Below are 106,601 nucleotides of genomic sequence, written 5' to 3'. Positions count from 1 at the left end.
CAAATAATTGTCTTTATATCCATATTTATATGATTATATTTCGAACGAATTATTCGAATATATAAACACAAATTGTTTTTGTTTTTTTAAAGTTATTATGGCTTTTCGTTCCTATTAAATGACTGATATAGCATCATTCGGCGCATTTTTTTCTCTTTTTTTTCAATTTTCAGTGATATATCATTTTCAGTGTAAAACTGAAACGGAATATTTCATATTTCCCAAGTGATTGATAGTGTCATTGCAATATCATTACTAAGAATTGAAATAATCGTGCAGTTTTGTACGCTTAATTTAAATTTCTAATAATTTTGAAATGAGATGTATAAAAATTTCAAGTTTCTTTGGTACCAATAACTGTTCAATAAATACAGTATATTACGTGTTCAAAAGAACACTTGACTATTTGTGAATGGTGTTAAAGAAATCCAAAGAAAATCTCAACACTGGACTTTTAGGAAGGTTTAGGATTTATTGGCTTCTCATATATCACTGAATAAGGTGAATAAGTGCTTACTTATGTTTATATTCTAGCTTGCAAACTGATTATCAAACAGTTTGGATACTATTATTGACTAAGGCTTCTGTACGTTATAAGCTAACATGTCTGTTCTAAGACACCGTTAGGATGGTCACGTGCTTTTTTTATCAGACCAACAGAGAGAGAGAGAGAGAGAGAGAGAGAGAGAGAGAGAGAGAGAGAGAGAGGTCCAGAAGGAAATATTTCTTTTAGGCACATTTCTATTGCGTTAGAAGTTAAAGAATGAATTATTAAATGCATTTTATACGAAACTGAACACATAATTAAATAAAAGCGCAAAATAGCCTTATGTACAAATATTGAACATAATGTACAAAATAGTAGAAGTTATTATTTATTTTATTTTATTATTATTTTTATTTTAGTACCGGGAATGTAAAAAATTTGGCTTAACCGGTAAAGCTGGGGCTTGGCTTGACTTTTAATTGGGCGTATACGCATTTAAAATAATGTTATGTTCATTTATTCGAATGATTTAATAGATAGAATACGTGCAGAAGAATGTGTGTTTTAGACAACCCACGATCCCACAAGCCCTAATCGTACAATATTAATGGAGTGTGGAGAGGAATATTTGTTGTGCTATTGGACAGCAGTTGTGGTGATAAGCACCCTTTTAAAGAGCTCGTGCAGTTCGATATCTATGACGTTGGCTGAAAACGTCTAATACGTTGAGGACTGTCAGGCGATACGAACACGAAGCCGGAAGCTACTGACCGAACCCCAGTTGACTCGATTTGCTGTCCTACGCACTTTTACAACAAAGAGTTCAAAGTCCCTTAAACACTTGTAATAATTGTCCACAGACTAAGAATCCTCAGGAAGATTTTTCATCAATCCAGTTTCTTGGTCTGTCCTCCCCTCTGCGACATGATATATGCGTGATAGAAGAATCTGGCGAAGAGAACAAAATACGATAGATACATGAGGATTGCGAAGTTGGCGATGTCATCCGGAAGTTGACAGAATTCTCCTCCGTGTCTGGTCATGTAGGCCCAGTAGCTTACAAAGCAACCGTTCACCATCTGCGCTATTTGGGATGTAGTGATCACCATGGCAACCCAGCGAGGCATTTTAATGCGCATGGCTCGCAGCGCGTAGTAGGTGTACATAAGAGAGTGGGCGAAGTAATTCATAACGACGAACCAGCGGGCGGGGGCGATGTGCTCAGTGTAGCTGTACCACGTGAACAGGAGTACGGTGATATGGTGATACCAGTGTAAGAAGATGAGTTGCTGCTTCCGTAGAACGATGAAGATGGTGTCGCCCAGTTCGGGAACTTTGGAAAGCGTAAACATCCAAGTCCAAAATCCGCTCACTTTGGTCTCCTCGATGAAGCTGGGATTACACACCGAATGAGTGAAGCCAAAAACTCGGAGAACGTGAACCAGTTCCGGAAGAGTACGCAGCATCCCGAAAATGCTGAATACTGCCAAGAAGATGTTCCAAGCTGCTAGTACCCGTTGTAATTGGAAACGAGGCCTTGACTGCATGTAGGCTTGACCTCCGAAGATCACCAACATGTAAATACCGACGTAGTAAAATGCTTGATGCCAGTGCTGTACCATCCATTCCCTCTTGAGGCTCTTGTCGAAGTTCCTCTCGAAGTCAAATATGATGGAGTAATTGGGAGAAGACGGAGACTCCCTCATATCGCTCACCATTGCCATTATTGATGTAGCCTAAGAAAAGAAAGCACATGATATAGAGCAAATGTCAGTTTTTTTTAGCATTATAAGATTACATTAGTATGTACATATAATTAAAAAAAAGAAAGACAGTGGTATTTTTTGCATAATCATTTACAGCGACGTTAATGAAAGTGTGTACTTTGCATTAATAACAGTAATGGCCATTTTAAGCAAAGTCCCTGTAGTTTCTCAATACCTGGCTACATCGAAAGCATTATTATATTAAATACATAGAATTTTTGCATTCAAATAAACGATGAAGTCCTATAGAAGCTCTAGAGTGATTGAAAGAAACATTAGGTTTCTTTCAATCACTCTAGAGCCTGTCTCATCTTTCTTTCATCTTGCACAAATGGAGCGTTTCATCTTGCTTTCAAGATGATGGATCGAAATAAAGTTATCCTTTCAGGATATCCTTATACTTCCTATATAAACTGCTATTTGTTTGGACTGGACTGTAAACACGTATTCCAGATTAAAGAAAAAAAAAGTTGTTTATATTCCGACATGATTCGCATGGTCAAGAGACGGTTACACCTAATTATTTTGAAATACTATCATAAACCATATTTAGCTGTCATATTGGCTCGAACCAGGATCAACTCAAACGCTTGTACTGCTGCACTGACGCGTTGACTACTCGGCTACATCAAGTGCAAAATAAAAACATCTCTAGGACGTTCCCCACTTGCCCAGTAAATTTTGATGGGGACTGTGGACACAAGTGTTTGGAAGGGATATATACAGATATAAATCTAGTGATATCATTAATTCGATTTTCTTGAAAATAAGCTAACAATGCATCACATTTATTGTCAAACAAATATAATGAACGATGTTAAATAAATAGAATAGAATATCTGAATTGGATGGAAGAAAAAATAGTTCCTGCCATTCTGTATTTAACTAAATTTCATTTGTTAGAATAGCAAAACACAAATTGTTAGAATGCGTATATCCCGAAAATTCCGCACGTAATTGTAGAACTGTTCACGGTGGTTCTATAATTTATAAGCCAAAATTTATTTTTAATATTGTAGAAATGATTGCTACTCATACAACCTCTTAGCAGAAAGAGATGCGTCAGAGTGTAATATGATTTTTTTTTTTTCGGTAGTTGTTGGCGCATAGGCTTCTGTGGCCATAATTCACCTCCCAAGGTTTTTGCAGTACTTTGATCCAAGCCCGAAGCGGGAATCGAACCCGCGACCTTTGGGTTGCCAGGCAGGCACTTTACCCACCCGGCTAGCCCGGTCGGCTGTAATATGAGTGGAATTTTGCATGTTCTTGGATTTGGAGTTACAAACAAATATAATGCATGTTGTTAACTAAATATAATAGTCTGTTCTGTTTAGTTAACAAAATATACATTTGAGATGGACCATCAACTTTTTTTTTATGATTCATTCAGTCTTTGGGCACGTTTCGTGAGGTCAGGCTGATGGACCGTTGCCGTCAGCAACAATAAATTTGGTGGTTGACGGAATTCCTTCAACCAGACTTGTTCTGATATTAATGTTATTCAGTCAAGCAGGTTCACTTGCTGAAAGGCTTTATAGACTCTGGTCACTCGAAATCTCGAAGTATTCCAGAAATGCGCAAACAGTACAGTATTTTTAGCCGAGTCAGGTTACTGGCTGGTTAGACAAAGCCTATTTCGCAGGTACACTCGCTCGGCAATTTGAAATTAATATCGGAAGACCTTCATAACGCATCATAACACCTGAAATCTTCCTACTGTGATGCATTGCTAATGAATGGTAACACCGTTGTCTTGCCTTATGATTTCTTAATTCAGTTTCTGCACTCATTCACGGAAAATTTCGAAGGTTATCTACCATGAAAGGCTCATCTAAAATGAAGATTTTGAAGTATTTATGGAGACATTAACACCCAGGCTCACTGTTTAAATGTCTGCTAATATTGACCTTTGCATATTTTCTCCATTGATGTTAATATATATATATACTGTATATACTTAAACTATACCAACTCCAGTCAAGAGCATTGTCAAACACTGTCAATCGTCCTTTTAATGTATATGTTCTAACTATGTTTTTATAAATCTAAATATGTTTTTTATAATTCTATGTACACCCTTCTAGCCAACCAACTGTACAGGGGGTGAAAGCAAACTTAATAAACTGAATAATAATAATAATATTCTTTATACTTTGTGATACCTTCTGTTACTTTGCCCCAGACCGAACGGGACACGTATTGCGTCTTTCTAGAAATCGATCCAACGGTTACTTGCACGCAAATCATCCATCTTATGTCAGAACATAAATTTTCGTATCTTTATATACCAAGTAAATTGCAAAGTCATACTAAATCCAACATATATTTTTAAAGTCAAACTTCTAACGCTCGTCTAAGGGTAGTTGTGATTGGAATAATTCGTCACCTACGTGCTCCTCCCTTGCGTGTTGAGTAGAGCGCGTAACAAGAGTATAATGGAAGTAGCGAATAACCTGAGATCTGATGTTAAACATTTTTGTACTTGATGGGTAAAAAATACTAATAATTTTCACACTATGTATCTTAACCAACCATACGAATTTTTGCAACTTTGCTACCACTCCTTTTACGAAAAGTTACACTAGCGAAGTATAAGGGCAATGTTTAGCCATTTTCAGCAGAGACACAGGCATGATCCATTTGTCGATATGAAATGTCCTTGCTAATCGCATCCTCTCCTTCACTAAAGCGACAGACATGACCAACAGTGATCCTCTTTGAAAAATGTTACTGAACAAGACGTAACAGGCTGTAGCTTATTCTATCTGGAAAAATTAGTATGCTGTGCTCAGCGCATATCTTTCATGAAAAACCTACAAAACATCCACTATGCAGTAAAAGAAAAATCTCTACTATCTGTCAGCTCTTGTACAAAACAATTAATCTGTCTAGAAACTACAGTCAAAATTTAGTGCACCCATTTCATGTCGGAATTTGACTCAGTTCAGCTTCAGTCATTTTTATTTCTATTCAGAGACTAATACGTCATATCAGAAGATTATTTTAAATTTTTGGAGCATAAATTAAAAACAAATCTCCAGACTTAACTTGCGAATGATACCTCTCCAAAAAAAAAAAAAATCAGCTCAGTCGGAATCTTACAAGGAGGAGTGCTGTTCTCTTATTCTTTACCGCTCTTCTGCTTTTCTTCAAGTTCTCATTCATCTTTGCTCATATCTCTGTGAATTGTAAACTGCTTTGTTTATAGAGTCACAGAAGTTTACAATTTAGATAGTACACGAACATTACGCTATTTTCGTATCACGTGAGTTTGGACACGCCGCGCTGACCACTTGGCCACAACCAGCTGTAAATGATGTTTCGTGCTTCTTCGAAAAAATCTTCCAACCAGTAAGACGAGGTTCAATGATGCCCAAACGGAACTGTGTTCTTATGCAGAATTCTGAAGCCTTTTCATAAACAACAAAATCTAAATATGTTATCTTCTCGAAAAGTTCTAAATTCTCCCCCTTCTCTCAATCCGTACACATTAGAAAAACAATCAGACGTCAGTGAAATTTCTAAGCTGAGCTTTCGTAAGCACATCAGCCTCCTCCAGCTAAAAAACTTTTAGACTTTTGGAACATCAAAATTGACCCGTATCACAATTACAAAAAGAACCACCATTATAATATACTTCCATATTTACTTCGGCGTCATATTCTATTATTCCACAGAGTCATAGCGGCTTCTACCCTGAAGAAAACTTGGGACCTAGAATTTCTGATCATGAAATGGGCATTCGTTGGCCTATTTCATGGTGTTATCTTCAGTGTTCAATATCCGTGGCAATTTTGGTAAAGAAATTTGGACTGTGCTTCCCTCGCTGACAGACTCTTCTCGACAAAGATTTTCCTGAATATCGGCCACCCAAACATATCTGAGAACTAACTGGATGTAGAAAACCGAAAATAATTCGGAGCAAGCGCCCTTTAAGCTCAAGTTTTGACAGGCTAAACCTTAAGACGCCATCCGAATGCAGTCATCAACCTTTTTTGAACGCACACGGATCGATATTGACTTTCGGAAAGTGGAGTTCCGGAACGTCGAATTTTGTTTTGCTGTGCTTATAGTTGTGTAGCTAAAGTCTACAAAACCAGCGTCAATTATTTTAAATGCTATCATGGACTCCAACAACTGACTTTTTTTACTGTTATTACTGTTTATTATATTTACTGTACATAGAAATATTTGCTTAGTACAATGTAATTAAAATCTGCACGCAAGCCTTTTTGAGTCTACCGTTTATACCCTATAGCAGGGGTGGTCAACGAGTTGATCGCGATCTACCAATCGATCACGACGAATTTTAAATATACAGTCATCCGTCAATTTGTGCAATGTAATTTTTGAGATGGTAGATCGCGGCACATTTTGAAGGAAAAAAGTAGATCACATCACAAATTAAGTAGGCCACTCCTGCCCTATAGAATGACCCCGGTCAAATCTCTCTAGTTTTTTTTTTTTTTTCACGAGCTCGCTGTATATGCATTACATTTACAAGTTAATATAAAGAATATTATTATTTACTTTTTTTACTTTTTCTGTTGATATGTTTCCTGTTCAGGAAGCCGGCATCAGTAGAGAAACGAAGTGATATTTTTTATTTATAAATGATATCGTCTTCATTTTCCCGAATTAAATCTCTTCTGAGATATAAAATCAAAGATTTCGGTTACATTAGTATAGTAAATTAAATTTTAATTCTGTCTGTTCTCGGTAATTCATAAACTTTAGTCAGCCCATCAGCCACTCTAACCGAATTAATACTTTTTATATATTAAAATGGACATGGAACAAATTAAACCTAGTTTTATACTTTATTGTTTTTATACGTATAACCTTATCCTCTATATGCGTAATCTTATTCGGAATTAGACTATAAAGATATGTTGGATTTCCTTTTATAATAAATCTAATTCCTTTCACTCTCTAATTACATAATAGAGACCGTTAGGAGGATCGATTGAGGAAACCGCTTTAATGGTAATCCATTCACTGTTGTGGATCTTTAAGAATTGAGGTTAGGCGATTGCACGAAGGGTCAAAGCATAGCCTACGTTGGGGAGGGTTCGAAAAGTTGGCAAATCGCGTTGCGTAATGTGTGAATGACTCAGAAATTCAGCAACACATTTTTACTATTAAATGTGTCGAGAACTGAATAACAAAAGTGATAAAATGTGAATTAGAAAACAGATATATTTTTAAAATTCTATTTGCAGTACTTTCTTCATCATTTTATGTTAGATTATGCTCTAGTTTTAATATACAGTAATATCGATTCCTCCATAATCAGTATTTGCTAATCGTTGTATTTGTTAAGAAATTGTGATTTGTGTAGTGGCCATGGCTACTATATAACAAAGGCACATTTAAGAAAATAAGAAAAAGTTTCAGATGTTCAAAAGTATTGCGTGTGTGAACAGTAGTTATCACTAGCTTATGGGCCAGGAAAGTATTTTTAAAAAAGTAGGCACTGCACTCAAAAATCTTCATTGAAATTTTAAGACGTTTTACTTTTTTGTGTGCTGTGAGCGATGACTTGCGAAGTTTCCAATCCAAATGTCCCGGTATTCTGACCTAGATTTCAGATGCAGCCTGCAGGTACCGACGAACGTAACTGCTCAGAGCAGTAGTATTTTATACAATTGTATATCTTTAATATTGTACATTAATGGTTTGAGCATTGCACCAGTTTTCGAATTGTGGGCACATTCTTGAGGAAGTTGCAGGAAGAACGCGTACATAAAATATAACTAATAAAAATAAAATATTTCGTATTAAAAGAAATATTTAATATGAGCCGTAGAGGTCGTATTTATAATATGAGCCCTGCTGGCTTTAATGACATCAGTAATTCTCTGGAGGAAACTTTCTACTAGTTTTTGGTATATGCAGACTGAAATGTAGTTAGGGAACTAGGATATCTTCTCGCTCTCAGCTGCTGTTCTCGCATCTCAAAAGTGTGCAGTTGGATCGGGATTGTGAGCTCAGGGCTTGGAATCACAGGTTCATCGCATTATTCTCTTAAAACCACTGTTTGAAGAAAATGTGGCACGAAGCGCTGTCACGCTGATCCAATAAGACGACTCCTAAAGCCAGTTGACCACCATAATTGTTCAGAATGTCACAATAGATATCTACATTGCTAACAAGTAGTGAACCAAATCCAAGTCACGCAAAAAAGGACTGTACCATCACACTACTACTGTCATTAACTTTTATAAAACATCACTTATACTGTTAACCCAACATAATGAAAGATCATTAGTTGAGATTCGTGTTAAAAGATAAAAAACTCAAACCATAATAAGCTGTCAAAGAAAAATTTTCAACAAAATTTTAGAATTTTTCTTAAAAAGAAGGTAGCATTCGGTATTGGAAGAATTATCGGGGTCGTTTTATAAATTTTCTATACGCTTAATAGAATGCTATATTCAAAAATCATTAGAAATACACTTTACTGAAACCCATCTATAAGGATATGATAAATGATGAGCAAAATGCATTTTATTAAAAACGATCCTGTGTACACAGCTGTAATCTCACAAAACTGAACGGTAAACACATGGAATTTAATGTAAAAACAGATATGACCTTAATGAATTATAAAATGATTATAAGTTGATGAAAATGATTTATTAAAAAAACCTTGCAGGTGATAATCCAAACTGAATAATAACATCTGTTTGTAATAGTTATGATTATTTACTTAGGAATATAGCAAATCAAATAATAACCTGTTTTAGCGAAATTTTACCCAACTGTGATTCAAATATAAATTCGATCTGGTACACTTTACCAGTACATAGTTTGAGTAGAATGATAATAATGAAAACAGCCTCTCTAAAATTACACAATGGTGCAACATACTTTATACGCCAGGTACCAATTATATACGTATGGCAAGTTGTAATAAAATAATTTTAAAACACCTCATGAAAATATGCCTGCATTTTAGCCGCAATGCCAGTTTAAATATGCGCGTTTTACCATCTCTAGACGTAAGTTTAGTGAAAGTTTTTTTCTTTACAACTTACTACGCCTATGTAGACATCCCATCCCAGGCTACAACGCATCGAATTCCTCTATTACACTCGTTCTCACTTTGCTGTCGCATATCCCAACATCACATACATTTAACTGAAAATAACAATAGTGAACCAGTGTTGATTTTAAACCTCTGACGCCTGGTAATGGTGCAGCGATGATTATCACTGACTGACTATCAAACATCACATACTACAATAACACGGAACCAAAGCCGGATATGTGTTGTTCCGAACCGGTATGTTGCCAGTAAGCGCCAGTTGGAAACCACTTGTCACAGCTTAATCCGAACTCAGTGTATATAGATGGAATTCAGTATTATTTACGGTTGTAACGACTGGTTTTATTTATAGCATGAAGTGAGGTTACCCACTAGAGACTCTGTTGTAGTAATGGCAAATGATGCAAGAAAGCAAGTTTATATAGCATCAGCCAAAAAAAAAAAAAAAAAAAAACCACTTCACCCGTTCATACCCTCTAAGAATGAAGAATTTGTCTAGTTCTCTCTTGAATTTATTCAATGCATCCACTTCCACAGTCGATGGAAGCTTGTTCCAACAATCAACCACACCTGCTGGCTGAAGGCAAATTTCCGCAGATCTATCCTTCCTCAACTTGAATTTATGCCCTCTCATGTGTGCAGTCTCAGCAAGTGGAAGAATACCATTAACATTCAGCTTACTCAATCCAGTAAAGGCTTTAAACACATCAGTCAGATCTCCCCGCAGGTCCCTAGTCTCGAGACGATCCAATTCGCAGAACTGAAGCCTTTCTAGGTAAGAGCAAGCTCTTGTTCCCTTCACCAGTCTGGTTGCCCCTCTCTGCACCCTGTAATGCAACTAAACAGATCTTTTAACACGTGTACCTTCGATTTTAATCTATTATAGAGCAGAAGTTGTCAACCAGGGATTAGCTTGCCACTTCGGGTGCTTAAAAGGTTGTAGGTTAGCAGAGCAAATGAAAAAAAAAAAAAAAAAATTTTTTTTTTTGTAAAAAAATTTCTATTTATCGAGCCATCCATAAGTCAAGGGGACCGTTCACGTTATTACGACAAATTCACGGCGCTTAGGGCATATATTTTTCACGACGTTGTGTGGATTCTGACGCACAAATCGTGTGCCCGCGAACAAGCACCCAGCCACACGAACAGCCATTAAATTATTAAGCTGTATTGTATTATAGAGCAGCAGTTGTACCACCACGTTACACCTTGAATACGGTTAATAGCTTCGGCAAGGATTTGGAACTCAGCTAAGGCAACAGCATGCACATACGTGGACTCATATTAAGGTAATTTTTTGTAGATAACGGAAGAAATAGAGTGATTAAACAAAAGCATGGTTACAGGTAATTAGGGATCTGTTTTTAGAAATCTTGAGTAAATCAAAACGAAATTATTATTGAAATAATTGATGTATAAGTGGATGCATTCCTGTTAGATAATGTGCCCATCATTTGCCTATTGTATGTTAATTTTCGCCATCTGCCGGTACTGAGTCTTTTGTCAACATTCCGACCAATCGTCATCAGTGTGGTTCAAGGCAAGTTAACTGCTCGACCAATGCCCACTGCATCTTCGTCCTAATCGAATCATTTAACAATTCTAATCCCACCGCTAAAAGATAGCTTTCTCTAACCTTTTCACCAGTGTAGCTGTAAACATGCTTTCTGACCATTTCCCAGACATACTTGAGAAACTGTTATTGTATAATAGACTGATGGAGAATTAGCGCACGATTATTGCACATGTGGCGCTTCCTGGTGGCCCAATAAACGACGCTACATCTCTGCTCAGATAAAAAATAAATTATCTTTGCATTTCCATGTTTTCGTGAAATTTTGCGACCCGTATTGAAGGTTATTGAAATATCGATGTCATTGTAGCGAAGTAATGTAAATAAGAACTGATACAAGTACATGTGGATTTCGTTTTACTTACCAGATTTAAGTCCAACCATGATTTTTCTGCTTTGCTGTGTTTTTAATTTTTTTTGCTAATAAAATATAGTTGAAGTTATTTTTAAATTTAACCACATCTTTATATTTTAAAATTTTTGGATCTTAAAAAAATTCAAACATTTAGTTATAGCAAACTGAATGCCTCTTTTCTGTTAGTTGCATACAATCCCACTAGCATACAAGACGATTTGAATGGAACTTGGACTACGTTCGTTGACTCAGGCAGATTAATCATTATAACACCATTGCTGTTATAGCTTTAAACACATGCTTCAGTTTCATTAAACCAGAGCAGCCATTTTCAGGGATAATAAACGTGGTGGCCATTTGGGCGAGCGCCAGAAATACACGGATCCTTTATATAAGAGACGTTAGTAAATATAAAATATATAAAATTAATTATTTCTCCTTCAAAAATATACTGTAATGTGTATAATACTTTCTAAGAGGGGGAAGCGGAAAATTTTTATGTATGAATGAAAGCTTCAGTGTCTGTGTTGTTTTCAAAGTAAACAGAAGAGTGTTTAGTGAATCGATAACTCTGTCTAATGTGCCGGATTCGCTTTCCTAAATATGGGGCCAGAAAATGGGTGGTTTCGGATAATGCATTGTCCGGATCTGGATTTGGGAGATTCGGCTGTATGGATTTTTTCTTGTATTCGTATTTCAAGCTTGCTCTGTTGAAATGGAAGTTATTTTTATTGTGCTTCTCCTTTTAAACGTTTTTACGATTTCCTCAATCATAGGACGATTTTTTAAGGTATTTAATTTTCAGTGTTTCTAGTAAATACGACTTAGAGAGTACATCTCTGCTGTTTATTGTGGCATTTCTACATATATACCAAATGTTAGTTTTTCAACTACTGTACAAAGTAGTTGTAAAACTTCTGGAGCGTATGAGCAGGGTAGTCTTCGTATATGTGTAGTGAGCCGTCTCAATGTAAAAAAAAAAAAAAACGATTTATCTACATGAGGCATGGTCATAGATAGTGTACCCGAGTGTCAGTAAAATACTGGAATGTAACCTTGGAGATGTGTACAACAAGAATCCGCAGGATCAGTGGAATCTATATAATAAATAAAATTATTCAAAAAAAGAAAATTTATTCAGATATCATCTTCCTGTTTTTTTGTATTGCAATGTACTTTTAAATTTGTTACTGAGAGTTCTGTACGTCTAACTTCATGTATATGGTAAAAAAAGGCTCTGTATTGAGATTCGTTACTTTCCTTTTACGACTTGCTTTCTGACATTCATACGTTATGACTGACTGTTGGATGTGTACTTTTCCATTCAGAGGTAAGGTCGTATTATTAGGTGGAGATTCTAGGTAGTGCTTGCCGTTACTTCTTACGTCATAAAAACAACCCTTATTGAATTATTCATTAGGATATTAATTCAAGCTATTAGTAATAACTTATCGGACTATTGTCTAAAGCAGTTATTCAGCTTTTTTTTTTTTCTGTTGATGTATTTCTTACAATTTCTTCGAAGAATATTGAGTCCAGCCACATCACATATATTTTTTTTATGAAATTTATGCCCTTCAAATACACTTTTGAGATAACACCTATTTATAATACTTATGACGACTGACGAATTAACCTGAACATATAGTTAACATAAATATAGCACAACACACACACACACACACACACACAAAGTATATGTATCTATACACGCGCAGGGACGTATTGAGGGGAAGCAGATGGGGCATATGCCCCTTAACCATGCGTATACGTCTTCTTGGTCTATCTAAAAAAACACTCAAACCTGATCGTCACGTCCCCCTTATAATGATACCTGGATATGAAGTGTAGACACGTCACAATATGGTTAAAGTCGCTGATATTCCTAAAAGTGTACAGCAACACTTTTACCATATATAGAGTATCTCAAAAAGATGTGCACACGTTTTAGAAACTAAAATCAATTATAAATCTTAGCAAGTATTATAAGTACTGAATTAGTATTAGCCATATAGTATAACGAAGACAGCAGCTTCCAAGGCTGGTTGATGGTCGATTCAGCCAATTGGAAATAATCGGATAGGCACCAAATTCTCCTACTTGTTCTACGTGTGTCATTGAATGTGGTGACTTTGGAATTTGACAAAATAATAAAGGAATTTGTAGAGAGAAAAGCAAGAAGGATCAGGCTTGAAGTATAAATATAAAGTTATAAATACAGTAGAACCCGGATAAGAAGTTTTCCAAGGGACTGGAGGTTTAGAACTTATTACGCTAGAAAACTTCTTAGAAGGGAAAAATGACTTAAGGGTATGAAATATTAACTACACAAATAAAAATGAATATACATACACATACATAAGTTAAAGATCATTTTTAAGTACTATTTCAGAATTTATAAATATTTTACTCTACCTATGGGAAACATTTTTAAACTGAGGATTTCTAATTGCTTAACATTCTGCTCATTAAACTCATTACCAAGTTGGAAGGATGGGCTCCTTTGGAGTTTCAACATACCTTAAGGCTTAAAAGGTGACAATTACAATAAGCCAGAACAACAATCCACTAAGTGAGCTTTTCCCAAACTGGGGTTTGTAGACCACTTCCAGGGTGTCCGCGAAACAAACCCTCTGGAACTGGTCAAATTATTCGTTCTATGTATAGCAAATTGATGATAAATAAAGTTATTATATATTTATGTAAAAAAAAATAATAAAGTTGAGTTGTTTTAAACATAAAACTTTGAATTTTCTTTTTATATTTTTTTCTGACTATTTATGTTATATAAAATAGATAGTCAGTTAGACAACCATTAATGACCCCCAGAACATGTCGACAGTCGAATCGGATACCAAGAGGAAATCAAAGAGACGCTCAATAATAAGCCGACTCAAAAGACAGTGGACAACGGGGATAAGTGTAGGACCACCAGCCATCCGAAAAACATTTTAAAAATTGAATTATCCTGCTCGGGAAGCTGCACGTAAGGCTTTGTCTCTGCAGCATCTTACGGCACCGTCTATCCTGAGATAGACGGTCCATTTCTCCGGTTCAGAGAACTGGAGAAATGGACATTAAAGCAGTGGCAAAACGTGATTTGGAGTGATCAATGACATTACATAACCCAGGCATCAGATGGACATGTTTGAGCGTAGAATATGCCCAAAGTATATAGGGAGTCCGCAAGCTGTTTTTGATTTTTGAAGGGGCCCGTAACCTTTTTTTGAAATGGTCCGTGGATCTGAGTAGTTTGGGAACCACTGCACTAAGTAATTAATTCACAACCATCACAACTTAACGGCAAATGCTTCACTGTGCTTCACGTGGTCGACGCTATCCAGTTATGGATATCGATGAAAACAATTGCAATATGTCACTTTCATTATATCAAAATGTTTATACTAAAAAGGTTTTAGCGCTGAAAGCCTCAGACTACGCAAAATTCACCAATCGAACAAGTTAGTGCGTGGCATCATTTTAGTTGGTAGAAACCACCGAAGTAGGTGAAATGGCATCGTTTTTGTGATATCTCATATTGCGAATGCCTTCACAACGAGTTGCCCCCATATTGAACCACCTTGAATAAGCAACGCTTCGACACTGGATTTTCGAATAGGAAACACTTCGCCAATGGATTCTCGGCGGATACTACCACCCAGAGGTGGTGGTATCCACCGAGAATAAGTAACATTAGTCCTCTCCATCGGCGAAGCGTGCTTATTGGAGTTAGTCCAATATTAGAACAACTCGTTATGAAGGCATTCACAATATAAGATACTGTACATCAAAAACGATGCCATTTCACCTACTTCGGTGATTTACTACGAACTAAAATGATACTTGCCACGAACTTGTTCGATTACCAAAACGTTTATATTTTTTAATTTTTTTAAATATTAAAAATAAAGAATTTCTATATTTAAAAAAAAAAAAACGTATTAAGTGGGGAAACGTCATTATAATAGTACACTGTATATCCTTTATCACGAACTTTGTATGCGAAAAAACTTCTTACGAGGGGAAATAATACATTACAATATATAAAGATGAAATTTGGGACTTAAGAAACCAAACCTAGTACAGAGAAAAACTTCTTCTGCATGAATTTCCTATTCCTGCTCAATTATGCAAAGCACGAGCCACGGCTATGTACGTACATACGTACTTAGCTCGTACCTATGTGTGTTTAACAGTGACTATCTATTGCAAATCGGCCATTATCATGCACATGTTATTAAAAATATGGCACCAAATTGCACACAGTTTCAATAATAATAAAATGAAATATGACCATTATAGGAAACCCTGCAAAACCATCCTAAATAGATTTCTGCACTTCCGATTCTGATTTCTTCAGCCTTCCTTGTACCATAAAATAAACTACATATTTTACTTCCTCCTTAGGTACGTGTGGAGGATGTGAAATACATAAAATTTCAGCCCACACTTTTGAATTTGCCCAAGCTGTCAACTTCACTCGCCGACCGAGCTAGCCTGGTGGGTAAAGTGCTTGCCTGGCAACCCAATGGTCGCGGGATCGAATCCCGCTTCGGACTTGGATCAGAGTAGTGCAAAAACCTTGGGAGGTGAATTATGGCTACAGAAGCCGATGCACTAACGAAAAAAAAAAAAAAAAAAATATCGACTTCACTCAACTTGGGAAAAACTTATTCCAATAATCACCAACTCGCTGGCGAAAAGAAAACTTTCTGTAATCCAGTCTAAACGTATTCCCCCCCCCCCGGTAGTTTGAATTGATGATCCCTAGTTCTGGAATCATTTATAACTGTGGAAATTTCATTCATTTCAATTTCTCCTCTCAGTCAGGCCTCCTAAGGTTCCTAGTTACCAAGCTCTCTAGCCCACATATTTGAAGTGTTTCCTCATGTAGACAACCTTTGTCGATTTCACCAGGCGCTTTGGACCTTTTCGAGAAGCTCGATGTCTGGTGCAGTTGCATACTGGAACATTGTATTCCAAGTGCAGCCTTACAATTGTCTTTTTATGGGATTATGAATTCACTATTTCTACAAATGTTCATTAAATCGTCGATAGGACACCAAGGGCTTTTCTTGCTGCCTGTCTACACTGACGGGAGAAATTCTTAATAATTCTGAAATCCATTTCTTCCTCTACTGTTTTTAATTCTGTTGCAACAAGTTATGAGCTATTTTGGGGTTGCTATTCCCCAGCTGTAAGGCCATGCATTTTGCCGCATTAAAACTTAGCTGCTATTATTCTGACTATCACCGAAGTCTATCTGAGTCGTCCTGAAGAATCTACGTGCCATTGATTATTAACTACTCTACCGACCTTGACATCATCTGCCAATTTGGGCATCACGCCCTGTATTCATTTATCAGTGTCATTTAAGAAAATTAAAAATAACAATTGTCCCAATACTGATCCTTGGGGAACCTCACTTCTTATGTTAGTCCAATCTGAAAAATAACCATTAATCATAACATTCTGTCTCCAGCCCTGCAACCATCCTGCATTTTTACATCCAACTGATGAATGACTCTGTCCAAACAGCTAATCAGTTTGGGTAAACATGATTTTTCCCTTTACAAAACTACGCTGTGTTTCCTTCAGAATTCTATTTCTATCTAAATGAACCTTTACTGCATCCTTCATTACATCCGTGATTTTCCCTACCACTGAAATCAAGTTACTCACTTCACTCCTAGAATCGCCCTTATGTACTGGCGATATATTGGCATTTTTCCTTATTAATCTTCAAATTGTTTACCGTTTGCTTTTAGGCGCTGTTCATGGTGACGAAGAACTGAATGGCATTTGAAGTATTAAAACAATCATCTAAAATTTTTAAGGTCGACTTATACGCTGGATATAAAATCCAAAGTTTGAATTAAAGGCAGTCTCTTAGGAGTAAGCATGTGCCATTAATTTCTTTACTTTCAAGATTGTCGTTTCTTATAAGAAATATGCTTTCATATTGAGACTTTTTTTTTACGGAGAAACCAATTTGCAGTGAAGTGCTAAACAGGCATCAAGGAATGGCAAAGTTACATAACACTGACTGAAAAACAGGAAAATTTTTTTTCAATGGAAATATGATGGACTTCGTATTTTTCAAACTCCGATTTCGAATGTGCAGCCTTTTATCCTAGCACCGTCAGTTCGCAAAGTGTTTAGTGTTCGCATAAAAGTAAAGTGCAGCTATTATCAACCCACTGCAGGGTGGAAGCCTCCTCAACAATTCATGCTGAGGGAAATGGACCATAATCTGCCACGCTGGCCCAGTGCGGGTTGGCAGATCGACCGTATTCAGCAGTCAGGGGCTTGAACCCCGGTCTACTCAAAGAGCGTGTGCTACTGCACTCCCGCTCCTGCCCACTCGGCTACGGAGGCCTACTTAGCATACTTAGTTCGCATACTTAGACCAAATCTGTCAATTCATGTTAGATGGACTGCTGATCGAGATCTACAGTCATGAGTTTTCTAGATCTTCCTGCAGTTGTCTGCAGACCTTTTAACCAGATTGTAGATCTCAAATATCTACAATATACAAAGTATGCTTTTTGTGCGAGTGGGAAAACTGAGTCAAAATAATTCATTAGGAAACTAAAATTTGGCTCCCTCTCATGAATCTTGTACGTGGATAGAAAAGTGTCATCTGTAAGCTACTAGTTGATCAAACAGACATATTTTGATTACCATTTCATACAAAAATGTTATGTCTAATGAAGAATTTTTGTCAATAACTGTGGACAGGAATGGAGATGGCTTTCAATATTTAAAACCAAAGTTTCCAGAGCAAAATTAAAGAAGGTATATTCGTTGGTCCCCAGAGCGAGTTACTGAGAGATTAACATTCTTAATAAGTTTGTACGGAACAGGAATTGAACTTTACAGTTGTCTGCTGTAAACGTTTATTACAAGCCTACCAAACTCTCGGTTGTTTCAATTCGTCTCAAAAAATGCCCTTCCTCCATTGCCATTTGGATTTTTTCCCAGATAGCCATTGAAACTTTAATGATGAACACAGCAAATGTTGTTACCATGGGGGAAACTTTACCAAGGAGAAGTGGAAGTCCAGTATGATGGCAGACCGTTGTGGACATTGCTCAGAGGAGCCTCTGATCATTACAAACAAAAAAGAAAGACTATATTACTTGTTAAAATTTCATTAAAAAATGGAATAAGGGTAATCTGCATTCCTCTCTAAGTCTGTGGGTGCTAGACAATATCCTCCGTGAAATTTGAATTCAGCTTATCTCCACGAGATGTTTCATGTTTTGGTTGAAAAAAAAAATAAATAAAAGCTTAACATTTGTTACTCAATGTAATCAAAACCTCCCATATACATATGGCATCAGTAACAGCGAAGGGTTTTGGTTTCGTGATTTTCTACATAAGGAAGTGATATTAATTTTTCTAATATACAGTACCTCTTCCACCCCTCTATTTCTGTGAGTTGGTAAGTTCCTCCTTAGCATTTTCATCTTGAAATATTTACTCTTGCAAAGTATCAGTAGGTAACATAAGGGGTAACAGAGGTAGTAAGGACTCCAGTGTTCCCTTACGGCGACCTACTGCCCTTTTATCCAGGCGTAATGGAACTCATTTCTAGGATCCTGAAATCGTATAATGTACACTGTAAACAGCTTCTCGGCAGAAGCTCTTCTTGATGGTCTCACAGGTTAAGACTGCTTCGGTAGAGTCAACGTGTAGAAGACCCAATGTCCGGAGTGTGGGACATGGTATGTGGGTATGGCGCGTCACCGTATTAATGTTGGGGGAACACAGAGATGCTATTAGGGAAATTGATTTTGACCATTCAGTCGTTGAGGTGCATGTGTGGAAAGAGGGCCGGTCTTCTTCGAGGAAATATGATAATTGTTGACAGTGCACATAGGTTTTATGACAGGAGTCTTCATTAGTAACGACACGAAGGCCGAAGGAACCGCGATCAAAGATAGTGCATGCATCGCGCCATTGAATCTGTAGTTTTTAGGCGGGAGGTTCTCTGCAGCCATCCAGACAAAGAGGCACTTCTGGTGCCACGGTGGGACTATGACGGGAATCACGTGTTGCCCCAGTGGCAGCCGTGCCATGTAGTTATAGTAACGCAGTGGCGTTATAGCGAGGTGGCCCGCTTTGGATTTTTTTTTTTTTTTTTTTTTAGCTCAAAAGCATATTCCGCATAACTATTGATATTATGAAAAAAAAAAAAAAATTAAATTCTGTACCAGGTACATAATGTGTCCTGCTGCTAGTATATTTAATGTGTTTTACCTTTAAGAGTCATCGACAAACGTTAAAAACGTTTTAATTTTCAGATACTGTATTAATAAAATTCATGGATAATATATAACAATGTTTTTATTTTATTAATAATAACTAGGGGGCTTCGCCGCCTGCTCGCTTTGCTGGCCCATCCCCGCTCACGCTTTTCTACGTAAAATGTAGTGGCATACGGAGTAAGTCAAATCTTTTCTAAGTAAAAGACACACCTGTCGAAACGCATTGGTCGATATCTAATCAGGAAATGACCTATGTAATTATTTACTTATGCATTTGTAGTGCGCGGCATTCTCAAGGTCGAATAAATATCAGGGTAAAATCCAGAACGGTGTACACCCTCCAACATGGTGGCAAGCAAAACAGTGGAAATGCAGTGATTGACAAGTTGTGACTCCCATATTTCGACCAACGGACAGGAACAAAGCAGTGATTGGCAGAGGCCACTGCTTTCCCCTTCCACTGGCCTCCTAGGTTGATATGCCTAGGGTAATTTTCCCCACATTTGCCGCTGTTTTTAATCGGGAACTCGTTTTCCCATTTTAAAACAGCGGGATGGAGGGATAAACGTCCTACCTACCCTCCTCCTTAATGACACAAAACAATCAGAAAAGCGAGGTGCCTTCACCTGTCAATTATCGCCAACTTCCTCGCTTTCATAACTTGTTTAACAAAATTTATTTAATTTTAAACTAGGGGACAAATCTTTCCTTCGTAAATGGCACCTGTGTAAACGTTTTGATCGATATCTAATCAGGAAATGACATGTAATTATTTACCTGTGCATTTGTAGTGTGCGGCATTCTCAAGGTCGAATAAATATCACTATGTAATTATTTACCTGCGTTTACATAGATCCCTTAGGAAAAGGCCTTTTGCTTCGGGTTCCATAATACACGAGGATTATTGTTGCATCCGAAACAGCAAGACTAAAATATTTAACTGAAATGTTTTTACGTCACTACAAATATTTAAAAAATACTAAACTACAGTATTTACAAATATAGAATTTTCGTTAACATACAAAAAACGTTACAAAGGAACATCAAACGTTAGACAGTGAATCACATGCACGAGGTTGGTGAACGTTATGGAGACAGTTGTCAATAATTAATTGTATTTGTAGTGACGTAATTGCCTCTCCCTCTTCTCCCATTGGCTCGAATAAATATCACTAGGAGGAAAACCCTTTTAATGTATTAAAAAGGCTTGTGGTGACTAAAGTAGGATATATAATTTTTACATTGAAGAAATTTTAGTTGACTACTAAATACGCCATCTATAGTTGTTTCATTACGTGTAGTGTTTATCGAAAGATCTGATGACATGTCCAAGTTGAAGAATGTTTTCATAAATGTGCAGAACTGTTTTCCAGCCTCAGAGTTTAATTGTAAAGAAAAAATTACATTCAATCTGAAAACACCAGGTGACTTGAAACCAGATGCGTTTTCCAATTAACACATTTCCCAGTTTGCGAAAGTTTTTTTTTTTTTTTTTTTATCTTAAAACCTTAATGTTTCTGTTTTTAAATTTCTTAGCTTTCCTCTATACGCCCACATTATCCCGTTTATTACACGAGAAAATTTCCTTGATCACACGTTCATATTTTCCAGTACCCTGGAAAAACTACTGCAATTTTCTGGGGTTTGAAAGTTTTTCCTTTAGTATATAGCTAAGATGAAGCTTCGTGCAAAATTTCATTAAATTTGGCCCAGTAGAATATAAATGAAACTGGAAAGAATTTTCGTAACGCTTTTCGCATGACGGTTTTTCGTTACAAAATTTTTGGAAAAACGCCAGTAAAAACGTTTTTAACGTCAATAGTGTTGCTTAATCTCGATTTATATCTGGCTGTAATATCCTGTTAGTTTTAAAAATGTAAATGCATTTACTCTTTTAGGAGATAAAAATAAAGGTCAGCCTTATACACGATTTCCTTTTGCAGTTCGCAGGTACGTTTTCAATTCATACGTCAGTTGGGGTCCATTAAAAAGACACCAGGATAAATTTTTGACAAGTTGGACTACTTTCCTTAATGGCTACTATTATTATTTTTGTTATTGTTAACTGCGGGTGGTTACATGTTACGATTTCACAAGCCTGAAAATTTTCCTTTCGATATAATTATCATGCTTCGCATTACACAAAAACATATATCAAGACATTCAAAACTCATTTACAATTATTCTGATTGTCGTCAAACTTCGTTGAAAAAATTTATGTAAAGTAAAGACGGAAAGATGTGGATCTTAGGGGGAAGTCATTACTTAAAACTTTTTGTATTGTAATTTGCTGTAGTTTCTAAACTGAAATTAGTTCACTAGGTGAAGTAGCTTTCCTCCTTCCAGACACCCTTTGTGTGTGCTAAGCGTATTCATGACCAGTAATTTAAGTAGGAAAAAAAATCGAAGAATCGTCTGGATGTATGTGCAACCATTAGCGGCAAGCTAACTATTCTAACATTTACGAGTATTATCGTAACAGAGCTAATTCAGTTATTAATTAATCTAATAAAATGGTAAAAAATACGTACAATTGTAAATTACAGTGACAACATTAACAATGGGACAACTTACAGATTTTTTCACAATTTATCATACAAAGTAGAATCCACTTTGTATGATATTGGTATGATAATAGCGATGATAACGATTTTAATTTTGTGTTCTTTGGCTGCGTTGGAAAACTTATCTTCCCGACTCTTATTTGCGATTACGCTAAAATTCTCGCACTGTAATATGATTTTACCCAGTGGCGTATCATCCTATGGTGCAGATGACGCAGTTGCACTAGTGCCTTGAGTTCATAGAGGCCCAAAACGAAAAGAAAAGACTGTCAGGGCCAAGCTAGTGATGATATGTCACTGGTTGGACCGTCAGTTGATTGTTTTGTTTTTATTCTTATGTATTAAATTAATTATAAATAATAAATTAATGTTGTTTTATTGACCGACTGCATATTTTCTGATACCTAGATTGAGTAGGCCTTTAAGAATTCCTCCACTCTCTGACTTTTAAGCAATATGTCGCAAGCAAGAAAATGCCTTTTCTCCATACTATAGGAGAAGCTTCCAGTAATACTGTATTCGTTTATTCACCGGCCACTGATTAATATTCATTTTATGATCCCTAAGAATTAGCCGCTTTCGAACTTCTGTCTTAACACTGTTTTGGCTACGGGATTTGAACCCAGTCCTCTCCAGCGAACAAAAAGTAGCTAACCCACTCTTCGTAGAGACTTTTTCTAAAACACCTATGGTGTTTTAGAAAACACTTCGGGAAAAAAAAAAAAAAAAAAAAAACCTTTCCCTTTTTTCTGTCAAAACGCATTATTTTAAAAATGTTCATCAGAATTTTTATAGCTGGAGTTCTGGTTGCATCTTTCAAGCATCAACAAAAACGTGATAATCCGACATTAAAATAACATGACCGACTATTAAAGAGTAATAGTACCATGATGTTTTTAGCATCCACGAAACTTGCAACAGGGAACCAACAAGATAAGAAACGGTGTTCTGAAGTGGCAGGAAGTGGGAGGAGCACTTGGAAATGCTAAAAAAGAGAACCACGAATAATGTTAATAGTGCGAGCGTACAGTTTAAAAGCAATGGAATGTCGGTGTCATTTGGAAGGCGGCATTCGTGATGACTGGAACTAGTTACAATTAACTAACTTATTTCTTGGCCTTACTTCAGTGCTATATGGCGACTTCCCATTCTTCGCAAAAGAACGAGGAAGTGATATAAAAAATCAGTGATTATTTGTTTAAGGCTGTTCTTGTCTTATATATGAACACCACCCTTTACTGAAATCACTGGATTGTACGAAAAGAACTGACAACCGAAGAATCCTCTCCATACTGAAAAAAAATATATGAGTGTGTGCGTATATATATATTATTCTTATACTTTATAAAAATGAGCTTACTGTGAACAGACCAGGTAAGTTCGAAACTAGAACAGCAATGCTAACTGATGCTTGGTACTGATTTTTCCTCATTCGGTTAATCTCACACATACACCTAACTTCTGCTTTTAGGAATCCCTCTGTATGAAGTAGTTATTAATGTTACCAGTTCGATAAAAATTCATATACACCTAAAAGAGAATCCTTTTAGGGAAGTCAAAGATCTCCCTTAGCTTCATCCCCCCTCATTCCCTGGTCTTATAAAAAGAGCCACTTGGTATGTATATTAAATATTTTAATTATATGTTAAGTATTAAATATACAAATTACAATTAAATTATGAACATTCGTACAATTAAAATTATGAACATTTCTGACCACTGTACGTTTACCCGACATATTTATTTTTTGAAGACTAAATGCACAAGGCATAATAAGTTATGGGTTGAAATTAACTATATAATATCGGTGTAAATACACAATAGTTATGATACAGACATGCCATAACTTTGATGGCATGTCTGCATTATCAGGGTACTACAGAAACGTTATTTATTTGAAGCAGTGCAATACCTGCTATTTCGTTGTGAAGGTAGCCACAATATGAGATAAAATGAAACCATAAATTTAACTATTTATGGGTAAACTATGGTGTATTTACACCGATATTATATAGTTATATTATTTATATACTGTATTGGTACCACATTTGCTATACTTTATGAAAAATTCAGGGGTTGATAGGATGGTGATTTTACAGAAAAGGAGATCGTAAACTTAATGGATTTTCAGGTATTCCTGGTAATATTTATCAGTAGTTTCAGAAAAGTGGACCGATTTAGTGAACTAGAATTTTTGATATTTACAGGAAGCTTGTTTCATAATCCCCACCTTACCACCCCGTATTTAATGTTTTCTGTCCGATGGCTTTTCTGAAACACGGAATCCTCAGGTATCTGTCCTTTTTTCCGTTGTAAGATACTTTTAAAATATTTTAAACTCGACATTTTCAATTCACCAGTGAGTCGACTCGAAGGGAGAGGTCACGACGTTTTCTATAGTAAATTAAAATCACAAAGAACTAAGTTTGTTATGAGCAGTAAGGGGAGGTCAAAGAACGGTCGCACATTTGCTTTTACCAGGAAAGTGAGCGCCAAAACTAGGCTGTTGGGTAACAACTGCAACACAATCTGTCTCTCCCGTATACTGTTCGAGACTGTCTCCCAAAGTGCTGCGACGTCAGTGCCTGTGCTTGCAGATTACTATCACACTTCAAGATTTTATCAGAATTTCGACGTCCTACAAAAATTCCCTATTCTTTGCGTGATAGCGCTTACTTACCTTACCATATTCAATTTTGAATCATCTTCGCTTAACATACTTTAGTCATTCCTCTTGAGCAACGTGCAGTCTGCCCTCTTTTTTACCAAGGACAGTAATCGCACAGCACAAAGTCAAGGTCAGATGGCTTTTCGTTTCACAGCGATTGACCTCCATTTGAAAGCGGTTCAAGGCCAGACGGAATATCAATTAGGTAATGACGTCACAATGTGATACTCTGCTGAAGACCTGTTCGCTTTGCAAGGGTTTTAAAAGCCAGACAGAAAGAAGCCAGTTGTGCGGAGTTCGTATTGCTCGTCATCATTATCAGGCTGCTCAGAGGTTAGGGATTACAACGAATGTGAAAGAAATTAATATAGAGCAAATATAAGTTGTAGCATTGCTAATTAGCTTGGACAGCTGTTTGGTACAATGTTCTCTCACCCACTGGTATTCAATGCGTGCTGAATTCCTTTCTGCGTTGGTTGTTAGGTAAGCAGGAAGCTAAGGTTATCTCTCCCTCATCCAGTAGCTCATCAAGCTAAGGGGAAGTGGATTACAGAGTGCAAACGACTATATTTGCTCCTCTGGTCAATTGTGCCTTGTGTGTGTGGGTACTGGTCCCATTATCCTTGCTAAAGATCAAAAGCCGTCCACAGACGCTCAGCCAGCAAAAGTTTGTTAATTAATTCATTAGTGACAGGCTTCCGTACACTTAGAAACATATTAGTGACAACTGCTCAAAGACGTGTGGGAGCACTTTCATTGAAAATTTCATAGCATTGGGTGACTTGATTTGAATGTCAGCCAGGGCTGAATTCGCGACTCGACTGTAGTCATTTTATTACTAGTTCTCAAAGAACGAGTAATAAAATCTGACGAAAAGTATTGTCACTGATGTTTCCCAATTTGGGTAACCATTTACAGCCCACATCTCATATATATATATATATATATATTAGTTAATTTTATTATATGGTATCTATCTGTAGGGACTTAGGGGTATAAGGACCAAACTAACAAGTTAGTAAAAGAAAACTATCTTTAGTCTGGATGGCTTATATTCTAAAAGTGAAAGATAATAATAGAATTTAAAGGAAATTAGAATTTAGAATAGTGAATATAACATTCTTCCATTTGGTCATCGGTCTGCTAGCAGACCGATGACCAAGTGGACCATTCTATACACCTAATTTTATTTTTATAGTCTTCAGTAAGATATATTAGATAAAGTATGCATAGATGGATGTGAAAATTACACAAATTGCCAGTGACTAGAAGGGTAAGGATAGTGGAAAAAGAAGTATAGTAGATATGTAATAGGTGAAAGAATGTTAATATCCTAAAGTTATGATGAATTCAGAAAATTATGGGCTGAATTACAAAGCCAATAGGAGGTGAGTGAACTGTAAAGTAAAATTATTAATAATAAGGTAAAATATAATACAAATAAAATAAAATAAAAAATAGTAGCGTGTCATCAGATATGGGAGGGGGACATATACAGGCAAGGCAAATATGCATAATCTGATGTCAGCTAAAGTAAATAATGATACATGGTCAGGTATTTATACCTGAAACTACCTTTGGATTTAAGACATTCTATCAATTACAGTAATGATTACTGATATCACTTCAATATTGGTTCACTCCATTTTGGACTACAGATTATAATTGTCTAACTAACTTTTCTCTATCTCAAAACATTGTGATTCTTCACATATATCCTTCTTTCTATGCTTAGATATGTAAGCAACTACTCCCCTAATTGGTAATTTTTCTATGTATATGAGATTATACAACTTCAGTTGTCAGCTTAATATATATTGTAGCCATATCACTTGGTCTACCGTCTTTCAATTTTGATAAGCATTCTTTTTATCACCGCTTTGTCCAATACTTTTTATTTATCTATGAACTGTTTTTGTTTATTTTAGTATATCTTACGACTTTATTACGGTAAAATCCTATTATTCCAACCAAATTTCTTTTTTTCCAACGCTAATCGTATGTATCTCCATGCATTTATTGCTTCAAAATGCGACTGTAGAGGTTACTATTTTCCGATCTTTTTCCATTTCTTCACAGCTCTCTATCAAGTCCTTTATGCTGCTATAAATTGCTTCATTATGTAGCTATGTTACTAATGTGGTAAAGTGTTTAGGGTCAAACGGCACCAGGGGTTTCCCCCATCTCCGCGTTGCTTTCATTGTGGGTGAACCAGTTCGCTGGGAAATGCCAGAGATTTAAAAGTGTATGGATATTGTATATGTGTAGTGTCATGTACCGTTGTTCATCTGGTCGTTTAGCCGCTGGACCCCTACTGAGGCCCGACGTTGCCCCACTTTCGCCCCGTGGAGGCAGACCAGGGAACACCAGTAGACTAAGATTTACTCTGGCAGGTCCTGCCGCTTAATTTCCTGAAATTTCGGCGGCTAGGACCTAAAAAAAAAAAAAAAAAGAGAAAAAAAAAAATAATAAAAGATAATAATATATATGTATATTTGGTAAATTCGATGAGGAATGTGGTTATGGTTAACATGCATTCATCTATTCTATTAAATATGTGCGCTGTATTTCCTCGCCTTTTTCCTTCAGCTACTTATTATTTTTCCGCCAGCTTACTTCTGCTATACATTTCTTGAAAACTCCAGGTATCGTTCACTTTCTTATTATACTTTTGGTTTCGTTTTCGGTTCGTTTCTTGGCATATTTCGACTTACATATTTTTGCGCCTTGTTTTTTCCTTGCATTACAAGCATTTGGTATTAGCCCTTTTATACAAAATTTATTTCCTGAAATTTCGGCGGCTAGGACCTAAAAAGAGCCCTTACTATAAGGTTGGGCTTCACATCCCCAGCTAGCTCAGAGTGATTTAACAACTTCTTCTTTGTTTTTTTTTATCTTTCTACTATCTATTTCTACCTTTCTTCCCGTTCGTAAAACTATTAGTGTATACGAAGGTGATGCGTTCCTACTATCCTCCTATCGCTATTTTCGTCTTTATTTACTTAATTACTCCTTTTTCCTTCCTATATTCTCAATTTAATACCTCACCTTATACCACATGCTTGTTCCAAATTATTTAATTCTAATTTTTACACAAAACTCTACATTTTTTATTAAGAACACCTTTCCCTTTCTGAAAACTCAACTATGTTTTATTCTAACTTTATCTTTATTTTTACCTTAATAATTGACACTGCGTTGGGGACTACTTTGTCCATACCGTATAAGAATGTTTTTGGCCTATTACATTTCTTCTACTACTATGGACAAGAATAGAAACGCAGTCCCTGATACATGGTCAGGTATAGTCCCCTGATGAAATACCTGACCATGTATCAATATTTATTTCAGCTGACATCAGATTCTGCATATCTGCCTTGCCTGTATTCGACTTTTATCTAAATATGTCCCCCATATCTGATGACAGCTCTACCATTTTTTATTTTATTTTATTTGTATTATATTTTACCTTATTATTAATAATTTTACTTTACAGTTCACTCACCTTCTATTGACTTTGTAATTCAGCCCATAATTTTCTGAATTCATCATAACTTTAGGATATTAACATTCTTTCACCTATTACATATCTACTATACTTCTTTTTCCACTATCCTTACCCTTCTAGTCACTGGCACTTTTTGTAATTTTCACATCCATCTATGCATACTTTATCTAATATATCTATTCATACATACTTATATATACTTTTGCATCCTCTAATGCTGCTTTGCACTTTTAGGTGCATCTGTCATACCTGACATTAATTTTTCATCCACTGAAACTTTTATTTTAAAATTAAATTATCAAAATTACATACATATAATATTAAAATTACATATATATACTTCTGAGGTGATCACAGTTTCACAATTTCGGTTTCGGGGCTCAAAAAATGCATCTAGTTGTATGATAGGATGTGCGACCCTTCCTTGATATGGCTGAGCGTTCTTGACTGACCAACAGGTCACTTAACTGCTTCAGTATGTTAATTGCAATCTTGAAACTTGATTTGAGCATGTATGGGGAGACTAAGTTCGTGGGTCATCTCTTTTCTCTGGAAATTGAAGTGTAAAGGTTACCAGAGTCACTGCTACCTGTGTTGAATACTTAGCCTAGAAATTTCTGAATTGAAAAATACGCAGAAAAAGAGTTTACTTTTTAAGAAAAGGGGTGGAGATTGTTGAATATTTTTAAACGTGCTTCTTATTATCACTCGTCTGAACAAAAGATTTATTTTGACAGTTTACTGAAATGAAGATGCTTCTGTAATAATGTAATTATGTAATTCCTCGTAATGTACTATATTCCTCTTAATGAAATTTCGACATATTATATATACATGGCATTTTTTTTGTTACTTTCGACATTTTATATTTTAAAAGCCTAAAATCATAATTTTAAAAATGATGATAGACTGTTATGCGCAGGCTACCGAAACTTTATTGGTAACACTAGTGGTTCCATTTAAATTTTTCCCAAGAGGATGGGAGGAATAAAAAAAAAAAAAAATGGAAATGAAAAAAAATATATATAATAATAAATAATAAAAGAAAAATTAGTTCATTTTTTCTTGATTTGAAAATATAGAAATACGCTAAAAGTAGTTTCGCTAGTGGTCTGAGTTCAAGTCCCGTCTACTATCGGAGGAATTTTTCAAAAGTATTTGTGCATCGGTGCTTTTGTTAGCCAATAGACAGAGGTGTATGAAATTTTTTCCATGAAGTGTGGTGTCTCCGTAGCCAGGTGGGAAGGAGCAGCAGTGCGTAGCACACGCTTCTTGATTAGACCGGAGTTCGAGCCCGTCACCACCAAATACGGAGGATGCGGAAAGGTCAAGGGAATGACCACCGCATATTCCCCCGGAGCAATATGGCCTTATTTGCTAATGCTCCTAAAAACCAAACAAACAAACAAACAAACCATGAAGTGTTTCGGATTTTTCCATCCCAGAAACATCAGCACATCTTTTTCAGACATAATACACACACGCACACTTAAAGTTATCCCTGTACTGGAGAAAATATCGTTCTTCGTCGAGAAGAAATAAAATTAAAATACTTCATAACCTTCTTTTGTACACTGGGACCAGGTCTCAAAATGGAAAAGTTTACGAAACGGAATCCTTGTCATGATACTAGAAGAAAGGCAATTACGTATACGTGACATTACCGAAGCGTATAGCTCACTTGAAGCGTTCCAGTTATTTACCTGTCCATTCCGAGCTCTGCACTCGAAAATTCTTATTTTCATTCAAAAACTGATGTATCTGAATAGATACATCAGTATCTGTTCAGGAGTTCGGTTAAAATAACATTGTTATAAAAATAAAATGCTGTTTAGGAATGACTCACAATGGCTTTCATAAACTCTTGCTTATTCAAAATCACTGATCCTTTTTTTTTTGTGTTATCCTCCCTTGTCATAACGTCTTTTCCATGATGTGCTGGAAGTCAGTATTAGACATTTCCCTTAAAATGGTTTTGGTGATTTGACGGCCGTCTCTCCGGTGCTAGATGTGAGCAACACTTTGGTAACATGAAGTCGAGATGGTTCCCATTATAGAAAGATATGAATGTTCTTTAATGCTGGAATAGTTTAGCCAGTGAGGTGCAATATTTTTCATCCCTAAACTGACATATCGTCCTCAGAACACAAACAGCTTTGAAACGAGACTTTCGAGCGTGTTTTCGTACAAATAATTAAAAAGAAGTAGTTTACCAAGTGGCGACAGCTTTTAAGTTTCTTAAAACTAGCAATTAATACGTTACATTCTTATTATTATTCATTCCGTATTAAGTGGCAGAAAATTAACTTGTGATATTAATAAGACAAAAAACAAAAATACGTCGAGTAATAATCTCAGTGTAACATCTTAATTGGTAGTAATTTCTGAATGGAAATAACGCATGAAGGAAATGCCTCTTTTAAAGTCATGATTGGTGATTGCAAATTCTTTCGGGAAAATTCCTGATTGCTCACAATTTCTGACTGACTACAAATTTAAGCAGTAAGCTATTTTTCTGCGACAACTAGTAAAATTTGTTTATTGCTTTTCTGAATTGGCTATTTGTGCATTTTCAAGATGTAGCTGAAGTCCTTGAAGATCGCACGATGTTAAGAACTAGTGAGTTATTCAGAATAACAAAAATGAAAATAAATGAAAGACGAATGACGTCACAACTAGGATTTTCTAAGGGCGAAAAAATAAATAGCTTCCGCTTATTCTTTTGACTGTAGTTATGATATTTAGTCATTGTTCACGGTACTAATTATGTCTATGCTTCCTGGGAAATATAAGCAGTGCGTAGGATTCTTCTTCCTGCAGAGGAGACATCTCCATGATGAAGTAATGGCTTTCAGTCACTTGATCTTTACTACGCCATTTTCAGCAGCCTTAGAAAAGAGAGTGATCTTTGTTAACTTTGAAAATACCGGATGCCATTGGAGAATTTTATTATACAAGAAATTACAATGGTATACATGACTTTTGCTGACTGAAAACTATGCGCACAGTTTAATGTTATCTGCCTAATGGGATTACCAAAGCCGGTGTCATTTGTTATCCTACATGCCTGTCCATTGCCACTAATTCGAGTTTTCAAATTAGTGGCAATGCTACAATATTTGCCTTAGTGCTCCAGATTGGCTTACTGAGTACATCAGGAACTGTATTTTCTAGTAAAGAAAGAAGTGTTGTAAGATGTTTTAATTGTTAATTTATTATTATTCATGTAATTTCTTTAGAGAATGTCGTCGATGTGTCAACAATCCTGATTTCTTCTTCTACACTTGTGGAAATTTTACACCACGAAATTAGAGACAAAGAATCATTGAATTTTACAAGAGCGTATCGTGCTTATTTTGGTGTTAGAAGAATTGGTGACTAAGACAAATTATAGGCCTCACATGCGGGGGCTATCCTTTCTATTAGGCACTGGAGTGTCTACGAAAAAACAGGAACCAGAAAAAATGTAATTCAAATAGAATTCAACGATTTTATTTACAAACCAATTTTTAAACGCAGATTTTGAAGATTCTTCGACCTTTTCTGTTTGAAAAATTATTTAACAGCGTCATCGAAGTTCGTACTGCGAGTAGTTTTATTCCTGGAATAAGTGTTGTGGAAATAATTTCGAAATTAGATTTATAGGAACGCTCTAGAATTTCTATAAAACAAAAAATTAGATTTAACTTAAGAGCATTTTAATATGTTTGGTGTGGCGTGAACACAGAGAACATACTGCGTTGCAATTTTTGTATTTGCAGTATTACTTCCCAAAGAACTACCGGGGACCCGAGGGAAGAAGCTCACGTAAGTAGTAGACGCTAGGTACAAAGCGAGCTTACCATCCCTTGTCTATGTTAAAAAGCAAGAAGTAATTCAAACAAAAACAGATCAGGGAAAGAGGTAGTGGGATAATTATTTCCTAAGGTTATTCAAAGAGTGTTCAGCCTTTAGGAGAGTTTACCTCCCAATGTTAGAATCTACTTTATTTTCCCCCACCCACTTAAAAAAAAAAAAAAAATTATATATATATATATATACATACATACATACAGTATATGAAGGCTTGATTCGCGCCCTTGGTCCGAAAATATTGCGGGAAGGGGCTGATTTTAGTTCATTTTTATTAGTTAATTTCCAGTTATTCTGAGTTTCTAGCCGAAAAATAACTGAATTCATGTTGCAACGCTCAGCACTTTAACTATTGTTAGTTGCTCCTCTTATTTTCTTACCCAGATATTCGAGTATTCAAGATGATCGTTGGTTCTGAAATTTAGCTCGTTACTTAAGACTTATCATCCAAAAAACTTTAAGCTGGGAGGCGGAAGGGGGGGGGGTTCCACCGATCGCATGTTCGCACGTTTATAAAATTACATGCTCTCGAAATCCGATGGATTTTAATAGGGAACCATTTTAATAGCTCTCTACTTTAAAAGATTGAAGATCCCCGATTTCAGCAACGCACAGATTGCAAATTGGGGTATATGATTACAACAAGACATTATTTACTGTCTTATTTACTGATCATGTACTGCCATTTAGTGTTAGCATTAGTAGTGGCAAATGATGCAAGAAAGTAAGCATATATAGCACCAGGAAAAAAAAAAAGAAAAAAAGACTTTTCACCTATCTATCCATTCTTTCCCATAGTTTGTCTAGTTCATCTTTGAATTTATTAAAGCTAACAACTTCCACCAACAGATGGAACTGTGTTGTAGCAATCAACCCTCGCTGGCTAAAGGCAAACTTCCGTACATTCGTTCTGCTACCGCCCTTCCTCAATTTGAATTTATGCTCCTACGTGTGCGTAGTATGAGCAAGAGGAAAAATCCCATCAGCATTGAGATTGCTCAATCCATTCGAAACCTTAAACACCTCAGTCAGATCACCTCACAGGTGTCAAGTGTCCAGACTCTGCAATTTACAGAACTGAAGAAGTAAGAAGTTCTAGCACTCCATTGTTCCCCTCATCAATCATGTTGTGCTTCTCTATACTCATTACAACAGCCCCACATCCTTCCTAAAATGAGGCCTCCAGACCTGTTTGCAGTACTGAATGTGCGACCTGACCATTGCCTTATAGAATGGGATAATCGCCTCCTTATCCCTGCTAGCAAAATTACTGTATGTCATTGACAAAACACCATGAGCTGACCTGGAAGCATGTCCACTGCTCAGAGAACTTCATTTCTGACTGCACAGTTACCCTAAATCATTTTCTTTTTCCATTACTCTGAGAGTAGTACCACACAATTGATACGTTACCTTGGGTTACTGTTACCCATGTTGAGTAGTTTGCATATGGGCACCAGTCAATGATAAACTTCAATTGCCATTTCTCAACCCATCTGCATAACTTTTCTAGATCCTGTTGCAGTAGCATACTGTCATTAGTGGGATCAACCACCCTGCGAACCTTTGTATCATCTACAAACTTGACATTACACTTGATGCCTTCATTAACTGGTAGCGGAGTGGTCAGGAGTGAGAGTACAGTAGTATGAGCTTTTTGAGTGGACTGGGGTTCAAGCCCGTGGTAAATTAATTAATTATCAATACAAATTAATATGATTAATTTGTATTGATAATTTATTTTAAACTCCATTGATCTGGTGGTCATGCCGGAGTATAAACAAGAACATCATTGAATAAATATAGAAATAAATAAATATACTGTAAGAACTATTCTTACATATATATTAGGATTTTAAAATTTACCATTTTTTGAAAAATATCTAATGTTTAAAACAGATAAGCAATCAGCAGATTTGCTTGCGCTGTGTTCATTCAAAAGGGACCGGATTAGCGTAGCAGCAGGAGGGCACTGACCGAACTGTAATACAATGGGTAGGCCAGTTTGATGCGGCTTTTGTTTACAGAATGTAGGGCTGTACCGAACTTACGGGAGCAGGGGACAAAAGAACGCCCACATCCTAGAACGGTTTCAGACTCCGTCAGAAAAGGAAGACCCGAGATCAGAGAGAACATCGTGTTCGAGTGATAAACCAAATACAAACGGGCCGACTCAGAAGGCACTCAACAATTTCAGGGGCGGTATCTCGAAAGGAAGCGTGACGGAAGAGGTAAGTGGTTGTTGTTGTTATTTGGTTTTTAGGAGCATTAGCAACTAAGGCCATATTGCTCCGGGATATGCGGTGGTCATTCCCTGAATGACCTTTCCGCATCCTCCGTATTTGGTGGTGACGGGCTCGAACCCCGGTCTAATCAAGAAGCGTGTGCTACGCACTGCTGCTCCTTCCCACCTGGCTACGGAGGCGCCGAGGTAAGTGGTAGCGGGCATCCCAGATAAAATTGTAGTGATGATGTAGTGCCCGGATGTTCTCGACACAAAGAAGGGAGCTCGACCCACCAGACGTGGGTCGGGATGACGTAGTAAAAAGAAATGAGCGAATGAAATTAAGGAGAGATGGAGGACTACCAAATGATTGGACGAAAAATACGGAGGAGAGTTTGAAACAAAAAGGTGATGCAGACAAGATCCCAAGAGTCAGAGTCCTGAAACCTGAAAGGAAAGGATCCGGAGGATAATCCCGGGGAGAGGCGCGCGCGAGAGTGGCATAAGGATATTTGTGGAGTGCGGAAAACGCGTACGGAAAGTCCGATCATGATAGTTTAGTGGGTAAAGGTAATAGCGAAAGGCAGAATGACCTGGAGAAAGTCCTGAGTGTGGGAAGATCGACGTGGAGGCAGAAAAGAGCCATAAGCCTAGCAGATCAGGGAAGAAATCGGAGGAAGACCTGAAGGATCGGAAACTCACCCAGGTGGTAGAAAAAAGATACCAAGTAAGTCAGTTTAGTGAATTTTACAAACGAGAACGGTGTTGTAAAGAAATCCATGGGAAAAAATTGGACAGGACAGTTTGAGAAATATTGTAACATGATGACTACTATATTGTAAGGATAGGGATAAGATATAATAGAAATAGAGAGAGTGAGAGTGAGTGAATGTTACTCATCTGTGATTATATATAAGAAACTTAAAGAAACGTGTTAAAAGTAAGAATTGATTTCATGAATTGTCTAATTGCTATTAACGGAGTGAATTGTATTCAATAGAAATTTCCTCCATAGAGTATGTAAGAGAGAGTGAAAAATTATTGCAGTTATTCAGTTTATGTTGGAAAGGATATATATATATATATATATATATATATATATATGACCATATAAAGATGTATAAGATAAAATATTTAAGATTTTGTAGCGAAAACATAGTGGAAGTTTATGAATTGTTTAAGAAGGGTGATTAAGGAAGGACACCATTTCATGTATAATAATAATTACTGTGTTGTAAGATTATGATAATCATGAATAATTTAGAATGTGTAAATAATTGTTGTACAAATGGTAAATAAATCCTTGTTATGTTAATACCCCTTGTTTCGTCTTAATAGACTGACACCTCAGAACTATAATTAGTAGTACGAACTACCCAAGCTAGGGAAGTTAGAATAAAGAGAAAAATAATAAAATAAAGTCCTCAGTACTTGGATCTTCTGATGAACAAACAGGATAAAATTAATGGAAATAATATATTATGCAGCAGGTAGCATGTGGGCCTTGGAAGGGAAGTGAGGATCCCCCCTGTTTAAAGGAATAAAGAAATAAAATCAACAGCCTTTGTGGTTCCGAGGTAAAGGGGGAAAGAAATAAGTGAGGGATATATTTTCTATCTTGTTTCCCCCCCACAATATAAAATAACAATGGGCCCAAAACCTAACCCTGCGAGACTCCACTAATAACATTAGTCCACAAAGAGCAGTTTCCATTGATTACCGCTATCTGTATTCCCCTTCTCGTCCATCGAGGCGATTTCATAGCCTGGTGGGAAGGAGCAGCAGTGCGTAGCACACGCTTCTTGATTAGACCGGGGTTCGAGCCCGTCACCACCAAATACGGAGGATGCGGAAAGGTCACGTGATGACCACCGCATATTCCCGGAGCAATATGGCCTTAGTTGCTAATGCTCCTAAAAACCAAATAACAAACCATCACGGGAGCGCCTCCGTAGCCAGGTGAGCAGGAGCAGCAGTGCGTAGCACACGCTTCTTGATTAGACCAGGGTTCGAGCCCGTGACCACCAAATACGGAGGATGCGGAAAGGTCAGGGAATGACCACCGCATATCCCGGAGCAATATAGCCTCAGTTGGTAATGCTCCTAAAAACCAAATAACAAATAACAAAAACAACAACAAATCTTCCATCACTTTATTGAGGGCAAGCAGCAGCTTGCCTTATTGTCACACTGCTTTAATTTGTACAGCAGTCTTTTGTGTGAACAGTATCAAAAGCTTTCCTGAAATCCAAGTATACACTTGCCCTACCATTAATATCCGGACACCCCCTCCATGGATGCGGGAACAGGTCCTATGCATGCAGCACGTCACAGAACCTGCTATAAATATGCACACTGGGCTTCGGACAGACAATTGCAGAAGTGGGCATGTAAGATGACAACACGTTCAACAAATGCTAGACGCCGATTAACATGGTGTAAGGAGCGCGACTCCTAGACTTTAGAACAGTGTAAAACAGTCCTATGGACAGACGAGTCGAGGTTCGCACTCTACAAGTTTTATGGCCGTTCCTGGGGGTGGCGAATGCTAGGGGAACAGGTCCTTCCTCCCAACAGTGAAGTTTGGTGGAGGCAGTGTCATGGTATGGAGACTCCTTTCATGGTTTGGCTTGGGCCCATTAGTCGTTATCGACAAAACCATGAATGCTGTGCAATACCAGCATTCATGATATTGCACAGCAGTCAATACCTGACAATTATGCACTTCAAACATTATGTCAATAGTTCGAGGAAGGTATCATCAAGACAACGCGCCATGCCATATTGCTCGGGTCGTATCAGAGTGGTTTGAGGACATGGGTGTGGAAAAGTTGGATTGGCCAGCCCAGAGTTCTGATCTGAACCCTATCGAGCATCTTTGGGATCTGTTGGATCATCGGGTATGTGAGATCACCTAAAGACAAGGCCGAACTGGTGGCTGCGTTAAAGGCCGAGTGGAGGAATATATCACCTGACATTTATAAAGAGCTGGTTGAGAGTACGCCGCGAAGATTGAAGGCCGTCATAAAAGCAAAAGGTTTCACACAAAATATTAAATGACACAATAAAAAAGCTCTCTCTTTTTTTTTTTTTTTTTTTTTGCTAAAAGCAGGTGTCCGGATATTAATGGTAAGGCAGTGTATGTTATCAAAATTATTTTTTCATTCAGTTAATTATGACTACATCGTAGTATATAATCAAATTGGTCAGACAAGATTTCCTCTTAACATTGCATTTCACGTACTCAATGTGTACGTGACATATAATTGCGGCCTTGTCTAGATGACCCTGCATTAGTTCTTTTATTAGTGACTCCATTACTTTCCCTGGAACATAAGATAAATTTCAGAAGTTAGATCTGTAATTGCTCATATCACCCTTTGAGCCACTTTTGTGAATTGGGGATACATTCGCACATTTCCCGTACAACGGGACCTCTCCAATCCAAGGATGCTCTCATAATCATGGCTAAGCGTTTGTTTACTTTCTTCGCTGCCTTCCATCCACCCCAGTTGCCTTTCTTATGTTAAACTCAAAAATTTCTCTTCCACTCTCCTTTCAGTCATTGCAGAATTGTTTAGCTCACTGTCACAGTTTTTCATAGACTTCTTGCATTCTCTCCCTAAAGAATTCCTCATGTGTGAATATAGATACAAAATACGCATTCAGTTTGTCAGCAGGATTATCAACAGTTGAACCATCGATATTAAGTGGACCAGTTTGAATCATCTGCTTCCTTCTAGTGTTTCACTTCTCTGTCGACAGAGAAGTAAAGAAGTCTTTGCTGTATTTCTTTGCATCTTTTTACCAAAGGTTTCTTATAATCTGTCGTTGCTTGCCTATCCTCCTTTGTCATTTGATTACAGACTAGTTTATATCTATCATAGGCTTCTGTGTCGTCCGATAATTTATGTGCATTTTCCTTCTCTGTCGTGAGTCCCATTAGTTCCTCTGACATCTATTTAGGTCTATACCTTGAACAGTATTTTTTAGTTGGTATGAAGAACCTAGTAGCTTCTATGATTAATTCCTTGACTAATTCCCATTTAATATTTGCTGATGGTAACATCATCAGTTGATCCCACTGTGCAGTATAGAATTTAAAAACTATCTGAGACCACTGTAGACTCCTTTACGAAAGCAAAATCCTCTCCCTTTACCCTTGGTGGTAGTTACATCTTTAAGTAAATCCCAAATCAATACACTGTGATCACTACCACCTAGTGGTTCTTTTATCTGCAGATTCTTAAGGCATGAATAATCACTGCCGATAATCACATGAAGAGTATTTATTACTTTCTCTTGTTGCCTCTCAAACATGCTATCGTAGAAAATAGTGATCCAGTTTATAAGTACTTTGCATCATTGTAATTTTTATCGGTTGTTTTTCTTCTACCTTTAATTTCACACTGTGCTACTGGGATCTGTTATTTTATTTTATCTAGATGGTTAAAATAAATGATTACTGTACATGTCATCACTGATATTTGCTAGAGGTTTAGCTATTGCTAAAGTCAGCTACTTTCCCTTAAATCAAAGAGGGCCGACAATATTTGAGAAGAGCGGTGGATTGCAAAAATAAATAATAAGGGGAAAAAAATTGTCATATTACAGTTAAGTACTAGGTAGCAGATGGTTCTAATCAATAGTGTAATATCACCACTTTGCAAGCTTGAAGTAGGGATCCCACGTTTAGTTTCCAGAGGAAAGATACAGTAATTTCCCTGTCTCTTCCATCATACAGTACGATTGATGTGTTTTGCGGTTATGATAGAAATCATGGCAAGATCTAGTCTTTCTTCCATATTGAGGGTAAAACTCTAAAATGGTGTTCGCAGACCGGCTACTGGATAGTCCTCTGGACTGAACCTTGAACCTATTGGTAACACTCTAGGAGGCTTCCGGATTAACTAATGTATAATATCGCTGCCTATACTCTGCCTGATAATTGGAGGGAGTTCGAGTAGTGTGTGTGTGCGAGGGGAGGGAGGCATTGACGAGGCCCCGTTATGTCAAGGAGCTTAGTATATGCTTGCCGTGTGTACGTTATATCAAAAAAAAAAAAAAAAAAAAAAAATCATTACTTCATGCACTGGCACTCAACGCCCAACATAACAAAACACACACGTACATTACATAACACGCACAGTTGCCGGCCTTGGCTTAGTGCCTTTAGAAGCTATAGCAGCGTATAGGGGAAACCCTGGAGGCCACAATAAAGTACAAAAAAAATATATATAGTAACAAATAATTAAATTACTTCATACAGTCTGCGCGGCTAGTACAGTGGTATCGTCACTGTCTTCCCCACACCGTGTGGAATTGGCCCGAGTTCGAATCCCGTCGATGACAGAAGGAACTTTAATGGGCTTATTTCTAGATAGCAAGGTTTTTTTCCCCCAGAAACTGGGGTTTTTCGTCCAGCGAAACAGGCAAATCGACCAGAGAACACACACAATTTACAGACATAAAAAAACACATGGGTAGATGAAATCAATTACAGGTCACCCTAATAAATAAATAATTTAATTACTTCATACAGCATGCCCTCCCCACCTTTTCTTGCTACTGAATACACCATGAAGAGTCAATGTAATAGAACAAACTTATCTGCGAAAAGATCTAAACCTCCCAAACAGTTCCCCGTTCATTTCACAAATATACGTGATCTCAGTTACAGTCTCAAGGATAATCATTTCCACTCAGTCTTCCAAACCTCACGTACCTTTTTTGACAGAATCCCAATTATCGGTTGATTTTACCACTGCTCATATCAGTTGTCCTAATTATTTGCTGTATGGCTCCTTTCTCTTCGAAGGTGGTACTTATGCATATGTCCACTCTGATATTCCTTGTCAGAAACGGTTAGGCGCCTCCGTAGCCAGGTGGGAAAGAACAGCAGTGCGTAGCACACGCTTCTTGATTAGACCGGGGTTCGAGCCCGTCACCACCAAATACGGAGGATGCGGAAAGGTCAAGGGAATGACCACCGCATATTCCCGGAGCAATATGGCCTTAGTTGCTAATGTTCCTAAAAACCAAATAACAAACAAACATCAGAAACGGTATTTTGGAATCTCCTCTTTTTGATTTTCTCTGGCTTAAAATCTCTCTACCACATTCTGTCAAATTCCTCTGATGCTTCTGTTGTTCTCCCAACACCACTAATTACTTGGAACTCTGATTTCCTCTCTTTGAAACTTGTCTTTTTCTATTCTATCTTTCCAGTGAGGCAATTTTAATATTCAACTCCAGCTGGCTTCTGTTTTCTAATCACCGGACCCAGCTGGTCGAGATGGTGCTGAGGCTTTTGCAATTACTGATGACCTCGTTCATATTATTCATTTATCTGCCAGAATATCCTAACCACACAGCCAACACACTTTATCTTTTTCTCACAAGCAAACCTAAGTACACGGTATTGGTGAGTGGTCCTCTAGGTACCTCAGATCATAACTTTGTGATGGTATCTTCTCCAATGGAGCCTTTCTCCCTTGGCCATTCTCAATCTTGTGTTGTTTGGCATTACAAGAATTCAGAATAGGATGATCTGCGAGATTTTTTTTCTTCTTCTTTCTTGATCGGATTACTGTTCAAATCTTCTGATGTAAACATTTGTTCAGATTGTCAGTGAAATTATTCTTGTAGGGATGAAATAGTTTATTCCATCCTCCACCTAAAATCTCTTCCTTTATCTAAACACTTATTTTTCAATAAATGTGCTAAGGCTTTTCAAGATAAGAATGTTGCATACCGCATTTGGCTCGTGTACAAATCTCCAGGTTCATTTTCTGCATAGACCAAATCTTGCAAAACTATAAAGCAGTTATTAACCAGTCCAAATTATATTTCGAACAGGCTAAGAGTAAAAAACTTTCTTCTTGTCTAAATCGTAGTCGAGCGTTATGGTCTCTTGCCAAACCTATTGGCTGCAACTTTTGTTCTTCTGTATTCCCACCGCTGTCAAAAACGGGTGGTTCTATTTTCCTACTTTTGTCCTAACTTGTGTGTTGATGACCTTGGTAAACCACCTCCTACTTCTCAGTACACTCCTTTAACTCCCCCCCCCCTCTCAGTCCTCTGTCAAAAGGATGTCAAGAGAATTTTAAACAGTCTTGATGCCAAGAAAGCGTCAGGTCCTGATGGTATATCTCCACTTGTTCTCAAAATTTGTGGCGCCTCCGTAGCCAGGTGGGCAAGAGCAGCAGTGCGTAGCACACGCTTCTTGATTAGACCGGGGTTCGAGCCCGTGACCACCAAATACGGAGGATGCGGAAAGGTCAGGGAATGACTACCGCATATCCCCGGAGCAATATGGCTTTAGTGCTGATGCTCCTAAAAACCAAACAACATCAAAATCTGTGCTCCGGAGCTTACTCCTGTTCTGTCGCCTTTTTTAACTTTCTTATTCCACAGGTATTTTCCATTCTGTTTGGAAATTTGCTCATATCCAGCCAGTTCCTAAAAGGGTAACAAATCCTTTATTTCCATGGACACTGTTCTTCTGAATCGGTTTCTATAATTCCCGCTCTCTACCAAACCAGTTCGAACACGTGTTGCAACCAGTCAGCGTCCTTTTACCGTCAAAATAATGAACAGAAATTGGAAAATTGCAAAAATAATTATAAGGAAATAATGACTACACTAGCCGCTGTTTTGAGTGAAGACGACGAAGAATTTCAGACAATTTTTTTTAAATTTATTTATTTACAAAAACAACAAGCGTCCCCTAGCCAGAAACTGGCAAATCCGCTATGTACATGCATACATACATATTATATACAATGATATACATAGAATCATGTTAATTACAATGTCATAAGTGTAATGAACATGTAACATGTTTACACTGAAAATCATATCACGCAGCTAATCAGAAGTATCACAGGAACCACAACACAGCAGTCTTTTTCTGTCATAAATGTCAGACAATTGGCTGCAGTGTCGAAAATATTGGTAGGAAAGAAGATGGTAAGAAAGAAAATGTTGGTAGTTCGTCCACCGCAGAGAACTGACCGCCAACATTTCGAAACACATGCAAGTTTAATGTCATCAGGTGCATGTGTTTTAAGTGCCAAAACAGCTAAGGCTCCATTGCATATGCACTTGGAGGTGCTCCAGGTTCCACTTTCTAGCTGAGACTCTTATTGGGGCTATCAGGCAAGCCTGGGAGCCCCAAGGTATTCAAAGAAAGGAAAAGGGATATAGAAGGAGTAGTATGGGAAAGAAAAGTGGACAGAAAACAAGGGGACAAGAGAAATAGGCATCCCCGGAAAAGAAACAAAGTAGGAAGAAAAGAGTAAAGTTATTAGTGGAAAAGACAATAAATTTTAAAATAAGAAAATTAATCTTTTAGATTAATCTTGTAGAACAATTTAGATTAATCTTGTAGAACGATAACTGTCTACCTGGCAGCAGTACCAAGAAAATCAACATGTCACAGCTGCAACAATCAGATACCAAGACATAATTTTCATTTTTTTTTTTTTTTTTTTGTCCTCTCCTTTTCCCATTATATGTATGAGGTCAGCGTTTTTACTGTTTTGGCATGAAATTTTTACGGGCGGATGCCCTTCCTTATGCCAACCCTTAGTCCTTTATCCGGGCTAGGGATATGCGGTGGTCATTCCCTGACCTTCCACATTCTCCGTATTTGGTGGTCACGGGCTCGAACCCCGGTCTAATCAAGAAGCGTGTGCTACGCACTGCTGCTCCTGCGAACACCTGGACACCTCCGCACCGCTGCGGAGGTGCCCAAGACAATTTTCAATTGACTTGGTTAAAACTGTTAACATTAAAACTCTTGATATTATGATTAAAACTCTTAATATTAACACAAGACCATGCAGTGAAGAAAAGACGAGAAGGTTAAGGTACTAGCTAATGGGGATTTCCACAGCCAGTAAGAAAGCAATTTACACAATTGAAAACATCCAATTATTATACTGAACAACCAGCAAAAACTGCGTTAAACCAAAAATCACTGTCTTATGATAATCGAATAACCTCTATATCCCCATCACTACAAGTCAACTCTATTGAAATTTGATCTCAACCTAAGATATAAATTCGTCAACACACAGCTCAATATCTAAAATTTCACAGTGATTTAAATTTCAATTTAGCAAATCAGAAATTCTGATCTCACAACAAGAAAACAGTAAGTCAGATAATAGACTATACCCAAAATACTACAAACAGTCTGAGATTTCAGCATTATCAAGCTGCAAGGCAAAATTTTCTTTCCAAGATCTGTCATTATCCCGTGTGAGATGTCAGTTCAGCAATTATGTCCAGAGCCACCCAAACAACCATTTACAAAAGGCCAACTGCCTCTGAGCACACAAGATACTCATTTTAAAATTTTCACAAGTTCAATATATTTTTTATTACCAATCTTTAATTGACTTAATCCAGTCTTTTCTATAATTAAGCCAAATTCAAAATTGCTGCAAATCTCAGCAATGATAGCTTTATCATTAATTTCTAATTAAGACAGTTTAATTTTTTTTTATACACAATTTTCTACAAGTCTTTTGAGGAATCAAAATACCAAGCACAAGCTCTGTGCTCAGTACAAACATAATGGAGAACATCATGTTGTTTTCAAGAGACACAAGTGTTTTTGCCAAGGATCAGTTCCATTCAGTCTTTTCCTTCGCCTAAAGATCTTATCTGCGAATTCCGCCAAAGCAAGGTAAGTTTCTTTACTGTCAAGAAATCTAGATAAGTCATTCTCCTCGTATATATATTTGTCAATATTTGTAAGTCCCTTCTGTAATCTAAGTAACAGTTACATTCAAAAATTAAATGCTGCACTGTTTCAGGGTCTCAGTGGAGAAGCAGCAAGGCCAAAAGTATACATTTAAATTTCAGACTTCCATGGCCTGAAATCAAGAACGTTAAATTTAAGCCTGGATTAAACCAAGGCATATTTGATTTACTTAATTCTATCACCCTAGGCATGAATTTATTAGTTATTCTACCCTTAGTATCATTAGACCATTCCTCCTGCCAATCTACAAGGAATTGATTCCGAATTCTCTGCACATCTTTCTTAACTGGTAACTCTAGATTAAGTGTATAGTGTTCAGTAAGAGCAGGTAGACCCTTCAGCCTATAATACTGTAAGTAGTTAAATATTATTTCAAACTGAATGGGCAGTTTGCCTGTACCTGGAAAGCTGATGTCGAAATTGTACATACCCTTGATGTCGCTAATAAAAATAACCGTTGAGCTTGCACAAAATATTTTTTTACAAGGCATTTACAAATACTAGTGTCCCATGCACCTGCTGCATAGCAAACTGTAGGTAAAAATATGCTTCCATAATACATTTTTAATGTAGAAGGCTTAATGCCCCAGGCACATCTTGTAATTCTAATTAATTTTCCAGTCAGTGTTTTTATTTTTGGAGTATATATGTTGTATGGGCTACGAAATGAAACCGATCATCTACCATTATACCAAGGTATTTATATTTACGGACAATTTTAATAGGTTGGTCTTTTAATCTTATGTTTGGTGGTCTCTGTAAATTTAATTTACCTTTAAAGAGCATTTGTTTGGTTTTCTTTACGGAAATCTCCAGTTTGTGGGTTACACACCAAGTATTTAAGTCAAGCAACACATTATTTCCACGTTCTTCCAATTCAAGTCTGGAATTACCATATATGAGAACAACAAGGTCGCATATGCAAGTTTAGAAATATTGTACGCTCATGTTCTTTAACCAGCCACCCTTCAAGCACCACGTTCCAGCAAACAGGGCCGAGAACGGATCCCTGAGGTCAGCCGCGAGTAACTAGTCTCGATACAGAGCAATGTTCAGATGGGACTACAAGGCATCTGTCCTGAAAGTAGTCAGTGATAATTCTGTAAATGGGGACAGAGACCCCTGCCTCCCGGAACCTCGCCAGGACACTCTGCCACCATAAGGTGTCAAAGGCCCCTTTGGCATCCACGAAGAGGCTGAGGACGTATTTAGTACTTGAAGTAGAGACCAAATCCATAGTTTGTTTAATTGCATCTACTGTAGATTTTCCTTTAGTAAAACCGAATTGATTAGATACGTGTAAATTTTTTCTATTGTAATAATTTAGAAATCTTGCAACAATAAGTCTTTCCAGTACCTTCCTAGGAACGGGAAAAAGGGCAATAGGACGGTATGATGATGCCTGGTTTACGGATTTGTTAGGATTTTTTAATAATACTGTATTTTCAAATTCGCTTGCTTCCACGATTTGGGTAAAGAACCTTCTTTAAGACAGGTGTTAAGTAGATTTTCAATCAGTTTTGGACAACCTTTCCAAATTATTTTCAAGATAGAAACTTCCATCAAATCTAAACCCGGGCATTTTCCCTTCTTCGTGGAGCAAATGGCCTCATCAATCTCCTCACGCTTGAAATTTTCTTCAAATGAAGGACCTTCGTAGTTTAAATGGTCTGTTCTTATTCTAGTCTGTTCGGTATTTTCTGGAGATTGAACATCCTGATGTATTATTTCGTCCAGAATAGCATTCATGGTCTCCGACCATGTAAGCTTTTCAGTATTATTTGACTTTAATATGGATGAGAATATCTCTGCCGGATGTATCTTTTCAACAACCAGTTTGTAAGGGAGACCCTTACAAACTAATGGGTCTTCATCAAGAGTCGTTTTTACCAATCGTTCCCATGCTAAATGCTTTTCTTTATAAATAAGATTAAAACATGTTCTTCTGGTCTCCTTATGCAAGCGCTCGATCTCCTCATTTGGTCTTGTAGTGACGCAATTGCCTCGCCCTCTTCTCCAATTGACTCGAATAAATATCGCTAGGAAGAAAACTTTTTTTAATGTATAGAGAGATAATAGCTGATATTATCTTATAAAAGCTTTGTTTCCTCAATTTGTTTCCTGTATAAGGAGAAAGTTTGAGTTCACTTGTTATTCAGATGCGCGAATTTTTCTTGCTTCAGATTAATAAATACGCTTACTTAGCGTGTTTAGCAATCTGAAGTAGTTCTATTAAAAACAACAATCCGTATTACAATCACGTTTAATTTTTAGAAAATATTCAAAGGTGAACGTGCATTTGTAATAAATTACGGCTTATGAGGATTAGGTAGCTGTCTAAGATAATAACAAAGATTTCCTTTCTTTATACACAAGGAAAAAAGTACATAATTTTGTTAAATATATCCACTTACAGCTATTTTATGATTGAAAGAGGTCATAATAGTAATAGTAGTAACGCAAGCGTATGAGCTTATGTAGCATCAGCCAACCCCCCCCCCACTTTCACACATCTCCAAAACTTTGTCCAGCTCCTCCTTGAATTTATTTAAACTTCCGCAACGACAGATGGAAGTTTGTTTCAGCAATTAACCACTCGCTGGCCAAAGGCAAATTTCCGCACATCTATTTTACAATTGTTTTCCCTCAATTTGAATCTATGCCCCCTCAGGTTCGTAATCTGTCAAAAGTGGAAGAATCCCATCAGCATTGAGCCTGCCCAACCCATTCAAGGCCTGTACACATCAACCAGATCACCTCACATGTGCCTAATCTCCAGCCGCTGCAATTTGCAGAACTTAAGCCTTTCTTGGTAAGAGGACTGCGTTCCTCTCACCAATCTTGTTGCCCTTCTCTGTACACGCTCAAGCAACTCAATATCCTTCCTAAAATGAAGCCTCCAGACCTGTACGCAGTACTCAAGGCGTGGCCTGACCTGACCATTGCCTTATACAAAGGAATAATCACTTCCTTTTCTCTACTAGCAAAATTCCTGTACAGTATATCATTGTCAATACCCCATGACCTGCTCTGGCAGCCTGTCTGCATTGCTAAGAAATCTTCATATCTGACTGTACAATTACTCCAATCTCTTTTTCATTTTCTACCACCCTAAGTGTAGTACCACACAGTTGGTACTTTTCTCTGGGGTTACTTCTACCTACGCAGTACTTTGCATTTGTCAATGTTAAACTTCAGTTGCCTCTTCTCAGCACATCCGCCCAAATTTTCTTGATCCTGTTGCAGCAGTACACTACCATTACTGTCATTAACAACCCTGCCAGCCTTTGTATCATCTGCAAACTTCGACATTAAGCCTGATTTACTTTCATCAATATCATTGATAAATATACAAAACAACAGTGGGCCCAACACTGAACCCCGAGGGACTCCACTAATAACATTAGTCCATGAAGAGCAGCGTCCATTGATTACCATTCTCTGTCTTCTCCCACCCTACCATCCTTTTATCCATTGTAGCAACTTACCCTTAATACCATACTGCTCCAATTTGTACAGTAATCTTCCATGTGCAACAGTATCAAAAGCTTTCCTGAAATCCAAGTATATAATATTAAAATAATTTTTTGCATCCAGTTCCTTTGTAACCACATCATAGTATACAATCAAATTTGTCAGACAAGACTTTCCCTTAACAAAGCCATGCTGTGTCTGAATTATTGCTGCAGTCTTGTCTAGATGATCCTGCAGTGCATCTATAACCAGTAACTACATTATTTTCTTTGGAACAGAAGTTAAACTAACTGTTCTGTAATTACTCGTGTCACTCTTAGATCCCCCTTTGTGAATTGAGGATACATTTGCACATCTCCAGTCCGTTGGGACTTCCCCTGAATCCAATGATGCTCTCATAATTATGGCTAAAGGTTTGCTTACTTTCTTTGCGGACTCCTTTAATATAACTGGATAGATTCCACTTTCTTATGTTTAACTTCAACAATTTCTCCTCCACTTTCCTCTCAGTTATTACAAAATCATTAAGCGCCCTGTTACAGTTTGATAAACGTCTGGCATTTTCTTCCCTTAATTACTTCTCGTTTGTGAATGTAGATGCAAAATACTCATTCAGATTATGAGCTATCTGAACAAGATCATCAACCGTAGAACCATCGATATCAAGTCGACCAATCTGATTCAATCCCTTCTTTCTAGAGTTTATATAAGTAAAGAAGTCCTTGCTGTTTTAGTTAGCATCCTTTGCCAAAGATTTCTCATAATCTGCCTTTGCTTGCCTGACCTCCTTTGTGACTTGATTACAGACTAGCTCAGTGGTTTTCAATCTTTTTTTAATAGCGGCACCCCTAAGTAATTTATTTTGTTTTGTGGCACCCCTAAGTAATTTTCTGCCTGTTAGATCCGATTCTCTCTCTGTATATACAGGGTGTCTAAAAATATTGGTACAAACGTTTAGGGGAGGTAGGTAACATCTAAAGGAATGTGAATCGCATAGGAACCCATAACCGGAAACGTCACGGGAAAGTAGTAGCAGAGGCACAAGAAGCAGAAATGACACAAGACAGTAATTAGTGGCAAACATTTATTTGACATAATATTAACAATGGACTACAAGATGAATGCATTTCATTATATTACAACAGATGCTCGAAGATTCCACCATGAGACGCGATGCATGCGTGACACCGACGCAGCATGGATTGGCGGACATGGTCGAACACACCTGGAGTTTCTTTGACAGTAACAGCAGCGCAGACGAGTCTCGCCACGAGATCCATTTCTGTCCCCACAGGCGATTCATACACGATAGATTTGAGCCCCCCCCCCCCCACTGAAAGAAATCAAGGCTCGATAAATCAGGTGAGCGCGGGGGCCAGGCAACGGGTCCACCACGGCCAATCCATCGACGCCCAAAAACGCCTGTTCAAATGGTCACGAACACACCTTCCATAATGGGCAGGCGCTCCGTCATGTTGAAACCAAATGTTGCGTCTCACATTTGCTGGAACATCGTCAAGTAACCCTGGTAGAACTTGTTCAAGAAAGATCCGATATTTTGCGGAGTTCATGCGGGATGGTAACAGGTATGGGTCGACTAAGCAGTCACCGACCATACCTGCCCACACATTTATTGCGAAGCGATGTTGTGCGGAATGGGGGCGCACACCGTGTGGGTCCTCTGCTAATCCATACACTAGGTGCATGTCTGCCAGCTCACAGTTCGTATATCGATGCATGCTCTTTGTGCGGCGACTACTGCTTGAATAAACCAGAAACTTTCCCTCTCGCGAACTGATGAAGAGCTCCGTGTACCGACTTACGGTGACGATTGCGGTTATGGGTTCCTATGCGATTCACATTCCTTTAGATGTTACCTGCTTCCCCTAAACGTTTGTACCGATATTTTTGAGACACCCTGTATATATATATATATATATATATATATATATATATATATATATATATATATATATATATATATATATGTGTGTGTGTGTGTTATATGATAGTTATTACAATAATATAATTATAAAAATTACATTTCATAATACAAATTATATATATAGAGTATGTAATAATTTTATTCTTTATATAGAGGTACTAAGTAAACATCAATTATAGATCACCACAAAATTAAAAAGATACTGTACACTTTTTTATAATGAAATAAACATATAAATTTTAAAAATAAGTTTAAGTAACTTAAACCCAAATTACATGGCACCCCTGGAATGTTGTTTCTGGCACCCCGGTTGAAAACAACTGGACTAGCTTATATCAGCCATACGCTTCTGTGTCTCCTGATAATTTATATGCATCCCATGCATTTTTCTTCTCTGCCACGAGTCTTATTAGTTCATCTGACATCCATTTGGGCCTGAACCTAGAACAGTATTTCTTAGTTGGAACAAAAATAACAAGATTGCTTCCTTGAATGCGTCCCATTTAGAATTTGCTGTTGGTAACATCATCAGTTGGTCCCACTGTATAGGTGCCCCCGTAGCCAGGTAGGCAGGAGCAGCAGTGCGTAGCACACGCTTCTTGATTAGACGGGGGTTTGAGCCCGTGACCACCAAATACGGAGGATGCGGAAAGGTCAGGAATGACCACCGCATATCCCCGGAGCAATAGGGCCTTAGTTGCTAATGCTCCTAAAAACCAAATAACAACAACAATCCCACTGTATAGAACTTAAAAAATCTCTGAGACCAATGTAGTCACCTTTACGAAAGCAAAAACCCTTCCCTTTATCCCTGATGGTAGTTACATCTTTTAAGTAAATACCACATCAGTACATCAGGTAGTAGTGATCTGTGATCACTGCTACCTAGTGGCTCCTTTATCTGCAAATTCTTTATACATGAATAATCACTGGTCATAACCAGATCAAGAGTATCATCCTCTCTGGTTGCCATTTAACATGTTCCTGCAGAAAACAATAATTCAATAAATCCAGAAAATCTTGGTAGTGTGCGAGTGAACAATCCACAAGTTCCAGTCTATATCTGTAAAGTTAAAATCCCCCATTATAATACAATCCGATTTACTGCCCCATTCTATTTCTTTGTACAATTGTTCGGTGTGCTCAGTAGAGTCATTAGGCCTATAACACGCTCCTACTCTCATTTTTGCTTTTCCAGTGCTTACTTCACATCAAACTGACTCAACATTGCACTGTCCATCTATGTCAACTGGATGCACTTCCTTAGATTTTGTTTTTCTTAATTATCAGTATTACCCTCGTCCCTTCCTCCTATCCTGTCTATCCTTTCTGTACACATTGTACTGAGGCGTAGACGGTTCAACTAGAGTAAACGCTCTTTAGATTGATGGACATTGAGAAATTTATTAAATGATGCGATTAGCAAAAAGTTGAATGAAAAAAAAAACAAATTTATCTTAGGGAAGTTTCTTGAAAATTGATTTATAGTAATAATTAATACACATATATTTCACATTGCATATGACATGTGTTTGTGCACTCTGGGTTTCAATACTACTCACATCTGAGCAACAGCAAGTTCGCATGAAGGTTTGTCAGGAGCTGCAACGGGTGGTTACTGAAGATGGCGAGGTTCTGCACAAGGTAATAACGGCGGATGAGACATGGGTTCTCACCATTTCGACCCAGTGAGTAAGCAACAAAGCTCTGTTTGGAAGTCTACGTCATGACCAAAAAAAAAGCAAAAGTTGTGGCGTCTGCAAGAAAGGTTATGGTCATCTCTTTTTTGACATGCAGGGAATGGTTTACCAGCATGTTGTGCCACATCATATGAACCTTACTACAGAACTGGGCTTCTTACTTTGCTTGATCATATTCGTCGCTAACCACCACAACTGCACGTAGGTGGGTGGATGCTGCATCACGACAGTGCGAGACCTCACATTGCTCGATCGGAGGCGATTTTCAAATGCATGTCAAAAAACGGCTTCCACCATGTTTATGATGAATGCAGAAAAGTTGGAGGAAGTGCGTTTCATCAATTGAAGACTACTTTGAAAAGGTCCGTCAAAATACGGATGATTAATAAAGGTATGTTGTGAAAAAAAAAAATTATAATCATTTTTTATTGAACAGTTCTCGTAATTCAAAAAGATATCAGCAACTTAGGCAAGAACCGTGGATAGCGTTATTTGTTTTTAAGTCGAACATAAGCCCAGGCCATAGCGAGAGCAGAAAGAGGCTTTTTTACTAGTGTTTTTTTTTTCTTGTTTATAATGAATTATTACTAATTGCTAACGCTCCTGAAATATAATACACTGCGTACATTAATTAATTTATTATTATTAGTAGTAAGGCAGTCATTCAACTGCTCTTTGGATTTAGCCAAATTCTCTGCCTCTGCTACATTTGGGAGGCGGCTTATTCTAGTATTCGACAACCGGCTGCCCATTGGTGACACCATAAGATCTATTTATGTGTTATTCCCTAAGGTTTTATATCATTACAGTATTCCAAATGTGGTGCAGTAACCATCGTATTGCAATTTTTGAAATGCTCTTCAATTATAATTACGCCATCTTTTAAAAATAGTAAAATCCTTTACTATTTTTAAAAGGATTTTGTTGTATTCATGTCAACACATAACTTACCATCTGTTCATTTTAATGATTTTTTTTTTTTTAAATGATTACAAAGCTTTTCTCAAAATTACTGCATCACTATTTCCTGTAACTTTGAGTAACCTACTTAGCTAATCTCGTCCTCCCTCTTAGACAAGGAAAATATAAAACTGCTATAAATTAAGTGAAATTTTCACTTACCGTTACGTCATGGCAGTTAGATATATTGCGATGGAGCGATAAACCTTTCCTAACAGTGGCCTCTTCAACTAATGTGATTGTGACTGAGTTTAAAAGGTCATTTAGAGTAACATTCCCTTTCTCCCGCAAGTTTTGCAAGATATCTTGATCCATGATTAGCAGGTTTGCTTTTCCCTCAGTTGTTTCTCACCTTGTAGAGCGTTTCAGTTTGTGTTCGTTTCCATGGCAACCGTCTATTTGAGCGAAATAACACGCTGCATAAACTGTTTTGCCCGAAGCTATCTTTTCCGGAAAGAAACAAAAAGGCACAGAAGTGTTGATTGGATACGCGTGACTACCGAGATGTGCCACGTATTTCCTATATGATGTAAAGGACTTTCCATTTCCTGGGAGTTTTGCATTGCTATCTGGTCATTAGGCATGCCAACATTCCATGTACTAGTAGAGTACCTAATTAATATCGTCTCTTTCCACTGTTGAAAATGGATGATACCTCACGATGATTCTTTTCCCCTTTCGTCTTAAACTGCCACCTTCGTTGCTGTAGAGAGTGTGCATAAATATGGGTTACGTTTATGTAGTTTTTAGTTCCTGGTCTTTTCCCTGAACCAGGAACTGTAGTCTGTGTTGCGAAGATTAGGGTCAAGTATTTCTGTCGGCAGGTGCTCTCGCCACCACTAGTTTTCCTCGCCTGTTTCTCTGTGGCACACGAAGAAGAATGCCAGAGTGCGAATCAAATGGTTTCTTGACGTTGATATTCAGCGAAATTATTTCCCCAACCACGATTGATTTGGGGACGAAGGGTGTAATAAATGTAGGTTAAAAGCAGTCATGATTTCAGTACAAATATTAGGAAAGAAATCGTACTAAATTAATTGATTGTTTCTTAAATGAAAGTTATCTTTCTGCTAACGAATACAAAGTGTAAATACAGACGTCTGTCACTATGACAGCAGTATATAGTTATTATTAGAAAGACAGAACTGCTTTGACGTCAAATTTAATCACGTGGCAATGAGAAGTTAATCTGACAATTTGTTTTCGTAGTGCAGTTTATCTGTGAAACAGAGTTTTATAGTGCAACAGTGAAAAACAGTATAATGCGGATAGTTGTAGATTTGGAAATTCTGTTATCTGAACCCTTAAATTATTTGCTGTAGTGGACAAGTATAGAGTCGGTTGGCTCAATGGATAGCGGGCAAGGGAAAATTCGAGCTCAATTCTGGTTTCATACTCTCACGAAAATACACGATCTGTATATGAGTAACCAGTTTTAACCAGAGATGTGAAACTCCACTGGCCGAATACATGCTGTTCAGGAGGAAAAATTATTTCCCATACGCTTCACATGCCAAACATTACAGTGCTAAATACAAAATTTTATTTATTTTGCTTTACATTTCTTCATTACAAGTTACACTATACAACCGAAAGTATTCGGATACCCCCTCCACTAATATTGTATACTGCTCCAGAAATTCCCGCGCATTCGTAGCTGTGCAGACATCAATATAAATCTCTTGGAAGAAGCAGTTTGGACTGTGGATCAACACTTACTCTTTCAAGGTTGGATGCTGTATCTCTCTGCGTGTAACTGCAATTCATCCGAACTTCTCAAAATTCACTGTGGAAGATGTTATTTAAAGATGTAAGACCGTATGTGACACCTCAACGAAAAAAATCAAAAAAATCGGAAGTCCTCACAAACTCACGGAATGTGTTCGATGAACTGTAAAGTGTTCGTATCTCACGTATGTACTCTGTGGAAAACAGCACGGAGCAAGTCCAAGAGGTAACAGGAATGTCTATAGGGAACTGCATAGCGTTATGGGCAATGCAGAGGTGGAACTACAAATTCTGACATCCCCTGCGGAATGCTTCCTGTTGGAGTTTATCGTCTTGACCACGAAGTTTGGTGGAGGCGGTCTGAACGTATGGGATAAGATGTTTCAGTTCATTCGGACTTGGTCCGTTGGTTGTAGTGCCTGAAACCATGAAATCTGGGGCCTGTTTGACAATGAAACTTGTCTTGTAATTATTATTAATCTTTGATTATTTTAATTGGATGATTTGGACAATTACGTGCTACCCATGCTGTGTCAGTATTATATAGAAACGGGCTCTGTCAGTATCAGAGCCATTTTCCATATAATACTACCACATGCCCATGTCATACAGAACTGATTTGTGGGCAAGGACTTAGAAAAGTTGGATTGGGGGTTCAGAGCCAGACCTCAACTCTAATGAACGCCTGTCGTACAAATTGGAGCGCCAGATTAAGTTTCGGGTTGTAGAACTTTGAAATAAGTTGCCTATAAGGGTGGTCGAAGTAGAGAATTAGATAGGCACATGCAGGTAGTTTGAGAAACTGAGCCGATTTTGATATTTTCAGCGGATGTTTTCCAAATCTCATTGTGAAGTCGTATTTACAGAATAACTGCATAAGTAGAGTACACAAGTTGCTGTTTTTGTTTATATGCAGAGAGAAAAATCCTGGCCGGCTTTGTTTCTTGAAAAAATTTAAAGCGAAAACTTAATGAAGGAACTGGTGCAGGGAGACTATGTTGTTTCAGGTTGCTAATTTCTTGAAGTTAAGATAAAAGAAGTACTGTACTTCTTCCTGTGCCAGGGTAAATCTGTATTTATTTCCTAAGAAATGGATACCAATTCAAAACATGTTTTGTGGTACGGTCCTCTACCAATTTTTGAGACATTCTGTGCTTTCTCTCTGCTCTCCTTGGCAAGAGTTGTTGTGACTTGACATAGGACGAAGATGCTGTTGGAGGACTGTTACCGCTGGAGTCCCACTTGGTGGCATCCTCTCCGGATTGCTATTCATGCCAATTATAGCCTCACTGGTACGGAATAACGAACAGATCATCTCTTACACCGATGACACTAGGATTCTTACCCCAAATGGGCCCCGTCTCAACCTCATCCTGAGCACTGACCACATTAATAATTGGTCTAATGAAAATTGCATCCTTTCTTCAGCACTTTGGCCTGACGATCAACCCCGAGAAGACCAAAATGATGATATTCTCTCTGAAGATCACCCAGTAATCGCTCCCACTTTTGGTAACACTCATATCCCTGTTGTAACTGCGCATTCTGAATTAGGTGTAATGTTCGAATTAAAACTCCGTTTTAATTCTCAGCTGGATAAACTGGCCTCACGAGATCCTCGAGTCTGCGTTGGTCACCCTAACGACCAAAAAGCCTCTCATTGCGTCTGAATATTGGCTACCGAAGTGGGTCGAATTGGAAGTCCAATCTGTCGCTGAAAAATAGAACGACAGCATTAGCAAATGTAATAGGGCTTTCCGTCTCTCCAAGCTTATTGATTCTGGGGGACTGGTAATCACGGTGAGAATGGTTGTGGGACTTATTTTTGAACCTTCCATATGGAATTCATATTCCTCTCTCAGCCTTGCGGACTGCTCCAAGACCCAGAATACGAGACATTTCCTGACGGATCGTTTCCTCCCTTTTCAGATGCTGTGTGAAGTCTATAAACGTGATGTTGACTTTCACAAATTTGCATCTGACAAAAGCTATTGAAAGGAAGTCTTATCCATGCAACGACAATAGTTGGACTAAGCATACTGTTAAAAATTAAAAACTATAAAAACAACGTATAGATTCATTATAGTTATCGTTGTCTTTACAAAAAACACTGAAGAAGTGGTGGAGGTCCATACCACAAAACGTTTTATTTTTGTATCTTAGCGTAGAAAGAAGTGCTTATTTCTCTTGACATTATGAACGAGGTTTATACTTTTGCAACATGCCACTCAAATAAAATATCATTTTATTTATTTATTTTTCGAAGGTAGTGAGTGATATTGCGCCACAATATTCTTGACCTACAATGTATTTGCATTTTTTTTTCTTTGTAAAGAAGTCACACCTTGACCACTGCTGCTGAACACATACAACAAACAAGTTATTGAAAACGAGGTGAGTGGAACTTATAAAAAAAAAAAAAAAAAAACAGCAAATGAAAGCGTATGAAAGGAATAGATTGTACACATGGAAGAAAAGACTGCATTGATTTTAGAAATAAGAAAAAAATTAAAAGAAATGAAGAATAAACTCGAATGAAATGTGAATTAAAATGAACTAATAAATTTAAAATTAAAGTGAATATCAAGATTTGTCTTGAAATTCACTTCATAATCATTCTACCGTTCCGGTTTTTGAAGAGCTAATATTCTTTCTATGTGGAAGGATGTCTAAACAAACTTTCAGAATAGAGAGGATATAAGGAACCGAACGCCTTCTGCCTACGCCCCTGAGGTTATGCACTTATAGTGTTGTGTAGCTGTCTTGAAGATAAGTGATTTGTATGTGTATTTATTTTATATTAAACTTCCTGTGTACGCGTGCACAGGAAGTGGAAGAGGTGAAATGTAAAAAGTACAGGCGTATTTTGAATATACATTGTTATCTCTCTTTCAATTTATAGCCTAGAAGAGCCGCAAGGTCAAGAGTTTATGTTAGTGAGTTTTCGTTCACGGCATGGGATTGTAAATATTAAAATTTAATAGAGTTGTGTTCTTAGGTTGTTTGCCTGTCCAACAACGGGGAATCATACAACTTTTGAGACTGGTTAATAACCTACTTCCGTTGAAAAAACATCCAGAAAAATAAGAAAAGTGGATGCATTTAGTTAGCTAAGATATTCAAATACACTTGTATGCGTTTTGTATCAAAGAAAAAAAAAAAGCATGGCATTTCAAGTTAATGATTCACTTGATATTCAGATACGTATTTATTTGCATATTGCCAGTGTGATTCTTGTTAACTACTTGAAAAAGCAGAATAAGGAGCTAGTTGCGGAACAATGCGGACAGGCCACATGAAATAGAAATAGGGATTAGCATTAACACCAGTGATATGAAAGAAATTTGAACCGGAAATGGAGGGGTTAAGTTGGAAGAATTAATGATATTGTAAACTAAAACGATATGATATATTTGTGGTCTTAGAATATGAAGGAGAAATCTAACACGGCAATAAAGCAGTTCGCAGTCATGAAAATCATAGATGAGATTATTATGAAAACAAAAATCAATCTAAGCTTAGTATGAGGGGAAGGAGGGTTGTCAAAGTGGAGGACAACTTCCAAGTCCTTGATAACATTTGTACATATTCTTTATTGATAAACTACTCATAGGGTAAAGATTTTGGAAAATGGCCTGACCGTGATAAGAAAAAGTGTCATAATTTTCATTGTTACCCCAATTTTCTAGGGAGCATTTGCAAACAGGTATATCGTGGAAGGGACAAATACGCTAATGTTTATTTAAGAATTATAAAATAAGAAAAACACATCCACGTAAAATGAATAAATTTCAGTTTATTGTTAATATTTTGTATGACATAACACAGTGTTAACAACATTAAAATACAAATATGTATGTTGGATACCCTTTCTGTATCCTTGCTGAATCCATCATAAGGCGAAATTAGCTGTTTGGGATTTCTCATATTTTGATCTGATGATAGGGTTCAGCAAATATCCAGAAACGTTTCCAGAATACAACTTTGTTATTGAAAGGTATGATTGTACCGTATACAGAGAGTAACAATACACCGAGGTCCGAAGATGCTGAATGTTTAAAAACTGCTGTGAGACAGTTCAGAATGTTATTATATTTGCACTCCTGCCTGGTCACAAAAGGTGGAACTATTGATGAGAGCCTTGTCGGTTAATCAGGACTTAAGGGAGTTTTCGCAGCGTGGCCTGTCCCTTAGATGATAGAATTTGTTTAATAAAGTTGTAATTCACTTGAACACTAGAGATGCAAGGATCTTTGCTTCTCTTATAGCCTTAAGGAGGCCTTAAGCGATCAGAAACCTGGCCATTGGGAGGAAGCCGAGTGGGTAAAGTGCCTGGCTGGCACCCCAAAGGTCGCGGGTTCGAATCCCGCCTCGGGCTTGGATCAGAGTAGTGCAAAACCTTGGGAGGTGCATTATGACCACAGAAGCCGATGCTCTAACAAAAAAAAAAAAAAAAAACAAAACCGATGGAATTGACTTTTTTTTTTTTTCATTAATTAAAGCGGTCCCAGCCAACCAATGGCAACCCCGCTTTCAGTTACACATAATTTAGCAGTACTCTTATATACTCCCTCTCCTGTTTGCTCAAGTACAGGGAGGGAAAAACTGCCATGACCAAAAAATATTGATATGAACAAACTGAGAATAATCAAATTACATAAAAATAAATATACATATAATTAAATTTCAGACAAAGTCCAAACTTCATTGGAAAGGGTTGCATCTGTTCTCAGTCTGTTGGAAATCCAGCAGTGCAAGTAGCTGCCGAGAATAGAAATGCTACCACAAGCAGCTGCCGAGAACAGAAATGCCAGTACAAGAAGTTGCAGTGGATATAGCAGACTCATGCCTCCACCAAAGCAAAGCCTTTAAGAACGATTTCACAGAACTTTAGGTAATTCGGCACTACGCCATATCGCATTGTAAGAATATGAAACTACATGAGGAATTACTGAAGAGGTGTTCAGAAAATGCTACAATTAATCGAATATCCGACTAATAGAACACGTTATGAAAAAAGGCCATAAAAATTTGCTTCATTCACGGGATTCGAACTCAGGCCTTTTGTATCCGGTATGGGAGGACAGTGATTATAACTGGAGTATTTGGTTACACGGTTGTTGTAAGGTTTTAGGCGCATCAGCAACTTACGCAATATTGCTCCGTATATAATATGTTCTGTGGTCAATTTGTTTTCTGGACGAAAAATCGGAATTTCCAGGAGCTAAAAACCGTGCTAACTCGCCCGACTAACTCAGCTTCGTTGTGAAAAATTCCTTGTGTCATTAACGGGATTCGAACTCAGGTCTTTTCCACGGTGTGGGAAGGACAGTGATTATACCTATTGTGTTATCCACGAGGGGATGCTAAGGATACAAAAGATCTCAATACATGTAATGAGATCTTTTGTATCCTTCAATGTTATCAATACATGTAATGAGAATCAATAATTGGCAGTGATCATAATCTGTTGATGTGGGATGGATTTACTAAAAGATGTAACTATGGTCAAGGGTAAGGTGTTTGCTTTCGCAAAGGTGTTAGAGTAGTCTTCTCTTTTAAATTCTTTTCAGTTTGGACTAATTGATATTGTCAATTAGTCCAATTGCAAATGATAAATTAAATTAAATCTTTAAAAACCTGTTTAATTACGATTCCTCTTGAGAAAGGCAAAATGATTTCAGTATCAGTACCTAAAATAGTAGTAAAAATTTACCCGGAGAAGAGTGTGTAAGTGACTTTTGCGTTTAGAGAAAATCTGCTGACGTGTGGCTTGCTACGCGTACATCTTCCTTTATTTAACATCTGGAATATATCTTTAACCGTTCGGTAGAAAGAAAGCTTTTCTAATTGATCTAAAATGCACATTAACTTTATGAAATAAATTAGAGACTCTTTCTGCCGAATGTTTTAAAATGTGCTGATACATTAAACTGAAAATTGTAACGTGGAATTAATTTCCGAACCTTTTCTGTTTTTACCCAAAATGTCGGCGCCACCAATGCAACTGTCTGTTTTTATTTTTATTATTATTTTTTGCTTTCCCTCAGTATTTTCTTTATGTTTTGTTTCTAAAACACAAAAATTTAACTGAAAAAATTATCACATAAGTTTAGGATGTTGCGTCATATATGTCACAATATCTGGCTTCCGCATTTGGCTTACGGCAATCATGCTTTCATGCATCGAAACATCCGTAACGGTAGACGAACAAGTAAATTTTAATGGCTCTTTAGACTACAATCTCTTTAGATTATATCGTTACAAATATATTATTATCAGAGGATGCATAAAGTATCTATTTTATAATTTTTGTAAAGATTAATTATTTTAATTAAAAATTATGAAACTCCCAAACACAAAGTATTAGAACCAACAGTACTTAGTACCATGCTTGGGTTAAGTATCTATATTGATCAGTGATACACTTTTCATGGGCAGAATACTTTTAGTTCAGCTAATAAAGTTGAGTCTAAATTGAATGTTAAACAACCTTGTGATAAGTAAAAAAGGCGCTGGAGGAAGTAATTATCGGGTATAGAAGTGCAGAAATAACTTTGATATAGTTTACTTAGCTTTTAGGGAGGGTTTTGACATAGTCCCATATGAACGGCTTATGCATCTTTGCTTCGACTTCCTGGCACAATAAGATGCATACATGATGTCCTCGGTATCTTTGTCACAGTGCCTATTGGGTTATTGTAAGTTATGTCCAGGGAAACTTAATTTGAGGTTCATTATATCCAGTTTTTCAATGCGACAGTTATTCCAAGCAAAAAAAATCTCTGGACCCAATCTCTGGCTGACGACAGAATTCAATAAGAAATTCAGAATATTTTTAATCTACGTATTGAGACTGAAATGGGGTAAAATATTTGTAAAAATCTTTTTATCTCGACGTACCAATAAATCTAATTTCAAAGTCATTGTAAGATTGGATTTCCTTTAAACTAACTTTATTAATTTCTAGTGCAGTGAAGTTCCACTTCTTTTACATATTCCTAAATTTTCTATATCAACCAAGCAGAAGGAAAATATTTCTTTAAAACATTAAAGAAATAAATGTTGATTTTTCATAATACTCGTATACGGTGCTGCTAAAAGTGTACTCCCTCTAGTGAGTTTTTTAATGTTCTCATTTGTGATGTGACTTTAAATCACCGGATATAAAAAGACGTGGACATGCAGGCTTATTACTATGTTAAAAAATCAGAAACCGACAACGGCTGCATGAAAGGACGAAATTATTGATTACTGACGAATGAGAAAGTCAAGGAGCGAGAGAGACGTCCAGAATATTAGGCATTCATTGGACAAATTTTGAGAATTATAACTGCAATCTCCAAGCAAGTTAGCTGTTTGACCAGATGATTTTTCCCTCTTCATTATTTAAATGAAATGAGTTCAGCCTTTATTATAGGCCAGTTGTTTCATATCTTCAATAAAATTCTCAGTACATGCAAACTGTAGAAACTTGTACCAAAGTAGAAAGTCTCCAAAATTCCCAAAGCCATTGAATTACAGTCATTTCTTAAAATCATCGAAGAAACACTTTATCCAGCAATATCCCACCACTGCTTCAGCCCTACATTCTGATCTATACGCTGTCATCAGGAAGTGGTCCACATTTACGAACCTCCTTGAAATGCTGCCTAGAATCCAGCAGATATTTAATAACTCCAAACTGGACGTTCTTTTTTTTGTCGATGTTCAGTTGAAATCTTAATAATCCTTTTTGCTGATAGTCAGGCCGTATTTTTGCCTGATTATAGGATTCAGCAAGAATCCCGAACTTGAAGAGTATGAAAAACCAAAATTTATTTATTTTATGCGGAATAACGTTTTCCTTATTTGATGTATTCTTGAATGAATTCTTCTACTGTTTGTCACACTTAAATTGATTTAAGCGTGACAGATAGTAGAATATTTGAATGTTTGAAATTTATCCATTGTGAATATCTTGCTATCTAATAATTAAAACTGTTGATGTGATGTTGATGTAAAGATTGGCTTTTATTCGCAATTATTCAAAATACACTGTTGATATAAAGAATGGTTATTATTCTTATTATGTTAGAGGTAGAAATTTTTCACTATGATTCCACGGATGAAATCTGTATTTTCAGCATATTTGATCCTTGAGAAGTTTCTCTTATATTAAATCGGGCAACTCGTTTTGGCCTGTTTCTTGATAAATTCGTGACACCGCATTTATAATATCGCATGAATATGTCACATAGTGGCTGCTATATATTGCTTATTATGTAATAAAATAGTACATATACATTCGCTTATGGAATTTTATATAAAGAAGTACAAGCTAAAAAAAAAGTTAAGTACTTAAATTTGAGGTGTCATAATCTCTTTTTGAATTCTGATGTGCATATGAACAGACAGATAATTGTCAGAATTATAGCGACTGATTTTGTTGAATTAGTTATTTCCGTGAATGTTTTTGTTAATAAATTTTACAATATTTTTGGAAAAATTTAAAGTTGAAATTGTGTTATTATAATTGTAATATGCATTTAAGTTATTCAAAAATTCTATTCTGGTTTAAATTTTTCATTTCATTTTCAGTTTTGATTCAGATTTAATTTTAAAACTTCTGGAGAGTTTCAAGTCTCATTGAAAAATAACTGCATTATCTACAGTTTTAATTAAATGTTTCGGAGATCGATTAATATTTAGATAATTAGCTAAAAATTACTGAAGCATGTATTTTGCAAAGATGTAAAGTTCAATCCAGAAAATGACGCATTTTATTTTTAGCATATTTCCCATTTTGTACTTTTATCTGAATGAATAATTTAAAGCGCATACTGTGGCGATAGTGAAAATTAGAGCGGGATAAAGAAAATAATTATATGTAGTAACATTTCTAAATAAAGTTTAGGAAAAGTAAATCGTAACCAGTGTGTTTAATCTACATCTATCTCAACTTGGAGAGGGGAGGAGGATTTTAAAGCAGATATAGTTTCAATCTGTGGGTGGGAGGAGGATTTCTCTACAACTAATAAATTTTTAATATATGCTTGTCACCATATAATTAGTGCAGGAAATAAAATTGAGAATACTGGCACATAAATACAAGGTTAAACCATGTTCAGTTTTATCCAGTTCATTTTTCCTTGTTGGACCTGACGCCGGAATTCAACGTGGAATTCAGAAACGTCGCCACTTTTGGGACCAACTCTCTGTACACAATAAAATGCACTTGATGACGAGTTTTGTGATTGAATTAGTGTTATTGGTACTTCTTATAAATTCTTTATGAACAACATTTCTCTCGCGTAACATTTCTCCCACACATTAAAGTGTATCTAGATATAAAACTTTCATTTACAACCCGACGAAGGACTTATTCATAATTCAGAATTACTAAATGATCATTACTCATTCGGACTGCACACAGCCAGAAAAACACATTATGTAACGTACTATGAACACTGTAAATACCCTGCATATATTTAGCATGATTAAGCTTTAATCATCATGCAACAGGAAAAATATCCATATGGTTCCTATTATTTTAACCTATTGAAAAATGTTTGGAATATTCTAATCTATATGGACTATATTATATTATGAACTATAGCCCCTTTAGCCACTACTTGGGACCGCCACTGTCACGTCATCAAGCCACGTTAAGAGTTGTTTGATCAGTCACATTGCACACTTCCGGAAACTAGCACATTTCCTGTTATGAAGTTACATTAAGTTGATACCTTATTTATTGTGTGATGCTTGTTGCATTCATCTAAACGTAGCTCTACAAATTTTAAGTATTTTACGCATCAAGCGATATTTTGGAGCGAAGAACTCTCCAGGTGAAGCTCGCGCTTCCCACGTTTAGGGGATGGAGGATGCACAGAAGGGGAGAAAAACTGAATTGCAAGTTAGAGAAGTTTAGTCATATTGATCTGTATATAACAAATCCCTACTTACATGCTAGTAGGAATTTGGCATGGTTAAATTCCTACTAACAATTTTGTGTTTAATCGAAACACAAAATTGATTAATTTTGAATAACAAGCAGGTAATGGATGCGAGGTGTTCTAAAATTTTTAATAATAATCATACGTATGTATACAGTAAAAGCTTTATTATCTGGCATCCAGAAACAAACACTTATGTAAATATGTGTATTGAAACAACCACTTATGTAAATAAAGCAAAAACATTCTTTTATTAAATTAAGCCAAACTTTTAGCGAAATAATCGGTTTATGTCTTAATTAATAATACACGAAGACCAGACAAATATTAATCTGAAATTACAGAGTTATGCGAACGAGTTCGTGAGTGGCCAAAAGTGGTTTGTCGATAGTACGTGGAAACACACTAATAAAGTGTGTGGCCTCCAGCTTATATACGAGTGATATCGACTTCTCATGCTGAGAACGAGACTGTTGATTACTATTGGTGGCATCAATTCGCATTGTTGCATAAGGACTGATGCAAGCTTAGCGAGGTTTCTGGGAGGGTATTGTGACTAGCAGTCTTCCTGCCTAGGGAATCCCATGGTGGTCTTATTGTACTGAGGTTTGAGGATCATTTTGGCTATTTCATACTGGTTACACTTCCTCTGAATGTATTGGTCCATTAGGAGAACTCCCTGAGGAGATGCATTATCGTCCATTAGAAAGTTTGGACCAGTTGCTCCTGCAAAAGGTCAAATATTGGATCAAGGATTTTATCTCACTACTTTAAACTGTGAGAAATCTGTGATTAAGACTCCAACATAGGGCTTAATTCCTCGCAGAGATACATTGAGATTGTGGCTATTACAACTTCAAACATGTCTCGTTCAGCGATGTTAGGAATGGAATCCAGTTCTCTATTTCCTCCAGATAAAAGTGCGTCAAAAATTTGATTGAAGAATATTTTTACTCATTAGTGAACATCACCATTGCCCGTTGTAGCTGGATCCTTTCAACATGCAATCGGAACCAATTCAACAAGGGCTTGCCTAGATAGAAGCCTTTCTGTAGATCCAGCAGGCTGTTGTTTTTGTTTTTATGCTAAAGCAATTAAGGCTATGAGGGGTCAGCGTATTGTGTCTGTAAATCGCGTGTCCTCTGGTCGGTTTTCTGGACGTAAAACCTAATTTCTTTTAGGTTTTACGTCCGGGTTGGGGAGAACTGTGACATCCTCGCCCGAGAACGACTAACTAGTCCTCAGCGTGAAAATGTCCATAAAAGTTCTCCCACCTTAACGGGATTCGACTTACGACTTTTTCATACAGGGGTGGTAGGACAGAGAAAGGGTTCCGGAATGTTCCGAAGCAAGTTTCCATGCTGTGAAATCCTGTGCCACCTCACAGTTAGGTCTAGATAACAGCCATTTTTCGCAGATGTCAGGTTTTCGAGAGAGAGTTTATTGTTCTCGAAGTGATTCTGCAGTCAGCTTACAACACTGCGACTTATGTTTGGTCACTTGGCCACTTCGGCTTGAAGTAGCCGAAGTGGCCAAGTGACCAATTTGTAAGTCGCATCTTGTAACAGTTTGTCCATGATTTTGTTTTTAAGATCAGAGACTGTTTTATTTTGTAGATGACGATCGTTTAGTTTTATTTTTATTTCAAAATGTATTTACATTCCTCTATTCTTTAGCTTTGGGGCATCAGCGTATATGAAATTGAGACAATAATTAGTTTATTGATCGTTATCATACAGAAATTTTCACACTCAGTATTTTGAATATACTAAATCAATTCCTGTATTTCTGACGACATCTCTAAACTCACTTTGGGATTTTGTTTTCAAATCTGATGAGACAAGAGTGACAGGCTTCAACTTGGACAAGATGGACAAAAGAAAAATAAAAAAATAAAAAAGCAAATAGCAAATGGATTCAGTGTTTTGTGCTGGGTTTAGCAATTCGACAACCCAGTTGATCTCCTGCATTCAGTACATCAGGTACTGTCTAATGGGAAAGAGATCAACAAACCTCTTTCCTAATAGTAGTCCCTAATACATAGGTCAACTTTTTTATTAGTAAATGATATCCTGACATAGCCATAAATCTCCATGCTGATAAACGTCTTTCCCAAAGCTTTTTAGAACTCTTACTTATGGGAATTATAACAATGCCAAATGGAGAGGCTTCATAAATTTTCTCTATATATAGGATAATTCATTTTACAAGTCTAAAATGTAATTTCTGATTAAACATCTACATTTGAATTTCTTTGAAATTCTTTCTAATGCGTACAAACAATGCTGCCGAATGATGTTTTAAAAACTGGAATAACGGCTGCATATGCCAGACTAAGGCTTTTTTGCAATTCAAAGTGCTCAGACATTTAAAAAGAAAGTTGTCAAGCAACATTCCCTATAGTTTAATCACAGGAAGCGGGTGGAGGTAATTAAGCGTAGAATGGAGTGTAATATGGAACCGAGAGGGGTTATAGCACTACGCAGCATTCTATACTGCCTAAACAAAACTTTTTTATGTAAATTTGTGGCACACCATGCTTTAAATGAATCAGTTTATCGAATTTGTTAGAATATTTTAAAGAAGAGTGTATGAATATTTTAGAGTTATTGCAAAAGCTGCAATACAAATTATCTTCTATTTGGAATGTTGAAAGTTGATTTGAGTCAAGGTGTAGTTTTATGGTTATAAATTATGAATAGCATTTGTTAGGAATCAATAAATTTTAATCTTGAAAGTAGCTAGATTGCTCGTCAGAGAAATTATCCATTTTATTTTAATAAATTTTCAATGAACCAAGCAGTGAAGTGTCTTTCTTTTTTTTATCTTTTTTTAAAGTTGGTTCCCTTCCCAATCCCTTTAATATATACATTACAAATCTTGCTTTAAACATAATTCCTTAATTTCAGAAAACTATGATTAAGAAACTTATTTAATTTTAAACTAGGGGCTTCGATCCCTTCTCGCTTTGCTCGCCTACCCCCGCGCACGCTTTTCTACGTAAAATGCAGAGGTATACGGAGAAAGTAAAATATTTTCTATGTAAAATACACCTGTGGAAACGTAAAAGGTAAAGTGCAGCCGTTATCAACCCACTGCAGGATGGAAGCCTCCTCAACAATCCATGCTGAGGGAAATGGACCATAATCTGCCACGCTGGTCCAGTGCGGGTTGGCAGATCGACCGTATTCAGTAGTCAGGGGCTTGAGCCCCGGTCTACTCAAAGAGCGTGTACTACTGCACTCCCGCTCCTGACCACTCGGCTACAGAGGCCTGCTCTGATCGATATCTAATCAGGAAATAACATGTAATTATTTACCTGTGCATTTGTAGTGCGCGGCATTCTCAAGATCGAATAAATATCATTATGTAATTATTTCCCTGTACTATGTAATTATTTCTCTGCATAGGTTTATTTCCCTGCACTATGTAATTATTTATTTGCGTTTACATAGGTCACTTAGGAAAAGGCTTTTTGCTTCGGGTTTCATAATGCATGAGGAATATTGTTACATCCGAAAGAGCAGGACTAAAATATTTAACTGAAATATTTACAAACTATACAAATATTTAAAATATTTACAAAATACTAAACTACTGTATTTACAAATATTCATTAATATACAAAAAACGTTACAATGGAACACCAAATGTTACACAGTGAAGCACGAGGTTGGTGAACGTTATGGAAGCAGTTGTCAATAATTAATTGTATTTGTAGTAACTTAATTGCCTCGCCCTCTTCTCCCATTGGCTAAAATAAATATCACTAGGAGGAAAACTTTTTTTAATGTATACAGAGATACATTTCTTAATATAGTAGTCGGATATTTTGACGAAAACTCTGAAGAAAGTTATAGTAGCGTAGAGAGGAAGCCGTAGTAATAATATTAAAACTAAAGATAGCTAAGTAGTAAGGGGAAGTCTGCTCTACAGATTTGTTCGCAAACAAATATTGAATATGTTTTTTTTTTTGTTTTTCATGCTTCTAATTCACTTGTATCAAAGGGAAGTGGGTTGAGTTATGACTACATTTCCTTGTAAGAATTTTCCTTATTAGTTTATTGTTCAGTGTTATCTCATAGCTGGAAACTTATTGTATTTGAAAGGTTTATTTGATGTGATGGTAACAGAACAAATACTGAGTACGTTACGCAGTTCAATACTGAAGGTTGCATGAACAGAAGAAATAACATGCAACAAATGTAGCTGCTTATTCAGTAGCGATTGGGTCACTTTCGTCTTATTTTAACAGTACAAAAAAGTAGTAGTATTTGTTACACACACACACACACCGATTTGGGTTTTTATTAGCAATCCCCCCATGTAGGAATGGGTTGGTCTTGATGCTGATGAAGGCTCAAAGTCGAGAACGGCTGATATAAGCTTGTAGTTTGCACACATGGCGATCAGTTTTTGAGTGTCTGTGATGAAGAATTTTCCGATTCCGAACGTGGAATAATTGTGAGGAAAAGCCGTGCCGGTGTTAGTATCTCGACAACAGCCAATATGGTTACGTGCTTCCCTTTTGTGGTATCATTAGTCTACCAAGACTGGCTCATCAGCGGTCGAACAACCAGCCAAAGGTCACACGTGGGACAACCACGCGTGGTCGACGCCCGTGTACAGCGTTTTGTGTCTTTTCTCGTAGCACAATAGCGACGTACACAGTAGCCCATCTAATCACCCGGTACAACGTAGGAACAGCAAAACCAATATCCATATGAACAATGATCGGACATTAGCTCGTATAGGCTGTGGCAGCCGACAGCCTTCACAGGTACCCATGCTCACTGCGAGACACGAGAAACTGCGCCTTGCATGGGCATGTAAGCAGCAACACTGCACCACCGACAAGTGGAAATTTATCTCCTGGTCTGATGAATACTGTTTCATCATGCTAATGAGCTTATCCGCATTCTGAGAAAGCATCTTGAGGCTATGCCACCTGGTTGCAATGCTGGTGTTTGGCATGCTGGAGTCAGTGATATAATGGTTTGGGGACTGTTTTCGTAGCATGCCCTGGGTTCACTGATCACCTTTAATCGGCGGCTCGATGGGAACACCTACCTTGCTGTCATCGCCGACCAAGTACACTCCTTCATGATGACAGTGTAACCAGACAATTGGGACGTATATCAACGAGACATCACGCCATGCCACAAGGCCTAGCATGTTGCTAACTAGTTTCAGAAACATGACAATGAATTCTCCCTCGTCTCATGATTGCCCAAATCATTCTATCTCAACCCAATGGAGGCCTCCTGGAAAAGGATATTCGATGCTACGACTATCCAACTGACAATATGAGGGCATTACTTGACACTGTAGAACCCATGGGTAGCACCACACGACACCCTACAGTACTTGTGGAGTCCATATCAAGACGTGTACGGGCTGTAATACGGGCAGTAGGGTAGCCCTACGAATTATTAGGTAGGTATTGCTAATGCAAAGCCCACAGAGTGTGTATATTTGTTTCTATGATTGTTATGGACATATTCTTGACAGGTAAATTGCGTCATACCATATATCGATTCTATGATTTTAAAATTTTATAATTTCCTTAATTTTGATCTTTTATTTGTTAATTTATTTCTTTGTACAGCATATGATGAAAACACAGTTTACCGGCTTGAGCATTCTGCTTGCAAATTGCAATTATTGTCATTAGTATAATGAATTTCATTTTAAATTATTAAAAAGGAGCAAAGTTTTTTCTATTCCAGTTGTAAATTTTTTGGAAAAATTTTGTTGAAATACTGTTTCTAGTCTGGGGATCGGGTCCGAACAACAGTCGGATGTTAAAGATCATCAGTTGGACAAGAAGTGAAAGTAATGTAGGAATTTCGAAAATTTTAAACTAAGTACAGTTGAAGTTACTGCACATAGTTTAAATTAGCGTTATCCATCAAATGGGTGACGTTAATTTAAACATATAATCAAGTACGAGTCAGTTCGTTTCATGCTAGAAAAAGCAGTAAATTTGTATGGAACATAAGTGAAAATAGTGCTCTTTTGAAGGTGTGGCTTTTCTTGTTTTGTTTCGCTGTGGATTCCAGGAAAGAAACTATCATGTGATTCAGTTTTAAACAGTGGTACCTCTTCTAAAAATAGTAATTTTCTAGAAGTGCTTATAGGGTGGCACTACTGAGATTGGATTCTCAGTTAACGGGGCAGGTTGAGAGATAGAAGTTATAGTACTTAGGCAATGAGAGATCGATGGGCACGTGAAGAAAATAAAAAAATATTGACAGGTTAATGCTAATTCCAAGATTACAGAGATGATTGATGTTTCTACTTCCTAAATACAAAACGTTGCCAAAAATGAGAAGCCCATTCAGAATAAGTGTATGTTTAATATGATGTAACGTCACGCCATATTAAATGACAAAAGGCAGTTCGGAATTTGGCAGCAACTTTACTTGGAACAGAATCTTATCTAAAATTTACTGGCTTTCGAATCTTAGTTATCCCCTGATTCTGTTGAAGAGTGATGATATAACATGATCTGTCACAGATCGTGATTGAATATTAGACTTTTCTAATTATTAAGATCATTTGATTTATTAATATATTTATACTGCCGTTTGTGGCAGGGAACCAGAAAGTACAAAAGTCTTTCTTTCACTATTTGTTTACCATATATTGATATTTTGAAATAAGGAGTGGTGCAACACAGTGTTCTCATTTCATGGTCATTTTGTAAGAAAAAGGATTATTTGTTTGCCTGTGTTGCGAATTAGGGGATGTCGACATGGCTGTTTGTCGGATTGACACAAACGCAGCGCACACGGTTGCATATTATGATGGTTTGCCATGAACTTTCACGTCTGGAAATTACATAATTATTAGCTATCCGAAAGAAGATGGAAACGAGCAGCAGTCAAGTGAACTCATTCATGTAATGTCCCGGTTAGATGCCCATGGTTTAATGAGCCTTTGTAAAAGGGAGGGTTGCTAATATGCTCGAGAAGCTTCAGATGAAAAATATGATAAAAATGTAGAAATGCGCAGGAATTTCCCATCTATTCATTAATAGATAATTATTGTTTACAAATTACTGTAGTTTTCAATAGCATTAGTCAGCAGTCATTGGTGATTTTATAGGGTGTACCGTATACTAAATATAAAAGTGATATCCTTTAGTCCATCTTGTAATTTTTTTTTGCAAGTCTTAATTATGACATTTATATAAACTGATCACTCGATTATAGTTGTTCTTTTACATATTGTACGGTCCCCTCGCACTAGCAATGATTTAAAAACACATAATTCCACGTCGTGCAAAAAAGAACAGGTTCGAGTCCCTGTCCAGAAGGCAGAAACTTTTATGGACCATTTTCACTCCGTGGCCAATTAAATCGGTCTCGGGCGATGATTGTATAGTTTTTTCGCCAGGAAACTCGGTTTTCCATCCAGCGAACCCCAGCAGTTTACAGACAGAAAGACCAAATAACACTTAACAGAATACCAATAATGCATTATGTTAATATCCATTGTCCTCCGCCATTGCACTCGAATGTAGCACGTAGTTATAATCGCCTTCTTCCCACACACCGGGTGAAATCGGCCTGAGTTCGAACCTTGTCAGTGAAATGAGGAATTTTTATGAGCTTTATCTATCACACGGTCGCTTAGTACTCATATAACCTTGCCTCGCCTTCAGGCGAGGGTTATATGATTTTTCTTCAACCGGAAATTCGAATTTTTCGTCCGGCAAACAGCAGGCCAACACTGAAGAATACACTCAATTACAGACACAGTACACCGACACCTCATAGCTTTAGTTACGTTGGCTATGAGGTAATACGACCATTCCTTTTATGACAGTTGAACCACCACTTTGACTCAACAAGCAAAAACATTTTCCCCCTATACTTTTAAATTGTCAAAATGCTTTTGACTCAACAAGCAAAAGCATTTTGACAATTGAAAAGTACATTGGAAGGAAATTACAAAGGCTCCTTAAAGAGCTGTTCAAAAGGCAGTTGTCCGAAATGGAATAAGCGTAGAACCAACAACTGTCAGAAAAACACCCCACAAAATGGCCACTCATAGCCAACTGCAGATTTTAGTTTCGGTGTCACCCATCAATTTCGGCCCCATCTGAATCGCTTATCATGTTATTACTATTAGTCGATGACCTAAATTTGCTGTTGGCCCTGGAAGCGATCGTCGCTCGGGCACCTGGCCATTCCTTCCTTCCCGAAGCACTCCTAGCAGTGTGACACTACCTATTCTGTGGCTGAGAACAGAATTGAATATTACAATGATGGTAGAACGTGATGTGGAGTGATAAATCACACTACACAGTCCAGGCATAAGATAGAATTACCTGGATGTGGCGTATGCACGAAAAATGGTTTCACCGAGATTGTGTTCACTGACAATGAAATTTGGCGAATACGGTGGCGATGTGATGGTATGTCCCTGTTTGATATGATTCGGATTGGTTAACTGGTTGTCATTGTTTTAGGAGAATAATACGGCAAACTTGCTATTTACAGCTCGCAGCACAGACTCCAGTTGATGACCTTTTTGGAATTGAAAAGCAAGAACAAAATATCCCGGTTCAAAAATGGAACAAGCCGCACCTTTACGGAAGAAATGGAGAAAGAGTTCAATCTCCTGTCTCCACATACGAGAAACCTGTAGAAAGTGTCCCTCAGAGGGTTATTGATACAATGAGGCCTATGGAAATTACAAGGTATTAAAATTCATTTTTTTGTTTGTAACCCTGTTTTTCGTTTGGTGTCCCAGTAAATATTGGAGATTAGTCTATATTATTATACATATTCATGCATTTTTCATACTGGGATATTTTTGAAAAATAAATATACACTGAGTTGGCTTTGTATTGGCAACTTGTGTAGAAATGAACTCGTTTGTGACACTTGTGAAGATAGACTCAAATTCACGAATGGCTGATGTAAGATTGTAGTTCGTATACGTGGGGATCAGTTTTTGAGTGTTTTCGAGGAAAAATAAAAATAAAAGAATAATAAATAAATGTCGCACTAGGGCCACGCGGAATATCAATTCATCTGCCCAAGTATACAGTATTATGTTTGTGAATCGCGTGTGTTATCTGGTCGATTTGAACTACCTACTTTTCTGGACGAAAAACCAGAGTTTCAGGAGGGGGAGGGTGAACCTTGCTATCTGCGCCTGAGCCCGACTAACGAAGACATGGATTAAAAAAAGCCCATAAAAGTTCCTGGCATCATTTCCATCCGGTGTGTGAAGGACGGTGACGATGCCACTGTGCTACCACGCAGTAGTGAGGAAGAATGGGTCGGCGTCGAGATATTTCCGATTTCCACGTGGAATGATTGTTGGGAAGAAGACGTTCAGGTATCAGTATCTCGACAACAGCCAACATGGTTAAGTGCTCCCGTGGGGCAACCACGTCGCCGACGCTTGTATCCAGTGTTGCATGTCTTGCTTCGTAATGCAGTCGCAACGCAGCACGGTGGCCCAGCTAACCATCCAGTACACTGTAGGGACAGCAATACCAGTATCCACATAGACTATGCGCCGGACATTGCCTAGTATAGGCTATGGCAGCCTTCACGGGTACCATGCTCACTACGAGGCACAAGAAACCGAGCCTTGGATGGGCATGCTAGAACCGACACTGGACCACCGACAAATGGAAATCTGCCATCTGGTCCGATGAATCCGTTCCGTTTTCAACTCTGTCATGCTGATAGCGTATCCGCATTTGGAGAAAGCAACATGAGGCCATGGAACTGGATGCACCGCTAGTGTTTTGGCAGGTTGGAGACGGTGGTGTTATGGTTTGAGAACTGTTTTCGTGGCGTGCCCTGGGTTCTCTTATCACCGTTAATCGACGTCCCGATGGGAAGTCCTACCTTTCTATAATCATTGTTCCGGCACATCCTTCATAATGACAGTGTGTTCAGAAAGACAGGCGTTTCAGGGACATGGATTCTCTGTACCCCCCCCCCCTTGGTCGCCCAACTGATTGTTTGGGACCTACTGGAAAAGGACATTCGATGCTATCACCATTAATGGACACATTCTGCAACGCATGGTTAGCTCTACCACAGGACGCCCTCCAGCACCTTTTGCAGTTCATGCCAAGACGGGTACGGGCTGTATTACGTTGGTCTCACGAGGAATTAGGTAGGCGTTGCTAATACAAAGCCAACTCAGTATATTTGTCCCTATTTTGCAATGAAATTAGAATAGCCATGGAATCTTTATAAAGTTTGTTTTGAGGCAATGGGTCAAGGAAAGAAAGACTATGGATTTTGAAATTCTTATGGGTCACGTACAGAGGCTCCCAGACTTTTATACCTTGTGTCCATTGAAATATTTCATAAAAGTCACACCCCTCCATCTTCCAGAACAAGTGCAAATAAACAGATTTGATATAAAATTTAGATTACACATTTCATATATATTCCAGAACAAGTGAAAATAAACAGATTTGATATAAAATTTAGATTACACATTTCATATATATTCCAGAACAAGTGAAAATAAACAGATTTGATAAAAAAATATCCTATATATTTCTAGTGTTATAAAGGTTTCGTTGCATGAACAGAAATAACAGTCATACTCATGATTCTTAGGTTCACACTAGACTAGCGGTTCTGAACTATGAGTATACATACTTTTATACTTCAGTACATTCGAATCCAGAATAGGAATAATAAAATAAGCTTCATACGAGGAGTAGTAGGATGGTTTATCCATCTTTCGTTAAAAATGCGCATCATAAAAACGAAACGCTTCCTCTCAGTGTGGCGCTTCCCATACTCTGGAAACCTTTGGTCTAGTGTGAACCTAAGAATTACGAGAACGTAATAGGACATTTCTTATTCAGTTCGTACATCTATAGTGTGCCTTTCATGGGTCGAGTGTTCCTATTCCTTCACAAAATCTTGATAGAGTTATGTCAGAATTTGAATCGTATGATGGCAATGTAGACAGTAATACTGACTAATCGATTAGGAAATCTGTCTGTACCACGAATTTTCATAAAATGTGCATTGCCCTTGGTAGTACAGAAACAGTGAGACCATGAGAGATCGATAGGGCACGTGATGTAGACGGAATAAAAAAAAAAAAATGACGGTTACTGCTAATTACAAGATTACAGAGCTGATTGATATTCCTACTTCCTAAATAAGTTTCGTTGGTCTGACGCAGCAACATTTCTGAATTTACACGCTCACCTATTATGTAACTTAGGAACTATCCGCAAAATGGGTGGAAGTTTACTTATTAGTTCCTCTAAGGAAATTCTGGATGGCGTCCTACACAGTGGTAACAAATATGCTTCATTTACTATAGCTCGTTCTGTTGACTGGAAAGAAACATAAAAATCTTTAAGTACTCCTTGGAAAGTTCCATATAATGAGCATGAGTGGATTGTAGATAAAAACTGCAAAGTCCTGTGCAGTAGCGCTTGGTTAATAGTCTGATTACACGAAAATGCGATATTTTTGTCTGAATTGAACTGCGCAGTGAAAACTCAGTATTAGAAGCCTGAGAAATATCATTCCCAGCATATTGTCAGCGTTCATTTAATGAAAAAATAAAGGATTTTTTGAAGAACCTTAGATCATTGACACTGGATAAACAGTTTGAATGAAAAATGAAAGTGATGCCTGATTCAAAAATGTTATTTTCTACATAGTAGGGAACAAGAAAGAACTAAATTTAAATAATTGTTTTGAAAATGCTGACTAAATTTCAAAAAGTGGGTTGCAATGTGATATTGTAAATGCACTTCTTATATTCCAATTTGGACTATTTTTCGGAAAAGATGTCAACAAAGAACAAGAAGAAATATTTCATTAGGATGGACAAGAGATATCATAGATAGAAAGTGCCGTAGATATCATATGATGGCTGATTACTGTTAGTCATTGAAAAGAGAAAGCCCTCTGTTGTTGTAGTAGGGTTTTAGGAGCATCAGTGACTAAGGCCATATTGCTCCTTATATATTGTTTGTAAATTGCGTGTGTTCTCCGGTCGATTTTCTGTTTGCTGGAAGAAAAACTCGAATTTCCTGGAGAAAAAAACATACTACCCACGCTATGAGACCGATTAACTCAGCCACTTTGTGAAAAGTGGTCCTTAAAAATTCTGCACATCATCAACGGGACTCGAACTCGGGTCTTTTCCACGCGGTGCAGGGAGGACGGCGATTCTACAAACTGTGCTACCCACTAGGGCAGCCCTCAGTTAATTAAAATAAACCTGTGCTTACAGAAACGTTTCAAAATATCTAAATGATAATATAAATATAACCAAGTATAAAAAATTGCATTTTTGATTAGAGAAAACGCTGACGTGATGGAACCAATTGCATGTAAAATGATTGCATAATTTTTGAAAGTAACGTATTGTAATAAAAACATGCAAAATCTGGGGGGGAAGGAATTCTCCGTCCTTGCTTTCCACCACCCCTCTCCAATACTTTTAAGACCAGTTTCTCTATCTCTTTCTCTCGCTCTCTTTCGTATACCCATGAAAAGGGTTTTTTTTGCTTGTGTCTGTGTGCTTTGAGGGCAAAAAAGGGAACGAAGTCACTCCACTCCACTCCGGAGATTTTTGACGTCATTCAGAAGTAGGGTAGATGACTAGAGTAGGAATTCTAACCAGTGCAATGATCTCAGTGAACTTAGATCACACCACACAGTAAGTTCGTATGTCCGACAAATCGATCGACGCCTCCCAGATCACGCAACGGTTCTAACGTCTGTCGACGCACTCTCGTCTGCAGGACTACGGTCATGGTAATAGGCTGATGGTATCTCCGTGCGGTGACTGATACCGTTCCAATAACGATAATATAGATTCCGCACAATACATACTTTACTCGGCAGTTCCATCGTATTGTTGGTGAAGGTGACAGCAGTGCATTGCTATAGAAACGTAGTGATCATTAGAACTGAGTAATGGAAGGACCTAAACTTCCTGAAATTGATATATGTGTTGGTACAGTATTGGCTAAAACTACAAATAATAGCATGAGAAACTTTTAACATAACTCATATTAGCGCTGTTTCACACATTTGGAATTTTAGCTTCGCGTTTTATAAGGATTTGAAGATCAGCAGATATGAAGATTTTAAGGTCAGCAAGAGAACTGCTGAATTAATACATTAATATTATATGAGGAGTTGAATCACTTTGATGCTTTGTCGTTTTCGAATTAGTGTGTTTTTAACACAACGAATTTAATCAAAGGACTTCGAAGCCATATCTGTTTCCATATGCTATCGTGATTCTGAGAAGAGAAAACAAATCCTGTGATGAGCTAATTTGCTTAAATACTTTCAATAAATACATTGAAACTCAAAATCCAAGGAACAAAAAACAAAGACGTAAATAAATCAAAAACTATTAAGTAGATTACGACAAAAAGTTAATGAGATATTCCTCATAACGGGACTAAATAATGCTCAAAGAGTGGAAACATTCTAATGAAGTGTTTATCTCTGTGGACAGCAATACAGGCGTGACGTCGGCTCTTTATACTGAGATCGAGACTGTTAATTAGTGTGCTTCAGGTATTAATTCCTATTCTTCAGTAAAGACTGATTTAAGCTTATTGATGTTTCTGAGAGGAGGGCTTGTCATTGCAAACCTTGCTGGGTTGGGCATCTCGGACATACTCATTTTGGATTGAGGTCTGAGAATCTGGCTGGCCATACCGGCATTCACCCCATACTTCTCTTTCAACCCATGCATGGTACTAAGTACTATAGGTTTTGATACCGTTCGTGCTTGGGGTTTCCATTAACAAATAAATAAATAAAAAATACCATGTCATACAGGCTATGGTATGGCTGAAGGCACCGGTTCACTAAAAGGGCATTATTGTTCATTAAAAGAAAGTCTGGACCAATTACCCCTGCAAAAGAGTCTCATCTCGGTATCTTGCAGCTATGAGAGTTCCTCGCGGGATACGTATAGATCTGATAGTAATTCCAATACACACCAGTAAACAACCACGTCTAAATGTGCATTTTTTCGCAATGTTAAGTGAGATGGATTCTGGATTCTGCCACCAGACGAAAGTGCATCGAGAATTCCATTAAATACTATCTCGACTCATCAGCAGAGCACAACGTAAGACTCACTACTCCTGAGTCCAGTCAACCTTCTGTTGGCACCAATTCAAATTGGATCTTTTATGTCTCTATAAATCTCCACAGCTGGTTTGTGTATGAATCCCTACTCTTAAAGATTTTTATTGTTGCTATCCCGGAACTATGGTAGGGTGTTGATATAGACGCTCCCATAGATCCTAGGAGCTCTGGAGTAAGTTGCTATGTTGTAAGTCTATTACATCTTGCATGGAGACAACACGAGGGCGGTCTTTGAGAGATAGTTCTTCAAGACAGCTCTTCGGAAGATGGTTTGGAACTGGTTATACATTCTGCTAGTGGCGAAATACAGCGAGAGTGATAAACGCAAAATACAATTCCGAAAGCAAGTTATTTCTGGCTAACCAATTTGCATGTTTTAATAAGTTGTGCGCAACTTTGACAGAAATTTGTTTCATAAATGTCGAATGATTGGTTTTATTTTTATGTTTAAAGACTGTATCTCGTTTAAAACAATATATGTATCCACCAAGATTTGGTGGGGCATGCCCATGCCCCACCAAATCTTGGAGTCACCCTCCCTATCGACTCCATTCTTCTGTCTATCGCCCCCCCCAGCCTTCAGTCTCCCTCCCACTCTACCTGCACGCAAGCGAAAGCCCCACACATCCAAACTTAATTACAGCCAAATTAGATTCGCCCACAATTTTCGGCCTCACAGTTCTAGCACAACCACCACGCGATAATCTCTCAATTTTTTTTTTTTTTTTTTTTTTTTACTTAGTTATTTTTATTTTTAATATTTATTTTTATTTTTAGGTCCTAGCCACTGAAATCTCAGGAAACTAGGTGGCAGGACCTGCCAGAGTACTTATATAAAATATTGGTGTACCTGGTCTGCCTCCACGGGGCGAAGTGTGGGCAACATCTGGCCTCAGCAGAGGCCTGGCGGCTAAATGGCCAGAAGAACAACGGTACACAACACTACTCATGTACAATATCCATACACTTTTAAATCTCTGGCCTTTACAGCGTACTGTATCACACGACAATGTAAACTACGCGGAGATGGGGGAACCCCCTGGTGCCATTTTACCCCAAACACACTTTACACTTTAGGAAGGATGTAGATCTGTTGGAAGGGGTGCAGAGAAGAACAAAAAGTACTCTTACTAAGTAACCTTACAAAAAAAAGTACTCTTACCAAGAAAGATTTGAGTTTTGTAATTGCAGCCTCTGGAAATTAGGCACTTGCGAGGAGACCTGACTGAAGTGTTTAAGGCGTTAAATGGATTAAGTAAACTAATTGCGGATGGCATCCTTGCTCTTTCCTGGACGACACACACAAGGGGACATAAATTGGAAAAGGATGGTTGCAGGCTAGATGTGCGAAAATTTGCTTTCATTCAGAGTAAGTGATTGTTGGCAGAAACTTTCATTTGTGAAAGCGAGTAGTTTGAATAAATTTAAAGGAGGACTGGACAAATTAGTAGAAAGGATGGGCAAACGAAGTGAGTAACTTTTTTGTGGCTGATGCTGTATAAACTTTACTTTCTTGAATCGTTTTGTCACTACTAATACTAGTTTTCCTATATTAATACTGTGTCCGCTATTAATACTGGTGTATGTTTTTGTAATTTCACTGTGGTAAACAGGAACTTTCATTGAGAGAAGTTGAATTTTCGTCTAATTAATTTGAAGTAACCTTGAAGCTCACTTGCACTGTTTTGTTATTTCGTGTGTGATTATGTGTCAAATCCATGCTAACGAAGCAGGGAAAACCCTTGATGAAAAGCGCTGTTGTACTCGTTCACGTAAATAACGTGTTACTCTATTCAAATATAAGCGGTTGGCTCATTAAAATTCACGAAAAGAACCATTTCATACTTTCCTTATGGAGTTCACTGGTACAAGGACACCAGCGGGTATTCCGATATGATTAGGCATAATATTATATCAATACGAATACGTAATAAAAACAATATATGTATCCTTGGATTCATCGAAGTAATTTCAAGAACAAAATTAAAGCTAGCTGAAATTTGTTGTTATTTCCCCACTAGTTAGTAATCAAATATATCTTACTCCAAGATGGAATTTTTATATACAATTTGTGATCGACGTTCTCCTATTGATTAAATGAAACAACTTTATGTGAACAGATACAGGAACAAAAAAATTTGTATACAAAATAATTTCCATTCTCTATATTCAATCTTACTTGTCGAAATGAAAATAATTTCGAAGTTTCGAACTGACTATAGTGAGGATAGCACTGTGAACTTTTTGATTTTCTTTAATAGACAAATAAACTTGATCCAAATATTAATTAAACATTTTAAAAATAAATTTAGCGTATTTAAGTAAATTATTCCACGTGTATACTCGTAATTACTTACAATTTTATATTCTCGTTATTTCTTTATTGTAATTACTGTAAGCAATTTTTTCAGATGATTTAAATTTGTGAAAATTCTAAATTAGAGCACATTATTACTCTAATTTCTAATTTTTCCATAAAAGCTACGAATATCGACATAAATACGGATAACGGGATCGATCTGTTATCACACTGTGATTAAGGCCTTGACAGTTTGCTTTCCACCTTTCCTTTTCCTTACTACAGTTTTAGATAAATTATTATCTAAAACTGTAAAAAGAGCATAAGTACATCACCAGCAATCAAAATCGATAACGTATATATATAATTAAATTATACCTTATTTTATTTTTCTTTCTTTATTTCACCGAAATTAATGTAAATCCACATAAAAACAGGAAACTTTTTTCATCTGATGATGGGCTCACGTTTCATACATGTATACAAGTGAGTATTAGTAGTGGCAAATGATGCAAGAAAGCAATCTTAAAAAGCATAAGCCAAAAAAAAAAAACTTCCCACATCACCTGCCTATCCCTTCCAATAGTTTGTCTAATTCTTCCTTGAATAAATTCAAGGAAGATTTTCCCACTTTCACAACAACGGATGGCAATTTGTTCCAACAATCAATCACTGGGTGGCTGAAAGCAAACTTCCTCACATCTGTTCTGTAACCATCTTTCCTCAATTTAAATTTATACCCCCTCATGTGCATAGTCTCAGCAAGAGGAATAATCCCATCAGCATTGAGCTTCCTCAAAGCCTTAAACAGATCACCTCGCAGGCGCCACAACGTTGACCTTCTCTGCATCCTTTCCAACAGATCTACATCCTTCATAAAAGGAGGCCTCCAGACCCATATGCAGTACACAAGATGCGGTCCAACCATTGCCTAGTACGATGGAATAATCATTTCCTTATCTCTGTTAGCAAAGTTCTTGTGTATCATTGACAAGACCCCATGAGCTGTCCTGGCAGCATGTCTGCGCTGCTCAGACAACTTCATAACTGACTGCACAATTACCCCAAGTCTTTTCATTTTCCACTACACTGAGTGTAATACCACAATTGGTACGTTGACCTGGGATTACTCCTACACACATGCAGTACCTTGCATTTGTTAATGTTAAACTTGAACTGCCGTGTCTCAGCTCACTGCCTAATTTTTTTTAGATCTTGTTGCAATAGCATACTTGATTACTGTCATTAACCACCCCGCCAACCTTTGTATTATCTGAAAACTTAGATGTTAAGTCTAATATGTCTTCATAAATATTATTAATAAATATAAAAAAACAGTGGGCCCAGCATCGAACTTTGGGGAACTCCACTAATAACATTAGTCCAAGAAGAGCAGTGCCCATTGATAACCAGTCTCTGTCTTCTTTCACTCATTCATTCCTTTATCCGTAGCAGTAAATTGCCTTTAATGCCATACTGCTTCAATTTGTATAGCAGTCTTTTGTGTGGAACAGTATCATAAAACCTTTCCTAAAATCCAAGTATATGATATAAAAATTATTTTTTGCATTCAGTTACTTTGTGACCACATCGTGGTATCCAATCAGATTGGTAAGACAAAAGATCCCCTTAATAAATCCATGCTGTCACTGCAGTATAACCAATCCTCTCTTGTTACTTCTTTAACCAGCGACTCCATTACTTTCTTTTGAATATGAGTTAAGCTAACAGGTCTCTAATTACTCGTCATCTTTTCATTCCCCCTTTCTGAATTGAGGATACATTCGCACATCTCCAATCCATGGGGACCACTGCTGACTTTAAAGTTGCTCTTATTACGGCTAAAGATTTGCTCTTATCTGCTTTGTTGCCTCCCTTAATAGAATTGGTTAGTTGCTCTCTAATCCAGGCGCTTTTACGTTTTGCTTCAACAATTTCTCTTCTACTTTCCTCTCAGTTATCACAAAATCATTTAACTCCCTGTTAAGAGTTTGATAAACCTCTGGCACCCCCTTCCCTAAGAAATTTCTCTTGTATGAATGTAGATGCAAAATACCTATTCAGTTTATCAGAAACCTGAACAGGATTGTCCACAATTAAACCATCCACATTAAGTGGACCAACGTGATTCAACCCCTTCCTACCTTCTACTGTTAATGTAACTAAATAAGTCTTTGCTGCTTTTATTTGCATCTTTTGCCAGAGACTTTTCATGAGACTCGTGACTTCTCTGTCACGAGTCTCATGACATCATCATCTGACATCAGTTTAGGTCTAAGCCTTGAACAGTATTTCTTGGTATGAAAAGTCTAGTAGCGTCTACGATTACTTCCCTGAATGCTTCCCATTTAGAATTTGTTGTTGATAACATCATCAGTGTCCCACTGTATTGAATTTAAAACTCTGAGACCACTGTAGTCGCCCTTAGAAAAGCAAAAACTTTTCTTTGCCCTTGAGAGTAGTTATGTCTTAAATAAATGTTAAGTAAATCCCAAATCAAATACACTGTGATCACTGCCACTCGGTGGTTCTTTTATCTGCAGATTCTTAATGCATGAATAATCACTGCTGATAACAGATCAAGAGTATTACTCCCTTTGGTTGCCTCTCGAACTTGATGTTGTAGAAAATAGTCATCCAATAAATCCAAAAAAAGTCTTTGTAGTCTGTGAGTGACTAACCCACAAGTTCCAGTCAACATCTGGAAAGTTAAAATCTCGCCATTATGATTTGCTGGCCCACTTGTTCTTCTTGGAACTACGAAATTCAATATCAAATGAAAGACACAGTATTACAGTAACTCAAAACAAATTTGTCAAGGCGATGTGGATTGGAAGAGTGATTTTTAAAAAATGATCTACTTAAATATCCAACTGATACATTGATGGTGCTTAGTTACCTACTGATAAGGAGACAAACTGAAAAAATCATCTGGATTATAGCACACAATTACAAATAAATGCAACATACAATATAATAAATATATATAAAACTAAGTTTGGTCTTAGCTACGTACATGACAGGATTTTTTAAATTCACGTGCTACAGAAATATATTTAATGGAAGTTTTTTCTTATTTATTTATTTTTCCCACGTTGATGTCGGGGAGATTGTTATTATTATTCTCACGCGTTATACAAGTGCAGGGGGGATCGGATGAAGAAACATTTAGATTAATGATAAAGTTAATAACAAAAACATTAATGGCCTTGCTGTTCCAGCGTGTGGCATTAAGACGAGTATGCAGGGATGTCTTATAGTTATGACTGACGAAGTGGAAGGGACTATGAAGTATTCGTATCACGTCAGTTAAGAACAGTGACCTGCTTCGATGGGATGTCCTACAAGGCCGTACCTCCAGTATACACTGTTTTGTAAAGGTGCAGCGCACACGAGTTATAGTTTAACTTTAAATTTTCTTTTTTGACTTCTTGTTTTGAAATTATGGCAAGTGAATTTCACTAGATCACGTGATTCTGCTATGTAAAAATATAACAACCTTCAGACTTCAGGTACCTTATAATGAATTATTACTGCAGACTTTTCAAATAAGGAGAAAACCTTTCGCCAGAATTATTATCATTAAATCTGTTTATTAATTGTATGACATTTTTCTGGACAAATGTCTTTCAGTGGCCAAAATCCTGTGGTTACCTTCTTACTTGCTGGACCTTGCATCTTGTGACTATTTCCAAAGAAAAACTGAAGTTCAAAGAAAATAGATTGTGATATCTTGGATATTCAGCAAAAATCTCAGGAGATACTCTTGTCAGTATTACGAAAAAGAGTTTCAGATTTGCTCTCAGTGATGGCAGAATCTCTGGGTTTGGTTATTAAGTAACATGGGGAGTACTCTGAAGTGAAAATTACGCAAAATTAGGTAATTTAGACAAATCTCAAAACAGCTTAATGGGCATAATGGATACGAGAACAAATGAGGTAAGGTAAATAAATTTGAGAGAGATATATATATATATATATATATACCTATATAAATATATTAATTAAAATAGTTTAGAAAAATGACATTAAATAATAAAAATTAATTTAACAGCTTAAAAATAAACCAGGTTTGAAAATTAAATAAAATATAAACTTGTTGTGTTCTCAAACAAACACACCAATAACATTTGTATTAAAGAAAGATGAAATTCTTCGAAAATTCTGGCTCATTTTTTGTAATCACCTGGGGGAACAAGACAATTAAAACTAAGAAGTGTGATCTGAACATTTGACTTATACTCCTCTTTTTTAAACTTTCCACTAAACGACGAGAAGAGTTTTGCGGTGGTATTTGTCGTTCTTAAATTTGAAAGTTAAACTTATTTTCTTAGTTAACTTCTGCTTTTATTGCCCAGTTGATTTAAAGGTGTTTGTGAATCTCCGGGATAATTTCATTTCTGTAGGGTTTTTTTTCTGAACAGATTACTCTCGAATGATCCTTGAGTTATTTCTGTTTAGACGGTGTTACCTGGAAGAATGTTTTCCAGCAATTTCTCTCTCCCTCGATTTCATGCTACTCTACAATACAAAGTTCATGAAGTCTGGAGCATTGATTTTATTGTTTTCTGTGCATCATGATTTGGATGAGCTACAGTCTCCAGTAGCAGCGATAACACCTTGAAGAAACTTCTGTTAAAAATTGTCCTGGATCGTAAGTTGGAAAAGGATCTAGTACCAGGGTTTCGTCAAGAAATTAAGAAATTATTTATTATTATTTTTTTAAATAAATAATCTGATATGGCTGTTGTCTCTTCTGCTCCCCCCACCCCCGACCAAAATCCATAATTCGATGCAATCGAGTAATACCTTAGCCAAGTCATACCAGCCCACAATTCTCTCCACTAAATGCTGTCCAATTTTTTATCAGTCTATTATTATATATATATATAGATTTTTTTTTTTCATTTAACCTCTATAAAATGCTGTCACTCCTTTAATAATCGAAAGTGAATCCCTGTATTAAAATAATATACCATACTTCGGTTGGTCAGTAACAACTATTCGGTGATCCTCTATGCAGTACATTTTCTGAATTCCTGTACACTTCCTGCGAACAACTTTTTAAGTGCTGTGTTGATGCGCTTCTCTCACCGCAGTCCGTTTACATAATCACCCTGTTCAGAAGCGTGGAACACGGATACCCAGCCATGTATGTTTTGAAAGTGGATCAGTAGTTGTTGCCCTCAAGGCTTATGTACCCACTACATACGTGTCAAGAGTACGTTAGGCCTAGCATTTCCTAAATCATTGCACCAGTTCTAGTTTTGAAGTTCGTGTCGTACTTCACCCTACTGTTACATGGACCGCTCCACAGTGATACTTCCCGAGTCCCGATGTTCGCTAGGCCACGAGCGGTCGAGCAGATTAAGCATCCAGGGAAGGTTAAGAGACCGGGTAGGAAAAAACATGTTTTGACTCGGCTTAAATATTTGTTTGTTGAAAATAAATCTTTTGTAAAATAGTCCTCGTTGGCTTAAAATGTAATCATAATAGCGCTAAATATCAATAATAAAATATAGGACACACGAAAAGTGTGAGAGAAAAAAAAAAACGAAAAAAAAAAAAAAAAAAAAGTTCCTTACCGTGTTCAAGAACGGGCAATTTCCTCGGCTACTGCAGTATTGTAACTTGGTTAGGCCTAACACTGAACCCTTAGTGAAGTTATATTCGTTTGGTTTCTCTACTCAAACTGCTCGAAGTCCAATACTGCGTAGCTGCTTATATACTTCAAGATCTTCCTCTGTGTTTACAAGAGGACTTGGAATGCCAAATTAGGCGGAAATCGCGATGTAAAAAAGGCCCCCGCCCGTAGCCGTCTCGTTATCGATGGCGACACTTGGTCATGCAGCACCGAGCAGACGATGAGCCGGTCTTGCGTACCTCACACTACTGCTTTCGCCATGGTTACGATCGATAAGATGTTGTAAGGCGGCCTCCAATGAACGTCGAGGACTGTTCTTACGAGTGAATCTCGTTGTATCGCGCCATTCTTTAATCGTGCGCGTGGCGTTACTTACCACCACACCTGAATTGTTTTTTGCCCGCCAGGTTAAGGGGGTCGCGGGGGTTAGTCTAACTTTTATTAATAGAATGGGAAGCTGCTGTCCACATCGTGTTCTTTAAGTGGCAGATAAAGGTCGATCTCGCCACTCTTAAAATTGCAATAAATATACAAATAGATGCTGCGTCAGTTATTGTGGTACTCCATTGATAGATACTTTCATTTGGGTGACATAACTCATCTTTCGCCATATTTCATTAGCAAGGCACGTGAATCGCATGTGCTTGCCACTCGCTAAGTGCGCTGAATGAAAATAGTTTGAATAACTACTGACTCAGAATTGATATAAGACCACTAAAGGAGGATATTAGAAGAATTGGAACTTTTGAGATGTGGCTGCGGCGGGGGGCTTGAAAAGGTGAAGTAGACAGCGTTAGAAATGAAGAAGTATTGAGGACGATAGGGAAAACCAAAGTACGATAAGACTATAAAGAAAAGACACAAAAAGTCTATTGGACATGCACTGGAGGGGGGGGGGGTGAAGGTTATAAAGTAGGGAGAAAAGTAATAGGTGACTCAGAGTCACTTCTATGGCTTCCCAATCCATACTAACACTATGTAAGAGAATGCCTAATGGATGATGTTGAGTCGTCTATTGTTTTTCTCTGTGATATGCGAAATCAGCATATACTTAAGATATAAACGAAATGAAATGTTTTAATGCATCCTCTAAGGGTTCTTTAATCCTAAATTATGTAAATGAATTATAGCAGTATTATTAAACGAAATACTGATAATGAGCAAAGAGTGAAATACTAATCGTTTTAAGGAAATGAAATAGATGATAACACTCCGGCTGTATAAGTTTCGGTTTTTGAATTGACGCGACCTTTAAAAATGTGTTGTTTCTAGTTGCAGCTTTTTTAAAATTAAGTTGCCTTAAATTATGCCTCGAGAGTGTTAATCATCATGTTTACTTAAAAAAAAAAAAGATGGAAATTTTACAAATTAGCAATTAGAGATCTGTATACAAAATGATCTTCCCATTTCTTCTCCCTCCTCTGTGCCCTATATAGCACAGTACATTGATTAAAGTTAATAATAGTTAATAACAAGCTAATTAATGTACTCAGTTAAATTTCAGGCGCGTTCGATATTTTCTTAAATTAATTGAATTTGTTTCTTTTTCTGTGATTAATAGAAGAGAAAAGTGAATATACTTATCTCCTGAATTAATTACTAAGATTATAACTTTATAGAACACTTAATAAAATTAGTGTTTTCTAAACTTTGCTGTTCCATTTTGATTATAACTGTATAATATTTCTCTCCTCCCAATACTCTTTTTCTTTTCTTTTTTTTTTGTCTCTTTTCTCTCTATATCTATGTATCTCTTCACAAGTGACAGTACGTTCATGTCTTACCTAACAATGCACGTTACAACTACATTTAATCTATGAATTTCTTTTTACCTAAAAATTGTACAAAAAAATTGCCGGATTTCTATTTGTCCGATTTTAAAGAAATTTGGAGCGGCTAGACAAATACTTCTAAAAGGCCTAAAATGAAAATCCTTCCACTGGGAGTCGAGTTGTTACATGCGGACGGATGGTTGTTGTTATTTGGTTTTTAGGAGCATTAGCAGCTAAGGCCGTATTGCTCCGGGATATGCGGTGGTCATTCCCTGATCTTTCTGCATCCTCCGTATTTGGTGGTCACGGGCTCGAACCTCGATCTAATCAAGAAGCGTGTGTTACGCACTGCTGCTCCTGCCCTGTGGCTATGGAGGCTCCGGACGGACGGATGGACATGGTGTAGACAATAGGCGCATATTTTTTATCCGCTCAAAACTCCTGAGGAGTAGTCTAGAAATGTCCATGTGGATGAATGGATTGATAATTATAATATTAGTATTAACATTAATTTTAGTTTTTAGAATTAGATTAAACATAGGGAAATATGTTGCTACTAAATTGCGCCTTAAGGCACTCCTGGCATTAATCAGAAGACTTAGTCCGCCTGTAATGCAGTAACTAACTGAACGTTCATGTAATCTCAAATAATTCCATAATATGCATTAATCTCTCTCTCTCTCTCTCTCTATATATATATATAATTAATGAAAGAAATTAAAATTAGTAACAGAAAAATAAAATAAATAGTAAGGCAAACATCAGAGACAGCATAATTACAATTCTGCATGTAACTTGTTGTATAAAACTAAAAAAAAAAAAAAATACTCCAGTAGTATGCAAACTAGTAGAGCGAAAATAGATTAAACAAAACATAAAAATCAAATGAAACCAGTAGGAAGGGGAAGAAGGGTAACCAAGACCAAAATTTTATTTTATTTTGTATTGTAATAGTTTCTGTTTCTATTATTTGTGATATTTCATGCAATTCGGACATGGTGCCCATCAGGTGGGGCGCCGTTAAATTCTTATTTAATTGGTCTTAGATTTAATTTGTTATTCACTTAGACCTAAATTATTTTGGAGCGTTGCTTCTATAATTTCTTTAGTCTTGGTTATCCTTTCCCCACTCCTTACTAGTGTGAATTTTTATGTTTAGTTTAATCTACTTTCGCTCGACTGTTGTTCCATACTACTGGCTTAATGTTTATTTTAGTTATATATATATATATATATATATATATATATATTGTGCCTAATCTTCCGTTGCATTGCATTTGCATTGCTTTCGAATGCAATATATTCCACGACTTTTGTATCCGGGGGGGGGCCCTCTCTGACGAGATTGGACACAGTGGTCTTTTTCGTGTTTTCTTATTTTTTTAATTTTTTTTTTTTTTTTTTTTTTTTTTCAGTTTATCTTATGTGGCTGGTTTACTGTTTCTTATTTCTGATATTTCACACGCTGTTAGCTTCAGCGCTATCAGGTTGACGCCTCTAAATTTATTTATTGGCTTGTAATCTTGGGTATATTTGCCATTTATTTAATATGTTCAGCGCAACATAAATGAAGATCCGTGGGGATTACCCTACAAACTTGTTACAAACAAGATTCATTCTGGTGATGTGTTCACATATATTACTGTAAATGGTAATGAAACCCTGGACTGGAGCTTGTCAATTAATGCCATTTTGGACGGGTTGCTCCATGAGGACACTGCCTCCTGTGAAAATGCCATCCAGACTGCAATGAGATTAGATCATTTATCATACCAAGTCTCTGCGCCGACGCTCCATTTTCGGATATTGAGCTGGAGTCTGCTATCTCAACCTTAAGGGATGGAAAGTGTCCTGGACAGGACCTCCTTGAGGTTTCTGTTCTTAAATGATTTTGGAAAAATTGCCCATTAATAATATTAAATCTTATGAATGCTTGTCTGTCTTCTGGGTTATTCCCGTTGCCTTGGAAACATGAAAGACTTAAACTTCTGCTTAAGTCCTTTGACAAACCCTCCAATGATCCGGCCTCTTACAGGCCCATTGCTCTACTGCCCATCTTTGGTAAAGTCCTAGAAAAATTAATTGTCTCTCGTTTTCTAAATTACTATTTAGATAGAAATCTAAGTTCTCCACTTCAATTCGGCTTTACCCGTGGAAGGGCTTCTGTTGATGCTATTTGTCAGGTTCTGAATACTGTTAAAAACTCCACTTCTAAATATGTCCTCGGTCTCTTTGTTGACATCAAAGGGACATTCGAAGCTGTTTGGTGACCGAGTGTCCTGGCTAGGTCCAGAGAGGCCGGGGCCTCTGCTCCCATTTACCGCCTCCTTTCGAATTATTTTTATTCTCGCAGCATCAGTCACTTCAGGTTTTTGTTCTGTCACAAGATCTGTAACCAGGGATTGCCCTCAGGGTTCTGTTCTTGGCCCTGTGTGCTGGAATATGACCCATGATGGGTGGCTTTCGGTTGTTCGTGACGACATCCTTCAGCTCGCTTACGCAGACGACCTTGTTATTCTGATTTTTGGTAATTCCCGCCGGGAGCTTGAGCACAGAGCAAATGAAGTTTTCGAGGACTTAAATATCTGATGCCAAACACATAAACTTCAAATCTCGTCTAATAAAACAAAACAAATGTTGCTAAAGGGCTTTCGTGACGGGAATAGACCACCTGTTATTAAGCTAAATGGAGAAATGATTAGGAGTACTAGGCAGCATAAATACTTAAGAATTTATTTGGATGACCGTCTTAATTTTAATTATCATTCAAAATATGTATTTCAGAAAATAAAAGCTGTAACCTACAGAATTATTAAAATTACCAAGAGTACTTTTGGTGTAAAGAAATCTGCTATTAAATTATACTACTCTTGTATATTTATACCAATTGTGTGTTATGCGGCTGGGGCCTGGAGATATAGAATTGGTATTTCCCTTGTTCAAAAATATCTTACTCAAGCGCAAAGATTTTTTTTCTTCTCGCTGTAAGCAGAACTTGTCGAACTGTCTTTACAGCTGCTCTCCTGGTCCTCAGTCATCGATTGCCAATCCAATATGAAGTAATGTTACACTATCTTTTATATTGTAGAGAAAAAAAATGTTCCTGCGGTTATAAACAGTTTTACTTATAATACTGACTTACAAGAAAATGTAGACAAAAGAATGAGAAATGAATGTTGTAGAGCGTGGCAAAATACATGGTCTACTTCTACCTTGGGTAGGGAGACCTTTAGGTATTTTCCCGAGGTTGCTGATTATGATAAGAAAATGGAGTGGTTCAATCCTGGCTTATATGTTACTTTTCCATAATACCGGTCATGGCAGTCTTAACTCTAAATTGTTCTCATTCGGATTAAGTAACACTCCCCTCTGTAGTTGTGGTGCTCAAGAAACTGTTGAGCACCTCGTCTTTCATTGTCCTCTGTATGATGATTTAAGACTGGACTTTCAACTTCTCACAAATGTCTTTGATTGCTTTGAACTGCCAAGATTAGTTACCTGTCGTGAATATTATGCTGCCTTCTCCACCTATGTGGAGAAAATGTTTAAATGGAAGAAAAGAATTCTTACTCCTGAGGTTCAGTAAAATACTAACTTAATGTTAATTGATAGAAAAATACCGCCATCGGTTGGTTGGAAAGATTTTACTGGGTTTTTTGAATTTTAGATGGAAGGGTTTATGGCCCTTTCTATTGTTTTGGAAACCAGAAATTTTAACTATTCTTTTGAAGTATAAATATTTGTAACGCTTAGCTGGTTGTTGGGGACTGATCACTTTGGCTTGTTTGTAGACTGTTTCCGTTTTTGGATTCTCTTACCTGATGTACTAATCAGTCTGCTGGACTCCGAAGTCCAGTGTTTATTTTGTATCATTACCATTGTAAATAGCCTTTATGTATCATCATCATTGTATATAGTTGCTTTAAATTGTACACTATGTATACTGTTACCTTTTAGCGGCGGATAGGGGAAAGCCCGCAAAACTTTAATAAAATACTTTGAATACTTTGTACATATTCCTTCTTCCACATCACCTTCTTTTTATCTTGTTTCAACTATTTTCCTTGTTTATTTACTTATACTTATTTCTTCGCTCAGTTCCTACGCTTTTCCATTTTGTGTGCCTCTCTTTTATTATTATTATTAGCCATATGGTGCAAAGAAGCTTGAAGCTTATGCTGCACCAGCCAAAACAAAAACTCCCGAGTTACCCTGAGAGAGAGAGAGAGAGAGAGAGAGAGAGAGAGAGAGAGAGAGAGAGAGAGAGAGAAGTAGAAAGGAATCACCAACAAAGAGAAAAATGATGATATTCAGCTCAGGACCCTGGGTTTGCCAAGCGCATACTCACCAGATGTGAGCCCCTGGGGATATGTTCTATAATAGATAATATATAGTGGTTATGCGAAAGCAGCCGCTTATGTTAGCTCATATTTCCCCTTTTTTAATCCATTAGTAGATTTTCAATCTACTAATTTCACAATTTATATATAGATGAATGCATATATGCGTTTATATTCCTCTTACCCACTAGTACTAATGATATTCTCGTCACAACAACAACAGACATTTTTCAGGGAGGTGTGTTCTCCAGTAATATATTTTCAGTATCTCTACAGCTACTCCTGCAAGCAAATTCCAATCTGCTCGCGTATGCCGATGCTTTAAAGCTGTTATTTCAAAATCCAGTTATGATATTCGCAAGGTTAGCCATGATGCGAATTTACAGACGTGTGGAATAATCATGTTGCAATAATTAAAGACAAACACCAGCCAAGGAATAAAAATTTACTATAAAAATAATAAAATAATGTGATACACTATCGGAAGACTAAAATATTACAATAAATTACGATAAAATAAACTACGATAAAACGTTAAAAATATAGTTACAAATATACTGAAGCAATAAAATTATTGCTTCAGTATATTTGTAACTCCTTCTTCAACAATTTTTATTCCTTGGCTGGTGTTTGTCTTTAATTATTGCAGTATGGAATTTCCCAGCCCCATAGGCCTGTTTGAAGATATAGGGAATAATCATGTATCTGAAAGAACTGTATTACTATCAATGCAAGAAATCTGTTCATGTAACTTATTCCTTACAGAAACAACCAAACCACATAGAAAATAAAATTGCAGATGTCTCAATCCCAAATGTATATGCCCACATAGTGTACATAGTATTTGGGGACGGGGCGCCATCGGGGGTATCCTACAACTGCGCCATAAGTACTCTTGTGAAGTATACATTATTCTGTAAAAGCCAGACATGTTGTATGTGAGAAGTATTATGTTGAGTGCTGTTGTTGTGGTTTGGCTTTTGGCCGCAGGACCCCTAATGGGACCCCACGTTGCCTGTACACACTGCTACAAAGACATAGGAGTAGTTTTTGTTAAAAACCTTTCCTTTAATTCCTGCTATTTACATATTGCTCAAAAAGTTCAAAAAGCAAAATGGCTGATCAAATAGAAATCAGTAGCGATCCAAGATTAACATACTGTCATATGCTTCCGAAGCATACGACAGTATGTTAATATGTATGTCATATGCTTCCGAAATTTGGTCTGGACAAGTAACAATTTCAGACAGATACACAACAAATTCCTTACCCTAGAGTATTGGGTTCTAAGATGGCTCTCCTAACAAACTTGGTTTTCCCATGCAATATTCAGGCAACAGCTTTATGAAAACTTAAATACGAAGCCTCTACAGCAGGTCATTAACCAGTCGGAGTCATGCTTCTTGCAAAGTTGATGACTTCTGCAAGCGATTCACCAAATATAACCAACATAATAACTGCAGCTCCCAACAGAGAAAGTTCAAAAAACAACAATTCAAATCTAACCTCTCCAGACTCAAGCAAATGGGCCGAATGTTTCCAAATACATCCATTCATCTCATAAATCTTCAAAACATTGATTGCCAATGGTTTCTCAACTCTCAAGCCTATAGGAGTAAGATTTGCAATCAGATGAAAAGAAATACAAACATGCCTTCAAGTAATTAGTAATTGAATGCCTTGTACAGTTCTCTCACTGTCTTTTTTGGTAACACATGAGTATAATTCATATTCATTGTTTTATGTATACATATATGAATGTTGCATGTATATTGATTATTTACTATTTTATTTCCCCTGTGCTAAATTATCTGCCACTAATGCTGAGAAGGGCCTGCTGTAATGTGCAATAAATAATGAATATTTATTTATATTATCGCATGCACCTAAAAGGCTTTAGTTTTAATGCAGTCTTCGACAACCTTAAAACCTATATTGCAAATAAGAGTAGTCAGATGACATCATAATACCTGGATTCCCTAATAAAGAATAAAATTACTACTATCGGAGATAGATAGTAAAATTCAAATTATCGGAGTAAGGAAAGCACGTTTTTATAATGAGATACTATAAATAAAAAATAGGCAGTTCAAAGTCATTCGCTAAATTTACCAACTCCATACTCGTGATATGAGTGAGCAGAGATAAACCTCCACAGATGTATGTGCTGACCGAAAGTGGTATGAAAAATGACTTTGACCGGAGATGAACCTGTTGTTGGGTATGAGGCGTATCAGTATCTTACGCCGTAATTCCCCATTGTGTACTATGTCTGTAGAAGGGTCACAGGACGATTTGCATGTTGTGCGGGCTGAAAAACCCGGAATAACTCATGATGAAACCGCTAAATACGTCCTCCATTGAAAAGGACTTTAGAAATTTCTCTCGTCTACGAGGGAATCAATCCCAAAGACCTCTCCAAACGAGTGACGAATGACGAAACCACTATATTGTCACGGAAATCACCGGAGATGACACAGAACTGATGAGAAACGGTGTCGCAAATTGCAAAAAAAAGAAAAGGAAAGATATTCTTGGCAATTTCACATTTCATTTCCCTATTGCAATCGGCACGAAAGTGTTTGTGAAAGTGCAAATTTCTTTTTTTTTTTTTTTTTCAGGGGATTATTTTTGTTTATTAAAAGACTCGCGCATTTTTTAATATAACTCTGTAGCTGGTCGTTTATTTTCCTTATATTATACTATAAGGAAAATGAACCTCATATAGAGAAGGACTTCTGTATAATTACATTTCCCCCCCCCCCAATATTCACCTTATGTAATATCTCATACCACATAGTTATATAAAAATTTAAAATGTACGAGTATTTAGATGTTCTTTCACTGACTGGTTATTAATATCTTATTTCCTCAATCTCTCTAAAAATGTTTTTTTTGCAGTATATTCTGCACTCCTGTGTTTTTGACAATAGTTTTGGAAATATCAGACTTCTTCTTTTCAATCTCCCATCTAGCAGTTATCTAATTTTCTGAAGATGACCAAGTACGAGGGGGTATAAAAAAAGTTCGTACCCTGACCTAGATAAAACATCAGTAGGAAGATGCCATTTTAATGTAAGTTGTCTACATATTCAACAGCTACATGTGAAATTTGGTGACCAGATAAATGCGCAAATGAAAAAAGCCCACACGAAAATTCCGCACAAAAAAAACCCCAATGTCATAAATGCTCACATGAAAAATACCCGCACGGAAAATTGATCACACGCTCACAAAGAAAAATTCTCACACGGAAGAATGCTCACATTATTTTTAGTTTACATAAAATAGATTATTTCATATTTCAAAACGCAACAAAATGTTGAATTTATATATTTTATTTCTACTTCTATACGATGTATTTTAATATAAAACTTTGTCTCTGGTTTTATTGCAACTAAAGCCTTTTATTTATTTATAAAAAAAAATATTTTTTCTCTGTCTTACAAAGTGAACAGTCAACACTTTTTTTTGGTTTTTTATCAACAAACAACTAATTCAGACATATTTCAGTGATTTATTTATTTGTCAAGGATTTGAATAGAATTTTCATTACTGTAAGTTAGCCAGTCTCTGCAAGTATTTCGGTTTGTCTTCTACCTGCTCATATTTCTGCACAAAAGTGCAACCAAATCATGCAATGCATTATATCTTCTCTTTTTCACCTCTAGATGTACCTACCTGTGCATTAGCCAGTATCAATCTGGGGCAAGCCAGGTCCCTCTTCAGTCCTTCAAACAAAAACCACACGCCCGGGATTACTGCAGTGGAATAGGGAATTAAGTGCATGTGAAATCTCTCACAGCAGTTTGTAATTTAAGACGACCGTTCAAGAGCTGCATCATGATAATTCCATATTCTTATTGGAAACTGGGGATCTCTACCTGCTACACCTCAATATATGTGGAAAAGAAGTATGCGAGCACCTCATTGTAGCTATATTTGTCTGGAAATGGGGCATCAAGCTCATTAAAGACACTCCGCACATCACGGGCTAGGACAAAGGTTAATGCAGCAAGAGACTTCAGCTTGAGTTTTTGTACTTATATCCGTTTCAAATTCAGTCTTCAAGCCAACATTGCTGAGTTTCCTGATGAGACTCTGACACAGATGGAAATAGCACCCTTTGACTTCAGCGAGTGTAAAGGCAATCCTCACTGCATTCATGCAAGCCTCCTCAAAATCCACTAAAACCTTTTGAGGCACCAGATTTGGAACCAACAGCGTCATGATTTCAAATCTTCTATTATAAGTATCCAAGTTCTTTTTCTGTAACAAAATGCAAATACATGGCGGATATGAGTTATCCACCTTGGCATGCCACGTATGCAGTTGGTAAAACATGTTTGGAACTCTGTCAAAGGTGTCATCTCCATAAATTGTATCTTTGTTCAATTCAGCCAAGAGTTCTTTATCACCTAAAACCAGAATTCTGTCGGTTCATCCACACCTAAATCATGAAGTATCAGTTGACGGTACTTCTCAGGAATGTCAAAATTTATTGTTGTTGGTTTAGGCAAATGATCGTCTTTTCTGTGATTGAGGAGAATTCTCGCAAAGGATGATTGTTTGGGCATATGGGCCAGGCCAGTACATCGTTACTCAACTCTGACAAAACATTCCCCATCACATTGCGAGGAGTAGAACTGACTACTCTCATGTATTGCCTCATTTAGCTTCTGGAACGTTGGCTTCTGCTTTTTGAGGACAGGAAGGACAGGACTGAATGGCAATTAAGGGTACAGCAGGTAGCGATCCCCAGTTTCCAGTAAGAATATGGAATCATCATGATACAGCTCTTGAACGATCGCCTAAAACTACAAATTGCTGTGAGAGATTTCACAATGCACTTAAGTCCCTATTCCACTTCAGTTATCCCAGCATGTGGTTTTTGTTTGATGGACTGAAGAGGGACCTGGCTTGCCATAGATTGACACTGGCTAATGCACAGGCAGGTCCATCTAGAGGTGAAAAGGAGAAGATACGATGCACTGCATGACTTGGTTGCCACTTTTGTGCAGGAATATGAGCAGATAGAAGACATACTGATATTGCAGAGATTGGCTAACTTACAGTAATGAAAATCCTATTCAAATCCTTGACAAATAAATAAATCATTAAAATATGTCTGAATTAGTTGTTTGTTGATAAAAAACCAAAAAGTGTTGACTGTTCACTTTGTAAGACAGAGAAAAAATAATTTATTTTTATAAATAAAATAAAAGATTTTAGTTGGAATAAAACCAGAGAATTTTATTTCTTGTAATTTCTCTTACAAACATTTATATACAAATATTCTATTTTAAATTAAAATCAAAGTTTTATATTAAAATGCATTGTATGGCAGTGCCGACCGGGCTAGCTGGTTGGGTAAAGTGCCTGCCTGACAACCCAAAGGTCGCGGGTTCGATTCCTGCCTCGGGCTTGGATCACAGTCCTGCAAAAATCTTGGGAGGTGCATTATGGCCACCGAAGCCTATGCGCCAACAACTACCAAAAAAAAAAAAAAAAAAACGTGTAGAAATAAAATGTATAAATTCAACATTTTGTTTCGTTTTGAAATATGAAATAATTTGTTTTTTGTAAACTAAAAATAATGTGAGCAATTTTCCGTGTGGGTATTTTTCATGTGAGCATTTATGACAGTGGGGTTTTTTTTTTTTTTTTTTTCTGTGCGGAATTTTCGTGTCAGGGAACCGTGAAATTTCATTCCAGTAGATGATCGTATACCAGAGGTGGAGCCCGGAATTGGATCACTACTACCCTGGATCACTGCTCGATACTCCACTTGACAAAGTGGAGTATCAAGCAGTGATCAAGTTCCTGCATTTGCAGGGCAAGAAAGCTCAGGAAATTGACGAAGAAATGAAAGCTGTGTATGGACAGAATTTTCCATCCTATGACACTGTAAAAAGGTGGAAACGGGAATTCCAGTGCGGTCGTACAAGTGTCTTTGACGAGCCAACAGAAGGAAGGCCATTAACATCCAAAGACAGTGAGACGGTTGCAAATGTTGAGCGGCTGGTGCTCAGTGACAGACGTGTGACAATTCATTTAATCGTAAATGCAGTGGGAATTAGTTATGGGTCTGCCTACAGCATTTTACATGACCATCTGCACATGTCTAACGTCTCCGCACAATGGGTTCCAAGATTGCTGACGCCTTTGCAGAAGCAATTTCGAATGCAGTGTTCTCGCCAACTGTTGTATTTGTGTAACGCGGATGTTCAGAACTTTTTTGATCGGTTGGTGACAAATGACGAATGCTGGGTGTACCAGTATGATCCGGAGACTAAAGACATTTCAAAGGAGTGAAAGCATACGTCCACAGGAAATCATCAATGAAGTGGAATCGTGGTTTCATGCAAAAAGTGCGGACTTCTATGATCAAGGCATTAAACAACTGATCCATAGATAGGAGAAATGCGTTACTATACATGGAAAGTACATAGAAAAGGATTAAAGTTCCTGTGAAGTTTCACCTTTCTAGGGCTATTATTTCTAAGTAAGGGTAAGAACATTTTGAACCCCTTCGTATATACCAACGGTGGGCAAATGCGGCTCTTCTTTGAGTTAAGTGCGGCTCCATTGAAAATTTAAATCCGTTTTTTTTTTTTTTTTTTATTATTTCAGACTTTTTTTCACTGAATCTTGTTAAATTAACTAAGTAACTAATATTTTGTTATACGGATTTTATGTTGTGTTTATTTTTTTTTTTATGTCTAGATATTTTGCTATTTTTATTTCGATTATAAATAAATCCGCGCGCATTTACGCTGCTGGCGCCATCAGTGGACTTTAAATTTTTTGATAACATGACCTCAGAAAATATCAAAAAACGAAAATACGAACAAGAAAATAGAGTCTTTCAAGAAGAATGGGTAGAAAATTTTGCTTTTATTGACAATAATGGAAAGTCGTTGTGTCTTATTTGTAGTTACAATTGCAAACTACAAAGTAAGCAATTTACGTCGACATTACGAAGTAAGTCATCCCCACTTTTCAACTCAATATCCACTCAATTCAAAACAGAGAAGCTTAAGTCCTTGCAATCTGGTCTTCATAAGCAACAAGGACTCTTGTCTTCTTTTAGTCGCGAAGATGACAGAGCAAACGAAGCTAGTTTTTTGATAGCTTGGAATATTGCTCGTTCCAAACGTCCATATGGAGAAGGAGAATTTATTAAAAGAAACTTGGAAGAAGTGGTAGTGGTTTAAGTTTTGGATCCAGATAATACAAAACTGCATAAATTGATCGCACAAGTTCCTATGTCACGTCGTATTGGTGCAATTAGTAAAAATGTTGAAAATAATTTGATGTGTGATTTGAAAAATTGTACAGCATTTAGTTTAGCTCTCGACGAGTCTACAGACATTCAGGATGTTCCACAATTGACCGTTTTTGTCCGCTATGTATCTGCAGACGTAAATGTGAAGGAACAAATGTTAGAGAACCTAGTAGCTCTTATCGAAACAAATCGCGGTATCGATGTTAGAAATGCGCTTGATGAAGTAATGACCAGGTTTGAATTGCCCCGTGATAAACATGTAAGTGTTGCGACTGACGGAGCGCCTGCAATGATAGGAGAAAACCAAGGTCTCATTGGTCTTTTAAACAACGATCCTAAAATTCCACGTTTCTTACCTCTTCACTGCATAATTCACCGCGAGCATCTCATAGCGAAGTACTTCAAATACGAAAATGCGTGGAAGGTTGTTTTGCAGATTGTGAATTTAATTAGACCAAATGCCAATCAATTTAAGAACTTTTTAGAAGAGTTGCGAGTGAATGACGAAACAGATGAATTTGCCCAGTGATTTATCCCTGTGATGTGTTGTAAGATGGCTGTCAACTTACAATGTTTTGAGCCGTTTTGTGGAACTCCTAAATCTTATCATAACATTTACAAAAGAAAAAGGAAAAAAATACCCAGAATTAGAAAATGAAACTTGGCTTTCTGACTTAATGTTCCTTACAGACATTATAGAACATTTGCAAACATTTAATTTGGCTTTACAAGGAAAGGAAAAAATTATTATTGATTTGTCACAAACTGTATTTAGTTTTGAAGCTAAACTTCGGCTTTTTGTGTACGATCTTAAGAACAAAATATTTAATAATTTTCCACGAGTAAAAGCAAATATAATTAATATCAAAGAAGAAAAGTTAGACGAATGCAAAGAGAAATTGGAAGAATTGCAAGCAGATTTCAAACATAGGTTTGAAGATTTGAAAAGTTTGAAATCAACATTTGCATATTTTGTGAACCCATTTGTGATATTATTGAAGATGGATTTCCAATTTCTGAAATAATACTTGTTGAAAAAGCGGCTGGGGAATTGGAGTTATTAGAGATGAAAGAGGATCAGGCATTTCAAATGCAGCACAAATCTACTTCTATAATTGAATTTTGGAAACTAGTGCCAGAATCAAAATATCCACATTTAAAGAAAGCTGCTTGCCGTCTAACTTCAATTTTTGGTACAACATATTACTGTGAATCATTGTACTCCACAATGAAGTTCGTGAAGTCGGAATATCGTTCACAGTTGACCAATCATCATCTCACTGAATTGTTGCGAACGGCTTTAACAAATTTTACGCCAAATTTCAAAGATTTGACCAAAGGTCTTCGTTAAATGTTATACTTTTTATTAATGCATTTTTATTATTAAAATTTTGAAATAATTATTTTGTATTTTCTTTCTCTTAATTATATTTTCTTATATATGTATACTTTACATAGCACTTAAGACTTGTGTAGAATATATAATCATATTAATTTAATTAAATTAAATTTGAATTTGTGTATTTAATACTATGTAACTATGGTGTGGCTCTTTATAATATATGAAAAACCGGAATGCAGCTCTCATTGACCTCATGCGTGCCCACCCCTGGTATATACAGTACTTTCATTGAGGTTTCTGTTTGCTTATTGGATTTACCTGTCTATTGTAACCAATGATCATTTTTTGGTTGTTGTAGGGTTTTAGGAGCATTAGCTACTAAGGTCATATTGCTCCGTGTATACTGTCTGTAAATTGCATGTGTTCTGAGATCGATTTTCTATTTTTCTGGACGAAAACCCGAGTTTCCGGGAGAAAAAAACCATGCTGCACTCGTCTGAGACCGGCTAACTCAGCCACGTGAAAAATGCCCATAAAAATCCCTCACTTCATCGACGGGACTCGAACTCGGGTCTTTTCCACCCGGAGAGGAGAACAATTCTACCAACTATGCTATCCATGAGGGCTCATTTTATGGAGACACTTAAGGCAAATACAGTACTTATGAACTGTATACACATTGAATTAAGAGTAGCTAAATTTTCAGAGACAGTTCACAAAGTGCTGCGCATTTTTTGCGGAAGCATGCAGAGTCCACACGATCATGCCCCCCCACGTGGGATTTGAACGGAAAGAAAATGGTACAAATAATTATTAGCGTTTAGAAAACGAATTACGTTAACTTTAACTGGTTGGACTACACACTGAATTTAAAGCAATATGACTGATTCGTTTAAACTGAAAAACTTGAACTGGTAGTAATTTATTACATCGCTTTTGAATAAACATGTTGTTTTTTTTTTATTGTAACTTTCACTGAAAACTTTTATTCATCATCATCAGTCATTTTCAATCCACTGCAGGATGAAGGCCTCTCGAGCAACTTTCTAGTTCCTTCTGTTTTGAGCACTGGCCATCCATTTACTACCCACAAACTCATGAATTTCATCTATCCATCTCCGCCTTTGTCTTCCAGGTTTTCTTCTAGCTCCTCTTGGATACCATTCTGTTATTTTCTTAGTCCATCTGTCATCATGTCTTCGAGCTATGTGTCCTGCCCAAAACCATTTTAGTTCTTTAGTTTTGATAAGAATGTCCTTTACTTGAGTTTGCTATCTAATCCATGTGTTTCTCTTCTTATCTAACAGTCTGATTCCCAATATGATTCGTTCCATTCTTCGCTGTGTAGTTCTCAGCTTCTCTTCCATTCTTCCAAGTTTCACTTCCGTAAGTCATGGTGGGGAGTATACATTGGTTCATTATTTTACGTTTCAGACAAACTGGGATATTGTTCTTCAGTATGTGACTATATTTCCAGAATGCTATCCATCCAAAATTTATTATTCTCCTGACTTCCAGCCATTTATCATTATTACAGCTAATAACTTGTCACAGATAAGTATATGACTCCACCTTTTCAATTACTGCTCCTTCAATCATTATTTCCCTTTCTGTGGCATAAAACTTTTATTACGCAGCCTAAATCTGTACGAATTTATAAATGAGTGGATCTGGATCACTTAGGAAAATGTTTTTAAAAAAAAATGCCAAGACCAAATTCAAGAATTTCTGGCTTGGTGCTCTAGGTAGAAAAATAACGAAATGCGATTCTTGGATCAAGGCATCATAAAGAATTAAAAAAATTTTTTGCAGGAAGTCAATGCCAGTGAAAGACATTCCGTGCAGTTATTTCCAGAAATTTCAAAAAAGGAGAATATAGTAGATGCTGTTTTATGGTTAGCATGGTATGGGAACAACTGATTTGAAACCATTGTTAAACATTTTTGTAAATCTGAGTTTTCGAACTTTATTTTGGTTCAGAGATATTCTGGAATAAATTTTATTACTTTATGTGTGAGGGGTAATAAAATTTATAAACTTTCATTAAGATGCGGTAATAAAAATTTTATTATTTAATTAAATAATAACATTTTTATTTTATTATTTAATTATTTACTAATAGCTATTACTTTGGAACCGTTGCTAAGTTGTAAAAGGGACAAATTGTTGTTCGGAACAGCGATTTCTTATAAAAATTATAGTGTTTATTTATTGGTACAAAGTGCTTACGGTTAACGACCCAACGAAGCTACTCATATTGAAGGTAAAGGAGTAAGTATTTCTTGTTGTGCGCTTTCTTATTTATCTGTTTATTTTATTATGCAATATCCAGTTATGGATAAATTAAACAAACAAAAGAGAAGCGTATTTTGGACATATTTTAGTGCAATCTACACTGCTCGACAAAATTAACAGAACAAAATGTTTTTTATGAATATCTTATTGTGAACAGTGCCGCCAAAGGTGAATATTTGATATAACAGGCATTCTGGCATGCAAATTCCGAGTATCCAATAGAATTATCACCTTATCACCTTACAATAATTATGCAAATTATTCATGACCATAAAAACACACGGGTTGAAATCACACCATTTCATTTCCGTGTTTTGGCTTGCTCAGTGGGATAGCCACATTTCCAGTATTCAGGATGACAATTGTTGCGCAGGCTTTTTCTCCGTTATAACATATGCTTGCTAGTATTCCAAGACTTCTCAGTTATGGTGTGATGTGTCAGTTAGGGATTAAATGTTCTTTGCAAGAGTTACGCTAATATTTACATCCGGAGAAACCTGGCTTTCTTGTGATCGTCTAGCAATAATTAGGACAAATCCTGTGTCCTGAAACTTGCTCAGATGGACGTTGAGCAAATTTGCAACATCAAGATTGCGTTGTGTGATTTTCACCTTTGACTCCTTTCTACTTGATTGGAATCAAAAGCGCCGCCTTAACAGTTCTTTATCAGTAATCCATTCAAAGAAATCATGTGTCATCAGAGAGTAATCAATAGGCAAAAATTAGCAAACAAAACATGGTTTATTAAACATACTAAATCGTTACAAAATACAGTTAGACAAAACAGTGTATAAGTCTTTAGTAAAATAGCCTTGAGCTTTATACCTTTACATATTTAGGTAACCAACAGATTAATTAATAATGGTATGGGTTTGCAAATTGTTATGTTCTTCATGAACATAAGACAGCCAAAGAGCGTTCATACATCGCGTAGCTGACGAATATTACACCACATTGGTGGAACATGTAAGATTGTAGGCCATGATTAATATTCAGTCTTAATATTCAATTATAATATTCAGTTTTAATATTTAATTATAATATTCAGTTTTAATGTTAATTCTGATTATTCAGTTTTAATATTTAATTCTAATTAATTCTAATTAAATAACGTCCGGCATTCGTGTACAAGTTACAGTATCTATTAAATATGAAATGCTAAGTAAAATAACAAAACTCTCATCAAAGTATGAGTGTGCGTGAGGATAGATGTCTTTAAGCACTTAAAAAATATATATAAAAGGGGGGGGGATGGAAGTATGTTTGACTTAGCGCAATTTAGTTCCGTTTATAATTAAACAACAAGGGTTAACTTACCCGAATAATTCAGCATCGCCTCAGGAACTGTAGTTACAGGACAGTAGTTCATCTCGATACCTTCCTATATCTCATTAACGAGTTTTTGCCTTCTTCTTCTTCTTCCGACTTTTCGTTTTCTCTTCTTAAGAATATTTTCTTCACATTCTACCAAAAGATTATCATTGCGACGGCTCTCTAACTTACTAAAATCCTAACTCAAACTCCGCTAACTGCCCTTACAAGTCACAGCTCGTTCACCGACCAACTCACACTGTCCAAGCCTCAGCTCCAACTACCTCTCTCCCCTACCACACCCTAGCTGCTAACCGAACTGCCCCCCCCCCCCATTTCCCCTCTAGTTAGTTTTGTCAAGCAGAAAAACATCTGGGGAACTGTCGCTTTACAGCGTTCTGACTCAACCGAAAGTCCGATTTATGAAAGTCGTTGAAAGAATTACATGTTTGTATGAGGTTCGCACAAAGGCCAAAACGCACATAAAAATCGTCTACTCCGACACAAGGAATCTATGAAATAATAAACACTCTGCTGATGCCTGAATCAAATACAATACTAGTAGTGTTCTCTGAAAATGTAACTCCCCTGTTTTTATGACTAGCGCCGCGACTTTTCTGTTTTTGTCAACAATACGCTCGGACGCTTGCCCGCTCCAACGAATAAATAACGTACGGCAGGCGTCGGACGGTGGTTTTGGAATTTCGTGGGTGCGGCTCTGCTCCCATGCGAAAAACGAAAGTAATTCTGCCTTCCCCGGTGAAGTAAATATTGTATGACAGATACAGCGCAGTGAAAAGTATGAGGCCCTTGTGCTCTCTAAGAATGTACTAATACGGTTAAAAATAAATGCATTTTTAACACAAGTTATGGTCGTTTAGATGATTCTTTGAGATGGCGGACCGTTGGACGACCTAAAGATGGGCAGGCGGAGGTGGCATTGGCTTAATGTCACTTAGTGTTGTCTCGGCACTATGTCTTGCAGTTTCAGGAGATAGGAACCATTACAAGAAGAGCTGGCTAAGGTCACCATAGGGCTACGTCAACCAGAACAGACGGCTATCTGGCTCTAACAGCAAGGCAGAGTCCTATGATTTCCTGTCATCAAATGTTTCTTGAGGTTGCTGCAGCCATAGGTAAAAATATTTCCAACCGGAATGTGTTAAGAAGGCTCAATTCAAGTTTTTTTTTTTTTTTTTTTTTGATTTGGTAGTTGTTGGCGCATCGGCTTCTGTGGCCATATTGCACCTCCCAAGGTTTTTGCAGTACTTTGATCCAAGCCCGAGGCGAGAATCGAACCCGCGACCTTTGGGTTGCCGGGTAGGTACTTTACCCACTCGGCTAGCCCGGTCGGCTCAATTCAAGTAGACTCTGCGCAAGAAAGCCAGCGGTTTGTATCCCATTAACCTCAAACCACCGCAGAGCTCGTCGAAACTTGTGCCATGAACATGTGACTTGGAGCCCTAACAAATGGGGCACAGTTTGTTGTCTGATGAGTTCCGTTTTAGCCTACAAATAGATTCTAGACGTTATTTTATATGGAGACAACGAGGAATGAGGTATCATCCAACATCAGAAAAAGGGACTGTGGTGACGTCCGAAAATGATTTCGGATATCACCACAAAGTGATTAGTCTCAAGAAACTTTAGGCATACCGATCACTGGTAGAACAAATGTTGTAACAAACTGAAAATAGAAACAAACGCACCATAGAACTTCTTTTATACCACATAGCCAACCTTATTATCTATAATTGGCTTACGCTAAACACGTTGCATCCGTCGGAAAGCAAAAAAAAAAAAAAAAAAAACCTTCTGGATAAAATTCACTTCATCAATAAACAAAGATATTGAAACCAGAATAATCTGGAAAAAATAGAGTAGTTAAATTGTAAATGTCTTGCGTTACTCTGTATCTTCCAATTCCAGTTACGTAACTGGAATGGGAAGATACAGAGATTGCAAATGCCTTATGAGCTGTGAATTGTCCGCTTTAATCGCATTTTGGCTGTCATTTCAAAAAATTAAAGCCAAAGCTGATAAATCCATTCTAAACTTCAAAGTTACCTGTCCTTTACCCTATAACCAACCACACACACTATCTATCTGAACTGAAAGAATCCATAAATACCTCAAGAAACAGTGTTACTGGTTCTGATGGAATTTACTAAGTAATGCTTCAACATCTAGATCAGAAAACATTATCTTCACTGCTAAACTTTTGCAATCGGATCTCTTCTTAACATACATTCCTATGTAATAGCCATCTCTAAACTAGGAAAAGATCATTCGATTCCTCATAACTATAGACCGATTTTTCTAACCAAC

At 37.0% G+C, this 106,601-nt stretch overlaps 1 protein-coding gene across 1 annotated transcript; it reads right to left on the bottom strand.

The window, feature by feature from the left end:
- Positions 1-452: 452 nt before the first annotated feature.
- On the bottom strand, positions 453-86,170 carry Baldspot (elongation of very long chain fatty acids protein baldspot). The gene is made up of 2 exons (XM_090378022.1): positions 85,867-86,170; positions 453-2,223 (listed from the first exon to the last, which is right to left on the bottom strand). The coding sequence occupies exon 2, from the start codon at positions 2,209-2,211 to the stop codon at positions 1,375-1,377; it is 837 nt and encodes a 278-aa protein (XP_090234148.1). The 5' UTR covers positions 2,212-2,223; positions 85,867-86,170; the 3' UTR covers positions 453-1,374.
- Positions 86,171-106,601: the final 20,431 nt, after the last annotated feature.

Source organism: Mastigoproctus giganteus, chromosome 7 (genome assembly GCF_048544385.1).
Source record: "Mastigoproctus giganteus isolate SK-2022 chromosome 7, ASM4854438v1, whole genome shotgun sequence".
Lineage (NCBI taxonomy): Eukaryota > Metazoa > Arthropoda > Arachnida > Uropygi > Thelyphonidae > Mastigoproctus > Mastigoproctus giganteus.
This window is presented reverse-complemented; position numbering and strand designations above follow the sequence as displayed.

Excerpts from the sequence above, each read along its gene's own strand:
- Baldspot (XM_090378022.1), bottom strand. The coding sequence starts at position 2,211 with ATGGCAATGGTGAGCGATATGAGGGAGTCTCCGTCTTCTCCCAATTAC.